The 121896-nt window shown below is 40.7% G+C and overlaps 3 protein-coding genes across 5 annotated transcripts; all 3 read left to right on the top strand.

Annotated features, from left to right (window-relative positions):
* The first annotated feature begins 417 nt into the window (after positions 1–417).
* atp6ap1la (ATPase H+ transporting accessory protein 1 like a) lies at positions 418–32582 on the top strand. Its single transcript, XM_061940859.2, has 8 exons — positions 418–556; positions 15120–15142; positions 15210–15241; positions 20174–20242; positions 24707–24861; positions 24936–24986; positions 30770–31007; positions 31076–32582. Exons 1-8 carry the CDS (start codon positions 453–455, stop codon positions 31340–31342), a joined length of 939 nt encoding a protein of 312 aa, XP_061796843.2. The 5' UTR covers positions 418–452; the 3' UTR covers positions 31343–32582.
* Positions 32583–33164: 582 nt separating this feature from the next.
* Positions 33165–52245, top strand: pde12 (phosphodiesterase 12). 2 transcript variants are annotated; one of them, XM_061940858.2, is made up of 8 exons: positions 33165–36746; positions 36830–37579; positions 40216–40643; positions 40757–40862; positions 47127–47271; positions 47332–47410; positions 47470–47592; positions 50536–52245. In XM_061940858.2, the coding sequence occupies exons 2-8, from the start codon at positions 37041–37043 to the stop codon at positions 50859–50861; spliced, it is 1746 nt and encodes a 581-aa protein (XP_061796842.1). In that variant the 5' UTR covers positions 33165–36746; positions 36830–37040; the 3' UTR covers positions 50862–52245. The 2 variants fall into 2 exon arrangements, with proteins under 2 accessions (XP_061796842.1, XP_061796841.1); XM_061940857.2 differs by having other exon boundaries at positions 33165–37579.
* Positions 52246–58299: 6054 nt separating this feature from the next.
* On the top strand, positions 58300–94696 carry gmppb (GDP-mannose pyrophosphorylase B). 2 transcript variants are annotated; one of them, XM_072912216.1, is made up of 10 exons: positions 58300–58349; positions 62763–62957; positions 63056–63136; positions 63282–63330; positions 69239–69381; positions 75103–75261; positions 75372–75450; positions 93839–93966; positions 94042–94224; positions 94292–94696. In XM_072912216.1, exons 2-10 carry the CDS (start codon positions 62829–62831, stop codon positions 94421–94423), a joined length of 1083 nt encoding a protein of 360 aa, XP_072768317.1. In that variant the 5' UTR covers positions 58300–58349; positions 62763–62828; the 3' UTR covers positions 94424–94696. The 2 variants fall into 2 exon arrangements, with proteins under 2 accessions (XP_072768317.1, XP_061785756.1); XM_061929772.2 differs by lacking the exon at positions 58300–58349 and adding an exon at positions 58360–58709.
* Positions 94697–121896: the final 27200 nt, after the last annotated feature.

The following is a 121896-nucleotide window of genomic DNA, read 5'->3' as shown; positions in this document are numbered from 1 at the left end:
CACCAAAAATTATTCCTGGGCACGGCCACTGCTGCTGCTCACTGCTCCCCTCACCTCCCAGGGGGTGACCAAGGGTGATGGGTCAAATGCAGAGAATAATTTCGCCACACCTAGTGTGTGTGTGACATTCATTGGTACTTTCAGATTTATTTTGACAATATGACTACATTTTGTTACATGCATGAATATTGAATTTAAATGAGATTTGCTTTTAAACTGAACACATGTTTTGTTGATGTAATGTCATTTATGAATGAAACTACATACAGCAAGTGTGATTCTGTGACCTACACATGCAACTGAGCGCTGGGCGGGGCTATCCGAGCCCATCTTTGCCCTGATTGGTTGATTCCTGAGTCTGTCAGCAGGGGGTGTATGGAGTGGATTGATTCAAGTAGATTAGGGGAGAGAGCGGGCAGGGGGAGCGTGTGCTGGCATCACACTATTCAGTGATGGCTGTCAGATATCCCAAGCACTGCTGCATCCTCCTCCTCCTCGCTCTCCTCTCTTTTCATCCGCCGTCGTCTTGCAGCCTTGACCCACAGCAGTCTGACAGGTAGGTGAGGACGTAGTCCGTGGACACATGTGCTTGGCTTCCAGGAGGGTGGGTGTTATTACCGCAGACCTCTCCTGACACTAATCTTTGCCCTTTGACATCGCCGGTAGCAAGTATCTGACCTGGCAGGCTGTGTGTGACTGATTGAAGGCTGCGTGAAAAGACTGATTTGGGTCATTTTGATGCCTCATGGCTTAAGTTAACATGATCGGTCTCCTCCGTCTCCTGTGATGTACATCTTTAGGGTATTATGTAGGGGTGTAACGGTACACAAAAATTTTGGTTCGGTACGTACCTCGGTTTAGAGGTCACGGTTTGGTTCATTTTCGGTACAGTAAGAAAACAACAAAATATAATTTTTTTGGTTATTTATTTACCAAATTTGTAAACAATGCCATCCATTCATCCATCTTCTTCCGCTTATCCGAGGTCGGGTCGCGGGGGCAGCAGCTTAAGCAGGGAAGCCCAGACTTCCCTCTCCCCAGCCACTTCGTCCAGCTCCTCCCGGGGGATCCCGAGGCGTTCCCAGGCCAGCCGGGAGAGATAGTCTTCCCAGCGTGTCCTGGGTCTTCCCCGTGGCCTCCTACCGGTCGGACGTGCCCGAAACACCTTCCTAGGGAGGCGTTCGGGTGGCATCCTGACCAGATGCCCGAACCACCTCATCTGGCTCCTCTCGATGTGGAGGAGCAGCGGCTTTACTTTGAGCTCCCCCCGAATGACAGAGCTTCTCACCCTATCTCTAAGGGAGAGCCCCGCCACTCGGCGGAGGAAACTCATTTCGGCCGCTTGTACCCGTGATCTTGTCCTTTCGGTCATAACCCAAAGCTCATGACCATAGGTGAGGATGGGAACGTAGATCGACCGGTAAATCGAGAGCTTTGCCTTCCGGCTCAGCTCCTTCTTCACCACAACGGATCGATACAGCGTCCGCATTACTGAAGACGCCGCACCGATCCGCCTGTCGATCTCACGATCCACTCTTCCCCCACTCGTGAACAAGACTCCGAGGTACTTGAACTCCTCCACTTGGGGCAAGATCTCCTCCCCAACCCGGAGATGGCACTCCACCCTTTTCCGGGAGAGAACCATGGACTCGGACTTGGAGGTGCTGATTCCCATCCCAGTCGCTTCACACTCGGCTGCGAACCGATCCAGTGAGAGCTGAAGATCTTGGCCGGAGGAAGCCATCAAGACCACATCATCTGCAAATAGCAGTGACCTAATACTGCAGCCACCAAACCAGATCCCCTCAACGCCTTGACTGCGCCTAGAAATTCTGTCCATAAAGGTTATGAACAGAATCGGTGACAAAGGGCAGCCTTGGCGGAGTCCAACCCTCACTGGAAACGTGTCCGACTTACTGCCGGCAATGCGGACCAAGCTCTGACACTGATCATACAGGGAGCGAACTGCCACAATAAGACAGTCCGCTACCCCATACTCTCTGAGCACTCCCCACAGGACTTCCCAGGGTACACGGTCGAATGCCTTCTCCAAGTCCACAAAGCACATGTAGACTGGTTGGGCAAACTCCCATGCACCCTCAAGGACCCTGCCGAGAGTATAGAGCTGGTCCACAGTTCCACGACCAGGACGAAAACCACACTGTTCCTCCTGAATCCGAGGTTCGACTATCCGGCGTAGCCTCCTCTCCAGTACACAATGGCTTTATCCTTTTAACATTGGGAACACTATAATAATTCTGCCCACGTTAATCAACATTAAACTGCCTCAAGTTGTTGCTCAGATTAAATAAAATGACAAAACTTTTCTTCTACATATAAAAAGTGCAACATTAAACAGTTTCAAGTAAACTCATCATGATTAATTTATTACAGCATTTGGGAAACCTGTAGTTGATTTTTATTATGTAAATGTTATTAAATGTTATATTTTTATCAACATGTGATAGCAGGGACCCTGCCATTCAAAACTAGGCTGCTGCATTACTACTGATTAATGTAACTATAGCTGAAAAAATAGTACAATAGCAATAGGAGAGACTATTCATCCCTGAACACCATGGAGTTCATGTAGGCTTTATGATGCACTTACATGATTATATCAACTATCAGAGACAGAAACTCTTCATTTAACATAATGTCCTTTTTTGCTGCTTCAACACAGCTCAATCAACACAGAAAAAGGTCAAGTGAAATAACAGACAGACAGGGCTTTGCTGTCCGTAACACACACACACCGCAAAATGAGCTAACGTTACGCTAAAAGCGAATTAGCCTTCACCTCAAGCCAGGACTGCGAGCGAGCAGAGCTGCCTTTTATATTTCTAGAAGGTCAACGGGCTCATAGTGATGTTACTAGTAGTTGACTGGGAGGTGTTTATTATCATTTGGGGAGAGTCCGCTGCCTGATGATTACCTGCTAAACGCTAAGCACTGACTACATGCGCTCTGAATACGCACTGCTGATTGGCTGTTACCGCTCTGTGTGTAACCAATCAGATGGTTGTGTGGGTGGGACAATGCTGGGTGCTGTGTAGAGGACTGACCGAAACAGAGGCAGAAGGAAGCGGAGGCGGCTACTTAATAGGTTTGTGTGGAAACTCGTTCGGTACACCTCCGAACCGAACCGAAACGGTTCAATACAAATACACGTACCGTTACACCCCTAGTATTATGTCATTTTTCTACAAGCAGGTGGACATATACACATTTTGTGTTTCAACATACTGTTTTCACTGCCCTCAAATGGTCGGTTGTAACCGTGAATAATTCCTGAATTTAAATGTGTAGGGATGGTTTTGGAAATGTATTTATTTTATAAACATTTGTTTATTGATTGTCAGGCACAAACAACTGACGTAAATTGTTAAACATACGCCAAATGCTGTTTTTCCCCCCAACAAGTTAAATGAAAATAAATAGAATAAAAATAATAATAATAAATAAAGTAAGAAACCACAGACATCTGCATTGCTGAATGGCCTTAGGGCAGACCTGGGCAAATGAAGGCCCGAGGGCCACATGCGGCCCGTTAAGCTTTTCAATCTGGCCCACCGGATATTCCCAATTAATATTTTTAGATCTTTAAGATGGAAAGTGTATCTGCCATTATGATGTGCAGTCATGTTTTCTAATTACCATAAGTCTTCAACTATACTAAGTATTTCAATGCTTGGAATCTGCGCTTTTGTATGATATTTTAGTGACTAGTGTCCTGATGCCAATATTATTTCGATACTTTTCGGTACTTTTCGATACTTTTCTAAATAAAGGTGTCATGTCTGTGTGATCATGTTTTGTTTTTAATCATGTTTTGTTTAGTTATTGGACTCTTTAGTTTCTGGCTTTTCACTCCCTTGTCTTGTTTCCATGATTACCCATTAGTTTCACCTGTTCCACGTTTGGACTCATTGTGCACTCTTGTTTGTCACCATAGCAACCCATTAGTTTTCACCTGTCACGTCACGCACCTGTTTCACGTTTTGAGTCACACACCTGTTTTCGTTAATCATGTCTGTAGTATTTAAGTTCATTGTTTTCAGTTTGTCTTTCTGGTGACACCCCGCATTTATACTCTCCACACACCCTTATGACCCTTGCTGCGCTTTTTCATGCCATTTTTTCATCCAAGTAAGTTTTCTTTATTCATGCCATAGTTTGCAAGTTTTGTTTAATTGTTCATAGTTTCTGCCAATGTGCAAGTTCTGTGTTTATAGTCTAGTTTTGTACCTCCGCTCCTGTGCGCACCTTTTGTTTGATCCTTTTCTTTGTAGTTATAGTGTTTAAATAAATCATGTATTTACCTTCACGCCACATCTGGTCCAATTCACTTGCACCTCGGGAGAACAAACCAAGCTATAGTCCTAGTCTTGACAAAAGGGCACCGGAAAAAAATTTGCATTATTGGCTTTATTTCAACAAAAAATCTTATGGTGTGGGGGACCGGTACTTTTCAGAGGCAGTATGGTACCGAATATGATTAATTAGTATCGCGGTACTATACTAATACCCGTATACCATACAACCCTACTAGTTACTATGGTAATCTAAGTCACAGCATGTCAGACGAGGCACCAAGCAGTGTGGGTGGGGAGCGTTTCCACAGAGTGTTTCCAGAGCCTGAAATGCAGGTTTCAGGGACAGACGTGGAAGGAGATTTTTACAAGAAATGTCTAAAGCTTGTTTTTTTACCCTTTGCGTTCATATTTCGCTGTTTGTTGCATTTGGCTAGATTGTAAAATATGTCGATTGAGAGGGGGTGTGACGTTCACATGTTGTCAATATTCAGGGTTTTATGGTTCATAGATTTTTTTTAAATTCCATTCTGTTTTTAAGGCAGTCTGTCATAACATTTTTAGCATTCAATCAGACTTTATTGTGAGGTTTTATATTAGTTTTCCTATAGATATACCAGCCTCTAGACACATTTTTTTCTCTAAATTTGGCCCCCAGAGTCAAAATAATTGCCCATGTCTGCCTTAGGGAGATGTAGCAACCCACAAGCACATAAAAGGCTCATCGACCACCCACATTTCAGTTGTTCAGTTCAGTTCAGTTCAGTTTCAGTTCATTTGGAACATGCATACGATACAATGTAAATCATCACATATTTCCATTTGTTTCATTAAAGCACGTCCGAAAAGGAGTAGGAAGAAGCTGAGCTTATTTAATCCTACCCCTTTTCATACCATAGCAATTTTATCCCATTGCCTTGTTCTCTGCAAACATAAAAGTGAACAAATAAATCATATACAATAATATATATATATATATATATATATATATATATATATATATATATATATATATATATATATATATATATATTATTATATACACACATTGTAAATTGTACAGCTGTTGCTTAAGCTAGGGCCGCTCCCGTCAGCAGTCCTTTTATTTTTTTCCACTCACTCATTTTTTTTCCTGGATCAGTGTTTCTGTTACGTTTCAGTGTAGCCGTTGTCGGTCTGGACCCCAGGATGCAGAGAGAGCGGGCGAAGTGCAAGTGAAAACTCTTTCATTAGGGAAAACAAAGCGGAAATAGTGAAGCACAGAAGTGCACGGGAAGCGTTGGGAAAGCCTATGCAGCACCTGGAGTACAAAGCAAAACAATGTAAAAAGCACCCTGATTAGTAGCCAGGGACAGGTGTGTCCTGGTTGCCAATGACAGATGAGAGAAGTGGTGGAGGCAAACAGGAAGAGGAAACAAAAATAAGAGCACTGGACAGGAAATAATACATAAAGTACTAATAAAGTCATGACATTTTATTTAGACTTCAGCTTTACAGGTGCCATGCCTGCTGTTAGATCGTATTCCAGTTGAGTGGAAGTGAGGAGTATTGACGTACAATCTTTTGCAGAAGAAAACTGCTGCTTCTTTATTTTCAGCGCTTTAATTTGGAATGTCCGATCTTGGATATTAGCTTGATGGTTTTGGCCACATTGAAGGCGCTCGTGCATTTTGTTAAGATGCACGTGAGTCCTGCTTGGACTCCGGAGAAAAACAATAATGCGACCACAGATTTGATTGGAGGCCTCTGTTGTTGTGTGACGGACAAAATACTGACGTTGGATTTTAGCTCGCTCGTATTTACTTTGTGCAGCTGTCGTACGCAGCAGAAGCTACCAAATCTCCTCTTGGCCAAAAGCCTTGTGTGTGTGTGTGTGTGTGTGTGTGTGTGTGTGTGTGTGTGTGTGTGTGTGTGTGTGTGTGTTTGTTTACCATCATGCAATCCCACATTCTGCAATGCCTTGACCCAGTACGCCCTTTTTGGCTGTGAAACAAGAAGGATTTGTGTTTATTATTTATCATGGCACTAATATATTCCAATATGAGAGAAATACACTCTTGGTCAACAGGCTAAGAGTGTAGATGTGCATCATTGCTAGCACTACATAACTACAAAACCCAAAAGCAGTGAAGTTGTCACGTTGTGTAAATGGTAAATAAAAAGAGATTACAATGATTCGCAAATCCTTTTCAACTTATACTCAATTCAATAGACTGCAAAGACATGATACATAATGTTCCAACTGAGAAACTTAATTTTTTTCTGCAAATAATCATTTACTTAGAATTTAATAGTGTCATGTCTGTGTAATCATGTTTTGTTTTAGTCATGTTTTGTTTAGTTAATGGACTCTTTAGTTTCTGGCTTTTCACTCCCTTGTCTTGTTTCCACGATTACCCATTAGTTTCACCTGTTTCACGTTTGGACTCATTGTGCACTCTTGTTTGTCACCATAGCAACCCATTAGTTTTCACCTGTCACGTCACGCACCTGTTTCACGTTTTGAGTCACGCACCTGTTTTCGTTAATCATGTCTGTAGTATTTAAGTTCATTGTTTTCAGTTTGTCTTTCTGGTGACATCCCGCATCCATACCCCTGTCACACTCTGTTTACCTCTGCGTACTTCATGCCCTGTCCAAGTAAGTTTTTTCGATTCATGCCACAGTTAGCGACTTTAGTTCATGTCCTTAGTTTTTTGCCTACGTGCAACTATTGGTTTCATTTGTCAAGCCTTGTGCGCACCTTTAGTTTGTTCTTTTTGTTATAGTAAAATTAAATATGTCTTCACCTTCACGCCATGTCTGGTCCAAATGTTCATTTGCACCACGGGAGAACAAACCACGCCACAGTCCAAGTCCTGATAAATAGCAGCAACTTATTGCAAAAAAGTAACAAGGTTTACCAGTTTGAATGTTAAATGTCTTGTCTTTGCAGTCTATTCAATTGAATACACTGCAAAAAGTCAGTGTTCAAAAACAAGAAAAAAAAATACAAAAATGAGGGGTATTTTATTTGAACTAAGCAAAATGATCTGCCAATAGAACAAGAAAATTTGGCTTGTCAAGATTTTCCAAAAGAAGTAAAATTAGCTAACCTCAATGAACCCAAAAATACCTTAAAATAAATATGTTCTCACTAATAACAAGTGCACTTTTCTTGGTAGAAAAAAAAAGAGACCTTTTTGCTCAATATGTTGAAAAATATTCTTAAATGAAGTAAATGCTAGTGCCATTATCTTGACATAATGATATGCGCTTGGCATTACATTTCTTGAAACCAGCAAACTTATACTAAAAACTAATTTATTGTTCTTAATGGAAAGGCAACAAGGCAACATCTTGTTACTCTCGGGGTCTCCTAGCCACTCAGGCAAATCATATTGTCTAAAAATGCATTTTTCCATGGATAACATGACATCATCGCGCCAAGTGCGTGCTCTTTCAGTCAATTAGTGCACTTATATACAGCCCGGCCAAAAAATGTTTAATTGTAATTTTGAAGAATTTATCTGAATGTGCATGAACTATTTCTGTTCAAAATTGTTAGAAATGTTAAATGTTTAAATATTATGTCAGTTTACTGTACTGTGCCAACTGTACTACTATATGAGTACGTATTTTCTATTGTTTCATTGAAAATAAAACAGCAAAGTCCGTTTGGCTGTCATCTGTTTTAATTATGAGACACAATTGTGTCAAAGTCATGATTTTTTTTTTTCATGCTTGAAGTAAGAAATGATTACTTTAAAAAAGTAGTTTTATACTTGTGAGTGTTGATGACACAGCTTTGCAACACTTGATATTCTAGTTTCAAGCATGTTTTACTCAATATAGCTCATCAAATCTCAGCAACAAGCTGTATATATCTTCTTTCATCTCCGTAATATCGCTAAAATTCATTCTATTTTATCCACTAGCGACGCTGAGATCATTATTCATGTGTTCGTTACGTCTCGTCTCGATTACTGTAACGTATTATTTTGGGGTCTCCCTATGTCTAGCATTAAAAGATTACAATTGGTACAAAACTTTTGACAAGAACAAGAAAGTTTGATCATATTACGCCTATACTGGCTCACCTGCACTGGCTTCCTGTGCACTTAAGATGTGACTTTAAGGTTTTACTACTTACGTATAAAATACTACACGGTTTAGCTCCATCCTATCTTGTCGATTGTATTGTACCATATGTCCCGGCAAGAAATCTGCGTTCAAAGAACTCCGGCTTATTAGTGATTCCCAGAGCCCAAAAAAAGTATGCGGGCTATAGAGCGTTTTCTATTGGGGCTCCAGTACTATGGAATGCCCTCCCGGTAACAATTAGAGATGCTACCTCAGTAGAAGCATTTAAGTCCCATCTTAAAACTCATTTGTATACTCTAGCCTTTAAATAGACCCCCCTTTTAGACCAGTTGATCTGCCGTTTCTTTTCTTTTCTCCTCTGCTCCCCTCTTCCTTGTGAAGGGGGAGACACAGGTCCGGTGGCCATGGATGAAGTGCTGGCTGTCCAGAGTCGGGACCCGGGGTGGACCGCTCGCCTGTGCATCGGTTCGGAACATCTCTGCGCTGCTGACCCATCTCTGCTCGGGATGGTGTCCTGCTGGCCCCACTATGGACTGGACTCTTACTATTATGTTAGATCCACTATGGACTGGACTCTCACACTATTATGTTAGATCCACTATGGACTGGACTCTCACACTATTATGTTAGATCCACTATGGACTGGACTCTCACACTATTATGTTAGATCCACTATGGACTGGACTCTCACACTATTATGTTAGATCCACTATGGACTGGACTCTTACTATTATGTTAGATCCACTATGGACTGGACTCTCACACTATTATGTTAGATCCACTATGGACTGGACTCTTACTATTATGTTGGATCCACTATGGACTGGACTCTCACACTATTATGTTAGATCCACTATGGACTGGACTCTTACTATTATGTTGGATCCACTATGGACTGGACTCTCACACTATTATGTTAGATCCACTATGGACTGGACTCTCACACTATTATGTCAGACCCACTCGACATCCATTGCATTCGGTCTCCCCTAGAGGGGGGGGGGTTTACCCACATATGCGGTCCTCTCCAAGGTTTCTCATAGTCATTCACATCGACGTGAGTTTTTCCTTGCCCTTATGTGGGCTCTGTACCGAGGATGTCGTTGTGGCTTGTGCAGCCCTTTGAGACACTTGTGATTTAGGGCTATATAAATAATCATTGATTGATACTGAGATCATTTTAGGACCAAAACACTTAAAACAAGTAAAACACTCTAACATAAAATCTGCTTAGTGAGAATAATTATTTTATCAGACAGAAAATAAGCAAATATCACCCTTATTTGAGATATTACATCTTACTTAGATTTCAGTTTTTGCAGTGAATATAAGTTGAAAAGGATTAGCAAATCATTGTATTCTGTTTTTATTTACCATTTACACAACGCGACAACTTCACTGCTTTTGGCTTTTGTACATGCTTACAGGCTCCGTTTACACTGCACGCCAAATTGGATATTTTTTTGCCCTCAAGTGACACAAATCGGATCATTTTTTTGCCAGTTTAAACGGTTCAAAGTGCTTTAAATCTGATATTTTGGCATGAGATTTGGGCCAGATCAGGAGGTGGTCCAAATTCGTTTGGAATCTGATCTTTTCAAATGTGAGTGCACTCTGAACAGCAATGGGGGCTGAATGCGACTTTTATGTCGTCCCTGTTCGAGCTAACGCCGTTCGTGTGCGCAGGAAAAGTGCCAATGGAAGTGAATATGTCATCACAACATCCGGTGTTCGGCGGCGCTGTGTCACAGATCAAAGTATTTTTTCCTCTGCCAAATCTTTGGCGCATCACTATTCAATAATGTGCAAATAATAGGCTATATGTAATAAAAAGATATATATATATATATATATATATATATATATATATATATATATATATATATATATATATATATATATGTATATACGTGTATATATAAATATATGTGTATATATATATATATATATATATATATATATATATATATTGTTGCGTTTTGGACCAGTTGTTCCGCCCAGGGAATTCAAGTCACAAGTCGCTCCCAAGCTCTTTACGACACTTAAAGCTGAGTTGAAAAACCACCAGAGACAGAATAGGTATTTTGTAATATATTTGCAAAGCTTTGCAGATATACATTGAGACCAGTCCAGCATAGAACATTCAATTGCTTCGCTAAGATCGTCTGCCCCCTTGACCAAAACCCCCTCTCCTCTTAAGTCTCTCCTCCTCCCCCCGGGCAGTTATGTCTCTCTAGCCAAAACAAATGCTTATTATCTCTCTCTCTAACATTCCTCACTTCAAGGTTAAGCACACAGTTTTGCAGACAACCAAAAGACCACATTTGGAAGAAAAACACTAGCTGTTTTGTAATATGATTATGAAATAAAAAGGAGTAACAATTAAATTCGGATATATGTAAATATCTGCCTCCGACAATATATATTCGATTTGTTTCAATTCTTGGGGGTAACTATTCGATTCAGATGTAAATTCTCGATTCAAAACGATTCTTGATTCAAAATCATCCATCCATCCATGCGTTTTCTACCGCTTATTCCCTTCGGGTCGCGGGCAATTATTTTTAAATAATATTCGGAGCCACATATACTGTAGTTGATCATATATGATCAACTACATTCCTCCATAAAATAGACAAACAGCTCTGGTCAATTTCTATATTACTTAATAGAAAACTGGTTTTGCTTAACAAAATGCTTCCCAAACATTTAATAAAGTCAAATACAAATAAGGCAACAAGAGAAGTAGCCAACATTTCTCTTTGCTGTCAATCTGTACTGCAGATATGATCATCTACAGCAACAATATGATTTGTCAAGACGGATTTTAAAAGAAAAAACATTTCTTACAAAACAACAACAAAAAAATTCATTTTTGATTTTTTTTTAATTGATTAAGAATCGCTACAAATAAGAATCGTGATTCATTAGAAAATAAAACATTTTTGACACCCCTAATATGTATATGTATACATAGTGTCGGAGGCAGATATTTACATATATCCATATTTAAGTGTTACTTCTTTTACTTTCATAGTCATATTACAAGACACCTAGTGTTCTTCCTGTTGTTCTCTTTTGGTTGTCTGCAAGTACTGTATGTGTCAACCTTGATTTTGTGGTATGCAGGGAGTAGCCATAACTCCATTCTCTTATCTGTTCCTGTGCCCAGCTGAGGAAGAATGGGTATGTGTTTGGGCTGGAGGGAGAGATAACGAGGGTGGGAGCAAGAGACACTTTATAGAAGAGAAGGTTTCCGTATTTTAGAGAGACCATTTTAGCTGCGCTAGGGAACGCTTGCTGTACTGGATTGGTCCCACGTTTATTTTCAAAATTTTGAAAATAAATCACAAAATACCCATTCTGTCTGGTGGTCAAATTGAACTCAGCTTATGTGTCATCAAAAGAACTTGGGAGTGACCAGCAACTTAAATTCCCTGGGCAGAACATCTGGTGCTAACGCAACAATAGTATGTATATATATTGTCGGGTTCAAACACTGATGACATTTATTAAACAAGACAAGAAGCAAAGAATCAAACAGAGACAGAATTCAATTTGGACTCAATTGAGGAGAGTCGCCTGTACACTGTACCCTTGCACAGTATCTCAGCACGCTCTGGCAAAAGATTGTACTCCTCCTTCTTTATTTGACTTTCTCCGACCACATGACCACAGCTTCAACTTCCAAAGGGAAGTGGGTCGTAAACAGCGCTGCCTTTGGTTACCGAACAGTTCAAAAGAAGTGGTCGTAAAGTAGTTCAAAAAGAGGTTCGTAAAATAGTTCAAAAAGGAGGTTCAAGAAGAGGTCGCCTGGAGGGGAGTCTGGTCCTGCTTCCTCTCCGCTTTGAAGTCCTTGGGTTAGAACAATATCTTTCTGTTGATGACCATACATGAAAGAAAACAGAACACCTTCATTTTGCTTCCCCCTCTACACAGTGGAGTTTTACAAGCCTTACTCTTGGTAGGTTCCAAAGACAGCTTTTGCTTCCCACCGGGCCCTCAATGTAACACAAAGATAATTTTGTGATAATTTAGAAACAATTATTCTAACATATATGTACAGTATATATGTGGCGACTTGTCCTGGGTGTACCCCGCCTGCCGCCCGAATGCAGCTGAGATAGGCTCCAGCGACCCCGATAGGGACAAGCAGTAGAAAATAGATGGATGGATATATGTATGTTTTTGACTCTCTCAGTTCCTGTTTCGAGCAGATTGTCTTCACCTGCCTCTAATTAGTGTTCGGGACGCTCACCTGCTCCTGGCCACTAATCAGAGAGCTACTTATTCCTGTTTTTCGCCACACACGGTCTGGCTCTCTTATTTGTTTCTACGCAACAGGTCACGTCGTTGATTTACCTTCGGATTCATCTGCTAAGCGTTTCTTGCTTGCTATTCCGTTAGCTGCCCATGCTATCGGCACGCCGGTGCTCTATTGTTTGCATCCCGCATGATTTATGGACATGAAATAATTTCCTTACCTGCACTTTGCCTCCGGAGTTTTCCGTCTGCATCCTGGGAGAACGATCCACGCGGTAAAATGCGACCCTGACGTGACGGTGTATATGTATTAGTGATGGGTTGATGAGGCGTCATGAAGCGTTTCAACACATCGCAAAACTGTATTGATACTGTGTCGATACTGTGTCACTAAATACTGACATCTGCTGGACATTAAAAATCCCTACAGGCAACCTATGGACCGACTCAACTGACACTGATTTTATGACCTAGTACAGTGGTTCTCAAATGGGGGTACGCGTACCCCTGGGGGTACTTGAAGGTATGCCAACGGGTACGTGAGATTTTTAAAAAATATTCTAAAAATAGCAACAATTCAAAAATCCTTTATAAATATATTTATTGAATAATACTTCAACAAAATATGAATGTAAGTTCATAAACTCAGTGAAGCACAAGCTCAGGTTTGTCACTAAAATGTCTGTCAAAAAGAACTGTGAAAAGAAATGCAACAATGCAATATTCAGTGTTGACAGCTAGATTGTTTGTGGACATGTTCCATAAATATTGATGTTAAAGATTTTTTTTTTTTTGTGAAGAAATGTTTAGAATTAAGTTCATGAATCCAGATGGATCTCTAATACAATCCCCAAAAAGGGTACTTTAAGTTGATGATTACTTCTATGTGTAGAAATCTTTATTTATAATTGAATCACTTGTTTATTTTTCAACAAGTTTTTAGTTATTTTTATATCTTTTTTTCCAAATAGTTCAAGAAAGACCACTACAAATGAGCAATATTTTGCACTGTTATACAATTTAATAAATCAGAAACTGATGACATAGTGCTGTATTTTACTTCTTTATCTTTTTTTTTTTCAACCAAAAATGCTTTGCTCTGATTAGGGGGTACTTGAATTAAAAAAAAATTCACAGGGGGTACATTGCTGAAAAAAGGTTGAGAACCACTGACCTAGTATATACAATAATATAAACCAAGTCATTGTATTTCATTTAGGATTATTTCATAACTTAATTTAAATAAAAATATATTTTTTGTCTTTTTTAGATACAGTCAATAAATAATGTGAACATGTATCATAACATGGAAATCTAAGAGAACGTGTTGTGAATGAGGATGCTTGTGGACCTGGAAATTATTATTATTTAATTTTTTTACACATTTTTCTTAAAAAAACAAAACAGTTTTTCCAACGTATTCAATTTTAGACGCTTTCTCTTCTTAGTTATTATTTCTCCGGCTGTAGAAAAGAGCCGCTCACAGGGCACAGAGGAGGCGTCAGTGCGACACAGTTCGCGTATCGGTCACGTGACCAAAACAGCTCATGATCGGTCACGTGACTTTCTAAAAGCGGTACGCGCACCGACACAGGGTTTCGCTCTATGAGCTCGACCCATGCACCGATGCATCGGTGTTGCCGGACCCATCACTAATATGTATATATGTATATATACATGAATGTACAGTATATATGTGTATATATATATGTATATACCTTGATTCCTAAGAAATAGTGATTGTGTAAGGACGAGTAAAATGTGGCGTATTTGCTTACATGTTAAGTACATTGCGTACGTTTTGAAGTAAGTTTTTACTTAGCAGTCATAAAAAGATTAGAACCCTCCCAAATATATTCAATTATACATATAAGCCATTCACACATTTTACCATTTTTTTACATAAAAAGTCTGTGGAACGCTCTCCCTGACCACCTGAGGGCACCACAGACTGTGGATGCTTTTAAAAAAGGCTTAAAAACCCTTCTTTTTAAAAAAGCCTCTTTTTTTTTTTAGATATATGCATACTAATTTTAGCTATTTGGCTGTTCTAGTTTTTTTTTTTTTTTTTTTTTTTTTTTTTAATTATCTTTTTATTTATTTTTTTTAATACATTGTAACACTTTGAGGTTGTTTACTCAATGTAAAGTGCTTTTTACAAATAAAATCTATTATTATTATTATGATAAAAAAAAAACTCCTAATTTTTAAGGTGTGGCAGCTTTTATTGTGTAAAGTAGTCGTAGGAGTAACTTATTTATTCATTTACGGACTCCGGTTTATACAAAGTCTGATAAAGATCACATTCTACTCGTAATCTAAACAGTCAGCTGGGAAAAACTGATTTGGGGAAAAACCCGGATAGGCCTGCAGTGTAAAAGTAGTCTTAAGTCACTTTATGGGAATGTTGAGGAAAAATGATCGGCATTTATTAATCATGAAGTCAACTTTTTCTTCCAGTGGTGCGGCACCTCCCGACCGTGGTGAGTACAATATACTCTTAAGTATTCATTATCAGTCAAATCGAGTTTGAATGAGTTGTTTCCACAGATGCAGAAGAAGTGGCTACAAAAGAACTGCAGGTAGGTTTATATTACATTTCCATTTTACAGTATGTACACTTGTACAACAATCTAAGTCAGGGGTGTCCAAAGTGTGGCCTGGAGGCCATTTGCGGCCCGCAGCTCAATTTTTTATTGGCCCGCGACACATTCTATAGACAAACTAAACAGGTCCCAATTTAGAACAAAAAACTATGAAAAAGTCAACGGGACCAAATCCCCCAAAAATGGACCTGAAAACCACAAATGGACGACCACCTGAGCGTCTTACTGTAAAAGGTCTTTGATGACTTCCGTGTGTCCTATCATGATGAAAAAGTGTACAAATTTCTTGTGTGACACTGCAAAATTCCGGGAATATTCAAAGTTGGAAACTTTCCATGGGAATTAACGGGAATATATGTGAACTAACGGGAAATTAATGGGAATAAACATTGAATGCAACATGCTAGATCTTGCAGCATGATTATTGTCAGGTTCAAACACTGATGACATCTATTCAACAAGACAAATAGCAAAGAATCAAACAGGGCCAGAATTCAATTTTGCTCAATTGAGGAGAAACGTGTCAACCTGTATCCTCTTACAGTGTCACCCACGCTCTGGCGAAAGATTGTACGCCACCTCTTTTTATTTGGACTTTACCTGTTTACATAACATCTGTTTCTAAAGGAATGGGGAGTATGTAAACAGTCATTGTTTTCGGTCACATTAACACAGAAGAAAAAGATGCCTCGGGCTTGGGCTAGTCCTGGATTTAGCTTGAGCAGGTCTTCGATGACAATAGATAACCCCCTCCCGTCTCCTCCCATCGTACACAATGGAATTTTCCAAGCCTTTGCTTGGTGCAACAAAGACAGCCTTTTGTCTGTTCATTGAGAACTCAGAACGGAAAGTTTTTTGATAATTTACATACAATTTGTCTGTCAATTATTAGGTAAAACAACCTGATTTAATGCAAATTCAGTAGAATTTCAACCCTGAACTGTGCATTCCTCCATCACATATGCAGTGCATTCTTCCATCACATGCCCAGATAATTCCCAGCATGCTACACACTACAGCAGGGCTATTGAGGCCACACTAGTATTTGAGCCTTACCTGACTTCATCCAGTCAGGTAAATGTTGATGATATTACTAGGGTAAATATATTTGATCTATGGTATTTAAGTGGAATAGAGGTGTAATTGCTTGTTACTGTATGACTGTAGATGCGCGGATAGGCAATTATTTCATCCACAACCGCATCACAAAAGTCGTCATCCACCCGCCATCCACCCGAACTAACATTTTATCAAATCCACACCCACCCGTCCGTTGTTATATATCTAATATAGACGATGCAAGGCATTAGTGAGGTTAGAAATTATTTTGCCTGTTAAAAAAAGGAGACTGATCCAATTAAGCAGAGACATTCAATGCGTGCCACGCATTAATATCTCTTGGCCACGCATTAGTGGCTCAGAGATATTAATGCGTGATAATATTATTTATCATTATTATAGTATTATTGTCATTTCCATTAAGAAAGCTTTGACTATTGTTGCCAATGCCCTCAGATCAGGAGTGCGTTCCTCACACTTTGTGTGCGCAGTTGCAGCAAGCAGAACGAGGCTTTTAAGAGGTTAAAAAAATGTTTTAGAAAGACTAGGCCTATATTTTCGTTAGGTAAAAAAAATGTTCTGAATTTATTTCAATGAATATTAACTTGTTAACGTTATAATGCTTTTTAAGTTGAAATAAAAAAATAAATAAAAAATGTGCCTCATAAGCCTTAGGCTGTCAATCACGCGCACAAACTTAAATCATACAATAACACATACTTGCCAACCCTCCCGGATTTTCCGGGAGACTCCCGAAATTCAGTGCCTCTCCCGAAAACCTCCCGGGACACATTTTCTCCTGAAAATCTCCCGAAATGCAGGCAGACTCAGGTCCATGCGGACCTGAGTCTGCTTTCCCACAATATAAACAGCGTACCTGCCCAATCACGTTATAACTGTTGAATGATCGAGGGCGAGTTCTTGGTTTCTTATGTGGGTTTATTGTTAGGCAGTTTCATTAACGTCCTCCCAGCGGGGTAACAACACACAACAGCAGCAGTCACGTTTTCGTCTACCGTAAAGCAGTTCGTCTGCCGTAAACAGCAATGTTGTGACACTCTTAAACGGGACAATACTGCCATCTAGTGCATTTGATGAAAGCACTTTTGTGCGTGCCACACAGCAATGCATCATCAGAGAGGGTGTTCAGCATGGTTAGAAAATTAGTGACAGAGAATAGAACAAGGATGGACAATTCAACCCTTAACTCAACAATGAGTAGATGAGTGTTATGTGTGTGTATATGTGTAAATAAATGAACACTGAAATTCAATTTATTTTATATATATATATATATATATATATACATATATATATATATATATTTATAGCTAGAATTCACTGAAAGTCAAGTATTTCTTCTGTATATATATATATATATATATATATATATATATATATATATATGAAATACTTGACTTAGTATTTCTTACTACTTCAATTGTTTAGCTGGCTATTTATATCTGTGTGTGGCATTGCATTAGTGTCAAAAAATGGTCAAAATTTCCAAACTTCCCGAGCTTAACTTCCCGTGGTAAATTTCCGGAAAGTTTCCAGAAATTTACGGGAAACTTTCCACCCCTTTGCAATCCTTGACATGATATGTGTTTGAGTGTACTAAAGCCCTCAAAAGCCTTTCAGCTGATGGTATAATAGCAATATTAGTAAATACAAGCTTACTTTAGAGCAGTGGTCCCCAACCCCCGGTCCGGGGACTGGTACCGGTACGTGATGCATTTGCTTCCGGGCCACACAGAAACGTTATTATTTGATTTATAAACTACCACTGTCCCACTAAACACATCGATAAGCTTGTTAATAGATGTATATTACAACTCATTTGTTACAGTACATGGGACAATGCACATTCATGGACATATGAAATGTTAATGTGCCAGATCGTAGCCAAAGGTGTCAGGTTCAAACACTGATGACATCAAACTGGCAGAATTCAATTTGGACTCAATATTGAGGAGAAAACGTGTCGACCTGTAACCTCTTACAGTGTCACCCCCGCTCTGCCAAAAGATTGCACTCCTCCTTCTTTATTTGACTTTCTCCCCCCCACCTGACCACAGCTGATTCCAGAGGGAAGTGGGTCGTAAACAGCGTTGCCTTTGGTTACCGAACAATTCAAAAGGAGAGGTCGTAGAATAGTTCAAAAAGAGTTCGTCTGGAAATTGGGCAGATCCTGCCATCTGTCCGCTTTGAATTCACAGTGGAGTTTTACAGCTCCTGTCCCCCTGCCAGGAACTCAATGTAATACAAAGCTTTTGTGATAATTTAGAAACAATTATTCTAACAAAAGGTACATTTTTTCATGCTAATTTTTTTGCCGTTTTTATCTGCCACACATAGAAAGCCGGTCCGTTAAAATAATGCAAACTTTAAATCGGTCCCTGGTGGAAAAAAGGTTGGGGAACCCTGCTTTAGAGCACAGTTAACATAAATACAAATAAAATCATTATTAAAATCATGATTCCATCGCTTTGTTATATATAACAAAGCTAAGATGTAGAAGTGTTTTTCGAATGTTAGCATATGTTCACCTACATTGTTTTGTGTCATGTTCAAACACTGATGACATCCATTGAACAAGACAAGAGGCAAAGAATTAAACAGACAGAATTCAATTTGGACTCAATTGAGGAGACCCGCCTGGACACACTGTACCCTTGTACAGTATCTCAGCATGCTCTGCCAAAAGATTGCATGCCTCCTTCTTTTATTTTGGACCCTCCCCGACCACCTGGCCACCGCTGTTTCCAAAGGACAAAGGTCGCAAAAAACGTTCACAGAAAAGGTCGTAAACAATTCACAGGAAAGATCAGTTCAAAAAGAGTTCCGTAAAATAGTTCAAAGAGAGTTCGTATAATACTTCAAAAAGAGTTCGTCTGGAAATTGGGCAGATCCTGCCATCTGTCCGCTTTGAAGTCCTTGGGCCAGAACAAAATCCTTCTGTTGATTACCATACATCCCCGATGTCATGACTAGGACTGTGGCGTGGTTTGTTCTCCCGAGGTGCAAAAGATTTGGACCAGATGTGGCGTGAAGGTGAATACATATTTATTTATAACACTCAAAGGAACAAAAAGCGCGCTCAAGGCGGAAGTACAAACTTGACTAACGAAACAAAAAGACTTGCACGTGGGCAAAAAAACTGTGAACAATTAAACAAAAACACTAACTGTGGCATTAATAGAAAAAACTTACTTGGACATGGCATGAAGTGCGCGAGGTAGACAGAGTGTGACAGGGGTATGAATGCGGGATGTCGTCAGAAAGACAAACTGAAAACAATGAACTTAAATACTACAGACATGATTAACGAAAACAGGTCCGTGACTCAAAACGTGAAACAGGTGCGTGACGTGACAGGTGAAAACTAATAGGTTGCTATGGTGACAAACAAGAGTGCACAATGAGTCCAAACGTGAAACAGGTGAAACTAATGTGTAACCATGGAAACAAGACAAGGGAGAAACTAAAGAGTCCATAACTAAACAAAACAAAACATGACTAAAACAAAACATGATTACACAGACATGACACCCGACACAGTGGAGTTTTACGAGCCTTACTCTTGGTAGGCCTCAAAGACAGCCTTTTGTCTTCTTGTCAGGAACTCAATGTAATACAAAGTTTTTGTGATAATTTAGAAACATTTTGGTTTGAGTATTTTTCATATACAAAATGTATAAAAGTGGCCCTCGCATCCTTAAGTTTTTCTCTATGTGGCCCTCGCTGGAAAACGTTTGGACATCTCTGATGAAAGTAAATGTTCATTTCAACCATGCACAATAATACCTTTTTAAAAAAGCTACTTTTGACTCCTTGTCGCCTGTTTAGTCTGCCGATACACCGCAGAGGAAGTTACTTCAGACGTCCGGAGCTGGCGTTCCTTTCCCGCCCCTCAAGGTTCCGGTATCTCCAGAATGAATAATGACCTCCGCCAAGGGCAAAATATGACACTTTTTAAGTTTGTTTTTTAGGGGGTGCAGTTCCAAATGAATCAATGATCTAGGATTATTTTTCCAGTCGGTTTGTTGTGGTCTTCTTACATGAGGCCAATTGCCTGTCTGATCCAACAGATGGCGCTATTTTGTTTATTGCACAATGCTGCAATCAATGGAACGGTCATGAAATCTGTGGTGATATTTCAATTGAACGAGTCAAAAGGAATAGGTATTGTACGGTTAGACCATCGGTTCAGCCTTGGTGGAGGTTTGCACTTTACAGAATTCTATTCAACTTAGGGAATGTTTCTAAATGACATGCACTATATTGCCAAAAGTATTTGGCCACCTGCGTTGACGCACATATGAACTTGAAGTGCCATCCCATTCCTAACCCATAGGGTTTAATATAATGTGAGTCCACCTTTTGCAGCTATTACAGCTACAACTCTTCTGGGAAGGCTGTCCACAAGGTTGCGGCGTGTGTTTATAGGAATTTTCCACCATTCTTCCAAAAGCGCATTGGTTAGGTCACACAATGATTGTCAGGTTCAAACACTGATGACATCTATTAAACAGACAAAGAAAGCAAGGAATTAAACAGACAGAATTCAATTGAGGAGAAACGTCTGCGCTGTACTCTTTGTACGGTCTCCCACCACACTCTGACGAAAGATGGTACGCATCCTCTTTTATTTGGACTTTCCCTGATTACATGGCAACAGCTGTTTTTAAAGGAAGGGGGGTCGTAAACAGCCGTTGCCTTTGGTTACAAAACATCCATCCATCCATCAATCCATCTTCTTCCGCTTATCCGAGGTCGGGTCGCGGGGGCAGCAGCCTAAGCAGGGAAGCCCAGACTTCCCTCTCCCCAGCCACTTCGTCCAGCTCTTCCCGGGGGATCCCGAGGCGTTCCCAGACCAGCCGGGAGACATAGTCTTCCCAACGTGTCCTGGGTCTTCCCCGTGGCCTCCTACCGGTCGGACGTGCCCTAAGGCGATCGGGTGGCATCCTGACCAGATGCCCGAACCACCTCATCTGGCTCCTCTCGATGTGGAGGAGCAGCGGCTTTACTTTGAGCTCCCCGCGGATGACAGTGCTTCTCACCCTATCTCTAAGGGAGAGCCCTGCCACCCGGCGGAGGAAACTCATTTTGGCCGCTTGTACCCGTGATCTTGTCCTTTCAGTCATAACCCAAAGCTCATGACCATAGGTGAGGATGGGAACGTAGATCGACCGGTAAATTGAGAGCTTTGCCTTCCGGCTCAGCTCCTTATTCACCACAACGGATCGATACAGCGTCCGCATTACTGAAGATGCCGCACCGATCCGCCTGTCGATCTCACGATCCACTCTTCCCTCACTCGTGAACAAGACTCCGAGGTACTTGAACTCCTCCACTTGGGGCAGGGTCTCCTCCCCAACCCGGAGATGGCACTCCACCCTTTTACAAAACAGTTCAAAGAAAAGGTGCCTGGAGGGTGGTCAGGTCCTGCTTCCTCTCCGCTTTGTAGATCTCGGGTCAAGACAAAATCTTCCTGTGGATTACAATACATCAAAGAAACCGACACCTTCATGTCGCTTCCCATCCTACACAGTGGAGTTTTACAAGCCTTTTGATTGGTAAGATCAAAGACAGCTTTTGTCTGCTCGCCGGGAACTCATTGAAACACAAAGTTTTGTGATAACTTAGATAAAATTATTCTGACACTGATGTTGGTGGAGAAGACCTGGCTCTCAGTCTCCTTTCTAATTCCTCCCAAAGGTGTTCTATCGGGTTCAGGTCAGGACTCTGTGCAGGCCAGTCAAGTTCATCCACACCAGACTCTGTCATTTCATGCCTTTATGGACCTTGCTTTGTGCACTGGTGCGCAGTCATGTTGGAAGAGGAAGGGGCCCGCTCCAAACTGTTCCCACAAGGTCGGGAGCATGGAATTGTCCAAAATGTTTTGGTATCCTGGAGCATTCAAAGTTCCTTTCACCGGAACTAAGGGGCCAAGCCCAACTCCTGGAAAAACAACCCCCCACCATAATTCCTCCTCCACCAAATTTCACACTCGACACAATGCAGTCCGAAATGTAGCATTCTCCTGGCAACCTTCAAACCCAGGCTGGTCCATCAGATTGCCAGATGGAAAAGCGTGATTCATCAGTCCAGAGAACACATCTCCACTGCTCTAGAGTCCAATGCTTTACACCACTGCATCCCACGCTTTGCATTGGACTTGGTGATGTATAATAATACCGTATTTTCCGCACTATAAGGCGCACCGGATTATTAGCCGCACCTTCTATGAATTACATATTTCATAATTTTGTCCACCAATAAGCCGCCCCGGACTAAAAGCCGCGCCTACGCTGCGCTAAAGTGAATGTCAAAAAAACGCTGCGCTAAAGTGAATGTCAAAAAAACAGTCAGATAGTTCAGTCAAACTTTAATAATATATTGAAAACCAGCGTTCTAACAACTCTGTCCCAAAATGTACGCAAATGTGCAATCACAAACATAGTAAAATTCAAAATGGTGTAGAACAATAGCAACATAATGTTGCTCGAACGTTAATGTCACAACACACAAAATAAACATAGCGCTCACCTTCTGAAGTTATTCTTCATTCGTAAATCCTTCGAATTCTTCGTCTTCGGTGTCCGAATTGAAAAGTTGGGCGAATACGGGATCCAAAATGGCCGGTTCCGTCTCGTCGAAGTCACCGGAGTCAGTGTCGCTGTTGTTGTGCAGCAGTTCTGTGAATCCTGCCTTCCGGAAAGGTCGGACCACAGTTGTGACCGAAACTATCTGCCCAGGCATTTACGATCCACTGGCAGATGTTGGCGTATGTCGACCGGCGCTATCTGCCCGTCTTAGTGAAGGTGTGTTCGCCTTCGGAGCTGTGTGAAAAAAGCCACCCGGCCTCTTCGCGTAAACTTCCCTTAACCACTCGCTCATCTTTTCTTCATCCATCCATCCCTTCGAGTTAGCTTTTATGATGACGCCGGCTGGAAAGGTCTCTTTTGGATGGGTGGAAGTTAGCATGGCAAGCTAGAACCACAGTGAAGGATGACTTCTCATTCCCTGTGGAGCGAATATTCACCGTACGTGCTCCCGTTCCACAGTGCGGTTCAGTTGCTGTGAAATACGGTAGTAATCCGTGTGCGGATGGAGAGATTGCGTCTTTTTATGAACCGGATCGTTTTGTAGGAGCCATTTTGTGGTCTTTACAGATGTAAACAGGAAATGAAACGTACGGTGATATCCGCGCGTTTTTTCTTCTTCTTCCGGGGGCGGGTGAAGCGCTTCCTGTTCTATGGGGGCGGGTGAAGCGCTTCCTGTTCTATGGGGGCGAGTGCTTTCATTGGCGGTTGCTTGCGTAGAAGAAGAAGCGCTTCCTGTTCTACCGGGAAAAAAGATGGCGGCTGTTTACCGAAGTTGCGAGACCGAAACTTTATGAAAATGAATCGTAATAAAGCGCACCGGGTTATTAGGCGCACTGTCAGCTTTTGAGAAAAATTGTGGTTTTTAGGTGCGCCTTATAGTGCGGAAAATACGGTAATAATAATAATAACTGGGATTTATATAGCGCTTTTCTAAGTACCCAAAGTCGCTTTACATGTAGAACCCATCAATCATTCACCCCTGGTGGTGGTAAGCTACTTTCATAGCCACAGCTGCCCTGGGGTAGACTGACGGAAGCGTGGCTGCAATTTGCGCCAACGGCCCCTCCGACCACCACCTATCATTCATCATTCAATTCACCGGTGTGAGTGGCACCGGGGGCAAAGGGTGAAGTGTCCCGCCCAAGGACACAACGGCAGCGATTTTTGGATGGTAAGAGGCGGGGAGCGAACCTGCAACCCTCAGGTTTCTGGCACGGTTGCTCTACCCACTACGCCATGCCGCCCCTATGTATGGCTTAGATGCAGCTGCTCGGCCATGGAAACCCATTCCATGAAGCTCTCTGCGTACTGTACGTGGGCTAATTGGAAGTTTGGAGCTCTGTAGCAACTGACTGTGCAGAAAGTCTTTGCACTATGCGCTTCAGCATCCACTGACCCCTCTCTGTCAGTTTACGTGGCCTACCACTTGGTGGCTGAGTTGCTGTTGTTCCCAAACTCTTCCTTTTTCTTATAATAAAGCCAACAGTTGACTTTGGAATATTTATGAGCGAGGAACTTTCACGAATGGATTAGTTGCACAGGTGGCATCCTATGACAGTTCCACGCTGGAAATCACTGAGAGCGGCCCATTCTTTCACAAATGTTTGTAGCAACAGTCTCCATGCCTAAGTGCTTGATTTGATACACCTGGCCAAGTGATTAGGACACCTGATTCTCATCATTTGGATGGGTGGCCAAGTACTTTTGGCAATATAGTGTATTTTCAGACCGATTGATCAATGTATTTAATCAATAACTTGGGCTCCTGCAGGTGTTGTCTAACGGGAAGCCGTGCATCATGTTCCAGGCCAGGAAGTTGTCTCTGCGCTACGAGAGACAGAAGCAGGTGGACCTGACCGAGCGAGCGTTTTCTCCTCACAAGGCCGTGGACACAACTCAGTCCGTGTGCCGCCAGGACAAAGCCACGTACGTCCGACGTGGAGCATTAGCATTTCCTCTGATCCGGTCCGACACTTTATCAGTTTGTCTGTCCTCACCAGGCTGGTCATGAAGTTTGGAGATGTGGACGACTTGAAAGGCCTTTCCATCAGGTAAAGACTGGTCCGTCAGTCACAGTGACTTCAGTTTTGGATTTTTTTCCTATTCAATAATGAAAGCTAAGGTCCCTAAAGTATTAATTTGAGACCCCAAGCAACATGGGATTACAAAGGAGAAAGTTAACGCTGCTACAGAAAGAAAGAAAGAAAGAAAGAGAGGAACAATAGGAGAGAGAGAGAGAGAGACAAAGAACTCTTCCAGAACTTTATAGATTTTGAGAATGAGAGAGGAAAGGGGAGGAGAAATTAGCAAAACACATTATATCTGCACTGCAAAAACTGAAATCTAAGTAAGATTAAATATCTCAAATAAGGGTGATATTTGTTTATTTTCTTCTCACTAAGCAGATTTTATGTTAGAGTGTTTTACTTGTTTTAAGTGTTTTGGTCCTAAATGATCTCAGTAAGATATTACAGCTTGTTGCTGTCATGACTTGGTCCTGGGTGTTTGCTTTTCCGGGATGCAACGGAAAGTTGGCTCGGGCGAGACGGGATTGTAAATACATTTTTATTTAAACACTATAACTACAAAAAAAGGAAGTAAACAAAAGGTGCGCACAATGGCGGAGAACAAACTATGAAAGCAAAAAGACTATAAACATGGAACAAAAACTTACTTTGGCATGGGACATGAAGCAGGATCTAAGAGGATGAAGAGTGTGTAGAGCGTAATTGTGGGATGTCACCGGAAAGACAAACTGAAAACAATGAACTTAAATACTACAGACCTGATTAACGAAAACAGGTGCGTGACTCAAAAACGTGAAACAGGTGCGTGACGTGACAGGTGAAAACTAATGGTTGCTATGGTGACAAAACAAAAGTGCACAAAAAGTCTAAAAACAAAACCGAACATGACAAAAACATGATCACACAGACATGACAGTTGCTGATATTTGATGACCTATATTGAGTAAAACATGCTTGAAACTAGAATATCAAGTGTTGCAAAGCTGTGTCATCAACACTCACAAGTATAAAACTACTTTTTTAAAGTAATCATTTCTTACTTCAAGCATGAAAAAAAAAATCATGACGCCGAGCGCATATCATTATGTCAAGATAATGGCACTAGCATTTACTTCATTTAAGAATATTTTTCAACATATTGAGCAAAAAGGTCTCATTTTTTTCTACCAAGAAAAGTTCACTTGTTATTAGTGAGAATATACTTATTTTAAGGTATTTTTGGGTTCATTGAGGTTAGATAATTTTACTTCTTTTGGAAAGTCTTGACAATTTTCTTGTTTTATTGGCAGATAATTTTGCTTACTGTATTTTTCGGACTATAAGTCGCATTTTTTTTTTAATAGTTTGGTCGGGGGTGCGACTTATACTCAGGAGCGACTTATGTGTGAAATGATGAACACATTAGCGTAAAATATCAAATAATATTATTTATCTCATTCCCGTAAGAGACTAGACGTATAAGATTTCATGGGATTTAGCGATTAGGAGTGACAGATTGTTTGGTAAACGTATAGCATGTTCTATATGTTATAGTTATTTGAATGACTCTTACCATAATATGTTACGTTAACATACCAGTTGGTTATTTATGCCTCATATAACGTACACTTATTCAGCCTGTTGTTCACTATTCTTTATTTATTTTAAATTGCCTTTCAAATGTCTATTCTTGCTGTTGGCTTTTATCAAATACATTTCCCCAAAAAATGCCACTTATACTCCAGTGCGACTTATATATGGTTTTTTATAGGGATGTCCGATAATGGCTTTTTGCCGATATCCGATATTCCGATATTGTCCAACTCTTTAATTACCGATACCGATATCAACCGATACCAATATATAGTCGTGGAATTAACACATTATTATGCCTAATTTGGACAACCAGGTATGGTGAAGCTTTTTTTTTTTAATTAATAGAATACAATTTTAACCATTTTCTGTCATGTCTGTGTGATCATGTTTTGTTTTAGTCATGTTCGGTTTTGTTTTTGGACTTTTTGTGCACTTTTGTTTTGTTTTGTCACCATAGTTACCCATTAGTTTCACCTGTCATGTCACGCACCTGTTTTGAGTCACGCACCTGTTGTTAATCATGTCTGTGTTTTTTAAGCTTTTCATTTTCTGTTGTTCGTCCTGGTGTCATATCTTTTCTAAACCTGCTATCCCCTCGTTTCAAGCCCTGTTCGCGGTCCCATGCCACAGGAAGTGTTTTTATTTCGTGTTCAGTTTCTGCCTTTGTGCAAGTTTTGTTTTCATTCGTCAAGTTTTTACCTCCGCCATTGTGCGCGCTTTTCGTTTGTTCCTTTTTGATAGTATTAAATTAATCATGTACCCACCTTCAAGCCATGTCCGATCCAAATTCACTTGCATCTTGGGAAAACAAAAACTCCATAGTCCAAGTCGTGACATTTTCTTGAATAAAAAAGAAAATAAAACAATATAAAAACAGTTACATAGAAACTAGTAATGAATGAAAATGAGTAAAATTAAGTGTTAAAGGTTAGTACTATTAGTGGACCAGCAGCACACACAATCATGTGTGCTTACGGACTGTATCCCTTGCAGACTGTATTGATATATATTGATATATAATGTAGGAACCACAATATTAATAACAGAAAGAAACAACCCTTTTGTGTGAATGAGTGTAAATGGGGGAGGGAGGTTGTTTGGGTTGGTGCACTAATTGTAAGTGTATTTTTTATGTTGATTTAATTAAAAAAAAACAAAAAAAACATACCGATATTTTCCCATATTACATTTTAAAGCATTTATCGGCAGGCCTATATTATCAGACATCTCTAGTTTTTTACCTTCTTTATTATGCATTTTCGGCCGATGCGACTTATACTGCGGAGCGACTTATACTCCGAAAAATACGGTAATTCAAATAAAATACCCTTAATTTTTGTATTTGTTCTTGTTTTTGAACACTGACTTTTTGCAGTGCAGCTGCACCGTTTTATAGGACGCAAGGTCCAAAGCGTGGGTGAAAAAAGGAGCGCTGCAGTCAAAAAATTCTTAAACATATTGCTACAAGAACCCCGAAAGGGACAAGCGGTAGAAAATGGGTGGTTGGAAGGCTATTGCTACAATAGTAAGCCATACTTGCCAACCCTCCCGGATTTTCCGGGAGACTCCCGAAATTCAGCGCCTCTCCCGAAAACCTCCCGGAAGAAATTTTCTCCCGAAAATCTCCCGGAATTCAGCCGGAGCTGGAGGCCACGCCCCCTCCAGCTCCATGCGGACCTGAGTCCAGTGTGCGCACACAAGGAGACGAAGCAGAAGAACGAGACCGTAGTCGAAGAGCGCAGGGGACACACTTCTCCAGGGCCGATGTATGCTCGGGGCAACACCCTTCACCTTACCCGGCAGTGGGTCTCCACAGCGGACGACTTTAGGGTGAATGATGAGTCCAGCGATTAGTTGCAAATCTTGCTTTATTGATTGCTTGCACACAGCCAATCCAACACAAAACCAACTAGTCCCTCCCCGCACTCACGCTACCGCTCCCTCTCTTCTCTCGCCCACACACTCACTGACGTCACTCACCTCACATGCTGTCACCTATTAAAGGGCCACACACACACATACTCTACTCTCATAACACACAGTACAGTTAGTAGAACAACTGTGTTTTCATTACTGTGTATTTGATTGGTGCCATTGCCCCGGAATTGTATTGCATTGTACTTTCAAGTACAACAATGAGTAGATGAGTGTTATGTGTATGTAAATAAATGAACACTGAAATTCAAGTATTTCTTTTATTTACAGGTAAAAGCCAGTAAATTAGAATATTTTGAAAAACTTGATTTATTTCAGTAATTGCATTCAAAAGGTGTAACTTGTACATTATATTTATTCATTGCACACAGACTGATGCATTCAAATGTTTATTTCATTTAATTTTGATGATTTGAAGTGGCAACAAATGAAAATCCAAAATTCCGTGTGTCACAAAATTAGAATATTACTTAAGGCTAATACAAAAAAGGGATTTTTAGAAATGTTGGCCAACTGAAAAGTATGAAAATGAAAAATATGAGCATGTACAATACTCAATACTTGGTTGGAGCTCCTTTTGCCTCAATTACTGCGTTAATGCGGCGTGGCATGGAGTCGATGAGTTTCTGGCACTGCTCAGGTGTTATGAGAGCCCAGGTTGCTCTGATAGTGGCCTTCAACTCTTCTGCGTTTTTGGGTCTGGCATTCTGCATCTTCCTTTTCACAATACCCCACAGATTTTCTATGGGGCTAAGGTCAGGGGAGTTGTTCGGGCCAATTTAGAACAGAAATACCATGGTCCGTAAACCAGGCACGGGTAGATTTTGCGCTGTGTGCAGGCGCCAAGTCCTGTTGGAACTTGAAATCTCCATCTCCATAGAGCAGGTCAGCAGCAGGAAGCATGAAGTGCTCTAAAACTTGCTGGTAGACGGCTGCGTTGACCCTGGATCTCAGGAAACAGAGTGGACCGACACCAGCAGATGACATGGCACCCCAAACCATCACTGATGGTGGAAACTTTACACTAGACTTCAGGCAACGTGGGTCCTGTGGCTCTCCTGTCTTCCTCCAGACTCTGGGACCTCGATTTCCAAAGGAAATGCAAAATTTGCATGGTTGGGTGATGGTTTGGGGTGCCATGTCATCTGCTGGTGTCGGTCCACTCTGTTTCCTGAGATCCAGGGTCAACGCAGCCGTCTACCAGCAAGTTTTAGAGCACTTCATGCTTCCTGCTGCTGACCTGCTCTATGGAGATGGAGATTTCAAGTTCCAACAGGACTTGGCGCCTGCACACAGCGCAAAATCTACCCGTGCCTGGTTTACGGACCATGGTATTTCTGTTCTAAATTGGCCCGCCAACTCTCCTGACCTTAGCCCCATAGAAAATCTGTGGGGTATTGTGAAAAGGAAGATGCAGAATGCCAGACCCAAAAACGCAGAAGAGTTGAAGGCCACTATCAGAGCAACCTGGGCTCTCATAACACCTGAGCAGTGCCAGAAACTCATCGACTCCATGCCACGCCGCATTAACGCAGTAATTGAGGCAAAAGGAGCTCCAACCAAGTATTGAGTATTGTACATGCTCATATTTTTCATTTTCATACTTTTCAGTTGGCCAACATTTCTAAAAATCCCTTTTTTGTATTAGCCTTAAGTAATATTCTAATTTTGTGACACACGGAATTTTGGATTTTCATTTGTTGCCTCTTCAAATCATCAAAATTAAATGAAATAAACATTTGAATGCATCAGTCTGTGTGCAATGAATAAATATAATGTACAAGTTACACCTTTTGAATGCAATTACTGAAATAAATAAAGTTTTTCAAAATATTCTAATTTACTGGCTTTTACCTGTATATATATAATAAAATGAAAAAAATAAATAAAAATAAAATAAATATATATATATATATATATATATATATATATATAGCTAGAATTCACTGAAAGTCAAGTATTTCATACATATATATATATATATATATATATATATATATATATATATATATGAAATACTGAGTTGGTGAATTCTAGCTGTAAATATACTCCTCCCCTCTTAACCACGCCCCCCGCCCCACCCCCGACCACGCCCCCCACCCCCCGAAATCGGAGGTCTCAAGGTTGGCAAGTATGATAGTAAGCATAAAAAAAACAACGTAAAAATCCACTCTACATTAACAACGGCAGAGAAGAGACGAGTAAGGAGCACACAGAGGGAGAAGTAATCAGGTGGGTATGTCTGCATGTTTGTAAAGTCCAGTAGTCTTTGGTCTCAACATGTCTTCCTCACCCAGGCTGCAGCTGTCCAACACTTTCTACGAGGCGTCAGGCCAGTGGTGGTACTCCATGGACAGCGTCTCCCTGCTCTACAACGTCTCCGAAGAGGCCGTGTTCAACGCCAGCGAGGTTTACGCTCCGTCCTCTTCCTCCTACCACTGCGTGCATGTCAGCAGCCTGGAGCGCCACAGCGCCCTGCTGCAGCCCGGCGGCGAGCGCGCCCGCCGCTGGACCGTCACCTTCACGGACTTCCAGGTGACTTCCTCTTTGCCGTCCTCACCCCGGGTGCAAAACACTCGACAGATTAGAATCTCGGTCCTCAGATTCAGGCGTTCGACGTGTCCTCGGGGAGGTTCTCTCCGGTGAGCGACTGCACCACCTTCCTGACGCCGGCCATCTTGATGGGCCTGGTCACCTCGCTCATCCTGCTGCTGGTGCTGGCCTACGCCGTGCACCTGCTCGTCCACCTCAAACACATCGAGCGCGACGACGACAGCAAGGCCGAGGTTTACTTCCCACAAGACCCGGAACAGCCCGAAGGCTGCTGTGTGGAAAATCTAGCAGATAAAGATACTTCCGAAACATTTTAATGGGAGAGGCAGGATACAATTCACCGTCTTTTCCAGACTATAAGGGCGCTGCTTTTTTCCTGAGCTTTGAACCCTGCGGCTTATACAAAGGTGCGGCTTATCTATGGATATTTCTTCGCTAACGGCTAAATCCCGGAATTAATTAAGCCAGGGGTCGGCAACCCAAAATGTTGAAAGAGCCATCCATCCATCCATCCATTTTCTACCGCTTATTCCCTTTTGGGGTCGCGGGGGGCGCTGGAGCCTATCTCAGCTACAATCGGGCAGAAGGCGGGGTACACCCTGGACAAGTCGCCACCTCATCGCAGGGCCAACACAGATAGACAGACAACATTCACACTCACATTCACACACTAGGGCCAATTTAGTGTTGCCAATCAACCTATCCCCAGGTGCATGTCTTTGGAGGTGGGAGGAAGCCGGAGTACCCGGAGGGAACCCACGCAGTCACGGGGAGAACATGCAAACTCCACACAGAAAGATCCCGAGCCCGGGATTGAACCCAAGACTACTCAGGACCTTCGTATTGTGAGGCAGATGCACTAACCCCTCTTCCACCGTGACGCCCTTGAAAGAGCCATATTGGACTAAAAATACAAAAAAATATCTGGAGCCGCAAAAATTAAAAGTCTTATATAAGTGTTATAATGAAGGCAACACATGATGTAAGTGTCTATATTAGTTATATTAGCCTACTATCAAAATGACTTGAAAAGTCTTATATAAGTGTTATAATGAAGGCAACACATGATGTAAGTGTCTATATTAGTTGTAATAGCCTACTATCAAAATGACTTGAAAACTTGAAGACTTTAAAAATCTTATATAAGTGTTATAATGAAGGCAAAACATGATGTGTCTATATTAGCTATAATAGCCTACTATCAAAATGACTTTAAAAGACGGCGTGGTGCAGTGGAAGAGTGGCCGTGCGCGACCCGAGGGTCCCTGGTTCAATCCCCACCTAGTACCAACCTCGTCATGTCCGTTGTGTCCTGAGCAAGACACTTCACCCTTGCTCCTGATGGGTGCTGGTTAGCGCCTTGCATGGCAGCTCCCTCCATCAGTGTGTGAATGTGTGTGTGAATGGGTAAATGTGGAAGTAGTGTCAAAGCGCTTTGAGTACCTTGAAGGTAGAAAAGCGCTATACAAGTACAACCCATTTATCATTTATTATCATTTATTATATAAGTGTTATAATGACGACAGCACATGATGTAAGTGTCTATATTAGTTATATTAGCCTACTATCAAAATGACTTTAAAAGCCTTATATAAGTGTAATAATGAAGGCAACACATGATGTACGGTAAGTGCCTATATTAGTTATATTAGCCTACTATCAAAATGACTTTAAAAGCCTTATATAAGTGTTATAATGAAGGCAACACATGATGTAAGTGTCTATATTAGCCTACTATCAAAATGACTTTAAAAGCCTTATATACGTGTTATAATGAAGGCAACACATGATGTAAGTGTCTATATTAGTTATATTAGCCTACTATCAAAATGACTTTAAAAGTCTTATGTAAGTGTTAAAATGAAGAAAAAATATGATGTGTCTATATTAGTTATATTAGCCTACTATCAAAATGACTTTAAAAGCCTTATATAAGTGTTATAATGAAGGCAACACATGATGTAAGTGTCTATATTAGTTATATTAGCCTACTATCAAAATGACTTTAAAAGTCTTATGTACGGTAAGTGTTAAAATGAAGAGAAAATATGATGTGTCTATATTAGTTATATTAGCCTACTATCAAAATGACTTTAAAAGACTTATATAAGTGTTATAATGAAGGCAACACATGATGTAAGTGTCTATATTAGCCTACTATTAAAATGACCATGAGTCGCAGGCTGGCGCAACTCTTCGTTGACAGCAATGTTGAAATGTAATATTCATTCTACACTTTTTTACAACATTGGAAAACATTAGTAAAACTTCTCAGAAGGTGAGATAACTTCTGCAAATGACTGGCTTAGGATGGCCAAAGGTATAGATGTGTGTGTCCAAGTTAAAGGAAACATCTTCTAATGGATTTTTTTTTACAATCTTTGCAAGCTGGGTAACGTTTGCTGTGGTCTGGAACAACATGGAACTCAACTATCAGAAATGCAGCCAATATTACATACAGATGATGTGTCATGAGACATGCAAATATAAATGAAATACACAGAGTAAAGGAAATTAAATGAACTCAAATATAGCTACAAATGAGGCATGATGATGCAATATGTATGTTAGCATTGATTAGCACTCCAACAAGTCAATAACATCAACAAAACTCCCCTTTTGTGCATTCACGCACAGCATAAAACCTTTGGTGGACAAAATGAGACAAAGAAGGAGTGGCATAAAACACATCTTTCTGTGGCAGCGTCAGAGAAAGTAAACAAACTACGGTGAGTTCAAGGACCGCCGAAACTAGTAGGACAAAACGGTGCCCGCCAAATACTCTCATCAGTGAAGCATGTTTAATATAAACTGGGTGATTTCTAACAATTAGGAAGGTTTGTGTCATGTTTGTCCTCCTACACAAACAATATTAGAAAATATATTTTCTCCTCATCTTTTTCCATTTTGATGCATTTTTGAAAAAGCTCCAGGCAGCCACTAGGGCGGCGCTAAAGAGCCACATTCGGCTCTCGAGCCTCGGGTTGCTGACCCCCGGATTAAGCAAAAAAATCAATGTTCCAGGGTTTTAAGGTATACCGGTACTAACAAAATAACGCGGTACTAATGAATTAAAAACGGTACTACACTGCTACTGCCTCTGAAAAATACTGGTGCTATTTTTTTTTTTTTTTTAATCAACATCACGGCGCGCTGTCGTCATGACGTTCTGGGGCAGAGAGGCGCATGTTTGGCAACGCGAACGTGCAGAGAACTTACAAGCAGAGATGTTGTGAAGACATAAGATGCAGAATGGACGCGTTTTGGCTGGAAAACAAACGATAAATGTCACTGAAGAGGTGCTTCAAAACATAGCTAGCTCGCGGCTAACGTTATTCTTCTTTGATTGCAGTAAGAAACATGTATTGATTGTTAAAATGAAGCCAATAATTACTATTTTTTTTGTAATCCCCTTTATTTTGAGATTTTAAGTGTCAGGACTTGGACTATGGCGTGGTTTGTTCTCCCGTGGTGCAAATGAACATTTGGACCAGACATGGCGTGAAGGTGAAGACATTAGACACTAACAAAGGAACAAAAAGCGCGCTCAAGGCGGAAGTACAAACTTGACTAACGAAACAAAAAGACTTGCACGTGGGCAAAAAACTATGGACATGAACAAAAGTCGCTAACTGTGGCATGAATAGAAACAACTTACTTGGACATGGCATGAAGTGCGCAGAGGTAAACAAAGTGTGAAGCAGAGAGTCAGGGGTATGATGTCACCAGGGAGACTTCCTGGCAACAATGGGTTTAAATAATAGTGACATGATTAAAGACAGGTGCGTGAGTCGTGAGGGCAGGTGAAAATTAATGGGTTGCTATGGTGACAAACAAGAGTGCACAATGAGTCCAAACGTGGAACAGGTGAAACTAATGGGTAACCATGGAAACAAGACAAGGGAGTGAAAAGCCAGAAACTAAAGAGTCTAATAACTAAACAAAACAAAACATGATTACACAGACATGACATTAAGTACCGGTACCAAAATATCGGTATGAGGACAACCCTATAATGTACTCGCATGATCTACTTTAAGAAACTGTTCAAACTTGAAGTGTTGACAAAGAAGAAGGGGGAAGAATCCTGATAAACTTTGTGAACCTTATTTAAAAAAAAAAAAGAGGAAATCTTATTTATCTCATAAAGAATGAATTAAAAGATCAATGACTTTTCTGTTTTGTTTCATCAGCCGCGTTACAGACATTGTTTGGAAACACTTTAGGTACATTTACAAAATATTTCTGTGCAAATAACTCATTTTGCAATGATTATATCTGCCGATTACAGTCCGGTGCGGCTAATATATGAAAAAAATCCTATAAAATGTTGTGGGTGCGGTTTATAGTCCGGACAATACGGTATATCCTCTCAATGCATTTTTCCAGAAGCGAAACATTTGCTGGGCTGTGGAAAAGACATCTTTGGCTTGCAAGTGATGTACAATTTATTGGAGTTTCTCCAATCAAATAGAAGACGTGTGTTTTCTGAATACATTATTTGTTCTGCCCCTCAAATAAATGGGAAAAAAATATAATTTAATAGTTAATTTTTGTTTTTTGTCCATAAAACATAAAATAAACACACTGTATGATTTTTTTTAAATTAATGCAACGTATTAATAGGTCTCAAAGGGATTATACACGTGTACTTTTACCTCCATCCAGTGGGGTGCAGTGGTGCTTTTTACAGTGCATTTATATGTGGGCCTCACTGATTAAAATAGTGTTTTCTAAATGAAGTATTTGTTCTGCCCCTCGAATCAATAAAAAAAAGATCATTTAATAGTTAATTTTTGTCCATTGTAAATGACATAAAACATAAAATAAACACACTATGATTTTTTTAAATTAATGCAATATATCAATAGGTCTCAAAGGGATTATAGCTGTGTACTTTTACTTCCATCCAGTGGGGGTCAGTGATGCTTTTTACAGTGCATTTATATGCGGCCCTCACTGATTAAAATAGTGTTTTCTATATAAAGTATTTGTTCTGCCCCTCGAATCAATAGAAAAAAGATCATTTAATAGTTCATTGTTGTCCATCCACGCATAAAACATAAAATAAACGCACTGTATGATTTTTTTTGTAATTAATGCAACGTATTAATAGGTCTAAAAGGGATTATACACGTGTACTTTTACCTCCATCCAGTGGAGGGCAGTGATGCTTTTTACAGTGCATTTATATGCGGCCCTCACTGATTTTTCTAAATAAAGTATTTGTTCTGCCCCTCGAATCAATAGAAAAAAAAGATCATTTAATAGTTCATTTTTGTCCATTGCAAAGGACATAGAACATAAAATAAACACACTGTATGATTTTTTGTAATTAATGTAATGTATTAATAGGTCTCAAAGGGATTACACACGTGTACTTTTACCTCCATCCAGTTGGGGGCAGTGATGCTTTTTACAGTGCATTTATATGTGGGCCTCACTGATTAAAATAGTGTTTTCTAAATAAAGTATTTGTTCTGCCCCTCGAATCAATAGAAAAAAGATCATTTAATAGTTCATTGTTGTCCATCCACGCATAAAACATAAAATAAACGCACTGTATGATTTTTTTTGTAATTAATGCAACGTATTAATAAGTCTAAAATGGATTATACACGTGTACTTTTACCTCCATCCAGTTGGGGGCAGTGGTGCTTTTTACAGAGCATTTATATGTCGCTGAAGAAGACCGTACAGCCAACTTCGTTGATCACATAAGTATGCTCTACCTACCGCCTTGTTGCAAAGTTAATATCAAAGTAACAGATATTTAAATGTTATTTTTTGCTTGTTGAACATAGACGCTTCAGGTGTAATAGACATCGTTTAAAACACATTTCGCTGACTGACGACACCAGGAAGTAGACGGCCCCTTGCTGACGATACCAGAAAGTAGACGGCCCCTTGCTGACGATACCAGAAAGTAGACGACCCCTTGCTGACGACACCAGAAAGTAGACGGCCTCTTTTCCGCCGACTCTCACTACTTCCGGTGTGGTTGTCGGGGGCTTGATGTTGAAAAAGCTCCCCGCTGCTCTGCTGCGCTTTCCCCGTCGCCTGCTCTCCGTCAGCCGTCTTCTCGGCAGCATGGAGCCGGCGGTGGTGAGGTGTGTCCCCGGGGAGCCCAGGCTGACCATCTCGTTCAGCATGGCGGGCAGCCAGAAGCACATGCAGCGGGAGCAGGACGAGCCTCTGGGCAAGGTCCTGTCCCGCATCGCCTGCAACCTCGCCAAGGGCCAGGCCAAGAAGACCAAGAGGAAGGCGCGGCAGCAGCCCTCCGAAAGCCCGGAGCTCGCCGTGGTCAAGCTGCTGGTGGACGGCGACGAGGTGGAGGACACGGTGGTGAACTCGGAGGCGTGGAGGGACGGAGCCGTGCTGCGGGTGGGCGACGTGGAGTACTTGGTCAGCAGGAACGCTCCCACCTTCACTAGCGCCGAGCTGCCCGCCTCCCTCTTGGCTGGATTCCCCGTGTGTCCCAAGCTGGAAGTGGAGTTCGGAGACCTGCAAGACTGCGAGTTCCTATGGTTCAAAGAACAAGTCCCAAATATAAGGTATTAAAGTCAAAGCAGTGTTTTTCAACCACAGTGCCGCGGCACACGATACAGTCTGGTGTGCCGTGGGAGATGATTTCATTTCACCTATTTGGGGTTGAAAATATTTTTTGCAAACCAGTAGTTATAGTCTGCAAATGATGTGTTGTTGTTGAGTGTCGATGCTGTCTAGAGCAGTGTTTTTCAAGCTTTTTTGAGCCAAAGCACATTTTTTGCGTTGAAAAAATGCGGAGGCACACCACCAGGAGAAATCATTAAAAACGAAACTCAGTTGACAGTAAAAAGTCGTTGTCGCAATTGTTGGATATGACTTTAAAGTATATCTAAGTGTGCATCACTATAGCTCTTGTCTTAAAGTAGGTGTACTGCAGTGACGTGCGGTGAGGTTGATGGCTGGTGAGGCACTGACTTCATCACAGTCAGATTTACAAACATATGAACCCTAAAGAGTATCTTATTCACCATTTGATTGGCAGCAGTTAACGGGTTATGTTTAAAAGCTCATACCAGCATTCTTCCCTGCTTGGCACTCAGCATCAAGGGTTGGAATTGGGGGTTAAATCACCAAAAATGATTCCCGGGCGCGGCGCCGCTGCTGCCCACTGCTCCCCTCACCTCCCAGGGGGTGAACAAGGGGATGGGTCAAATGCACCTAGTGTGTGTGTGACAATCATTGGTACTTTAACTTAACTTTAACTTTACACATACAAACTGTAGCACACAAAAAAGCACATTTAATAAAAAAAGTTATTATGGTCTTACCTTTACTTGTAAATGCGCCGCTGTTGTGCTGGATTAATGAACCCCCTGACGGGAGTGTTATATCAACTAAAGCCCTCACTTAAACTTTCCACGTGCAAGATTGAATCTATTTAAAAAAGTGTAACCGAGGGTTTATAAATGTCGCCTATACTGTATGAAACTACAAAATAACAAACACGGAGGCTCCAGTTTACACGAGGACCACTTTATTTACCTTCTTTCAAAAACTTCCGCTCCACTCCGTGTCAAAATTCCGCTCTTAGCGCCTTCAAAATAAGAGCTCAAGGCATATACTGTATAACAGCGCATAACAGGAACTTAACATCACAAAGAGGAAAGCCCATGAAAATAGGTTACAAAAGTTATTTAATAAGAAGCCAAAAAGTGCAAAAACAATAATGTTCGTGTTGGAGGAGTTGTGAATTAGGTACACCTGCAGTCTGCAGGTGTACCTAATGTTGTGTCCCTGCAGTCATTCACAACTCCTCCAACACGAACATTATTGTTTTTGCACTTTTTGGCTTCTTATGAAATAACTTTTTTAAATAGATTCAATCTTGCACGTGGAAAGTTTAAGTGTGGGCTTTAGTTGATATAACACTCCCGTCAGGTGTTGCCGTACATTCTACGGCGGGGGTGCAGGAGGCGAGCCTCAGCCAGTGCGTCTTTTGTAGCCATTTTATGATCGCTCAGCACAATAAATACTTTACACACATACAGTTGTTGACAAAATACACTGTACATTATATACCTCAGCTAACTAAACTATGGAAACGTATAATATAATTCATATAGCAATACGGTCTCACTGCACAGCAGACCAGCAGTTAGCCGAGTCCGTCCATGTTGAGGCACTGAGTGACGTGCCTCAACTGGCTGCTGTTCACCGCACCGTCTCTTCTCAGTATTTGAACGGAAAATGTGAAAATTCAGCGATTTTGAATAAAAATAATCTATAACTGGTGAAGTTAAATGGAAAATAACTTTATAGTATAATCACTGGATACATTTAACAATTTAATATACCGGTATATTTTTTTTCTTTCCATGATGGCAGGTGAGGCCCCGCCTCACCTGCCTTTAGTGACTGCACGTCACTGGTGTACTGTCACCACCTGTCACATCACACCCTGTAGTTTTCTGCTGTTTTTTTGTGTGTAGTGTTTTAGCTCTTGTCTTGCGCTCCTATTTTGGTGGCTTTTTCACTTTTTTTGGTATTTTCCTGTAGCAGTTTCATGTCTTACTTTGAGCGATATTTCCCGCATCTACTTTGTTTTAGCAATCAAGAATATTTCAGTTGTTTTTATCCTTCTTTGTGGGGACATTGTTGATTGTCATGTCATGTTTGGATGTACATTGTGGACGCCGTCTTTGCTCCACAGTAAGTCTTTGCTGTCGTCCAGCATTCTTTTTTTGTTTACCTTGTAGCCAGTTCAGTTTTAGTTTTGTTCTGCCTAGCCTGCCCTAAGCTTCAATACCTTTTCTTAGGGGCACTCACCTTTTGTCTATTTTTGGTTTAAGCATTAGACACCTTTTTACCTGCCTCCCGCTGTTCCCGACATCTACAAAGCAATTAGCTACCTGCTGCCACCTACTGATATGGAAGAGTATTACACGGTTACTCTGCCGAGCTCTAGACAGCACCGACACTCAACAACAACACATCACTTGCAGACTATAATTACTGGTTTGCAAAAATATTTTTAACCCAAATAGGTGAAATTAGATCATCTCCCAAGGCACACCAGACTGTATCTCACACACACAGTGGTTGAAAAACACTGGTCTGGAGCTCGGCATAGTAACCGTGTAATACTCTTCCATATCAGTAGGTGGCAGCCGGTAGCTAATTGCTTTTTTTTTTTTCGTTGCAGTGCTCAAACCTCCGGCGATGCAGCCGTTGAAGACATCGCCTGGACAGAAGTAGGACGTGCCAGAGTCTACGTCCCCTCCAATCAGGACATTGGCTGCAGACTCAAACTCTGCTGCACGGCTAAAGGTGGACACCGCAGAGGGCAGCTCAAAGAACTGGTCTCGGCCAGTGCCATCGAAGCGGGACCGGGGGTGTGCACGTTCGACACCCGACACGCGTACACGGCCAAGCAGGTGGACTGGCCGTCTGTGAGGGTGGTGTCCTACAACATCCTGGCCGACATCTACGCCCAGACAGAGCTGTCCAAGACTGTGCTGTACCCCTACTGCGCCCCCTACGCCATGCAGCTGGACTACAGGCAGAACCTGATCAAAAAGGAGCTGGCAGGATACCACGCTGATATCGTGTGTCTGCAGGAGGTTGACACAGGTCACTTGTCATGTTTATGGAATAGTTTGACTTATTAGACACAAGCAACAGGAACATTCTGTCAGATATCCTTTGATGTTTTTCCTGACGTTGTCGTGTCTTTATTGTTACAGGTGTGTTTTTGGACAGTCTGACCCCGGCCCTCGATGCCTTCGGCCTGGATGGCGTTTTTAGGGTTAAAGAGAAGCAACATGAAGGACTGGCAACTTTCTATCGCAGGTTTGCTACAATTTGTTCTTTTTCTCATAGGAAGTAGTGTCAATTGAAATGATCAATCATCCAACAGCTGTGTATCGAAACTTAAAGCAATATATTTTATATGTTAAAATTCCCAATATTGGCCCTAAAAATATACCCTGCAGGGAAAAATATTATACACCTTGTCCTAGGGCTGGGTGATGTATGGAATATACTCGATATATCGCAGGTTTGTCTCTGTACGATATAGAAAATGACTATATGGTGACATATCAGTGTTTCCCACACATTCATTTATTTGTGGCGGCCCGCCACGAAAGAATTACGTCCGCCACAAATGGATTTTTCGGCTTTTGAGTCGCTCGACCGCTCATAAAAGCAATGGGACTCTGTCTGTGAATGTACCTTGTAGTTACAACTCCGGTGCAGTAGGTGGCGGTAGCCTACTATGCATTGTAACTCCGCCAATAGCACTTAATTCACCTGGTGGGCCAGAAGAAGAAGACGGCGGAGTAAAAGAAAAACGGACCGACCGGATCAAAATACGAGGGTAATATAGGTTATAGGTAGATAGGTTATAGCTGCATCGCTCGCGGCTCGTCATATATTTAACGTTAATCCGCGATTTCACCGAGCGTTTCACTGACGGTGAGCAGCCTGACGCTGCTTCATTAACACCGCCGCTGTTTGACTCGGGGGCCGGGGCAGACGCACGTAGTAACAGTCACCTGTTTTCATACCTACGAGCTAACGTGTCCAGGTTATAACCCTGTTGTCAATAAACACACGTGGAGACGGTGCTTCAGATACTGCATTAATACTGAAGCTAAATTGTCCACTGTCCACTGCAGCATGTGAATGCAATGAAAAGAATAAAATCTGAGCCAACCAGCTGTTAAAATGTTGTCCAGGTTAATGTTTTGGTCATTAAAGGCCCTTCATTTCAAGATTTCAACTGTGATCGGGCTTTAAACATGTGGCTGACCTGTTCAGATGGGTGTAACTGCTACTGGTCAAATAATGTGAAATAGCATTTAATTTGACATGTATGCAATGCCATTTAAACGTAGTTATAGATAATAATAATAATAATAATAATTACTGTGAAGTGTTGTAAATAGTCAACGGGAAGGATTTTAGTAATATATAAGCCATGAGCACTACACGGCCAGAAAAAAACCTAGGCAGGACAAGTAAAAATATTGGGGCAAGTAGATTTGAGAAGTCGGGCAAGTAGAAAAAAACGTTGAACCCTGCATGTGTTGAGCTGCTGCCGTTTAAGGTTAGACGGCACTGTACATAGAGCGCTTCTGATTGTTAGTAATAAATTCGAATGTTGGATGTTCACTCCTTCACACAGATGAGTATAGAAAAATATTTTCAACGGCCGAAAAGGGCTGGACTTGGAGAGGAGGTAGGCCTACAGTCCGGACCACAGGAGGTATTATCAAAACGGTGTAGACACATAGAAATCTCATAAGGAAAGTGAACAGACGTCCATCAGTGTGAAAATTAATTTGCTTCCAATATTTCCAGGCTTCAACTAGTGCCGCAGCTGTGGCAGCTGAGGCAGTAAGAGAGGGTGAGGAGGAAGGGATAGCAGGGAGATGTTGTAGGAGAGGAGGAAGACAGGCAGCATGTAGAGCCAGCTAGGGCGGAGGGAACAGGTGAGACTCAGCAAACACTGAAAAATAAAGCAGGGTCAGATCAGAAATGCACTTTTCTCATGAAAAGGGTCCTATTTTATATTCTTATGTGCCTTATAGAGAGGACCACGACAAAACATAGAGCGACTGGGTTCGATCCACAATGGCTAAAAAGGCCACAATTTAAGTCATGGCTGTATAACACCCAGCACGGTAAGCTCCAGTGTCTCCCTCTTCTCTGGAGGAGGGTCTGGCGAGCGAGACTAGCTCCAGTGCGACCTGTTCAGCAGCAGCAGGAGGAGGAGGTTTACTGACTGGCAGGACACCTCTGCCTCTGTTTCACTTTATGTTGCTGGTAAATAATATGGTTGTAGTAGTAGGCTAAAGTTAAATGATTTAGTATGCACTAATTAAAGGGGCAGAGCTTTAAGAGACATTTTAGCTTTTATATTTTATAAGATGTATTTTTTGTAAGAACCACAATTAATAAATATATTTCAGTGAATAACTAATTGTTCAAATCTGTATATAAATATGTACATAAAGTGTTGTAATTATATTCCAACTCCGTGTTCTTCTTGGTCATCGCCGTTGCCGCCGCCACCCCCCACCCCCCGACCACACCACCACAAATAGATGCCTGTCCTGTGGGAAACACTGTATTGGAGTATACGTTCTCACGCAGTTTGGTTTTAGCTGCGGGCATTATACTACATCAGTGGTCCTTAACCTTGTTGGAGGTACCGAACCCCACCAGTTTCATATGCACATTCACCGAAACCTTCTTTAGTGAAAAATATATATATATATTTTTTCAAATTCAAGACAAAAGTGCACAAAATGAACCATGTGCAAACATCACCTTGTTCAAAGAACAAAACTAACAGTGCATGAACTCAAAACAAATTACACACCTGCAAGTCAGTGTGACTTCTGCTGTTGCCGTATCCATAATACGCCGATAGGGAGAAGTTTTTATTTACACGATGAGTCGGATGTGTCTCGCCCTCCGCGGCGGAGGGTCCGCCGAACTCCTGAGGCCGACTCACCGAACCCCTAGGGTTCCATCGAACCCAGGTTAAGAACCACTGCACTACAGGCTCTTCTCACTCTTTCTTGTCTCTCCTCAGAGACATAAAACAAGCGCACCTTCTTACATATGTCACATACTGTCGCGCGTGCAACGTCATACGCCCTCACGGAGCAGAGAGGTAGCGTCATGGGTAGTGTTAGCTGTGGTGCTAGCGGACCGGTGCGAGTGGTAATACGAGAGAAAAAAGGTGCCAATCTGGTAACAAATGAAGATAGAAGAATTAATTCCCAAGAAAAACAGCACGGGGTCCATCGTCTGGCGGTGGTTTGGCTTCAAGCGGGAAGATGTTGAACAGACAACTGTAATATGTCAAGTATGCGGCGAAAGCGTTGCTACAAAAAGTAGCATTACTGCTAATTTGTAGCATCATTTGAAAAGTCACCCGCTAGAGAATGAAGAGTGCTTGAAACTCTGCATGTCAACATCTCCGTTCGGTCCCACACCCACAAAATGCCCAAGCAACCATTTCCAGATCAACACCGTATGAAAAAAATAGTGAACAACAGAAGGAGATAACGTCCGCAGGAACCTACCACATAGTGAAGGACATACACTATTTGATTTCCTATTATGCAGCTCATTTTTATCTGACACTTATTGAAATATCTTGTGTGGCATCATGCACAAAAGTGCACTTTATTTGTTTTAAACTATTGTAGTGGCGTTCTGTACAAAAAGTGCACTTTAATTAAGTGTTGTTTTGATATGTCATCTTAGTGACATCATGCACAAAAGTGCACTAATACCGGTAGCTTGTTTTAAAATGTCTCTGACAATCTTGCACTTTCTGTTTTGGAAATGACATGAATGTTTGTGCCACTGCTTAATAACTCTTTAATAAATACACTTTTAGTTGTGATTAGTAGCATATATTAATGCAGTATGAAGAAGAATGTTTTAATGTAGACACATAGAATCATCATACTGCTGTGATTATATGCATCAAGTGTTCATTCAAGGCTAAGGCAAAATATGGAGATATATATGGTGTATCGTGACATGGCCTAAAAATATCGAGATATTAATAAAAGGCCATATCGCCCAGCCCTACTTTATCGTTAGTTTTTAAGCCAAAATGCGTCCGTTCTCCCTTTTCTGTCTGCTTGTGAGTACTTTGTGATTGTGCGCTACCGAACATGCTCGTTTGCTCGTAAAACCAGTAATGACATGACGTGACTACGACTGAGGTGCGGGGAGTGGGGGGCCGGTACTTTTCAGAGGCGGTATAGTACCGAACATGATTCATTAGTATCGCGGTACTATACTAATACCGGTATACAGTACAACCCTAATAGGAAGTAATACCAATTGAAATGACAGTTGTGTATCAAAACTTAAAGCAATATATTTAATATGCAGTCAAACCTGTGTTAGACTTGCCAATATCGGCCCTAAAAATATCCCCTGTAGAGAAAAATATCATACACCTTGTCTATAGCGACCACCTGTTTAATGCAGCCAGCAGGAACCTATTTAGATAGATTTTGCATCCCAGAATAGTTATTTTTTTGTGTATGATGTCAAAACCTGCTATGATATGAATTATTTTGTGTTTTCTTACGTAATATTTAAATGTTCCTTCCTGAACGCAACGGCGTTTTTGAACTCTTTTCAAATCAAATCAAATCAACTTTATTTATAAAGCACATTTAAAATTTACCATAGGGGTAGCCAAAGTGCTGTACAATGGGCAGGTTAAAAGATGGTACGAGTACCGAGCAAACACAACACAAAGAGAACACGATAAAAAATAAATAAATAAAATAGAATAAATAAAAAGACTCTGGTGCCATACCTGTCGTCAAAACTCCAAAGACCGACTGCACAGTTGCACAATAAAAGCTCTGCTTCATCCTGCCTGCGCTACCAAAATAAGAGTCTCAGAAAGCTGGCGTGCACAAGCTAGCAAGCTACGGAGTTTGCCGACAATGTATTTCTTGTAAAGTGTATACAAAGGAGTACGGAAGCTGGACAAATAAGATGCCAAAAACCAACCACTTTCATGTGGTATTGGACAGAAAGGAGGACTTTTTTTCTCCTCCTTTCGAAAATGCGGACGTTATCACCACTGTCTGATTCCAATCAATGCAAGTCATCAGAATCAGGTAATACACCAACTTATATTCTTGTCTTCATGAAAGAAAGGAATCTATATGTGTTAAACATGCTTGTATTATCTTTAAACACTTTTAACTTATTAACAATATTAACTATATGTGTTAAACATGCTTGTATTATCTTTAACCACCTTTAAGTTGTTAACAATATTAACTATATGTGTTAAACATGCTTGTATTATCTTTAACCACCTTTAAGTTGTTAACAATATTAACTATTTGTGTTAAACATGCTTGTATTATTTTTAACCACCTTTAACTTGTTAACAATATTAACTATATGTGTTAAACATGCTTGCATTATCTTTAAACACCTTTAACTTGTTAACAATATTAACTATATGTATTAAACATACTTGTATTATCATTAAACACCTTTAATGTATTAACAATATTAACTATATGTGTTAAACATGCTTGCATTATCATTAAACACCTTTAACTTGTTAACAAAAACATATATTTCATAAATATGTAAATATAAATTATATATATGAATGAGGTAGATCCCCACGACTTGATCAATTGAAAAGTAGCTCGCCTGCAGAAAAAGTGTGAGCACCCCTGTTCTAGAAACTTAAACTGCAGCTCAGCTCGCTCGCAGTCCTGGCTTGAGGTGAATGCTAATTCGCTTTTAGCGTAACGTTAGCTCATTTTGCGGTGTGTGTGTGTGTGTGTTACGGACAGCAAAGCCCTGTCTGTTATTTCACTTGACCTTTTTCTGTGTTGATTGAGCTGTGTTGAAGCAGCAAAAAAGGACATTATGTTAAATGAAGAGTTTCTGTCTCTGATAGTTGATATAATAATGTAAGTGCATCATTAAGCCTACATGAACTCCATGGTGTTCAGGGATGAATAGTCTCTCCTATTGCTATTGTACTATTTTTTCAGCTATAGTTACATTAATTATTAGTAATACAGCAGCCTAGTTAAGAATGGCAGGGTCCCTGCTATCACATGTTGATAAAAATATAACATTTACATAATAAATCAACTACAGGCTTGAAACTGTTTAATGTTGCACTTTTTATAAGTAGAAGAACATTTTTGTCATTTTATTTAATCTGAGCAACAACTTGAGGCAATTTAATGTTGATTGTGGGCAGAATTATTATAGTGTTCCCAATGTTAAAAGGATAAAGCCATTGTTTACAAATTTGGTAAATAATAACCAAAAAAATGTATATTTTGTTGTTTTCTTACTGTACCGAAAATGAACTGAACCGTGACCTCTAAACCGAGGTACGTACCGAACTGAAATGTTTGTGTACCGTTACACCCCTAATGTAAATGTTAGCATGGTAATGGGTAACATGTTTCACATACCTGACTGTAAAGTGTATGGCTGTGGAATTAGAGAAAAAAAAAGTGTAAAATTACAGTAGCTGAAAAAGTTAGCATGTAAATGTTAGTATTTTTTTCCCTGTAGGACAAAATTGAAGCTGCTGAGTCGCCATGACATCATGTTGAGTGAGGCGCTGACCTCTGACCCCATCCACGGCGAGCTGCTGGAGAAGGTCTCTGCGAACAACTCCCTGAAAGACAAGATGGTCAAGAGGTCCACTTCCTTACAGGTGCCAACACGCTTTTTATTGTTGTCCTTCCTCCTTGTGACACTTGACCCCCGACTGCAGGTCAGCATACTGGAGGACCTGAGCCAGGCCGGCAGGAAGGTGTGTGTGGCCAACACACACCTGTACTGGCACCCTCAAGGTACAACCACGGTTATGTTCCGTCTCTTCTTCTTCAAGCTGACTTCCTCTCCTCGAAAGGGGGGAACGTTCGCTTGGTGCAAATGGGCGTGGCCATGCGACACCTGAGTCATGTGATGGAGGGGGTCGCGCCAGGAGCCCCGTTGGTGTTTTGTGGCGACTTCAATTCCTCTCCGACCTCAGGTGACGCCACATTTTAGGCTCCTGTGTATCGCCATCTTCTACATGACAGCATTTTCATTTCACAACATCAACACTTCTCATGTTGTTGTCTTGTACATGTTGTTATGTTGCAGCCTTATTCCAAAATGGAATACGTTCATTTTTGTCCTCAAAATTCCACACACAATACCCCATTATTTTTAATTTTGCAAATGTATTAAAAATAAAACAACTAAAAAATGCATAAATCCATAGTGGATCTAACATAATAGTGTGAGAGTCCAGTCCATAGTGGATCTAACATAGTAGTGAGAGAGTCCAGTCCATAGTGGATCTAACATAGTAGTGAGAGAGTCCAGTCCATAGTGGATCTAACATAATAGTGTGAGAGTCCAGTCCATAGTGGATCTAACATAATAGTGTGAGAGTCCAGTCCATAGTGGATCTAACATAATAGTGTGAGAGTCCAGTCCATAGTGGATCTAACATAATAGTGTGAGAGTCCAGTCCATAGTGGATCTAACATAATAGTGTGAGAGTCCAGTCCATAGTGGATCTAACATAATAGTGTGAGAGTCCAGTCCATAGTGGATCTAACATAATAGTGTGAGAGTCCAGTCCATAGTGGATCAAATATAATAGTGTGAGTCCAGTCCATAGTGGATCTAACATAATAGTGTGAGAGTCCAGTCCATAGTGGATCTACCATAATAGTGTGAGAGTCCAGTCCATAGTGGATCTAACATAATAGTGAGAGTCCAGTCCATAGTGGATCTAACATAATAGTGTGAGAGTCCAGTCCATAGTGGATCTAGCATATTAGTGTGAAAGTCCAGTCCATAGTGGATCTAACATAATAGTGTGAGAGTCCAGTCCATAGTGGATCTAACATAATAGTGTGAGAGTCCAGTCCATAGTGGATCTAACATAATAGTGTGAGAGTCCAGTCCATAGTGGATCTAACATAATAGTGTGAGAGTCCAGTCCATAGTGGATCTAACATAATAGTGTGAGAGTCCAGTTCATAGTGGATCTAGCATATTAGTGTGAAAGTCCAGTCCATAGTGGATCTAACATAATAGTGAAAGTCCAGTCCATAGTGGATCTAACATAATAGTGTGAGAGTCCAGTCCATAGTGGATCTAACATAATAGTATGAGAGTCCAGTTCATAGTGGATCTAACATAATAGTGTGAGAGTCCAGTCCATAGTGGATCTAACACAATAGTGCGAGTCCAGTCCATAGTGGATCTAACATAATAGTGAAAGTCCAGTCCATAGTGGATCTAACATAATAGTGTGAGAGTCCAGTCCATAGTGGATCTAACATAATAGTGTGAGAGTCCAGTCCATAGTGGATCAAATATAATAGTGTGAGTCCAGTCCATAGTGGATCTAACATAATAGTGTGAGAGTCCAGTCCATAGTGGATCTAACATAATAGTGTGAGAGTCCAGTCCATAGTGGATCTAACATAATAGTGAGAGTCCAGTCCATAGTGGATCTAACATAATAGTGTGAGAGTCCAGTCCATAGTGGATCTAGCATATTAGTGTGAAAGTCCAGTCCATAGTGGATCTAACATAATAGTGTGAGAGTCCAGTCCATAGTGGATCTAACATAATAATGTGAAAGTCCAGTCCATAGTGGATCTAACATAATAGTGTGAGAGTCCAGTCCATAGTGGATCTAACATAATAGTGTGAGAGTCCAGTTCATAGTGGATCTAGCATATTAGTGTGAAAGTCCAGTCCATAGTGGATCTAACATAATAGTGAAAGTCCAGTCCATAGTGGATCTAACATAATAGTGTGAGAGTCCAGTCCATAGTGGATCTAACATAATAGTATGAGAGTCCAGTTCATAGTGGATCTAACATAATAGTGTGAGAGTCCAGTCCATAGTGGATCTAACACAATAGTGCGAGTCCAGTCCATAGTGGATCTAACATAATAGTGAAAGTCCAGTCCATAGTGGATCTAACATAATAGTGAGAGTCCAGTCTATAGTGGATCTAACATAATAGTGTGAGAGTCCAGTCCATAGTGGATCTAACATAATAGTGTGAGAGTCCAGTCCATAGTGGATCTAACATAATAGTGTGAGAGTCCAGTCCATAGTGGATCTAACATAATATTGTGAGAGTCCAGTCCATAGTGGATCTAACATAATAGTGTGAGAGTCCAGTCCATAGTGGATCTAAAATAATAGTGAGAGTCCAGTCCATAGTGGATCTAACATAATAGTGAGAGTCCAGTCCATAGTGGATCTAGCATAATAGTGTGAGAGTCCAGTCCATAGTGGATCTAACATAATAGTGTGAGAGTCCAGTCCATAGTGGATCTAGCATAATAGTGTGGCATGTACGTTTATCATAACTCTCTCTCTCTCTCTCTGTCTCTGCCCTTCCCTCACCAATGCTGCTGCGCGCACAATTTGTTTTGTTTTTAACCCCTTCTTAACCCTGAACGTACATTGAAAATACACGCAACCCTAACTCAAAATGCCGGACATTTGAGGCATTTAAGAAACTCGGCATTTTGAGTATTGTTTACACAACGTGCAGTACGCTACTTAATATGTCCGTGTGGAAACTCGTTCGGTACACCTCCGAACCGGAACCCCCGTACCGAAACGGTTCGATACAAATACACGTACTGTTACACCCCTATCAACAAAGTATTGAGCAAAGGCTGTCAATATTGAATTTTTTGTAATTAATATTGCAAAAAAATTAAAAAATATATTTTCCCATTGTCATTATGGGGTATTGTGTGTAGAATTTTGAGGACAAAACCAGTTTGGACTAAGGCTTACATAACAAAATGTAGAATAAGTGAAGCGATGTGAATACTTTCCACTGTACATTGTTCAACACACGTCACTCCTGCAGTACCTGTTTGGACACGGTTTTTTTCCCCGCCTGCTTGTTATTACATTGTAGCACCTGTTGTCCTGCCTCAGGTGTGCTCCAGCTCGTCACAGAGGCCACGGTTCCCCAGCAGCACGGGGACTGGAGCAGCTCGGGTCCGGAGGAGTCGTGCCCTATGGAGCTGCCCTCCACGTTCCCCCCCTTGCTGAGCGCCTGCTGCCCGCTGGCTTACACCAACTACGTGGGCGGCTTCCAAGGCTGCCTGGACTACATCTTCATCCAGCCGGAGAGGATGCAGGTGGAGCAGGTGATCCCTCTGCCCAGCCACGAGGAGGTGACCACTCACACGGCTCTGCCCAGCGTGGCGCACCCGTCTGACCACATCGCGCTGGTCTGCGACCTGCGCTGGAACCCCTGACCTGTGAGCGCCCGGTCAAACACGTCCAAGAAATGGACCCAAGTCACATTTGAGCAACTATCCATCCATCCATTTTCTACCGCTTATTCCCTTCGGGGTCGCGGGGGGGCGCTGGAGCCTATCTCAGCTACAATCGGGCGGAAGGCGGGGTACACCCTGGACAAGTCATTCGAGCAACTAAATTATCTCATTTAAAGAGCTTCAATGTCTGAAGTTTTTATTTAAAGTTCTTTTAATCACTGATATTCAGTGTTTATTTATAGACTAGACTCAATTCTCAACGAAATAGATCGCAACTAATCATTAGTTTGTTTTGACATTAACCAAGCGTTACTCACTGGTCCCTTTATTTGAAATAAATGTCCCTAAGGACCACTTTTAAGTGTGGCTTTTTTTGTTTACAAACTGTTGGACTAAACAATAGTAATTATGGTACAAAAGGAGTGAAGTTGTCACGTTGTGTAAATAGTCAATAAAAACAGAATGCAATTATTTACAAATCCTTTTCAACTTATATTCAATTGAATAGACTGCAAAGACAAGATATTTCATGTTCACACTGAGAAAAAAAATTTTTTGCAAATAATTATTAACTTAGAATTTAATGACAGCAACACATTGCAAAAAAAGTTGGCACAGGGACATTTTTACTACTGTGTTACATGGCCTTTCCTTTTAACAACACTCAGTAAAGGTTTGGGAACTGAGGAGACACATTTTTGAAGTGGAATTCTTTCCCATTCTTGCTTGATGAACAGCTTGAGTTGTTCCACAGTCTGGTGTCTCCGTTTTGGTATTTTAAGTTAAAGGGGAACATTATCACAATTTCAGAAGGGTTAAAACCATTAAAAATCAGTTCCCAGTGGCTTATTTTATTTTTCGAAGTTTTTTTCAAAATTTTACCCATCACGCAATATCCCTAAAAAAAGCTTCGAAGTGCCTGATTTTAACCATCGTTATATACACCCGTCCATTTTCCTGTGACGTCACACAGTGATGCCAATACAAACAAACAGCAAGGTATAGCGACATTAGCTCAGATTCAGAATCGGATTACAGCAGCTTCTGTCTGATAAGATAATTACTAACAACTATGAACTAGGTTTGCAGCATATGAAATACATTTGGCAACAACATGCACTTTGAGAGTGCAGACAGTCGCGCTAAAAACATATATTTTTCCACGATTTCAGCACTCAGGTTAACCATACCTAAATAGACACAAAATACTGCATTACACAAGACTACCCGAATGTACCGTATTTTCCGCACCATAAGGCGCCCTGGGTTATAAGCCGCGCCTTCAATGAACGGCATATTTCAAAACTTTGTCCACCTATAAGCCGCCCCGTGTTGTAAGCCGCATCTAACTGCGCTAAAGGAATGTCAAAAAAACAGTCAAATAGGTCAGTCAAACTTTAATAATATATTAAAACCAGCGTGATGTGGGTGCGCACGGAGTCGTATATCAACATGGACAAAGCTGCGTGAAAAAAGCCACCTGGCCTCTTCGCGTAAACTTAAACTTACCTTAACCACTCGCTCATCTTTTCTTCATCCATCCCTTCGAGTTAGCTTTTATGATGACGCCGGCTGGAAAGGTCTCTTTTGGCAAGGTCTTCCTTTTGAATATCACCATGGGTGGAAGTTTCTGGCCATTAGCATGGCAAGCTAGAACCACAGTGAAGGATGACTTCTCATTCCCTGTGGTGCGAATATTCACCGTACGTGCTCCCGTTGTATCCACAGTGCGGTTCACAGGAATATCAGTTGCTGTGAAATAGTAATCCGTGTGCGGATGGAGAGATTGCGTCTTTTCATGAACCGGATCCCTGTCGTTTAGTAGGAGCCATTTTGTGGTCTTTACAGATGTAAACACACAAAGGAAATGAAACGTACGTAATATCCGCACGCTTTTTCTTCTTCTACGCGGGCGGGTGGTTGCTTACAGTAGAAGAAGAAGCGCTTCCTGTTCTATGGGGGCAGGTGCTTACCTTGGCGGTTGCTTGCGTAGAAGAAGAAGCTCTTCCTGTTCTACCGGGAAAAAAGATGGCGGCTGTTTACCGTAGTTACGAGACCGAAACTTTATGAAAATGAATCTTAATATTTATCCATATATAAAGCGCACCGGGTTATAAGGCGCACTGTCAGCTTTTGAGAAAATTTGTGGTTTTTAGGTGCGCCTTATAGTGCGGAAAATACGGTACTCAAATGATTGAAAAAAATCAATGTTTTTAAGCCAAATTATTGGTAAACACAGTTTATGTATAATAATTTACGTAAAACCGCGAGTAATGAATAAAGTTTTCATCAATTAATATATTCTGTAGACATACCCTCATCCGCTCTCTTTTCCTGAAAGCTGATCTGTCCAGTTTTGGAGTTGATGTCAGCAGGCCAGGGAAGCTAGGGTCGCTATTCTTCTCTTGATCATCTTCGGTGGCATAAGGGACGGTGTGAGCCACGACATCCAGGGGGTTTAGCTCGCTCGTCTGCGGGAACAAACTGCCGCCATTGCTTGCCGTGCTACCGAGGTCCTTTGTCCCTGAATTGCTCACACACTCCGGCAGATTCAATGTGGGTCTGGCGGCGGATTTCTTTGACTTTATCGTTGGAAATGCATCTGCTTTGAGTGTCGCAGGATATCCACACATTCTTGCCATCTCTCTGTCGTAGCATATCTTTCGTCGGTAAAGTGTGCGGAACAAACGACTGACCATTTCGTCGGCTTTCCCCACACCCTCGTATTTTGAACAAATTTCGTCCAATTTCTTGCCATTTTCGCATCTTTGGGCCACTGGTGCAACTTGAATCCGTCCCTGTTCGTGTTGTTACACCCTCCGACAACACACCGACGAAAGTGAGAAAATGTGACGTCATTGCTCCGAGAGCGAATATTATAAAGGCGTTTAATTCGCCAAAATTCACCCATTTAGAGTTCGGAAATCGGTTAAAAAAATATATGGTCTTTTTTCTGCAACATCAAGGTATATATTGACGCTTACATAGGTCTGGTGATAATGTTCCCCTTTAAGTTAAAGTACCAATGATTGTCACACACGCACTAGATGTGGTGAAATGTGTCCTCTACATTCGACCCATCCCCTTGTTCACCCCCTGGGAGGTGAGGGGAGCACTGGGCAGCAGCGGTGGCCGCGCCCAGGAATAATTTTTGGTGATTTAACCCCCAATTCCAACCCTTGATGCTGAGTGCCAAGCAGGGAGGTAATGGCTCCCATTTTTATAGTCTTTGGTATGACTCGGCCGGGATTTGAACTCACAACCTACCGATCTCAGGGCGGACACTCTAACCACTAGGCCACTGAGTAGGCTTCATATTGGGGCGGCATGGCGTAGTGGGTAGAGCAACCGTGCCAGAAACCTGAGGGTTGCAGGTTCGCTCCCCGCTTCTTACCATCCAAAAAAAAAAAAATCGCTGCCGTTGTGTCCTTGGGCGGGACACTTCACCCTTTGCCCCCGGTGCCACTCACACCGGTGAATTGAATGATGAATGATAGGTGGTGGTCGGAGGGGCCGTTGGCGCAAATTGCAGCCACGCTTCCGTCAGTCTACCCCAGGGCAGCTGTGGCTATGAAAGTAGCTTACCACCACCAGGTGTGAATGAATGATGGGTTCTACATGTAAAGCGACTTTGGGTACTTAGAAAAGCGCTATATAAATCCCAGTTATTATTATTATTATAATATTGCGCCACACATTTTCAATGGGAGACAGGTCTGGACTACAGGCAGGCCAGTCTAGTACCCGCACTTTTTTACTATGAAGCCACGCTGTTGTAACATGTGGCTTGGCATTTTCTTGCTGAAATAAGCAGGGGCGTCCATGATAACGTTGCTTGGATGGCAACATATGTTGCTCCAAAACCTGTATGTACCGTTCAGCATTAATGGCGCCTTCACAGATGTGTAAGTTACCCATGTCTTGGGCACGAATACACCCCCATACCATCACACATGCTGGCTTTTACACTTTGTGCCTATAACAATCCGGATGGTTCTTTACATCTTTGTTCCGGAGGACACGACGTCCACAGTTTCCAAAAACAATTTGAAATGTGGACTCGTCAGACCACAGAACACTTTTCCACTTTGCATCAGTCCATCTTGATCTCAGGCCCAGCGAAGCCGGCGGCGTTTCTGGGTGTTGTTGATAAATGACTTTGGCTTTGCATAGTTAAGTTAAGTTAAGTACCAATGATTGTCACACACACACACACACACACTAGGTGGGGTGAAATTTGTCCTCTGCATTTGACCCATCCCCTTGTTTACCCCCTGGGAGGTGAGGGGAGCAGTGGGCAGCAGTGGGCAGCAGTGGGCAGCAGCGGTGCCGCGCCCGGGAATCATTTTTGGTGATAGAGTTTTAACTTGCACTTACAGATGTAGCAACCAAATGTAGTTACTGACAGTGGTTTTCTGAAGTGTTCCTGAGCCCATGTGGTGATATCCTTTACACACTGATGTCGCTTGTTGATGCAGTACAGCCTGAGGGATCGAAGGTCACGGGCTTAGCTGTTACGTGCAGTGAATTCTCCAGATTCTCTGAACCCTTTGATGGTATTACGGACCGTAGATGGTGAAATCCCTAAATTCCTTGCAATAGCTGGTTGAGAAATGTTGTTCTTAAACAATTTGCTCAGGCATTTGTTGACAAAGTGGTGACCCTCGCCCCATCCTTGTTTGTGAAAGACTGAGCATTTCATGGAATCTACTTTTATACCCAATCATGGCACCCACCTGTTCCCAATTAGCCTGTTCACCTGTGGGATGTTCCAAATAAGTGTTTGATGAGCATTCCTCAACTTTATCAGTCTTTTTTGCCACTTGTGCCAGCTTTTTGAAACATGTTGAAGGCATCAAATTCCAAATGTGCTAATATTTGCAAAAAATAACAGAGTTTTCCAGTTCGAACGTTAAGTATCTTGACTTTGCAGTCTATTTAAATGAATATAGGTTAAAAAGGTTTTGCAAATCATTGTATTCTCTTTTTATTCACAATTTACACAACGTGACAACTTCACTGTTTTTGGGTTTTGTAAAAAAATGTATATATATTGTGGTTATTTGTAGCATTATTTTACATGCCAGAAACCAAAACAAAACAAAACCAGCGGTATAAACTTTGATTAACCTAAAATGCATGGCTCGTTGTCTATACCTTTTAAGACTACGATCATTTTAGAAAAATTAGGACATTATTATCGTAAAATAGAGTTTTTTTTAAAGAAAACAATGCAACAGTATTCTTGTCGGATTATGACTACATCACAAACATTCTGTTAAAATTACATTTGTATTTATTTGTTTTACTTTGACATTTCTTTAACAGAAATAACTTAATTCCCTCGCAAATTCGACTTTTTGTCAATAAAATACAACTTGATGTTGGTCAAATTCGGGTCTTTGAAAAAAAAAAAAAAAGCCAACTCAAATTAAAGTACTATGTAATAAAGAAACTTTTTTTACGTACATTCTTTTTTTAAATAGCAACATTGGAAAAAAAAATTCTGACTTTAATCCTGTAAGATTAGTTTCTGTACGACTTTATTCTCATGACATTCCAAATATATTCTTATTGTACAATTGGGGCGGTGTGGCTCGGTTGGTAGATCGGCCGTGGTAGCAACCTGAGGGTTCCAGGTTCGATCCGCCATCCTAGTCACTTCCGTTGTGTCCTTGAGCAAGACACTTCACCCACCTGCTCCCAGTGCCACCCACACTGCCTTCATACTTGCCAACCCTCCCGAATTTTCCGGGAGACTCCCGAATTCCAGTGCCTTTCCCGATTTCCAGCCGGACTTGAGGCACGCCCCCTCCAGGTCTGTGCGGACATGAGTGAGGACAGCCTGTCGTCACGTCCGCTTGGCCAACCAAAAAGTAACCACAGTGGTTACTTTTTGGTTGGCCAACGGTTTACGTTGTATTGCGCACCCTGACGGCAAGTGTGGGAGTCTGTTCTGAAGTATGAAGTAAAGAGACGTAACTTCGTCACCTCGCCTGGTTATTGACTCCAACCCAGAATATTACACTGCCCATACCTATGCTCCTTCAAAGGCTGTGCTACTGGCTGCAAAGCATTGCACCTTCAAATGCAACAATGAGTAGAGAGGAGTGTTATGTGTGTATATGTGTAAATAAATCATACTTGCCAACCCTCCCGAATTTTCCGGGAGACTCCCGAAATTCAGCGCCTCTCCCGAAAACCTCCCGGAACAAATATTCTCCCGAAAATCTCCCGATTTTCAGCCGGAGCTGGAGGCCACGCCCCCTCCATCTCCATGCGGACCTGAGTGAGGACAGCCTTTTTTCATGACGGGAGGACAACAGGGTGACAAGAACTAAATCATCCAGACTACAGATAAATTGTATTATTATGTTTATCTTACCTAAAAATAAATATATTTATTAATTAAAAAAAAAAAAAAACTAAATACATTTTTACTATATTTTGCTAAAAACATCAAAATGAATTGTATTTTTATTTGTATTTTTTCGTGACTCCTTATTACATCCAGCCATAGAATTATACATTAAAATAAACATATTTGAAATAATTGATTTTAAATTATCATAATAATTCATTTAAAATGACCATATTTAATTATTAAAATAATTGCTTGTTTATCAACAACTTTAGCATTTTATTCATTACATTTTGAAGCTCTCAGAAGCCAAGTTATGTTATATTCTTTAAGATTTATTTATGCAAGTTTGAATTATCAATTATCTAAACACAGTTTTGTTTGCATATTTTCAGTATGTATGTATATATATATATATATATATATATATATATATATATATATATATATATATGAAATACTTGACTTGGTGAATTCTAGCTGACAATATACTCCTCCCCTCTTAACCACGCCCCCCACCCATGACCACGCCCCCCACCTCCCGAAATCGGAGGTCTCAAGGTTGGCAAGTATGTATATATATATATATATATATATAGCTAGAATTCACTGAAAGTCAAGTATTTATTTTATATATATATATATATATAAAGAAAAAATTTAATTTCAGTGAATTCTAGCTGTAAATATACTCCCCCTTAAACCCCCTCCCCCTCCACCCACCATAAGTATTTTTGACGCGCTCATATATGAAAAATAAAGCTACAAAAGCACTTGTTACTAGACTTATTTTCTAAAATATATATATTTCATCCAAATTTGCACATTACAACTATCAGATTACGCAAAAGTGTCACATTTTTTCAGAACGCAGCTCTCGTCGCCACGCTGTTTTTCTCCCATTGGTCAGAAGTAGTGAAGAGGCGGGACCAGAGCGTACCATTCGCGCCCTTGTTGAGGGGTGTAAAGATATACTTAATTACAGTTTACGGCGAACGTATGACAGTTTTGGGCCACTTTTACCCTAAAAAATTAATAATATTACCTAAGTTATATCATTTTGGATTGCTGTGACCACAAATGAGTTTATAATTCTTACGAAGCCGGTGGGTACCATCGAGTGAAGTTAGTGACGACAAGCGACGGCTCATTGTAAAGTACAACATGTTTAGTCAAGCCTAACCGGAAGTTCTGTATTTGTGCCATATGTGAACCCTTTTTAAACGTATTAATGAGAAGTATATGTTGTTGTTATTATTTTTAAGTACGTACCTGCGTTGTTAGTCTATTGTACGTTCGTTGCGTCCGCAACATTGTAGTTTTGTTTTGTAAAGTAATACCGCATAAACAGATTGAATAACTTTAGCTTGACGCTGAGCGGTCAAACCGGAAACTAAACAACAAACTGGAATTTGAAGCATCTTACGTGTCACTAACCGGAGAGAGCAGCCGTGGACCGCAGTAACGTGAGTTTAAAAACATTTTTTTCAGCATTTCAGCAGATTATATATTAATAGTTCATTATTACTTGTTAGCCACTTTAGCTAACCTGAACTCCCCTCAGTCACGGCTCTGCCACAATTCTTTGAATGGACTCTTCGAACAACTGCAGTCCGGATTTAAACATGGAAATGTTTATAGTTTTCATCCGTTCATCCATTTTTCTACCGCTTGTCCCTTTATGGTTACCCGGTTGTTCCAAAAGCACCTTGTTCCTTGTGTTTCTAGCATCCATCCCACTCTTGTTTGTGGCAAAATACAATAACATGCAACCAGCTAGGGCTGAAAACTGTATCACGATCAAAGTTATTTGTATATTAGTAGATATCGATAAATATTGATATTTCTTATGATCTATGGAACATATATTACATGCAAAGGTGGGTAGAGTAGCCAGAAATTGTACTCAAGTAAGAGTACTGTTACTTTAGAGATTTATTACTCAAGTAAAAGTAAGGAGTAGTCACCCAAATATTTACTTGAGTAAAAGTACAAAGTATGTTGTGAAAAAACTACTCAAGTACTGAGTAACTGATGAGTAACCTGTTCGTTTACCATTAATTGATTCAATCAATCAAGTTTAATGATGACGTCAACAAATAATGCACAAAAACATAAAAATAGCAATGAGCAAATTCAGAGCCAGGAATATCTCTTAAGCAACTAAAACCATAATATATATTATATAATAATACATTAACATAAAAAAAATTAAGGCAAATTGAGCCACAATAACTTAACAGCACCATAGGCTCAGTAGGCAGAGATTACGAAGGAAAATAACAAGTTAGCCTTTACGCAAACCATAAACTAATAGGTGTGGGCTGCACCTGGGAACACACTGATTGGTGTTTCTATGCGTGTGTGTGTGTGTGTGAGGCTGCAGTGTGTTGATAAATGTCCCCACACGATGTACATTTGACAGTGATTCATAGCAGGGAAGCTAACAATACAGGCATATGGTGACAGCCAAAATATCTACTAACGTTACTTACCGCGATGTGCTTCCTCAAATTTGACGTTGAGTTCATGTAAGCTTAAGCTTGTTGTTGTTTGCCGCTGAAACTTTATGTGCAGTTAATCACGTGACCGCCTGGCTCTGTTTGATTGGTGAAACGGAGTCAAACGTCACCAGTGACTGTATTTGATTGGTGAAACGCAGGCATGCGATAGATCCTACTTTGAAGGTCTGTCTGACAAACCACAACAAACAAAGCGTGCATTAACAGATGGATAAAAATCAGTAGCGAGTAGCGAGCTGAATGTAGATAAATGGAGCGGAGTAAAAGTAGCGTTTCTTCTCTATAAATATACTCAAGTAAAAGTATGTTGCATTAAAACTACTCTTAGAAGTACAATTTATCCTAAAAGTTACTCAAGTAGATGAAACGGAGTAAATGTAGCGCGTTACTACCCACCTCTGATTACATGTCAACATTTGTATTTCAAATGTGACCTTCCTCTGATTGTAATCCCCTCAGCTATCAAGGCAGAAAGGAAAGGAAGTCTCAACACAACCATGGAAAATCACAAACATTCAACAATAACCTCTTTAAATCAAGGTAAAAAAAATAAGAAATATGTATTAAATCATTGATAAAGTGTAGCAAAATGAGAAAATGTAAACATAAAGAAACAACTATTTTCTGCAGGTTTACTGCCAGAAAGTTACGTAGTCCGTGTCACTGTCAGTGACTACAGTTGGTCGCTACATCTGTAAGTGCAAGTTAAAACTCTACTATGCAAAGGGAAAGCCATTTATCAACAACACCCAGAAACGCCGCTGGCTTCGCTGGGCCCGAGCTCGCCTAAGATGGATTGATGCAAAGTGGAAAAGTGTTCCGTGGTCTGACGAGTCCACATTTCAAATTGTTTTTTGGAAACTGTGGACGTCGTGTCCTCCGGAACAAAGAGGAAAAGAACCATCCGGGTTGTTATAGGCGCAAAGTTCCAAAGCCAGCAAGTGTGATGGTATGGGGGTGTATTAGTGCCCAAGACATGGGTAACTTACACATGTGTGAAGGCGCCATTAATGCTGAAAGGTACATACAGGTTTTTGGAGTAACATATGTTGCCATCCAAGCAACATTATCATGGACGCCCCTGCTTATTTCAGCAAGACAATGCCAAGCCACGTGTTACATCAACGTGGCTTCATAGTAAAAGAGTGCAGGTACTAGACTGGCCTGCCTGTAGTCCAGACCTGTCTCCCATTGAAAATGTGTGGCGCATTATGAAGCCTAAAATACCACAACAGAGACCCCCGGACTGTTGAACAACTTAAGCTGTACATCAAGCAAGAATGGGAAAGAATTCCACCTGAGAAGCTTCAAAAATGTGTCTCCTCAGTTCCCAAACGTTTACTGAGTGTTGTTAAAAGGAAAGGCCATGTAACACAGTGGTGAACATGTCCCTGTGCCAACCTTTTTGCAATGTGTTGCTGCCATTTAAATTCTAAGTTAATGGTTATTTGCAAAGTTTGAACATAAATATTTAATTGAAAATAAGTTGAAAAGGATTTTCAAATCATTGTTTTTTCTTTTTTTTTATGAATTACCAACTTCACTGGTTTTGTGTTTTGTACACACACACACACACACACACACACACACACACATATATATATATATATATATATATACATATATATATATATATATATATATATATATATATATATATATATATATATATATATACCGTATATATATATTAAGGATGTCCCGATCCGATATTTGGATCGGATCGGCTGCCGATATTTGCCAAAAATTGCGTATCGGCAAGGCATGGGAAAATGCCGATCCAGATCCAGTTTAAAAAAAAACTCCGGTCCGTGTTTTCCAACGCACCGATTTAAATAATACTTTTCTGCTGCTCCGTAATTTCCGTTCCGCATTTTCCAGCACACCTTCAACACATCCACAGGTCTGTGGATTCTCACGCAGTTGCTTTTAGCTGCTGGCATTACACGACAGGCTCTTCTCACTCTTTCCTGTGTCTCCCTCTCACAGACAGCAAGCGCACCTTCTTACACACGTCACATACTGTCACGACATACGTCACATACTGTCACGACATACGTCACATACTGTCACGACATACGTCACATACGTATACGTCCTCCCCGAGCAGAGGGGTAGCAGCATGGCTAACGTTAGCTGTAATGCTGGCGCAGCCGTGCGAGCAACGCTCCCTCTAAGGTGCTCGCCTGTGCAATTGCGCACTGTTTAAGCGTCCTCTGCGCATAGCAAATCTATGACACGCACAAAATCAAATAAAAAAATAAGCGCATAACAATTTTCGACACACGGACACGACAGAGACAACAGTTGTCGTCATCATTGTTCAAATATTGTGACGTCTGTCGAGACGCTTATCTCCATTCGGTGCCACACGCCCACACCATCAAAATGCCGAGGCAAAAATTTCCACATCAACACCGTATGGAAAAAAATTAGTGATTTTTTTAGTTGTGATTTCCTTCTCTGCATGAAAGTTTAAAAGTAGCATATATTAATGCAGTATGAAGAAGAATGTTTTAATGTAGACATGCAAGCCTTGAAAGAACATTTTGAAAATCAAGACTACATTTCCTGCAAATGGGTGCATTTCTACCCTATATTTTAACTTTAGATTTATTCTATATATATATATATATATGTATATATATATATAAACACACATATATATTTACATATGTGTATGTATGTATAAATATATATATATTATATATATGTATATACAGTATATGTATATATATATATATATATATATATATATATATATATATATATATATATATATATATATATATATGTGTGTGTGGGTATATATGTATGTATGTGTGTGTATATATATATATATATATATATATATATATATATATATATATATATATATATATATATACATACACAGTATATATTATATATATATCGAACACATTTTTTTAATTGATATGGATTATCCTTTTATCGGCCTGACAAGTTGTCTCAGTGACTCTCCTCTTGCCACCCTAGGTCATTTCCAGAGTCTTCATTGATGAGCCCAGGTTGCCCCGGTAACGGTCGATAGAGACAGCGAGCATGAAGGCTTTGATTTTGGTCGGAGGTTACGGTACGCGCCTGCGACCGCTCACCCTGAGTGTCCCCAAGCCTCTGGTGGACTTCTGCAACAAGCCCATCCTGCTCCACCAGGTGGAGGCGCTGGTCAAGGTACGGCGAGCGCCGTCGCTCTTTGTCTCCGTGAGGCGTGACCGGCGAGCACGTTATTCTTTTCATAATCGTCCATACGTGTGTGTGTGTGTGTCCAGGCTGGGGTTGACCACGTGGTCTTGGCGGTGAGCTACATGTCCGAGCTGCTGGAGAGAGAGATGAAGATCCAGGAGCAGAGAGTAGGACAACTTTAACTTATCACGCTGATTAGAATCTTCTTGTTAGCGGCACCACTTAGTGTATACACCAGACAAACTTATAAAGTGACATCAAGTACCAGTATGGATCAAATGTACTTAAATGTCTCTTTTTGTTCCTCCTCAGCTTGGCATTCGTATCTCTCTTTCACATGAGACGGAGCCTCTTGGAACGGGTGAGTTTGGATTCTCTGTAGATATTTGACAAAATGGCTTTCATAATTATGGTTAACATTAACAATCGCTTTCTTGATGCCAGCATAGTACTCATCAATGAATCCACAATCAATCCTACATAGGGGTGTAACGGTACACAAACAATTCGGTTCGGTACGTACCTCGGTTTAGAGGTCACGGTTCAGTTCATTCTCGGTACAGTAAGAAAACAACAAAATATATTATAATCCGGTGCGCCCTATGGTCCGAAAAATACGCTCCTGTCAAAAAATTCATATGACCTCTCTTAATGCGCTTTTTGTATGAAAATAGACCCGATCATTGGCAATACGCCTTATAATTCCGTGCGCCCTATGGTCTGAAAAACACGTTCCTGTGAAAAAAATTCCTAATATGACCCCTTTTAATGGGGGTTTTGTATGATAATAGACCTAAATAGACCCGCTCATTGGCAATGCGCCTTATATGTCGGTGCGCCCTATGGTCCGAAAAACACGTTCCTGTGAAGTAATTCCTAATATGACCCCTTCTAATGCGCTTTTTGTATGAAAATAGACCGAAATAGACTCGCTCATTGGTAATGCGCCTTATAATCCGGTGCGGCCTATGGTCCAAAAAATACGTTCCTGTGGAAAAAAATTCTAATATGACCCCTTTTAATGTGGATTTTGTATGAAAATAGACCTAAATAGACCCGCTCATTGGCAATGCGCCTTATAATTCGGTGCGCCCTATGGTCTGAAAAACACGTTCCTGTGAAAGAAATTCACAATATGACCCCTTTTAATGGGGTTTTTGTATGATAATAGACCTAAATAGACCCGCTCATTGGCAATGCGCCTTATATGTCGGTGCGCCCTATGGTCCGAAAAACACGTTCCTGTGAAGTAATTCCTAATATGACCCCTTCTAATGCGCTTTTTGTATGAAAATAGACCGAAATAGAATCGCTCATTGGTAATGCGCCTAATAATCCGGTGCGCCCTATGGTCCGAAAAATACGCTCCTGTCAAAAAATTCATATGACCTCTCTTAATGCGCTTTTTGTATGAAAATAGACCTTAATAGACCCGCTCATATAATTCTGTGCGCCCTATAGTCAGAAAAATACGTTCCTGTGAAAAAATTCCTAATATGACCCATTTTAATGCGCTTTTTGTATGAAAATAGACCTAAATAGACCCGTTCATTGACAATGCGCCTTATAATTCTGTGCGCCCTATGGTCCGAAAAACATGTTCCTGTGAAGTAATTCCTAACACGACCCCTTTTAATGGGGGTTTTGTATGATAATAGACCTAAATAGACTCGCTCATTGGCAATGCGCCTTATATGTCGGTGCGCCCTATGGTCCGAAAAACACGTTCCTGTGAAGTAATTCCTAATATGACCCCTTCTAATGCGTTTTGTATGAAAATAGACCGAAATAGACTCGCTCATTGGTAATGCGCCTTATAATCCGGTGCGCCCTATGGTCCGAAAAATACGTTCCTGTGGAAAAAAATTCTAATATGACCCCTTTTAATGTGGATTTTGTATGAAAATAGACCTAAATAGACCCGTTCATTGACAATGCGCCTTATAATTATGTGCGCCCTATAGTCAGAAAAATACGTTCCTGTGAAAAAATTCCTAATATGACCCATTTTAATGCGCTTTTTGTATGAAAATAGACCTAAATAAACCCGCTCATTGGCAATGCGCCTTATAATCCGGTGCGCATTATGGTCCGAAAAATACGTTCCTGTGGAAAAAATTACTAATATGACCCCTTTTAATGTGGATTTTGTATAAAAATAGATCTAAATAGACCCGCTCATTGGCAATGCGCCTTATAATTCTGTGCGCCCTATGGTCCGAAAAACACGTTCCTGTGAAGTAATTCCTAATATGACCCTTTCTAATGCGCTTTTTGTATGAAAATAGACTCGCTCATTGGTAATGCGCCTTATAATCCGGTGCGCCCTATGGTCCGAAAAATACGTTCCTGTGGGAAAAAATTCTATTATGACCCCTTTTTAATGTGGATTTTGTATAAAAATAGACCTAAATAGACCCGTTCATTGACAATGCGCCTTATAATTCTGTGCGCCCTATAGTCAGAAAAATACGTTCCTGTGAAAAAGTTCCTAATATGACCCCTTTTAATGGGGGTTTTGTATGAAAATAGACCTAAATAGACCTGCTCATTGGCAATGCGCCTTATATGTCGGTGCGCCCTATAGTCCGAAAAACACGTTGCTGTGAAGTAATTCCTAATATGACCCCTTCTAATGCGCTTTTTGTATGAAAATAGACTCGCTCATTGGTAATGCGCCTTATAATCCGGTGCGGCCTATGGTCCGAAAAATACGTTCCTGTGGAAAAAAATTCTAATATGACCCCTTTTAATGTGGATTTTGTATAAAAATAGACCTAAATAGACCCGCTCATTGGCAATGCGCCTTATAATTCGGTGCGCCCTATGGTCTGAAAAACACGTTCCTGTGAAAAAAAATCCTAATATGACCCCTTTTAATGGGGGTTTTGTATGATAATAGACCTAAATAGACCTGCTCATTGGCAATGCGCCTTATATGTCGGTGCGCCCTATGGTCCGAAAAACACGTTCCTGTGAAGTAATTCCTAATATGACCCCTTCTAATGCGCTTTTTGTATGAAAATAGACCGAAATAGACTCGCTCATAGGTATTGCGCCTTATAATCCGGTGCGCCCTATGGTCCGAAAAATACGTTCCTGTGGGAAAAAATTCTAATATGACCCCTTTTAATGTGGATTTTGTATAAAAATAGACCTAAATAGACCCGTTCATTGACAATGCGCCTTATAATTCTGTGCGCCCTATAGTCAGAAAAATACGTTCCTGTGAAAAAATTCCTAATATGACCCCTTTTAATGGGGGTTTTGTATGATAATAGACCTAAATAGACCCGCTCATTGGCAATGCGCCTTATATGTCAGTGCGCCCTATGGTCCGAAAAACACGTTCCTGTGAAGTAATTCCTAATATGACCCCTTCTAATGCGCTTTTTGTATGAAAATAGACCAAAATAGACTCGCTCATTGGTAATGCGCCTTATAATCCGATGTGCCTTATGGTCCGAAAAATACGTTCCTGTGGAAAAAAATTCTAATATGACCCCTTTTAATGTGGCTTTTGTATGAAAATAGACCTAAATAGACCCGTTCATTGACAATGCGCCTTATAATTCTGTGCGCCCTATAGTCAGAAAAATACGTTGCTGTGAAAAAATTCCTAATATGACCCATTTTAATGTGCTTTTTGTATGAAAATAGACCTAAATAGACCCGCTCATTGGCAATGCGCCTTATAATCCGGTGCGCATTATGGTCCGAAAAATACGTTCCTGTGGAAAAAATTACTAATATGACCCCTTTTAATGTGGATTTTGTATAAAAATAGACCTAAATAGACCCGCTCATTGGCAATGTGCCTTATAATTCTGTGCGCCCTATGGTCTGAAAAAATACATTCCTGTGAAAAAATTCATAATATGACCCATTTTAATGCGCTTTTTGTATGAAAATAGACCTAGATAGACTCGTTCATTGGTAATGCGCCTTATAATCCGGTGCGCATTATGGTCTGAAAAATACGTTCCTGTGGAAAAAATTATTAATATGACCCCTTTTAATGTGGATTTTGTATAAAAATAGACCTAAATAGACCCGCTCATTGGCAATGCGCCTTATAATTCGGTGTGCCCTATGGTCTGAAAAACACGTTCCTGTGAAAAAAATTCCTAATATGACCCCTTTTAATGGGGGTTTTGTATGATAATAGACCTAAATAGACCCGCTCATTGGCAATGCGCCTTATATGTCGGTGCGCCCTATGGTCCGAAAAACACGTTCCTGTGAAGTAATTCCTAATATGACCCCTTCTAATGCGCTTTTTGTATGAAAATAGACCGAAATAGACTCGCTCATAGGTATTGCGCCTTATAATCCGGTGCGCCCTATGGTCCGAAAAATACGTTCCTGTGGGAAAAAATTCTAATATGTCCCCTTTTAATGTGGATTTTGTATAAAAATAGACCTAAATAGACCCGTTCATTGACAATGCGCCTTATAATTCTGTGCGCCCTATAGTCAGAAAAATACGTTCCTGTGAAAAAATTCCTAATATGACCCCTTTTAATGGGGGTTTTGTATGATAATAGACCTAAATAGACCCGCTCATTGGCAATGCGCCTTATATGTCAGTGCGCCCTACGGTCCGAAAAACACGTTCCTGTGAAGTAATTCCTAATATGACCCCTTCTAATGCGCTTTTTGTATGAAAATAGACCAAAATAGACTCGCTCATTGGTAATGCGCCTTATAATCCGATGTGCCTTATGGTCCGAAAAATACGTTCCTGTGGAAAAAAATTCTAATATGACCCCTTTTAATGTGGCTTTTGTATGAAAATAGACCTAAATAGACCCGTTCATTGACAATGCGCCTTATAATTCTGTGCGCCCTATAGTCAGAAAAATACGTTGCTGTGAAAAAATTCCTAATATGACCCATTTTAATGTGCTTTTTGTATGAAAATAGACCTAAATAGACCCGCTCATTGGCAATGCGCCTTATAATCCGGTGCGCATTATGGTCCGAAAAATACGTTCCTGTGGAAAAAATTACTAATATGACCCCTTTTAATGTGGATTTTGTATAAAAATAGACCTAAATAGACCCGCTCATTGGCAATGTGCCTTATAATTCTGTGCGCCCTATGGTCTGAAAAAATACATTCCTGTGAAAAAATTCATAATATGACCCATTTTAATGCGCTTTTTGTATGAAAATAGACCTAGATAGACCCGCTCATTGGTAATGCGCCTTATAATCCGGTGCGCCCTATGGTACGAAAAATACGTTCCTGTGGAAAAAATTCCTAATATGACCCCTTTTAATGTGGATTTTGTATAAAAATAGACCTAAATAGACCCGCTCATTGGCAATGCGCCTTATAATTCTGTGCGCCCTATGGTCCGAAAAAATACATTCCTGTGAAAAAATTCATAATATGACCCATTTTAATGCGCTTTTTGTATGAAAATAGACCTAAATAGACCCGCTCATTGGCAATGCACCTTATAATCCGGTGCGCATTATGGTCCGAAAAATACGTTCCTGTGGAAAAAATTACTAATATGACCCCTTTTAATGTGGATTTTGTATGAAAATAGACCTAAATAGACCCGCTCATTGGCAATGCGCCTTATAATTCTGTGCGCCCTATAGTCAGAAAAATACGTTCCTGTCAAAAAATTCAAATGACCTCTCTTAATGCGCTTTTTGTATGAAAATAGACCTAAATAGACCCGCTCATTGGCAATGCGCCTTATAATCCGGTGCGCCCTATGGTCCGAAAAATACGTTCCTGTGGAAAAAAATTCTAATATGACCCCTTTTAATGTGGATTTTGTATAAAAATAGACCTAAATAGACCCGCTCATTGGTAATGCGCGTTATAATCCGGTGCGCCCTATGGTCCGAAAAATACGTTCCTGTGGAAAAAATCCCTAATATGACCCCTTTTAATGTGGATTTTGTATGAAAATAGACCTAAATAGACCCGCTCATTGGCAATGCGCCTTGTAATTCGGTGCGCCCTATGGCCCGGAAAAGAGGGTCCTTGGAATTTGTTGTATATTATATATATTATATACAAATACAATATAATATAATAATATAATATATCAATATATATTGTTATTATATTTTAAACAAAAGTGAGCCTGGCCATGAATCTTGGTGTTCTCCACTTGTACTTGATAGCAAAAAGTATGTGAGATTCCTTTGATCCGAGCATTGTATATTTCATGACTACGGACTATAGTCAGTTTATAGATCAAATATTAATTAACGCGCATATTCTCACCCTCTTGGAACAGCGGGTCCGCTGGCGTTGGCTCGGGAGCTGTTGGAAGTCGACAACGAGCCCTTCTTCGTCCTCAACTCGGACGTCATCTGTGACTTTCCCTTCCAAGATCTCCTGCAGTTCCACCGAAACCACGGCCAAGAGGGCACCATTGTGGTGAGAGTTATTTACGTGTGCTGTATTTTTCGGACTATAAGGCGCACTTAAAATTCTTTCAAAAATCAACAGTGTGCCTAATGTACGTATTCATTCTGGTTGAGCTTACCGACCTCAAATTAATTTTATTTGGTACATGGTGTAATGATAAGTGTGACCAATAGATGGCAGTCACACATAAGAGAGCCGTGTAGACTGCAGGTTGAGTCCTCCTATTCAATAAATGAGTTAGCAAGTACCCGTAAGCAAGCAACACCAAAACTTTGATGTTTCATTGAGAATATAAAACATTACACACAGCACTCAAAAATATGTTTTTGTATGACTTTGGTAAGCCATGAAGCCGCACCGCTTGATGGATTTTCGGAGCATTACGGCTACCATAGTCAGACGTACTGTGCTTCAACATACGGTATTATTATGATGTGTATAAGGACACCAAAATGGCACCTATTAAGAGACATTATCTGGCGTTTTGTTTCACAATATTATGCAAAACCACAATACTGAAAATCGTACTCTGATTGGTTTGGTGTCCTCTATGCAAAACCAACTTTTCTTACCTAGTGCTACCTGCTGATGTGTATTTGGGATCTGCATAAGTCCTGAAAATTTGCGTGCGTCCGCCATTGTATTCAATAAGCTCCTTCCTTTTCTCTATCCTCTTGTTGTGAGGCATTCATCCTCCCTTGTTGCCAATTGCAATATAAAGTAGCGTACAGCTTTAACTTATTTCTGTCAGATGACGGGGAGAAGATGCTGTCGAAGTGGAGGCACGTAAATATATTTGCCTACTAAACGGCGTATTCTGAAGAGACGGTCAGAAAGCGGCTTGAAGATTGTCTTTAAAACATAATAAAAAAAACGACTCAGTGGCCTAGTGGTTAGAGTGTCCGCCCTGAGATCGGTAGGTTGTGGGTTCAAACCCCGGCCGAGTCATACCAAAGACTATAAAAATGGGACCCATTACCTCCCTGCTTGGCACTCAGCATCAAGGGTTGGAATTGGGGGTTAAATCACCAAAAATGATTCCCGGGCGCGGCCACCGCTGCTGCCCACTGCTCCCCTCACCTCCCAGGGGGTGATCGAGGGTGATGGGTCAAATGCAGAGAATAATTTCGCCACACCTAGTGTGTGTGTGACAATCATTGGTACTTTAACTTTAACTTTAACTTTATAATAATCCATGCAACATTTAGACCAAAGAACCACCATTACATGTTATGTAGGCCACAAGGAAGTATTTTAAATGTAGAAAAAAATTCATAATATGACCCCTTTTAATGCGCTTTTTGTATGAAAATAGAGCTGCCCATTGGCAATGCGCCTTATAATTTGGTGCGCCCTATGGTCCAAAAATATGTTCCTGTCCAATAATTCATAATAAGACCCCTTTTAATGCGCCTTTTGTATGAAAATAGACCTAAATAGAGCTGCTCATTGGCAATGGGCCTTATAATTAGGTGCGCCCTATGGTCCGAAAAATATGTTCCTGTGAAAAAATTCATATTATGCCCACTTTTAATGCACTTTTTGTATGAAAATAGACCTAAATAGACCCGCTCGTTGGCAGTGCGCCTTATAATTCGGTGCGCCCTATGGTCTGAAAAACACGTTCCTGTGAAAAAAATTCCTAATATGACCCCTTTTAATGTGGTTTTTGTATGAAAATAGACCTAAATAGAGCTGCTCATTGGCAATGCGCCTTATAATTCGGTGCGCCCTATGGTCCGAAAAATATGTTCCTGTGAAAAAATTCATATTATGCCCACTTTTAATGCACTTTTTGTATGAAAATAGACCTAAATAGACCCGCTCATCGGCAATGCGCCTTATAATTCGGTGCGCCCTATGGTCCGAAAAATATGTTCCTGTGAAAAAATTCATAATATGCCCACTTTTAATGCACCTTTTGAATGAAAATAGACCTAAATAGACCCGCTCATTGGCAAAGCGCCTTATAATTCGGTGCGCCCTATGGTCCGAAAACACGTTCCTGTGAAAAAGTTCATATGACCTCTCTTAATGCGCTTTTTGTATGAAAATAGACCTAAATAGACCCGCTCATTGGCAATGCGCCTTATAATTCGGTGCGCCCTATGGTCTGAAAAACACGTTCCTGTGAAAAAAATTCCTAATATGACCCCTTTTAATGTGGTTTTTGTATGAAAATAGACCTAAACAGACCCGCTCATTGGCAATGCGCCTTATAATCCGGTGCGCCCTATGGTCCGAAAAATACGCTCCTGTCAAGCAATTCATATGACCTCTCTTAATGCACCTTTTGTATAAAAATAGACCTAAATAGACCCGCTCATTGGCAATGCGCCTTATAATTCGGTGCGCCCTATGGTCTGAAAAACACGTTCCTGTGAAAAAAGTTCCTAATATGACCCTTTTTAATGCGGTTTTTGTATGAAAATAGACTTAAATAGACCCGCTCATTGGCAATGCGCCTTATATGTCGGTGCGCCCTATGGTCCGAAAAACACGTTCCTGTGAAGAAATTCCTAATATGACCCCTTTTAATGCACTTTTTGTATGAAAATAGACTTAAATAGACCCGCTCATTGGCAATGCGCCTTATATGTCGGTGCACCCTATGGTCCGAAAAACACGTTCCTGTGAAGAAATTCCTAATATGACCCCTTTTAATGTGGTTTTTGTATGAAAATAGACCTAAACAGACCCGCTCATTGGCAATGCGCCTTATAATCCGGTGCGCCCTATGGTCCGAAAAATACGCTCCTGTCAAGCAATTCATATGACCTCTCTTAATGCACCTTTTGTATAAAAATAGACCTAAATAGACCCGCTCATTGGCAATGCGCCTTATAATTCTGTGCGCCCTATAGTCTGAAAAACACGTTCCTGTGAAAAAAATTCCTAATATGACCCCTTTTAATGCACTTTTTGTATGAAAATAGACTTAAATAGACCCGCTCATTGGCAATGCGCCTTATATGTCGGTGCACCCTATGGTCCGAAAAACACGTTCCTGTGAAAAAATTCCTAATATGACCCCTTTTAATGCGCTTTTTATATGAAAATAGACCTAAATAGACCAGCTCATCGGCAATGTGCCTTATAATCCGGTGCGCCCTATGGTCCGAAAAATACGTTTCTGTGAAAAAATTCCTAATATGACCCATTTTAATGCGCTTTTTGTATGAAAATAGAACTAAATAGACCCGCTTATTGGCAATGCGCCTTATAATCCGGTGCGCATTATGGTCCGAAAAATACATTCCTGTGGAAAAAATTACTAATATGACCCCTTTTAATGTGGATTTTGTATAAAAATAGACCTAAATAAACCCGCTCTTTGGCAATGCGCCTTATAATTCTGTGCGCCCTATGGTCCGAAAAATACATTCCTGTGAAAAAATTCATAATATGACCCATTTTAATGCGCTTTTTGTATGAAAATAGACCTAAATAGACCCGCTCATTGGTAATGCACCTTATAATCCGGTGCGCCCTATGGTCCGAAAAATACGTTCCTGTTGAAAAAATCCTAATATGACCCCTTTTAATGTGGATTTTGTATGAAAATAGACCAAAATAGACCCGCTCATTGGCAATGCGCCTTATAATTCGGTGCGCCCTATGGTCCAAAAAATACGTTCCTGTTGAAAAAATCCTAATATGACCCCTTTTAATGTGGATTTTGTATAAAAATAGACCAAAATAGACCCGCTCATTTGCAATGCGCCTTATAATTCGGTGCGCCCTATAGTCAGAAAAATACGTTCCTGTGAAAAAATTCCTAATGTGACCCATTTTAATGCGCTTTTTGTATGAAAATACACCTAAATAGACCCGCTCATTGGCAATTCGCCTTATAATCCGGTGCGCCCTATGGTCCGTAAAATATGTTCCTGTGAAAAAATTCATAATATGCCCACTTTTAATGCACTTTTTGTATGAAAATAGGCATTAAATAGACCCGCTCATTGGCAATGCACCTTATATGTCGGTGCGCCCTATGGTCCGAAAAACACATTCCTGTGAAAAAATTCCTAATATGACCCCTTTTAATGCGCTTTTTGTATGAAAATAGACCTAAATAGACCAGCTCATCTGCAATGCGCCTTGTAATCCGGTGCGCCTTATGGTCCGAAAAATACGTTCCTGTCAAAAAATTCATATGACCTCTCTTAATGCACTTTTTGTATGAAAATAGACCTAAATAGACCCGCTCATTGGCAATGCGCCTTATAATTCGGTGCGCCCTATGGTCCGAAAAACACGTTCTTGTGAAAAAATTCACAATATGACCCATTTTAATGCGCTTTTTATATGAAAATAGACCTAAATAGACCCGCTCATTGGTAATGCGCCTTATAATCCGGTGCGCCCTATGGTCCGAAAAATACGTTCCTGTGGAAAAAATTCCTAATATGACCCCTTTTAATGTGGATTTTGTATGAAAATAGACCTAAATAGATCCGCTCATTGGCAATGCGCCTTATAATTCGGTGCGCCCTATGGTCCGAAAAACACGTTCCTGTGAAAAATTTCACAATATGACCCATTTTAATACGGTTTTTGTATGAAAATAGACTTAAATAGACCCGCTCATTGGCAATGCGCCTTATATGTCAGTGCGCCCTATGGTCAGAAAAACACGTTCCTGTGAAGAAATTCCTAATATGACACCTTTTAATGTGGTTTTTGTATGAAAATAGATCCAAACAGACCCGGTCATTGACAATGCGCCTTATAATCCGGTGCGCCCTATGGTTCGAAAAATACGCTACTGTCAAAAAATTCATATGACCTCTCTTAATGCGCTTTTTGTATGAAAATAGACCTAAATAGACCCGCTCATTGGCAATGCGCCTTATAATTCGGTGCGCCCTATGGTCTGAAAAACACGTTCCTGTGAAAAAAATTCCTAATATGACCCCTTTTAATGGGGTTTTTGTATGATAATAGACCTAAATAGACCGGCTCATTGGCAATGCGCCTTATATGTCGGTGCGCCCTATGGTCCGAAAAACACCTTCCTGTGAAGAAATTCCTAATATGACCACTTTTAATGTGGTTTTTGTGAATGAAATTAGACCTAAATAGACCAGCTCATTGGCAATGCGCCTTATATGTCGGTGCGCCCTATGGTCCGAAAAACACGTTCCTGTGAAAAAATTCATAATATGACCACTTTTAATGCGCTTTTTTTATGAAAATAGACCTAAATAGACCCGCTCATCGGCAATGCGCCTTATAATCCGGTGTGCCCTATGGTCCGAAAAATACGTTCCTGTGAAAAAATTCCTAATGTGACCCATTTTAATGCGCTTTTTGTATGAAACTACACCTAAATAGACCCGCTCATTGGCAATGCGCCTTGTATTTCGGTGCGCCCTATGGTCCGAAAAAGAGGGTCCTTGGAATTTGTTATATATTATATATATTATATAAAAATACAATATAATATAATAATATAATATATCAGTATATATTGTATACTGTGTATATATAATATGTAAATGTTATATTTTATATTGCTACTATGGTGCATTTATAGGGTACTTTCTAACTTTTGTTTTGGCCCTCTTTTTGTGCCCTTGTGTGCATTATCCTTTCCATCCTTTGTAACTGAGCTACTGTGTGGATCAATTTCCCTTGTGGATCAATAAAGTTTGTCTAAGTCTAAGTGAAAGAAGCCCGTCATATAAACGGGTCGACCATCGCTAACATTGGTTTTCCGTGTAGGTGACGCGGGTGGAGGAGCCGTCTAAATACGGCGTGGTGGTGTTTGAGGCGGACAGCGGCAAGATCCATCGCTTTGTGGAGAAGCCTCAGGTCTTTGTCTCCAACAAGATCAACGCCGGCATATACATTTTCAATCCCAGCATGCTCGGCAGAATTCAGGTCCGTAAAACGCCATGAACGTTTACAGGGACTTTGCCCTGCGTGCAGTAGACCTGGTACACAGACACTAACTTGTGTGTGTGTGTGTGTGTGTGTGTGTGTTTGTGTAGCTCAGGCCAACATCCATAGAAAAAGAGATTTTTCCCGTCATGGCTGAGGAGGGACACCTGTACGCCATGGAGCTGCAGGGTAAATATGTTGACTTGCTCTTTCGACTCTTTCATTCTCACAAAATGACCGCAGAAGTAGACCTGGCATTCATTGGCCTGTGTTGTTTGCACAGAGCCCAACAAAGCATTGCTGTAAGTGTGTGTGCTTTCACACAGCCACACAACGTCCTGCGATCAGACACTCAGACATTGATATGATTTGCTGCGATATACAGTACAGGCCAAAGGTTTGTACACCTTCTCATTCAATGCGTTTTCTTTATGTTCATGACTATTTACATTGTAGATTGTCACTGAATTCATCACAACTATGAATGAACACATGTGGAGTTGTGTACTTAACAAAAAAAGGTGAAATAATTGAACACACGTTTTTATTCTAGTTTCTTCAAAATAGCCACCCTTTGCTCTGATTACTGTTTTGCACACTCTTGGCATTCTCTTGATGAGCTTCAAGAGGTAGTCACCTGAAAGGGTTTTCACTTTGCAGGTGTCATAGTTTTGATGCCTTCAGTGACGATCTACAATGTAAATAGTCATGAAAAGAAAGAAAACGCATTAGAATGAGAAGGTGTGTCCAAACTTTTGGCCTGTACTGTATACTTGAAAGGTAGCGAAATTAAAATTCTTGGCCGCGACCGAAAAAGAGAAAACCACGCAGAAAATAAATTATTATTACGGTAATAATTTTAACCTCACTGAAATCATGATTATTTGTCAGGTTCAAACACTGATGACATCTATTAAACAAGACAAGGGGCAAAGAATTAAACAGAGACAGAATTCAATTTGGACTCAATATATTGAGGAGAGTCGTCTGTACACTGTACCCTTGGACAGTACCTCAGCACGCTCTGCCAAAAGATTGCATGCCTCCTTCTTTTATTTTGGACCCTCCCCGACCACATGGCCACCTTTTGTTTCCAAAAGACAAAGGTCGCAAAAAGTTCACAGAAAAGGTTGTAAACAATTCACAGGAAAGGTCAGTTCAAAAAGAGTTTGTAAAATAGTTCAAAAAGAGTTCCATAGAATAGTTCAAAAAGCGTTCGTAAAATACTTCAAAAAGAGGTCGTCTGGAAATTGGGCAGATCCTGTCATCTCTCCGCTCTGAAGTCCTTGGGCCAGAACAACATCCTTCTGTTGATTACCATACATGAAAGAACACAGGAACACCTTCATCTTGCTTCCCCTCCCCGTACACAGTAAAGTTTTACGAGCCTTACTCTTGGTAGGTTTCAAAGACAGCTTTTGTCTTCTTTGTCAGGAACTCATTTCAACACAAAGTTTTTTGTGATATCTTACAAACAATTATTCCGACATTATTGTTTATCTCTCAAAGAATAAAACAATCACAAAATTATGAAAATATTAATTTGCCACTGGTATTACGATAATATAGAATAAAAATGATAATGTACCAGACCACATTCTGAATGGCGCCACAGACTGAGTCGATGCGTTTGGGGAGTACTTTCGTTCCATCACAATGGCGATCGGAATGTTTGGGTTTCAGGTGATTAAACCCGGCATGGGGTAGGTCTTCGCAGAGAAACACCCCCTTGATATTTCCACATTGCACGTTTGAGGGATGTACCTATATGAACATTTCATATCATTACCACCAAAATGATCACAGTTGTCATTATTATCGAGGTATTGTTGAATGTGCTCAAAAAGTCATTGTACACACCTAGTTATTTTTTAAAATACATTTACACACGGTTGGAAAAGCCACTGTTTTGCATGGTTTGTGTTTCTTATGCTTCACTGATCGTGTTTTAGTGTCAGTGTTTTGTCTGTTTTAAAGGCTCAACTCTTATTGCGTTAGATATCGGTTTGTACTGTAGCACTTTAAGATTTATTGAAATAAAAACTGCGCAACAAATAAAATGTATTATTATTATTATTTGTTATTTCTGTCGGGCGTTGTGGCGTCCTACTCTGTTCAGCGGTACGTGAACGCACCGTAAACAAACAAAAACAATAAACAAAAACTAATCCGATTTGGTCCACTTTGGCCTGCAATGTAAACATAGTCTTTTTTTACACTCACACAAATGGGTGTGGCGAAATTATTCTTTGCATTTGACCCATCACCCTTGATCACCCCCTGGGAGGTGAAGGGAGCAGTGAGCAGCAGCGGTGGCCGCGCCTGGGAATAGTTTTTGCTGATTTAACCCCCAATTCCAACCCTTGATGCTGAGTGCCAAGCAGGGAGGTAATGGCTCCCATTTTTATAGTCTTTGGTATGCCCTGGCCGGGGTTTGAACTCACAACCTACCCATCTCAGGGCGGACACTCTAACCACTAGGACACTGAGTAGGTTACCAAATATTTAACATTTGTGTAAAATGATCAAGGGTGATGGGTCAAATGCAGAGAATAATTTCACCACACCTGGTGTGTGTGTGTGACAATCATTTGCACTTTAACTTTAACTTAACTTAAAATCAATAGAAATAAATAAATGATCCATGGCCTAGAAGGGAGTCGAACCTACGTCCCTTGCATCACCAGTGTGTTGCTAACCACTAAGCTATCCACTGTAACCAGTGGATTCAATATTTGGTTAGTGAGGAACTCTGATATAGTGTAAATAAAAACTATGGACCAGCGGACCTGATCGCAGCACCGGGAGAGGATTTTGTTTTTTAATGGACACTGGGGAAAAAATCAGGACTGGGAAAGACAGACAAAAAAACTGATTTTTTGGAAAAAAAACGCCAACGCAACATCCAGTTTTGTCATTGTTGTATCGATGATAAAACTTGTTCGACCAAATTTTTCGCCTGCAAAAAAATTTGGTGCATCACTGATAAACACAATGTGTCCAAGAGTTGTTGTTGTTGTTGTTGTTGACATGTGCGCTCGCTCCCCTCAGCTCACAGCTCCAGACGACGTAAGTGCTCTTTAATCCCAGCAGACACTGTGGTGAGGAGCACTGGATCAGAACTAAATCATTTCTGCTCCGCCGCTCCCAGTCTGTGGAACGCTCTCCCTGACCACCTGAGGGCACCACAGACTGTGGATGCTTTTAAAAAAGGGCTTAAAAACCCTTCTTTTTTTTTAAAAAAAAAAAGCCTTTTTTTAGATATATGCATACTAGTTTAAGCTATTTGGTTGTTCTAGTTTTTATTTGTATTTATTTTTACTATCTTTTTATTTTTTTTAATACACTGTAGCACTTTGAGGTTGTTTACTCAATGTAAAGAGTGCTTTTTTTTCTCCTTTTTCTCCTTTTTCTCCTTTTTTTTTTTTTTTTTTTTACAAATAAAATATATTATTATTATTATTATAAATGTAACCTGTGCTAAACAGCAGGGTTCTGTTCCGGTCTCTAGATTTCCCGCCCCTATACTTTACTAGAACCGTCTAGCACAGGGGTCGGCAACATTTACTACGCAAAGAACCGTTTTGCCCCATCTTCCAATAAAGAGAAATAGTCTGGAGCCGTTTATAAACTTCGAAAAATATATAATCAGGCAAAGAAGTCTGACCATACAGAATCAAACTGTGTTTTCTTCTGAGGTGTTTCTTTTTGGGGCTCACCCAATCACCAGTCAGGACTCATTCTGTTCACATTCACGGCCTCAGACAGTTTGGAGCATCCATCTCTTTTAAAGTAGCAGTAGAGTGGAAAAACAAGTTGATTTTATTAAACCATATCCAATTATATTTACAATCTGCAGAGTATGTGAAAATACCGTCCAAACATCACAAAAGGCCAAATTCAGTCGGCCGTTTTGAATATTCCGCTCCGAATATCGTCGGCAATTTCCATAGATTCTACGTCAATGCATTATGACCATATTATTAGGTCAGTCATACTGGAAATACGCAAAAATTGGAAAGAGATGTGCTGTTTATCATTCACAATCCTTATGTAAGACAAGAGACATATGCTTGGCTTTTTTATACGTTCAAAATCGTACATAAATAGCTAACAATTGAGTCAACAGATCGAGGCTTTGATTGATTGATTGAGACTTTTATTAGTAGATTGCACAGTGAAGTATATATTCCGTACAATTGACCACTAAATGGTAACACCCCAATAAGTTTTTCAACTTGTTTAAGTCGGGTCGGGGTCCACGTCATACTTGCCAACTCTCCCGGATTTTCCGGGAGACTCCCGAAATTCAGCGCCTCTCCCAAAAACCTCCCGGGACAAATTTTCTCCCGAAAATCTCCCGAAATTCAGGCGGACTTGGAGGCCACGCCCCCTCCAGCTCCATGCGGACCTGGAGGGCGTGGCGAAGTTGGTAGAGTGGCTGTGCCAGCAATCGGAGGGTTGCTGGTTACTGGGGTTCGATCCCCACCTTCTACCATCTTAGTCACGTCCGTTGTGTCCTTGGGCAAAACACTTCACCCCTTGCTCCTGATGGCTGCTGGTTAGCGCCTTGCATGGCAGCTCCCGCCATCAGTGTGTGAATGTGTGTGTGACTGGGTGAATGTGGAAATACTGTCAAAGTGCTTTGAGTACCTTGAAGGTAGAAAAGCGCTATACAAGTACAACCCATTTATCTTTCTTTCATAGTTCTTTTTATTGATTTCACATTCACATTGACAAAATATTCAAACCCTCTTCATCCCCTACCCCTGCTGTCACTCAAAACAAAAACAAAAAAACAAAAGTAAGAGTACAAAAGTACCCGGAGTAAAAAAAAATAAATAAATAGATAAAGTTCAGTACAAGGCACCTAAAACACAGTAATTGAAAACTGAAACATAATGTAGACGCAGCATGACAAGGCCATATCTAGGTACATATCTAGGGCTCTTCCTGCACTTGTGTAGAAGATTGGTCAAAAAAAGTAAAAAAAGGTCTCCACACTTTAAAAAACTTGTTTTCAGAGCCCCGTAATGTGTATCTTATTTTCTCCAGCTTCAGGTTTGCTAGTACGTCCCTTATCCAGTGGGAGACTAAGGGTGGGTCAGCCTCCTTCCACTTCAACAATATCAGGCGGCGTGCGAGGAGGGTGGTGAAGGCAACTATTTTGTGACCCCCGACAGGTAGTTCCATCCCTTCAGGAATGATTCCAAATACGGAAATGAAAGGGTTTGGATCGATTTGAATTGTTAAAACCGTAGAGAGTGCTTCGAAGATGGACTTCCAGTACCCCTTTAGCTTCGGACAAAGCCAAAACATGTGTATTAATGTTGCGTTATCTAGTTTACATCTATCACATAATGGGTTAATATGGGGAAATATTTTTGCTAATTTTGCTTTTGAGAAGTGCACCCGGTGTATCACTTTAAATTGGACCAGTGAGTGTCGTGCGCACATTGAAGATGAGTGAACCCTTTTCTCAATGTTTGCCCAGGTTACGTCATCTATTGATGTTTGGAGGTCTTGTTCCCATGCTGTTCTGATTCTTAGCATGGAAGTGCATTCTAATACTGAGAGTAAATTAAGTATATATGATATTGCCCTCTTCTTTATTGGATTTAAACACATAATTTCATCTGTGGTTGATTTAGAGGGTTTGTTAGGGAACTGCGGAAGAACTGTTTTAACATAATCCCTTATCTGGAAATATCTAAATATATGGGAACTGGGTAGATTAAATTTCTTGGACAACTCCGTAAAAGAGGAGAATATATTGTCTATAAAAAGATCATTGAAGCATTTCAAACCCCTTTGATGCCACATATTAAAAGCTGTGTCAAGTGTTGAAGGTGGAAAGCAGTGATTTGATGCTACTGGACTGAAAAGGCTCATTCCTTGCAGGTTAAAATGTTTTCGAAATTGACAGTATATTTTGAGCGAGTGACTTACTACAGGATTAATATTAATTGTCTTCACTGATAGAGGCAAAGCTGCACCCATTAGGGCTGCTAAAGAAGCAGAACCACTAGAATGTGTCTCCAGCTTCACCCATGTAGGACTTTCCTTATGTAGATGGTAATATGTCCAGTATGACATGCAATGCAAGTTGGTGGCCCAGTAATACATACAGAAATTTGGAAGGGCCATACCTCCATCATGTTTTGCTCTTTGTAAAAACTCCTTGCGCAGACGTGGCTGTTTGCCATTCCAAATATAAGATGAGATTATCGAGTCTAATTTTTTGAAAAATGTACCAGGGATAAATACAGGTAAGCATTGAAACAGATACAAATATTTTGGAAGAACAGTCATCTTAATTACATTGACTCTGCCTATAAGTGAAATGAAAAGGGGAGTCCAATTAGCCAGATCTTGCTTGGTTTGTGTAAACAACTTCCCAAAGTTTTGCCTGAAGAGGTCTTTAAAATTCTTTGTAATAGTAATTCCGAGGTAATTAAAACTGTCTGTAGTGATCTTAAAGGGCAACCCAATGTTTTCTAGTATTGAGACGTCCATATTCAAGGGCAGTAGCTCACTTTTATTTAAATTCAATTTATAACCGGAGATTTCACCAAACTGTTGTAACAGGCTAAGAATTAATGGAATTGCAGATTCTGCGTTGGACACATAAAGGAGAAGATCGTCAGCATAAAGGGACAATTTATGTTCTATGTTTCCTCTATGTATGCCCATTATAGAGTGATTAGATCTAATGGCTAAAGCTAGGGGTTCGATAGCCAGGACAAAAAGAAGGGGACTGAGGGGGCATCCCTGGCGAGTTCCACGGTGTAAATCAAAAGGACTTGAATACAAATTATTAGTCAGAATCATAGCAGAAGGGCTGGAATATAACAGTTTTATCCATGTGATGAATGTTTCCCCAAATCCGAATTTTGCCAGCGTTTCAAAGAGGTAGTCCCATTCTACTCTATCGAATGCCTTCTCTGCATCCATGGAGAGAAGACATTCTGAAGCAGCTTGACAAGGAGTGTACATTATGTTAAACAGGCGTCGGGTATTAAAAAAGGAGCGTCTATGCTTAACAAAACCTGTCTGGTCTGGGGATATTAAACTGGGTAAAATGTTTTCCAAACGGTAAGCTAATACTTTGGCCAATATTTTATAGTCTGTGTTTAACAAAGATATGGGTCTATAGGATCCGCAGTCTAAGGGGTCCTTGCTCTTTTTTGCCAGTAATGTTATGCATGCCTGATTTAGGGTGGTTGGGAGAAATCCCGCTACTAGTGATTCTGAATACATGGCTGCCAAAATAGGAGCTAACTGTGTAGAGAATTTCACATAAAATTCACTCGGCAGACCATCCAAACCAGGTGATTTTTTAGTTTGCAGAGACTTAATGGCCTCCGATATTTCTTGTTGTGTTACTGGCTTATCTAGATTTAAGACCTGATCTGGTGGCAAGGATGGGATACGCAGATCCTTAAAGAAGTCCTGTATGGCATTGGGATTGGAGGGACTGTTGGATGCATACAGTTTACAATAGTAATCTTTAAAAATATTATTTATTTCCTGTTGGTCTGTAGTGACCCTACCATCCTGAGAAAGCACCCCATTGATAATTTGTTTAGCTCTTACCCCCTTCAATTGTCTGGACAGAATTTCCCCTGCCTTCTCACCATGTTCATACAGAACACTCCTATTCCTGAGCAGAAGGTTTTCAATGAAAAATGATGAAATAAGGTCATATTCTGCTTTAAGTTTCATACGCTCTTTATATAAGTCAGGAGATGGGAATTGTGCATATATTTTATCAATTTCAGCTATTTGCTTGTCCAGACTTAGTTGTTTTGCTTCAGAGTTCTTTCTCTTATTAGCCATGAAAGATATTATCTGCCCTCTTAAGTAAGCCTTAAGGGCCTCCCAAACAGTCGCAACTGAAACATCTGTGGTCATGTTTATTTCCAAAAATAGAGAGATTTGTTCTGATAAAAAAAGTACAAAATTTTCATCTGCTAATAATAGAGAGTTAAACCTCCAATTTCTTCTAATTGTCCTTGATTCAGGCAAATTCAGCTTCAATAAAAGGGGAGCATGGTCAGATATTAGTATAGTTTGATACTCACAAGAACTTATGTAGGGAGTTAATTTATTGTCAGTGAAAAAATAGTCGATTCTGCTATATGTGTGGTGCACATGCGAAAAGAAGGAGTATTCCCTACTTTTTGGATGCAAAAAACGCCATATATCGGATATGCCAAATTCCGAAAGAAAAGTTTGTATATAGGAAACTGATTTAGATGCTACATAACCTTTTCTGGCTGTTGATCTGTCCATCCCAGGTTCTAAACAAAAATTAAAATCACCTCCCATAATGAGCTGGTGAGAGTTTAGATCTGGAAGTAATTTGATGAGACGATCAAAAAACTGGGCATCATCAAAATTCGGAGCATATACGTTAGCCAGTACAACCTTGGTGTTATAGAGTTGGCCAGTAACTATAATATAACGTCCGTTTGAGTCTGCTATGATACCAGAGGGGGTAAAAGATATATCCTTATTTATCAATATGGCAACGCCTCTCGCCTTAGCCTGAAAAGTAGAATGGAAGAGCTGACCCACCCAACCACATTTTAAACGAGAGTGATCTGACCTTCGAAGGTGGGTCTCCTGCAGAAAGGCAATTCCCGTCCTCAGACGCTTGAGGTGTACTAGTGCTTTTTTCCTCTTTACCAGGTGATTCAGGCCCTTGACATTCCAGCTAACGAGGTTGATGTCACAGTTCATGCTGCTTCTATGTATGATATGGAAAAACAGTTAAACATCAAACAGGTGATACGGTGCCAATTAAGTTTAGACCAAGTACTCAAGTAATAGTGACCAGCCTTTATGCCTTGAGTGACAGCAAAACAAAAACAACCTCCCCCCAACCCTAAGGTGAATTCAGCTATTAAAAAAAAAAAAACAGCACACCTTCCCTAACTAACTTAAAGACTTCCAGATTACTTCTTAAAAAAGAACCAAAAACCCTCTACTCCCCCATATTATTAACCTATTAAGTACCCCACCTGATACAGGGAAATAACTGAGTACAAAGATATATATTAGATGTAAATATAATAAAACAGGGTAAACTATTAAATGTATATATAATCAAAAAAATAAATGCTTTTTCAAAAAACAAACAAACAAACAAACAAACAAAAAAAACAAAACAGTCATATAGATTGAGGTAGAAAGTATAACGTGTAATATGATTATACAGTCCAGGTCTTAAACTCACTGTAACTCATAAACAAAGTTTGTTGATGAGGCCGTTATGAAGAGTCTTTATACGCCTTGATATAGTTAGCTGCCTCGGCTACTGATCCAAGCCAAACGCGAGTGCCGTCCGTCTGTGTGATGCGTAGCCTGGCCGGGTAAAGTAGCGAGGGTTTGAGTCCCATCTTGTACAGAGACGCCATCTCAGTCCGGTAAGCCCTCCGCTGATTCACTACCTCTGGAGAGTAGTCTTCGTACACTCTGAACGCGTGCCCGTGGTATTGCAGCGTACCCTTCTTCCTAGCCTCCCGGATCAGCAGCTCTTTACTCTGGAAGCGATGAAAACAGAGCAGGATAGGTCGGGGCTTGTCCCCGTGTGCCGGCTTGGGGGCCAGGCTGCGATGAGCGCGGTCCAGCTCAGGTGGAGAGGCGAATACTTCCTCACCAAGTACTTCCTTCAGCAACAAGGAGAAAAACTTGGTAGGTTGCGGGCCTTCTATCCCTTCAGGTAAGCCAACTAGCCGGGCATTACTCCGCCTGCTCCTTCCCTCCAGGTCGGTGAGCTTAGCCTTTAGCTTCTGGTTGTCGGCCTGTAGCATGTCACAAACAGCCTCCACCTGCTCCAACCGCTGATGTAGGGATTCGGCATTTTCCTCTAATGAAGTCAATCTATAGTTATGTCTATTGACAGTCTCCTGAAGTCCGTCCAGCTTCTCGTTCACCTCGCTAAAGGATGTTTTGAGCTCAGTCAACAAGGTTGATCTGTGGTCCGATAATATAGCAATTAGCTCAGATTTGCTAACGGCTGCAGCATCTGCCTCTGCCTTCTCTTGCGACTTTGCAGATTTGGGAGGCATTGTCAGTCATCAAGCGTGTTGCTATGCGTCGTTGTAGTAGAATAGAGTTACCAGCGGTTAAATGCTCTTCAAATACAGGTGGGGTGCATGTTAAAAGGAAGAGTAAAGCGGGAGCTAGAGGCTAATACGTCTTCACGCCATGCGTCCTCAACCGGAAGTCCTATACTGTGCTCGTACAACCCATTTATCATTTATGATTTAATTGAAAAACTGTACTTAAGCCACATTCTTTTTTTTTTTTAGTACTGAACTCTTAACCCTCATTTGTAAACAATAACATGCTTATTATACAAACAGTATTTGTACACCTTTAACACAGATTTTTATACTGTCTTCAGAGATTCAGTTTTTTTGGTGGTACTCGAAACCTTTCTGGGTACCTGCGGATCACTGGTGGGGTTTTTGTTGTGGGTGATCTGGGTTCTGATGATGGCAACTCAGCAGCCCTTGAATCTGGTTCAATGATGAGACTAGTTTGTATCTGACTCACTGATGGTCCTGGTGATGGAACTGAAACAGCACTGTCCAGTTGTACAGATGGCACATTTTCTGTAACTGGTGGAAACTAGATAACTGGCAGTCTCTCCATGTTTTCTCGCCATGGTAACATGTGATCCACATGCACTGTGCGCTGTCTCTGTCCCTCTTGATAGATACATATATATATATATATATATAAGTATTTCTTTTATATATATATATAAGAAAATACTTCACTTTCAGTGAATTCTAGCTATATATATATATATATATATATATATATATATATATATATATATATATAGCATATCGTGACCTGCAAATTAACCAAATATGAGTGACATTGTTATTATAAGTGCTAACAGAGATGGCCTATTTTAGCGACACATTGATAGCATTAAGCTACTGCTAGCTTACGCTGCTATTGTTGACACACTGAGACTGCGGCTGCTTTGTCTCAAACTTGCTAAAAGTAAATTCTAAAACGGGTCGGGAACCTTTTTGGCTGAGAGAGCCATGGAAGCCAAATATTATAAAATGTATTTCCGTGAGAGCCATATAATATTTTTTTAACACTGAATACAACTAAATGTGTGCATTTTTAAGTAAGACCAACATTAGAGTACAACACGTATGTTATTCTTTTTAGTAACATTTTTATTCTGAAGCTAACTAATAATAAATAAAATACTTCTTATCATTAATGCCACTTCTTGAACAGGTGCGGTAGAAAACGGATGGATGGATTAAAACGCATGAGAATGTTTTATATTTTCAACGTTATTTTTAACTCTGATTACCAGTGGAATTATTCATTACTTATTGTGTTAAGCAATGTCAGCTAAGATTAATCTGAGTCACCAAAAGAGCCACATCTGGCTCTAGAGCCATAGGTTCCCTACCCCTGTTATAAAATATAATTCATTAGGGGTGTAACGGTACACAAAAATTTCGGTTCGGTACATACCTCGGTTTAGAGGTCACGGTTCTGTTCATTTTCGGTACAGTAAGAAAACAACAAAATATTAATATTTTGGTTATTTATTTACCAAATGTGTAAACAATGGCATAACATACATATACACACAGGGTCAATTGCCAGGGTTAATGTGGTCAACATATATCAGTGACGTGCGGTGAGGTTGATGGCTGGTGAGGCACTGACTTCATCACAGTCAGATTTACAAACATATGAACCCTAAAGAGTATCTTATTCACCATTTGATTGGCAGCAGTTAACGGGTTATGTTTAAAAGCTCATACCAGCATTCTTCCCTGCTTGGCACTCAGCATCAAGGGTTGGAATTGGGGGTTAAATCACCAAAAATGATTCCCAGGCGCGGCGCCGCTGCTGACCACTGCTCCCCTCACCTCCCAGGGGGTGATCAAGGGGAAGGGTCAAATGCAGAGGACAAATTTCATTACACCTAGTGTGTGTGTGACAATCATTGGTACTTTAACTTAACTTTAACTTTACACATACAAACTGTAGCACACAAAAAAGCACATTTAATAAAAAAAACCGTTATTATGGTCTTACCTTTACTTAGAAATTAAGTCCATGCACCGCAACTAAAGCCCTCACTTAAACTTTCCACGTGCAAGATTGAATCTATTTAAAAAAAAGTGTAACCGAGGGTTTATAAATGTCGCCTATACTGTATGAAACTACAAAATAACAAACACGGAGGCTCCAGTTTACACGAGGACCACTTTATTTACCTTCTTTCAAAAACCTCCGCAACGTGACATCACTTCCGCTCTTAGCGCCTTCAAAATAAGAGCTCAAGGCATATACTGTATAACAGTGCATAACAGGAACTTAACATCACAAAGAGGAAAGCCCATGAAAATAGGTTACAAAAGTTATTTAATAAGAAGCCAAAAAGTGCAAAAACAATAATGTTCGTTTTGGAGGAGTTGTGAATTAGATACACCTGCAGTCTGCAGGTGTATCTGCACAGCAGGCCAGCAGTTAGCCGAGTCATTGCGCAATCCATGTTGAGGCACTGAGTGACGTGCCTCAACTGGCTGCTGTTCACCGCACCGTCTCTTCTCAGTATTTGAACGGCAAATGTGAAAATTCAGCGATTTTGAATAAAAATAATCTAAAACTGGTGAAGTTAAATGGAAAATAACTTTATAGTATAATCACTGAATACATATAACAATTTAATTTTTTTTTTTTCTTTTTACATTTTTTTTCTTTCCATGATGGCGGGGCCTCACCTGCCTCTAGTGACTGCATGTCACTGCATATATCAAATAAAAACTAAATAAGATAAGGCTCAGAATGGTTTCTTGACAAAACCTTTCTACATATAAAGTGCTTTTTTTGATTGATTGATTGAAACTTTTATTATTAGGTTGCACAGTACAGTACATATTCCGTACAATTGACCACTAAATGGTAACACCCCAATAAGTTTTTCAACTTGTTTAAGTCCACGTTAATCAACATTAAACTGCCTCAAGTTGTTGCTCAGATTAAATAAAATGACAAAACTTTTCTTCTACATATAAAAAGTGCAACATTAAACAGAAACTCGTTCGGTACACCTCCGAACCGAACTGAAACCCCCTTACCGAAACGGTTCAATACAAATACACGCACCGTTACACCCCTATAATTCATGCATCTCTCACCTGCTAGTAGACAAACGTGGCCAAGGACCGACAGGCTGGTCCATGTTCACATCCCCCGAGATGGCGAAAAAGACATAAAAAGACGCTAGTAGTTCTTTTTTCATCCGTCGTGAGGATTGCGATTGAATCTTCATTTAAACGGGATTATGTGAGCATCTTGTCGGTCAGAATCCCAGCAACAGTGGAAATATTAGTGTTTGTTTTATTATGGTTCATTATGGTTAGTTTGTATGTTTAGCACCTAGCAATGCTGATGATGCTATAGTGTTACAATAAAGCTACATCCGTTTAGCACTCAGCTTCTAAAATGTATTACTCATCCTCTTTGTGTTCGGGCTCAAAATGATATGGTTCTGAATCATAATTTTTCCCAAAGTAATCGTTGTTGGCTCTCACGAAGTCTGCTTGATTAGCATTGCTTTTGATGAGGAAGGGATCAGTGGTTTCTAACGCTTCGCCACGCGATCATGCGACTGGCTTCCTCATTAACTCTCAAAATGGCTCGGGAATCTCTGTGAGATTGATGCTATTTTGATCATTTCGATTTATTTGCAAACTTTGGAAGTCTTCTGGTGTCATAAATCAGCTAAATATGATAATAGCTTCAAAATAGAGGCATATGTTTTTGTTGAAAAAAAATCTCAAGGAGGTGGAAGAGCAGTGGGTTGCCGACCCCTCATCTAGTTGCTCCGTAGTCAAAATCCTTAGTCCAAAATCAAATCTCTCAACCAGGCTGAGATGTAGAGTTAAGCTGGAGCAGAGGTCTTCCACAAGTTTTAGTTGATAAGACTTTATAATGTTCATGTTAGCAATGAAGATAGCGAGGGATTAGCGGCACTACTTACCAGCTAGCGATTAGCAACACACACTGCCAGCTAGTGATTAGCGGCGTTATATTGTGTTATTAGAATATCTATAGCAACGAGGTACCTTTTGGCCCAGTTAAATTTGAAACATAGCCATATTAGTAGGGGGTCCCCTACTAATATGGACTTGGACTTGAGTCACATTAGTGAGACCCACCAGAGGTCTTTTGACTCCTGATTCAGGTCCAAGTCCCTGAATCTGTTCCAAACCTTTCATCAAACCCTCTGGTTGAGGTTGCCGACTCAAGTCTAGACTTTTGACTTTTGATTTTCAAACTGTGGTACGCCAAAGAATCACTTGATTGAAGTACAGTGGTTTATTGTCCTTTATTCAAACGCAATGTTATAATGACCAAACATATTAAATATATGTGGAGGTTGCCCTCAAGTGGGTTCTTCGGATCACCACACACTTGCACGAGAGCCCGGTATTCAGGGTTCAATATTGTCTTTTATTGTGAGCGCACACACGACAGTCTCTGCTCCGTGACTTTTCAGTCTTTTTGGCGTGTCGTCTTTCTGGCCTTCTCTTCGTCTCTGTCCGCTCACCAGCACCAACTCCAACAACGTGTCTCGGTCCGGCTGCTGCTAATAAGGGGGCGACAGGTGATCAGATAATCCCCCCCAGCTGGGCAATCTTCTCACCTGCCGCTCGCTTCGAGGCCTGTCCTTATGCACCCCGCTCCGCGGCAGGCCCGCAGACCACGCCCCCCTCCACAATATACTTGTTAAATAAAACCCCTGCCTTGTTTTTAAAGGGGAACATTATCACCAGACCTATGTAGGCGTCAATATATACCTTGATGTTGCAGAAAAAAGACCATATATTTTTTTAACCGATTTCTGAACTCTAAATGGGTGAATTTTGGCGAATTAAACGCCTTTCTATTATTCGCTCTCGGAGCGGTGACGTCACAACGTGGCGTCACATCGGGAAGCAATCCGCCATTTTCTCACTTTCGTCGGTGTGTTGTCGGAGGGTGTAACAACACGAACAGGGACGGATTCAAGTTGCACCAGTGGCCCAAAGATGCGAAAGTGGCAAGAAATTAGACGAAATTTGTTCAAAATACGAGGCTGTGGGGAAAGCCGACGAAATAGTCAGTCGTTTGTTCCGCACACTTTACCGACGAAAGCTATGCTACGACAGAGATGGCAAGAATGTGTTGATATCCTGCGACACTCAAAGCAGATGCTGACATCAACTCCAAAACTGGACAGATCAGCTTTCAGGAAAAGAGAGCGGATGAGGGTATGTCTACAGAATATATTAATTGATGAAAACTTTATTCATTACTCGCGGTTTTACGTAAATTATTATACATAAACTGTGTTTACCAATAATTTAGCTTAAAAACATTTATTTTTTTCAATCATTCGAGTACATTCGGGTAGTCTTGTGTAATGCAGTATTTTGTGTCTATTTAGGTATGGTTAACCTGAGTGCTGAAATCGTGGAAAAATATGTTCTTAGCGCGCCTGAAATGGGCTGTCTGCACTCTCAAAGTGCATGTTGTTGCCAAATGTATTTCATATGCTGTAAACCTAGTTCATAGTTGTTAGTTTCCTTTAATGCCAAACAAACACATACCAATCGTTGGTTAGAAGGCGATCGCCGAATTCGTCCTCACTTTCTCCCGTGTCGCTGGCTGTCGTGTCGTTTTCGTCGGTTTCGCTTGCATACGGTTCAAACCGATATGGCTCAATAGCTTCAGTTTCTTCTTCAATTTCGTTTTCGCTACCTGCCTCCACACTACAACCATCCGTTTCAATACATGCGTAATCTGTTGAATCGCTTAAGCCGCTGAAATCCGAGTCTGAATCCGAGCTAATGTCGCTATAGCTTGCTGTTCTTTCCGCCATGTTTGTTTGTGTTGGCATCACTGTGTGACGTCACAGGAAAATGGACGGGTGTATATAACGATGGTTAAAATCAGGCACTTTGAAGCTTTTTTTAGGGATATGGGTAAAATTTTGAAAATAACTTCGAAAAATAAAATAAGCCACTGGAACTGATTTTTAATGGTTTTAACCCTTCTGAAATTGTGATAATGTTCCCCTTTAATGTGTACTTAGGCCTATTACACTACTGTATTTTTAACGTTGGTCATTAGGGTGGTACTTGGTGAGCCTATAGTGTTTTCTGAGGTGGTACTTGGTGAAATAAGTTTGAGAACCACTGGTGTCAGGTTCAAACACTGATGACATCTATTAAACAAGACAAGAGGCAAAGAATCAATCAATCAATCTCAATCAATCTTTATTTATATAGCCCTAAATCACAAGTGTCTCAAAGGGCTGCACAAGCCACAACGACATCCTCGGTACAAAGCCCACATAAGGGCAAGGAAAAACTCACCCCAGTGGGACGTCGATGTGAATGACTATGAGAAACCTTGGAGAGGACCGCATATGTGGGTAACCCCCCCCTCTAGGGGAGACCGAAAGCAATGGATGTCGAGTGGGTCTGACATAATATTGTGAGAGTCCAGTCCATAGTGGATCCAACATAATAGTAAGAGTCCAGTCCATAGTGGGGCCAGCAGGACACCATCTCGAGCAGAGACGGGTCAGCAGCGTAGAGATGTTCCCAGCCGATGCACAGGCGAGCGGTCCACCCCGGGTCCCGACTCTGGACAGCCAGCACTTCATCCATGGCCACCGGACCTGTGCCCCCCCCCCCCCCTCAAAGAAAAGGGGAGCAGAGGAGAAAAGAAAAGAAACGGCAGATCAACTGGTCTAACAGGGGGGCTATTTAAAGGCTAGAGTATACAAATGAGTTTTAAGATGGGACTTAAATGCTTCTACTGAGGTAGCATCTCTAATTGTTACCGGGAGGGCATTCCATAGTACTGGAGCCCGAATAGAAAACGCTCTATAGCCCGCATACTTTTTTTGGGCTCTGGGAATCACTAATAAGCCGGAGTTCTTTGAACGCAAATTTCTTGCCGGGACATATGGTACAATGCAATCGACAAGATAGGACGCAGCTAGACCGTGTAGTATTTTATACGTAAGTAGTAAAACCTTAAAGTCACATCTTAAGTGCACAGGAAGCCAGTGCAGGTGAGCCAGTATAGGCGTAATATGATCAAACTTTCTTGTTCTTGTCAAAAGTCTAGCAGCCGCATTTTGTACCAATTGTAGTCTTTTAATGCTAGACATAGGGAGACCCGAAAATAATACGTTACAGTAGTCGAGACGAGACGTAATGAACGCATGAATAATGATCTCAGCGTCGCTAGTGGATAAAATAGAACAAATTTTAGCGATATTACGGAGATGAAAGAAGGCCGTTTTAGTAACACTCTTAATGTGTGACTCAAAGGAGAGAGTTGGGTCGAAAATAATACCCAGATTCTTTACTGATTCGCCTTGTGTAATTGTTTGGTTGTCAAATGTTAAGGTGGTATTATTAAATAAATGTCGGTGTTTAGCAGGACCGATAATCAGCATTTCCGTTTTCTTGGCGTTGAGTTGCAAGAAGTTAGCGGACATCCATTGTTTAATTTCATTAAGACACGCCTCCAGCTGACTACAATCCGGCGTGTTGGTCAGCTTTAGGGGCATGTAGAGTTGGGTGTCATCAGCATAACAATGAAAGCTAACACCGTATTTGCGTATGATGTCGCCTAGCGGCAGCATGTAAATGCTAAAGAGTGCAGGGCCAAGAACCGAACCCTGAGGAACTCCGCACGTTACCTTAACATAGTCCGAGGTCACATTATTATGGGAGACGCATTGCATCCTGTCAGTAAGATAAGAGTTAAACCACGACAAAGCTAAGTCTGACATACCAATACGTGTTTTGATACGCTCTAATAAAATATTATGAATCAAACAGAGACATAATTCAATGTGGTTCAGTGAGGAGAAACGTGCACATCTCTACCCTTGTACAGTGTCATTACGTTCTGCCAAAAGATTGCACGCCTCCTTCTTTTATTTGGTTACCTCCTTGACCACATGGCCACCACTGTTTCCAAAGGACAAAGGTCGCAAAAAGTTCACAGAAAAGGTCAGTTCAAAAAGAGTTTGTAAAATAGTTCAAAAGAGGTCCATAAAATAGTTCAAAAAGACGTTTGTAAAATACTTCAAAAAGAGGTCGTCTGGAAATTGGGCAGATCCTGTCATCTCTCCCCTTTGAAGTCCTTGGGTTAGAACAATATCTTTCTGTTGATTACCATACATGAAAGAACACAGGAACACCTTCATCTTGCTCCCCCCCCTACACAGTGGAGTTTTACTAGCCTTACTCTTGGTAGGTTTCAAAGACAGCTTTTGTCTTCTTGTCAGGAACTCAATGTAATACAAAGTTTTTGTGATAATTTAGAAACAATTATTCTAACAACTGGTCTAGCTCCAGCTCTGTGACTTATTGACTGTGTTGAATCAGCGATGTCATGTGCCAGGAATCTGACCCCTGACTTCCTGTGAATCACATGAGCGTGTGGTTGAGTAGGTCACAGGAAAACTGGTCGTTTTGTCTCAAGGTTTCCATGTCTGCAGGTTTCTGGATGGACATCGGTCAGCCCAAAGACTTCCTGACAGGAATGTGCATGTACCTGCAGTCGCTACGGCAACACGCCCCAGAGAGGCTGCGCACGGGGCCCGGGTTCCTCGGCAACGTTCTGGTGGTCAGTTCCCCTCCTTGAAGCGCAATCCAAACCAGATTAGGCATGAAAGTCAGTCATGCTTGTTCCTTCCCGCAGGACCCGACCGCTCAGATCGGCGACAACTGCACCATCGGGCCCAACGTGACCATCGGCGCCGGCGTGGTGGTGGAAGACGGCGTGAGGATAAAGCGCTGCACGGTGCTGAAGGCGGCCAGAGTCCGCTCGCATTCCTGGCTGGAGAGCTGCATCGTGGGCTGGAGCTCCTCCGTGGGCCAGTGGGTGAGTGGAGGTCGACCCTCGGCGCGACCCAACGTCCCCGTCCTCACGTCTCGCCGTGTGCCGCCAGGTCCGCATGGAGAACGTGACCGTGTTGGGGGAGGACGTCATCGTCCACGACGAGCTCTATCTAAACGGCGCAAACGTTTTGCCGCACAAATCCATAAGCGAGTCGGTGCCGGAACCGCGGATCATCATGTAGCGTCATCGGGACGACCGTCTTCTCCTATGAACTCGAATGAACATCCAAACAAATTCAGAATGAGTCGATGGTACCGAGGAGGAACCAGAGAAACCTTTATTTTTTTTTCCCTTTTCGTTGTGGTTTTGAGCCGTACTTGCCTGTCTTCCAGGCTCAGATCATGTGACGGAGACATCAAGAAGGACCATGGTTCAATGTCTGAGCTGTGAGCACCACTTTAATACAAGAAGGCTCTTTACAGAGTAAAGGACCGCGCTTCATTCATGCACTGAACGACGACTGATTACTACCTTTTTTTTTTTAGCTCCGTTGTAGGGTGAGCTGCCGTCATTACTTGGATTGGCCACTAGGGGGCAGCAGATCAATGCAAAACACAAGTCAATGTTCCCAAGAGAAATAATAACAATAGTTCCTGGGCCCAACTGCCATTATATATTTTTTTTTATTCAGCCTTTTTTTTAAACTAACTCAGTGGTTCTTAAACTTTTTTACCACCTCAGAAAAAACCCCAATGTAAAGTAGCAAAGTAGGCCTAAATATTCATTGACAACAAGGCAGTGGTTTTAAATTCCGGACTATAAGCATACTTGCCAACCTTGAGACCTCCAATTTCGGGAGGTGTGGGGGTGGGGGGTGGGGATGGGGGGTTTGGGGGGCGTGGTTAAGAGGGGAGGAGTATATTGACACCTAGAATTCACCAAGTCAAGTATTTCATTATATATATATATCTACATCCTGAAAATATGCAAACAAAATAGAGATGCGCGGTTTGCGGGCACAACCGCGGAGTCCGCGATTATCCGCGGATCGGGCGCATGAAATTAAAAAAAATTAGATTTTATCCGCGGGTCGGGTCGGGTCGGGTCGGGCGGTTGAAATAAAAAAAAATTAGATTTTAAATATATTCAGGCGGGTGGCAGTTAAACCAATTCGGAAATATATATACATAGTTAAATGTTGTTACCCACATACGAAAAACGTGCAGGCACCTGCTGCATATGCCACAACAGAAAAAAAAAAAAGAAGAGATGGACACTTTTACGGAGTGGAGAAGGGACGCCTCGCCGGGGTCCGGGACCGAGGCCCCTTCCCCCGAGAGGGCCCCACCGGGAGCCGTAGCTGAGGCGATCCGCGAGAAGGGCCCGACGCACGTCCAGGGTCACCACTGCGCCCATCGCACCGACACCCTGCCTCGTCCGCCTTCGCCGCGGCCGGCGTCACGCGCAGCAGGTAAGCAGCTTACCTGCCCGCCACCACCGCGGCCGGGGGCTCGTAACAGGGGTAACTCCGCGCGCTCCGCCCGCGCAGCTTACCTGCCCGCCACCCCTGTTGCCGGGGGCGCGTAACAGGGGTCACTCCGCGCGCAGTGCGCTCACGAAAGGGGTGGGGCTCACCCTGGTTGATATAGACAGCAGGACGGTGGCCATGGAAGTCGGAACCCGCTAAGGAGTGTGTAACAACCCACCTGCCGAATCAACTAGCCCTGAAAATGGATGGCGCTGGAGCGTCGGGCACATACCCGGCCGTCGCCGGCAGCAAGACGCGCTTGGAGGTGCGCTCAGCACGGCTCCCATATGATTGCGCACTGGTGTGCGTCTGGGTCGTGACAGCGTGGCACGCGAATGTCTGTGCTGCATTGGATCAGTCTCCTTTCTTTAACAGGCAAAAGCTTTATAACCTCACTAATGCCTTGCATCGTCTATATTAGATATATAACAACGGGCGGGTGCGAGCGGGTGCGGTTCTGATCAAATGTTACATCGGGTGGATGGCGGATGGTTCACGACTTTCTGATGCGGTTGCGGATGAAATATCAATCAATCAATCAATCTTTATTTATATAGCCCTAAATCACAAGTGTCTCAAAGGGCTGCACAAGCCACAACGACATCCTCGGTACAAAGCCCACATACGGGCAAGGAAAAACTCACCCCAGTGGGACGTCGATGTGAATGACTATGAGAAACCTTGGGGAGACCGAAAGCAATGGATGTCGAGTGGGTCTGACATAATATTGTGAGAGTCCAGTCCATAGTGGATCCAACATAATAGTAAGAGTCCAGTCCATAGTGGGGCCAGCAGGACACCATCCCGAGCGGAGACGGGTCAGCAGCGCAGAATAATTGCCTATCCGCGCATCTCTAAAACAAAACTATGTTTAGATAATTGATACTTCAAACTTGCATAAATAAATATTAAGGAATATAACATAACTTGGCTTCTGAGAGCTTCAAAATGTAATGAATAAAATGTTAAAGTTGTTGATAAACAAGCAATTATTTTAATAATTAAATATGGTCATTTTAAATGAATTATTATGATCATTTAAAATTAATTATTTAAAATATGTTTATTTTAATGTATAATTCTATGGCTGAGTGTAATAAGGAGTCAGAAAAAAATACAAATAAAAATATAATTTTGATGTTTTTAGCTAAATATAGTCAAAAAAAAATTTTTTTTTTAAATTAATATATATATTTATTTTTAGGTAAGATAAACATAATAATAAAATGTATCTGTAGTCTGGATGATTTAGTTCTTGTCACCCTATTGTCCTCCCGTCATGAAAAAAGGCTGTCCTCACTCAGGTCGCATGGAGCTGTAGGGGGCGTGGCCTCCAGCTCCGGCTGAAAATCGGGAGATTTTCGGGAGAATATTTGTCCCGGGAGGTTTTCGGGAGAGGCGCTGAATTTCGGGAGTCTCCCAGAAAATTCGGGAGGGTTGGCAAGTATGACTATAAGCTGCTACTTTTTCCCTACAATTTGAACCCCGCGGCTCAGGATCTTTCTGTGTGGAGTTTGCATGTTCTCCCCGTGACTACGTGGGTTCCCTCCGGGTACTCCGGCTTCCTCCCACCTTCAAAAACATGCACTTGGGGATAGGTTGATTGGCAACACTAAATGGTACCTAGTGTGTGAATGTTGTCTGTCTATCTGTGTTGGCCCTGTGATGAGGTGGCGACTTGTCCAGGGTGTACCTGTCAGGTTCAAACACTGATGACATCTATTAATCAGACAAGAAGCAAGGAATCAAGCAGAGACAGAGTTCAATTTAGCTCATGAGGAGAACGCATGGAGCTGCACACTTAGTCACAGTCTCGCCCTACGCTCTAAGGTACAGCTCCCACGTCCCTCTATTTATTCAGGAGTTCTACAGTCAACATCACTGAGTTCGCCTCTAAAAGGAGTGGTCACATATATCATCCTAAGCAGGTCCAGTACGCACAATACGTGACGGAATGTGCTGAAGCTTTGTGATTGCCTTGTTTCTGCTTCGTCTGCGTGCTGTCATCTTATCTTTGTTGAGGTCCTTAAGTAACATCAGCGGCTGAGGCCACTACCTCAGACAAGAAGTTTTGTCCTTACACAGATATAAAAAATGCAGCTTGAGCACAATAGCTAATAACTATAGCAACAGACTTTAAGCATACTAAAGTTGTGTGATAATATATATACATGATTAATCTAACAGTACCCCGCGTTCCGCCCGAATGCAGCTGAGATAGGCTCCAGCACTCCCGCGACCCCGAACGGGACAAGCGGTAGAAAATGGATGGATGGGTTTATAAAACGGTGCGGATAGTTTTGGGCTTTTTCTTTCCATAATGCAAATCATTAAAAAAGAAAAACCAAGCAAACACACTGAAAAGGTGTGTTAGTGCTTTTGAACGAATTTCTTCGATTTAGTGCTTTCAACCGTAAGTAGAAGTGCCGTCCATAGCAGTTCTACTCGAATGGATCCTTCATTCATTACTCCAAGCAGCGTTTGTAAATTTTACAATTAAACTAAAACAATTCATACTTACTAAAGCGTCCCATGTGTAATGTGTGTAGGAGGGTTTTCATGCATGTTTTTACGTGCTATTGTAATGTAATGAAGCTAGCGTCGTTAGCATTAGCTAATATGCTAACACGTTTACAGTGGCATTTTTTTGTATTGTTTCAGTTAAACAAATTCCTCAGTAAACTCACCAAAACGTCACCGTGGAGTTATTGAGTCTGTTTAGCTGATTGGAGAGATAGCTTCCGCGGCTAGTGGGTCCATGACCATGACTTCTGTTTTGTTTGATCAGCCGTTTTACTGCCGTGTTACAGACACCGTTTGGAATCTCCAATGTTGCAATTTGTTTAATAAGGAAACTTAGCCACAGGGAGATTGCTTTCATTTTAACTTCTTAAGGCCCGAGCTGTTTGTTTACATGCTTTTTTTATTTCTCTTTGCTATTTGGGCTTATTGGACCCTAATTAGAATAAAAACTAAGAATCATCTTTTGATATGATGTACTTAGTCCATAAGTAACAAACATGTACTTCATGTTTAGTGACCTGCTAATTCTTATTTTTACACTTTTTGTTTTTCCAAATTCCATTGTATGTTATACTCTTCTGACACCACCAGATGGCAGTATAAGTGTCCACATAAGTGGCCATAAGACCCCAATTCAGTAGTGTACACAATTTTGGAAATAAGAGCTAAAAGGTGCTGTCCACGCATGTGGCCACTAAGCCTTTAGAGGTTTTTAATAGTCTAGTCCAGTGGTTCTTAACCTGGGTTCGATGGAACTCATCGTGTAAATAAAAACTTCTCCCTATCGCCGTATTACGGATACGACAACAGCAGAAGTCAGACTGGTTTGCAGGTGTGTAATTTGTTGTGAGTTTATGCACTGTGTTGGTTTTGTTCTTTGAACAAGGTGATGTTCATGCACGGTTCATTTTGTGGACCAGTAAAAAAAACATGGTAACACTTTAGTATGGGGAACATATTCACCATTAATTAGTTGCTTATTAACATGCAAATTAGTAACATATTGGCTCTTAACTAGTCATTATTAAGTACTTATTAATGCATTATTTGGCATGGCCTTGTTATAACCCTAACCCTCTAACCCTAACCCTGACCAAATAACTCTAAATTAAGTCTTTGTTACTTAGAATATGTCCCCCTAGTGTCCAAAAAACTCTAAATTAAGTCTTTGTTACTTAGAATATGTTCCCCACACTAAAATGTTACAAAAAACATATAACTTTGCCTTGAATTTGAAAAAAACCAACATGTTATTTTTCACTAAAGAAGGGTTTGGTGAATGCGCATATGAAACTGGTGGGGTTCGGTACCTCCAACAAGGTTAAGAACCACTGGTCTAGTCATCTAGCAGACGACGTGAATTATCCAGGGCAATGACCTTTAATTATACTCCGTATGGAGATATACGCGGCATTGACTTATATCATACTTACCAACCCTCCCGGATTTTCCGGGAGACTCCCGAAATTCAGCGCCTCTCCCGAAAACCTCCCGGGACAAATTTTCTCTCGAAATTCAGGCGGACTCAGGTCCTCATGGGTTTATTGTTAGGCAGTTTCATTAGCGTCCTCCCAGCGCGGCAACAACACACAACAACAGCAGTCACGTTTTTGTATACCTTAAAGCAGTTTGTCTGCCGTAAACCGCAATGTTGTGACACTCTTAAACAGGACAATACTGCCATCTAGTGCATTTGATGAAAGCACTTTTGTGCGTGCCACACATAAATGCATCATCAGAGAGGGTGTTCAGCATGGTTAGAGAAATAGTGACAGAGAATAGAACAAGGATGGACAATTCAACCCTTAACTCAACAATGAGTAGATGAGTGTTATGTGTGTGTATATGTGTAAATAAATGAACACTGAAATTCAAGTATTTATTTTATATATATATATATATATATATATATATATATATATATATATATATACATATAATTAAAAAAAAAATAAATATATATATATATATATATATAGCTAGAATTCACTGAACGTCAAGTATTTCTTATATATATATATACAGGTAAAAGCCAGTAAATTAGAATATTTTGAAAAACTTGATTTATTTCAGTAATTGCATTCAAAAGGTGTAACTTGTACATTATATTTATTCATTGCACACAGACTGATGCATTCAAATGTTTATTTCATTTAATTTTGATGATTTGAAGTGGCAACAAATGAAAATCCAAAATTCCGTGTGTCACAAAATTAGAATATTACTTAAGGCTAATACAAAAAAGGGATTTTTAGAAATGTTGGCCAACTGAAAAGTATGAAAATGAAAAATATGAGCATGTACAATACTCAATACTTGGTTGGAGCTCCTTTTGCCTCAATTACTGCGTTAATACGGCGTGGCATGGAGTCGATGAGTTTCTGGCACTGCTCAGGTGTTATGAGAGCCAAGGTTGCTCTGATAGTGGCCTTCAACTCTTCTGCGTTTTTGGGTCTGGCATTCTGCATCTTCCTTTTCACAATACCCCACAGATTTTCTATGGGGCTAAGGTCAGGGGAGTTGGCGGGCCAATTTAGAACAGAAATACCATGGTCCGTAAACCAGGCACGGGTAGATTTTGCGCTGTGTGCAGGCGCCAAGTCCTGTTGGAACTTGAAATCTCCATCTCCATAGAGCAGGTCAGCAGCAGGAAGCATGAAGTGCTCTAAAACTTGCTGGTAGACTGCTGCGTTGACCCTGGATCTCAGGAAACAGAGTGGACCGACACCAGCAGATGACATGGCACCCTAAACCATCACTGATGGTGGAAACTTTACACTAGACTTCAGGCAACGTGGATCCTGTGCCTCTCCTGTCTTCCTCCAGACTCTGGGACCTCGATTTCCAAAGGAAATGCAAAATTTGCTTTCGTCAGAAAACATGACTTTGGACCACTCAGCAGCAGTCCAGCTCTTTTTTTCCTTAGCGCAGGTGAGACGCTTTGCGCGCTGTTTCTTGGTCAACAGTGGCTTGACACGAGGTATGCGGCAGTTGAAACCCATGTCTTTCAAGCGTCTCTTGGTGGTGGATCTTGAAGCACTGACTCCAGCAGCTGTCCACTCCTTCTGAATCTCCCCCACATTTTTGAATGGGTTTTTTTTCACAATCTTGACCAGGGCGCGGTGATCCCTATCGCTTGTACACTTTTTCTGACCACAGTTTTTCCTTCCCTTTGCCTCTCCATTAATGTGTTTGGACACAGAGCTCTGAGAACAGCCAGCCTCTTCAGCAATAACCTTTTGTGTCTTTCCCTCCTTGTGCAATGTGTCGATGGTTGCCTTTTGGACAGCTGTCAAATCTGAAGTCTTCCCCATGTTTGTGTAGGCTTCAGAACTGGACTGAGAGACCATTTAAAGCCCTTTGCAGGTGTTTTGAGTTAATCAGCTGATTAGTTTGTGGCACCAGGTGTCTTCAAAATTTAACCCTTACACAATATTCTAATGTTGTGACACACGGAATTTTGGATTTTCATTTGTTGCCACTTCAAATCATCAAAATTAAATGAAATAAACATTTGAATGCATCAGTCTGTGTGCAATGAATAAATATAATGTACAAGTTACACCTTTTGAATGCAATTACTGAAATAAATCAAGTTTTTCAAAATATTCTAATTTACTGGCTTTTACCTGTGTGTATATATATATACATACATGTATATATATATATATATATATATATATACATATATATATATATATCTATATATATATGAAATACTTGGTGAATCCTAGCTGTAAATATACTCCTCCCCTTTTAGCCACGCCCCCAGCCACGCCCCCGTCCCACCCCGACCCCGCCCACCCCCACCCCGCCTCCCCCCACCTCCCGAAATCGGAGGTCTCAAGGTTGGCAAGTATGACTTATATGACCCAATGTAAACAACCTTCCCTAGTCATGATGGGGAAAGAAATCCAACCAACACAAAATGTCCACAGACATATTCACACATAACACAACACGGCATTTGTGGACATTATAAAAAACGTCCATGCACCATAAAAAATTCAAAATTCATTTAAATTGAATACAAAGCATGATGGCAAAATGCAAAACACTCTCCACACTTCTCACTGTTTGGCGCATTTTAGCTGCTTGATATTTCGGATTGATTACAAAACTTTAAGGAGGTCGAAGTCGAACTTTCACATACTCTTAATATGCAAATATATAATTATATATCCATCAAATGAATATATTATGCATACATATAGGATATGTTACTCTATATGCACCTCGACCACACTTTTTTAGCCCAATGTGCCCCCAAGTCAAAAAGTCTGGACACCCCTGCACTAGATGGCGCCCGCGTACCACTCGGGGTAGGCGTACCACAGTTTGAGAATAACTGATGTCATAGATTTACATGTCAATCATATCTTGCTAGGTCAGCTGATCTTCCTTACATGTTCATTGGTGAATTAGTCCCAGTCTGACTTGGAGGTGGGCCGGGCGTTAAAGAAAGTTCATTTTTTTGATGAGCAGTAGAAAATGGAGCTTTGATTATGTGAAATACTTCAGTAGGCGACTCTTTCATTTGTATTGTAAGGCGGAGGGACTCGTAAGACTTGTACTGTACTGATGAGTAAGCCCCGTGTGGCAAATCCTGAACGCAGTCTCAGAGCTTGGAATCTCCTTGAAGTTCTACCATGTTGCCTTCAAGGAGCGGTCTGCACTGACGACGCCACCATGTTTGCTGACTGAACAACGTTGTGACCATGAAGTGTAACATAACACTTCCAACTGTCTTATTTCTTTGTCAAATGGTCAATTCCACTGGTGTGTGCAGGAGTCGAGTCTCTTTCAGACCTCAGACTCTGCAGTGTGTGTGTGTGTGTGTTCTTGTATTTCTATCCTTCTTGAGACATGAAGAAGGAAAGGTATCTTCCATATGAGGAGGTGTGAACAAGTGATGACATAAATCATAATAGTGTGAGTCCAGTCCATAGTGGATCTAACATGATAGTGTGAGAGTCCAGTCCATAGTGGATCTAACATAATAGTGTGAGAGTCCAGTCCATAGTGGATCTAACATAATAGTGTGAGAGTCCAGTCCATCGTGGATCTAGCATAATAGTGTGAGAGTCCAGTCCATAGTGGATCTAGCATAATAGTGTGAGAGTCCAGTCCATAGTGGATCTAACTTAATAGTGAGAGAGTCTAGTCCATAGTGGATCTAACATAATAGTGAGAGAGTCCAGTCCATAGTGGATCTAACATAATAGTGAGAGTCCAATTCATAGTGGATCTAACATACTAGTGTGAGAGTCCAGTCCATAGTGGATCTAACATAATAGTGTGAGAGTCCAGTCCATAGTGGATCTAACATAATAGTGTGAGAGTCCAGTCCATAGTGGATCTAACATAATAGTGTGAGAGTCCAGTCCATCGTGGATCTAGCATAATAGTGTGAGAGTCCAGTCCATAGTGGATCTAGCATAATAGTGTGAGAGTCCAGTCCATAGTGGATCTAACATAATAGTGAGAGAGTCTAGTCCATAGTGGATCTAACATAATAGTGAGAGAGTCCAGTCCATAGTGGATCTAACATAATAGTGAGAGTCCAATTCATAGTGGATCTAACATACTAGTGTGAGAGTCCAGTCCATAGTGGATCTAACATAATAGTGTGAGGGTCCAGTCCATAGTGGATCTAACATAATAGTGAAAGTCCAGTTCATAGTGGATCTAACATAATAGTGTGAGAGTCCAGTCCATAGTGGATCTAACATAATAGTGTGAGAGTCCAGTCCATAGTGGATCCAACATAATAGTGTGAGAGTCCAGTCCATAGTGGATCTAACATAATAGTGTGAGAGTCCAGTCCATAGTGGATCTAACATAATAGTGTGAGAGTCCAGTCCATAGTGGATCTAACATAATAGTGTGAGAGTCCAGTCCATAGTGGATCTAACATAATAGTGTGAGAGTCCAGTCCATAGTGGATCTAACATAATAGTGTGAGAGTCCAGTCCATAGTGGATCTAACATAATAGTGTGAGAGTCCAGTCCGTAGTGGATCTAACATAATAGTGTGAGAGTCCAGTCCGTAGTGGATCTAAAATAATAGTGTGAGAGTCCAGTCCATAGTGGATCTAACATAATAGTGAAAGTCCAGTCCATAGTGGATCTAACATAATAGTGTGAGAGTCCAGTCCGTAGTGGATCTAACATAATAGTGTGAGAGTCCAGTCCGTAGTGGATCTAACATAATAGTGTGAGAGTCCAGTCCATAGTAGATCTAACATAATAGTGTGAGAGTCCGATCCATAGTGGATCTAACATAATAGTGAAAGTCCAGTCCATAGTGGATCTAACATAATAGTGAGAGAGTCCAGTCCATAGTGGATCTAACATAATAGTGTGAGAGTCCAGTCCATAGTAGATCTAACATAATAGTGTGAGAGTCCAGTCCATAGTGGATCTAACATAATAGTGAAAGTCCAGTCCATAGTGGATCTAACATAATAGTGAGAGAGTCCAGTCCATAGTGGATCTAACATAATAGTGTGAGAGTCCAGTCCATAGTAGATCTAACATAATAGTGTGAGAGTCCAGTCCATAGTGGATCTAACATAATAGTGAAAGTCCAGTCCATAGTGGATCTAACATAATAGTGAGAGAGTCCAGTCTATAGTGGATCTAACATAATAGTGAGAGAGTCCAGTCCATAGTGGATCTAACATAATAGTGTGAGAGTCCAGTCCATAGTAGATCTAACATAATAGTGTGAGAGTCCAGTCCATAGTGGATCTAACATAATAGTGTGAGAGTCCAGTCCATAGTAGATCTAACATAATAGTGTGAGAGTCCAGTCCATAGTGGATCAACATAATAGTGAAAGTCCAGTCCATAGTGGATCTAACATAATAGTGAGAGAGTCCAGTCCATAGTGGATCTAACATAATAGTGTGAGAGTCCAGTCCATAGTGGATCTAACATAATAGTGTGAGAGTCCAGTCCATAGTGGATCTAACATAGTAGTGTGAGAGTCCAGTCCATAGTGGATCTAACATAATAGTGCGAAAGTCCAGTCTATAGTGGATCTAACATAATAGTGTGAGAGTCCAGTCCATAGTGGATCTAACATAATAGTGTGAGAGTCCAGTCCATAGTGGATCTAACATAATAGTGAGAGTCCAGTTCATAGTGGATCTAACATAATAGTGAAAGTCCAGTCCATAGTGGATCTAACATAATAGTGTGAGAGTCCAGTCCGTAGTGGATTTAACATAATAGTGAGAGTCCAGTCCATAGTGGATCTAACATAATAGTGTGAGTCCAATCCATAGTGGATCTAACATAATAGTGAGAGTCCAGTTCATAGTGGATCTAACATAATAGTGTGAGAGTCCAGTCCATAGTGGATCTAACATAATAGTGAGAGTCCAGTTCATAGTGGATCTAACATAATAGTGTGAGAGTCCAGTCCATAGTGGATCTAACATAATAGTGAGAGAGTCTAGTCCATAGTGGATCTAACATAATAGTGTGAGAGTCCAATCCATAGTGGATCTAACATAATAGTGTGAGAGTCCAGTCCATAGTGGATCTAACATAATAGTGAGAGTCCAGTTCATAGTGGATCTAACATAATAGTGTGAGAGTCCAGTCCATAGTGGATCTAACATAATAGTGTGAGAGTCCAGTCCATAGTGGATCTAACATAATAGTGTGAGAGTCCAGTCCATAGTGGATCTAACATAATAGTGTGAGAGTCCAGTCCATAGTGGATCTAACATAATAGTGTGAGAGTCCAGTCCATAGTGGATCTAACATAATAGTGTGAGAGTCCAGTCCATCGTGGATCTAGCATAATAGTGTGAGAGTCCAGTCCATAGTGGATCTAGCATAATAGTGTGAGAGTCCAGTCCATAGTGGATCTAACATAATAGTGAGAGAGTCTAGTCCATAGTGGATCTAACATAATAGTGAGAGAGTCCAGTCCATAGTGGATCTAACATAATAGTGAGAGTCCAATTCATAGTGGATCTAACATACTAGTGTGAGAGTCCAGTCCATAGTGGATCTAACATAATAGTGTGAGAGTCCAGTCCATAGTGGATCTAACATAATAGTGTGAGAGTCCAGTCCATAGTGGATCTAACATAATAGTGTGAGAGTCCAGTCCATCGTGGATCTAGCATAATAGTGTGAGAGTCCAGTCCATAGTGGATCTAGCATAATAGTGTGAGAGTCCAGTCCATAGTGGATCTAACATAATAGTGAGAGAGTCTAGTCCATAGTGGATCTAACATAATAGTGAGAGAGTCCAGTCCATAGTGGATCTAACATAATAGTGAGAGTCCAATTCATAGTGGATCTAACATACTAGTGTGAGAGTCCAGTCCATAGTGGATCTAACATAATAGTGTGAGGGTCCAGTCCATAGTGGATCTAACATAATAGTGAAAGTCCAGTTCATAGTGGATCTAACATAATAGTGTGAGAGTCCAGTCCATAGTGGATCTAACATAATAGTGTGAGAGTCCAGTCCATAGTGGATCCAACATAATAGTGTGAGAGTCCAGTCCATAGTGGATCTAACATAATAGTGTGAGAGTCCAGTCCATAGTGGATCTAACATAATAGTGTGAGAGTCCAGTCCATAGTGGATCTAACATAATAGTGTGAGAGTCCAGTCCATAGTGGATCTAACATAATAGTGTGAGAGTCCAGTCCATAGTGGATCTAACATAATAGTGTGAGATTCCAGTCCGTAGTGGATCTAACATAATAGTGTGAGAGTCCAGTCCATAGTGGATCTAACATAATAGTGAAAGTCCAGTCCATAGTGGATCTAACATAATAGTGTGAGAGTCCAGTCCGTAGTGGATCTAACATAATAGTGTGAGAGTCCAGTCCGTAGTGGATCTAACATAATAGTGTGAGAGTCCAGTCCATAGTAGATCTAACATAATAGTGTGAGAGTCCGATCCATAGTGGATCTAACATAATAGTGAAAGTCCAGTCCATAGTGGATCTAACATAATAGTGAGAGAGTCCAGTCCATAGTGGATCTAACATAATAGTGTGAGAGTCCAGTCCATAGTAGATCTAACATAATAGTGTGAGAGTCCAGTCCATAGTGGATCTAACATAATAGTGAAAGTCCAGTCCATAGTGGATCTAACATAATAGTGAGAGAGTCCAGTCCATAGTGGATCTAACATAATAGTGTGAGAGTCCAGTCCATAGTAGATCTAACATAATAGTGTGAGAGTCCAGTCCATAGTGGATCTAACATAATAGTGAAAGTCCAGTCCATAGTGGATCTAACATAATAGTGAGAGAGTCCAGTCTATAGTGGATCTAACATAATAGTGAGAGAGTCCAGTCCATAGTGGATCTAACATAATAGTGTGAGAGTCCAGTCCATAGTAGATCTAACATAATAGTGTGAGAGTCCAGTCCATAGTGGATCTAACATAATAGTGTGAGAGTCCAGTCCATAGTAGATCTAACATAATAGTGTGAGAGTCCAGTCCATAGTGGATCAACATAATAGTGAAAGTCCAGTCCATAGTGGATCTAACATAATAGTGTGAGTCCAATCCATAGTGGATCTAACATAATAGTGAGAGTCCAGTTCATAGTGGATCTAACATAATAGTGTGAGAGTCCAGTCCATAGTGGATCTAACATAATAGTGAGAGTCCAGTTCATAGTGGATCTAACATAATAGTGTGAGAGTCCAGTCCATAGTGGATCTAACATAATAGTGAGAGAGTCTAGTCCATAGTGGATCTAACATAATAGTGTGAGAGTCCAATCCATAGTGGATCTAACATAATAGTGTGAGAGTCCAGTCCATAGTGGATCTAACATAATAGTGAGAGTCCAGTTCATAGTGGATCTAACATAATAGTGTGAGAGTCCAGTCCATAGTGGATCTAACATAATAGTGTGAGAGTCCAGTCCATAGTGGATCTAACATAATAGTGTGAGAGTCCAGTCCATAGTGGATCTAACATAATAGTGTGAGAGTCCAGTCCATAGTGGATCTAACATAATAGTGTGAGAGTCCAGTCCATAGTGGATCTAACATAATAGTGTGAGAGTCCAGTCCATCGTGGATCTAGCATAATAGTGTGAGAGTCCAGTCCATAGTGGATCTAGCATAATAGTGTGAGAGTCCAGTCCATAGTGGATCTAACATAATAGTGAGAGAGTCTAGTCCATAGTGGATCTAACATAATAGTGAGAGAGTCCAGTCCATAGTGGATCTAACATAATAGTGAGAGTCCAATTCATAGTGGATCTAACATACTAGTGTGAGAGTCCAGTCCATAGTGGATCTAACATAATAGTGTGAGAGTCCAGTCCATAGTGGATCTAACATAATAGTGTGAGAGTCCAGTCCATAGTGGATCTAACATAATAGTGTGAGAGTCCAGTCCATCGTGGATCTAGCATAATAGTGTGAGAGTCCAGTCCATAGTGGATCTAGCATAATAGTGTGAGAGTCCAGTCCATAGTGGATCTAACATAATAGTGAGAGAGTCTAGTCCATAGTGGATCTAACATAATAGTGAGAGAGTCCAGTCCATAGTGGATCTAGCATAATAGTGAGAGTCCAATTCATAGTGGATCTAACATACTAGTGTGAGAGTCCAGTCCATAGTGGATCTAACATAATAGTGTGAGGGTCCAGTCCATAGTGGATCTAACATAATAGTGAAAGTCCAGTTCATAGTGGATCTAACATAATAGTGTGAGAGTCCAGTCCATAGTGGATCTAACATAATAGTGTGAGAGTCCAGTCCATAGTGGATCCAACATAATAGTGTGAGAGTCCAGTCCATAGTGGATCTAACATAATAGTGTGAGAGTCCAGTCCATAGTGGATCTAACATAATAGTGTGAGAGTCCAGTCCATAGTGGATCTAACATAATAGTGTGAGAGTCCAGTCCATAGTGGATCTAACATAATAGTGTGAGAGTCCAGTCCATAGTGGATCTAACATAATAGTGTGAGATTCCAGTCCGTAGTGGATCTAACATAATAGTGTGAGAGTCCAGTCCATAGTGGATCTAACATAATAGTGAAAGTCCAGTCCATAGTGGATCTAACATAATAGTGTGAGAGTCCAGTCCGTAGTGGATCTAACATAATAGTGTGAGAGTCCAGTCCGTAGTGGATCTAACATAATAGTGTGAGAGTCCAGTCCATAGTAGATCTAACATAATAGTGTGAGAGTCCGATCCATAGTGGATCTAACATAATAGTGAAAGTCCAGTCCATAGTGGATCTAACATAATAGTGAGAGAGTCCAGTCCATAGTGGATCTAACATAATAGTGTGAGAGTCCAGTCCATAGTAGATCTAACATAATAGTGTGAGAGTCCAGTCCATAGTGGATCTAACATAATAGTGAAAGTCCAGTCCATAGTGGATCTAACATAATAGTGAGAGAGTCCAGTCCATAGTGGATCTAACATAATAGTGTGAGAGTCCAGTCCATAGTAGATCTAACATAATAGTGTGAGAGTCCAGTCCATAGTGGATCTAACATAATAGTGAAAGTCCAGTCCATAGTGGATCTAACATAATAGTGAGAGAGTCCAGTCTATAGTGGATCTAACATAATAGTGAGAGAGTCCAGTCCATAGTGGATCTAACATAATAGTGTGAGAGTCCAGTCCATAGTAGATCTAACATAATAGTGTGAGAGTCCAGTCCATAGTGGATCTAACATAATAGTGTGAGAGTCCAGTCCATAGTAGATCTAACATAATAGTGTGAGAGTCCAGTCCATAGTGGATCAACATAATAGTGAAAGTCCAGTCCATAGTGGATCTAACATAATAGTGAGAGAGTCCAGTCCATAGTGGATCTAACATAATAGTGTGAGAGTCCAGTCCATAGTGGATCTAACATAATAGTGTGCGAGTCCAGTCCATAGTGGATCTAACATAGTAGTGTGAGAGTCCAGTCCATAGTGGATCTAACATAATAGTGTGAAAGTCCAGTCTATAGTGGATCTAACATAATAGTGTGAGAGTCCAGTCCATAGTGGATCTAACATAATAGTGTGAGAGTCCAGTCCATAGTGGATCTAACATAATAGTGAGAGTCCAGTTCATAGTGGATCTAACATAATAGTGAAAGTCCAGTCCATAGTGGATCTAACATAATAGTGTGAGAGTCCAGTCCATAGTGGATCTAACATAATAGTGTGAGAGTCCAGTCCATAGTGGATCTAACATAATAGTGTGAGAGTCCAGTCCATCGTGGATCTAGCATAATAGTGTGAGAGTCCAGTCCATAGTGGATCTAGCATAATAGTGTGAGAGTCCAGTCCATAGTGGATCTAACATAATAGTGAGAGAGTCTAGTCCATAGTGGATCTAACATAATAGTGAGAGAGTCCAGTCCATAGTGGATCTAACATAATAGTGAGAGTCCAATTCATAGTGGATCTAACATACTAGTGTGAGAGTCCAGTCCATAGTGGATCTAACATAATAGTGTGAGGGTCCAGTCCATAGTGGATCTAACATAATAGTGAAAGTCCAGTTCATAGTGGATCTAACATAATAGTGTGAGAGTCCAGTCCATAGTGGATCTAACATAATAGTGTGAGAATCCAGTCCATAGTGGATCCAACATAATAGTGTGAGAGTCCAGTCCATAGTGGATCTAACATAATAGTGTGAGAGTCCAGTCCATAGTGGATCTAACATAATAGTGTGAGAGTCCAGTCCATAGTGGATCTAACATAATAGTGTGAGAGTCCAGTCCATAGTGGATCTAACATAATAGTGTGAGAGTCCAGTCCGTAGTGGATCTAACATAATAGTGTGAGAGTCCAGTCCATAGTGGATCTAACATAATAGTGAAAGTCCAGTCCATAGTGGATCTAACATAATAGTGTGAGAGTCCAGTCCGTAGTGGATCTAACATAATAGTGTGAGAGTCCAGTCCGTAGTGGATCTAACATAATAGTGTGAGAGTCCAGTCCATAGTAGATCTAACATAATAGTGTGAGAGTCCGATCCATAGTGGATCTAACATAATAGTGAAAGTCCAGTCCATAGTGGATCTAACATAATAGTGAGAGAGTCCAGTCCATAGTGGATCTAACATAATAGTGTGAGAGTCCAGTCCATAGTAGATCTAACATAATAGTGTGAGAGTCCAGTCCATAGTGGATCTAACATAATAGTGAAAGTCCAGTCCATAGTGGATCTAACATAATAGTGAGAGAGTCCAGTCCATAGTGGATCTAACATAATAGTGTGAGAGTCCAGTCCATAGTAGATCTAACATAATAGTGTGAGAGTCCAGTCCATAGTGGATCTAACATAATAGTGAAAGTCCAGTCCATAGTGGATCTAACATAATAGTGAGAGAGTCCAGTCTATAGTGGATCTAACATAATAGTGAGAGAGTCCAGTCCATAGTGGATCTAACATAATAGTGTGAGAGTCCAGTCCATAGTAGATCTAACATAATAGTGTGAGAGTCCAGTCCATAGTGGATCTAACATAATAGTGTGAGAGTCCAGTCCATAGTAGATCCAACATAATAGTGTGAGAGTCCAGTCCATAGTGGATCAACATAATAGTGAAAGTCCAGTCCATAGTGGATCTAACATAATAGTGAGAGAGTCCAGTCCATAGTGGATCTAACATAATAGTGTGCGAGTCCAGTCCATAGTGGATCTAACATAGTAGTGTGAGAGTCCAGTCCATAGTGGATCTAACATAATAGTGTGAAAGTCCAGTCTATAGTGGATCTAACATAATAGTGTGAGAGTCCAGTCCATAGTGGATCTAACATAATAGTGTGAGAGTCCAGTCCATAGTGGATCTAACATAATAGTGAGAGTCCAGTTCATAGTGGATCTAACATAATAGTGAAAGTCCAGTCCATAGTGGATCTAACATAATAGTGTGAGAGTCCAGTCCGTAGTGGATTTAACATAATAGTGAGAGTCCAGTCCATAGTGGATCTAACATAATAGTGTGAGTCCAATCCATAGTGGATCTAACATAATAGTGAGAGTCCAGTTCATAGTGGATCTAACATAATAGTGTGAGAGTCCAGTCCATAGTGGATCTAACATAATAGTGAGAGTCCAGTTCATAGTGGATCTAACATAATAGTGTGAGAGTCCAGTCCATAGTGGATCTAACATAATAGTGAGAGAGTCTAGTCCATAGTGGATCTAACATAATAGTGTGAGAGTCCAATCCATAGTGGATCTCACATAATAGTGTGAGAGTCCAGTCCATAGTGGATCTAACATAATAGTGAAAGTCCAGTCCATAGTGGATCTAACATAATAGTGAGAGAGTCCAGTCCATAGTGGATCTAACATAATAGTGTGAGAGTCCAGTCCATAGTGGATCTAACATAATAGTGTGAGAGTCCAGTCCATAGTAGATCTAACATAATAGTGTGAGAGTCCAGTCCATAGTGGATCTAACATAATAGTGAAAGTCCAGTCCATAGTGGATCTAACATAATAGTGAGAGAGTCCAGTCCATAGTGGATCTAACATAATAGTGTGAGAGTCCAGTCCATAGTAGATCTAACATAATAGTGTGAGAGTCCAGTCCATAGTGGATCTAACATAATAGTGAAAGTCCAGTCCATAGTGGATCAACATAATAGTGAAAGTCCAGTCCATAGTGGATCTAACATAATAGTGAGAGAGTCCAGTCCATAGTGGATCTAACATAATAGTGTGAGAGTCCAGTCCATAGTGGATCTAACATAATAGTGTGAGAGTCCAGTCCATAGTGGATCTAACATAGTAGTGTGAGAGTCCAGTCCATAGTGGATCTAACATAATAGTGTGAAAGTCCAGTCTATAGTGGATCTAACATAATAGTGTGAGAGTCCAGTCCATAGTGGATCTAACATAATAGTGTGAGAGTCCAGTCCATAGTGGATCTAACATAATAGTGAGAGTCCAGTTCATAGTGGATCTAACATAATAGTGAAAGTCCAGTCCATAGTGGATCTAACATAATAGTGTGAGAGTCCAGTCCGTAGTGGATTTAACATAATAGTGAGAGTCCAGTCCATAGTGGATCTAACATAATAGTGTGAGTCCAATCCATAGTGGATCTAACATAATAGTGAGAGTCCAGTTCATAGTGGATCTAACATAATAGTGTGAGAGTCCAGTCCATAGTGGATCTAACATAATAGTGAGAGTCCAGTTCATAGTGGATCTAACATAATAGTGTGAGAGTCCAGTCCATAGTGGATCTAACATAATAGTGAGAGAGTCTAGTCCATAGTGGATCTAACATAATAGTGTGAGAGTCCAATCCATAGTGGATCTCACATAATAGTGTGAGAGTCCAGTCCATAGTGGATCTAACATAATAGTGAAAGTCCAGTCCATAGTGGATCTAACATAATAGTGAGAGAGTCCAGTCCATAGTGGATCTAACATAATAGTGTGAGAGTCCAGTCCATAGTAGATCTAACATAATAGTGTGAGAGTCCAGTCCATAGTGGATCTAACATAATAGTGTGAGAGTCCAGTCCATAGTAGATCTAACATAATAGTGTGAGAGTCCAGTCCATAGTGGATCTAACATAATAGTGAAAGTCCAGTCCATAGTGGATCTAACATAATAGTGAGAGAGTCCAGTCCATAGTGGATCTAACATAATAGTGTGAGAGTCTGGTCCATAGTAGATCTAACATAATCGTGTGAGAGTCCAGTCCATAGTGGATCTAACATAATAGTGAAAGTCCAGTCCATAGTGGATCTAACATAATAGTGAGAGAGTCCAGTCCATAGTGGATCTAACATAATAGTGTGAGAGTCCAGTCCATAGTAGATCTAACATAATAGTGTGAGAGTCCAGTCCATAGTGGATCTAACATAATAGTGTGAGAGTCCAGTCCATAGTAGATCTAACATAATAGTGTGAGAGTCCGGTCCATAGTGGATCTAACATAATAGTGAAAGTCCAGTCCATAGTGGATCTAACATAATAGTGAGAGAGTCCAGTCCGTAGTGGATCTAACATAATAGTGTGAGAGTCCAGTCCATAGTAGATCTAACATAATAGTGTGAGAGTCCAGTCCATAGTGGATCTAACATAATAGTGAAAGTCCAGTCCATAGTGGATCTAACATAATAGTGTGAGAGTCCAGTCCGTAGTGGATTTAACATAATAGTGAGAGTCCAGTCCATAGTGGATCTAACATAATAGTGTGAGTCCAATCCATAGTGGATCTAACATAATAGTGAGAGTCCAGTTCATAGTGGATCTAACATAATAGTGTGAGAGTCCAGTCCATAGTGGATCTAACATAATAGTGAGAGTCCAGTTCATAGTGGATCTAACATAATAGTGTGAGAGTCCAGTCCATAGTGGATCTAACATAATAGTGTGAGAGTCCAGTCCATAGTGGATCTAACATAATAGTGTGAGAGTCCAGTCCATAGTGGATCTAACATAATAGTGTGAGAGTCCAGTCCATAGTGGATCTAACATAATAGTGTGAGAGTCCAGTCCATAGTGGATCTAACATAATAGTGTGAGAGTCCAGTCCGTAGTGGATCTAACATAATAGTGTGAGAGTCCAGTCCGTAGTGGATCTAACATAATAGTGTGAGAGTCCAGTCCATAGTGGATCTAACATAATAGTGTGAGAGTCCAGTCCATAGTGGATCTAACATAATAGTGTGAGAGTCCAGTCCATAGTGGATCTAACATAATAGTGTGAGAGTCCAGTCCATAGTGGATCTAACATAATAGTGTGAGAGTCCAGTCCATAGTGGATCTAACATAATAGTGTGAGAGTCCAGTCCATAGTGGATCTAACATAATAGTGTGAGAGTCCAGTCCGTAGTGGATCTAACATAATAGTGTGAGAGTCCAGTCCATAGTGGATCTAACATAATAGTGAAAGTCCAGTCCATAGTGGATCTAACATAATAGTGTGAGAGTCCAGTCCGTAGTGGATCTAACATAATAGTGTGAGAGTCCAGTCCGTAGTGGATCTAACATAATAGTGTGAGAGTCCAGTCCATAGTAGATCTAACATAATAGTGTGAGAGTCCGATCCATAGTGGATCTAACATAATAGTGAAAGTCCAGTCCATAGTGGATCTAACATAATAGTGAGAGAGTCCAGTCCATAGTGGATCTAACATAATAGTGTGAGAGTCCAGTCCATAGTAGATCTAACATAATAGTGTGAGAGTCCAGTCCATAGTGGATCTAACATAATAGTGAAAGTCCAGTCCATAGTGGATCTAACATAATAGTGAGAGAGTCCAGTCCATAGTGGATCTAACATAATAGTGTGAGAGTCCAGTCCATAGTAGATCTAACATAATAGTGTGAGAGTCCAGTCCATAGTGGATCTAACATAATAGTGAAAGTCCAGTCCATAGTGGATCTAACATAATAGTGAGAGAGTCCAGTCTATAGTGGATCTAACATAATAGTGAGAGAGTCCAGTCCATAGTGGATCTAACATAATAGTGTGAGAGTCCAGTCCATAGTAGATCTAACATAATAGTGTGAGAGTCCAGTCCATAGTGGATCTAACATAATAGTGTGAGAGTCCAGTCCATAGTAGATCTAACATAATAGTGTGAGAGTCCAGTCCATAGTGGATCAACATAATAGTGAAAGTCCAGTCCATAGTGGATCTAACATAATAGTGAGAGAGTCCAGTCCATAGTGGATCTAACATAATAGTGTGCGAGTCCAGTCCATAGTGGATCTAACATAGTAGTGTGAGAGTCCAGTCCATAGTGGATCTAACATAATAGTGTGAAAGTCCAGTCTATAGTGGATCTAACATAATAGTGTGAGAGTCCAGTCCATAGTGGATCTAACATAATAGTGTGAGAGTCCAGTCCATAGTGGATCTAACATAATAGTGAGAGTCCAGTTCATAGTGGATCTAACATAATAGTGAAAGTCCAGTCCATAGTGGATCTAACATAATAGTGTGAGAGTCCAGTCCGTAGTGGATTTAACATAATAGTGAGAGTCCAGTCCATAGTGGATCTAACATAATAGTGTGAGTCCAATCCATAGTGGATCTAACATAATAGTGAGAGTCCAGTTCATAGTGGATCTAACATAATAGTGTGAGAGTCCAGTCCATAGTGGATCTAACATAATAGTGAGAGTCCAGTTCATAGTGGATCTAACATAATAGTGTGAGAGTCCAGTCCATAGTGGATCTAACATAATAGTGAGAGAGTCTAGTCCATAGTGGATCTAACATAATAGTGTGAGAGTCCAATCCATAGTGGATCTCACATAATAGTGTGAGAGTCCAGTCCATAGTGGATCTAACATAATAGTGAAAGTCCAGTCCATAGTGGATCTAACATAATAGTGAGAGAGTCCAGTCCATAGTGGATCTAACATAATAGTGTGAGAGTCCAGTCCATAGTGGATCTAACATAATAGTGTGAGAGTCCAGTCCATAGTAGATCTAACATAATAGTGTGAGAGTCCAGTCCATAGTGGATCTAACATAATAGTGAAAGTCCAGTCCATAGTGGATCTAACATAATAGTGAGAGAGTCCAGTCCATAGTGGATCTAACATAATAGTGTGAGAGTCCAGTCCATAGTAGATCTAACATAATAGTGTGAGAGTCCAGTCCATAGTGGATCTAACATAATAGTGAAAGTCCAGTCCATAGTGGATCTAACATAATAGTGAAAGTCCAGTCCATAGTGGATCTAACATAATAGTGAGAGAGTCCAGTCCATAGTGGATCTAACATAATAGTGTCAGAGTCCAGTCCATAGTGGATCTAACATAATAGTGTGAGAGTCCAGTCCATAGTGGATCTAACATAGTAGTGTGAGAGTCCAGTCCATAGTGGATCTAACATAATAGTGTGAAAGTCCAGTCTATAGTGGATCTAACATAATAGTGTGAGAGTCCAGTCCATAGTGGATCTAACATAATAGTGTGAGAGTCCAGTCCATAGTGGATCTAACATAATAGTGAGAGTCCAGTTCATAGTGGATCTAACATAATAGTGAAAGTCCAGTCCATAGTGGATCTAACATAATAGTGTGAGAGTCCAGTCCGTAGTGGATTTAACATAATAGTGAGAGTCCAGTCCATAGTGGATCTAACATAATAGTGTGAGTCCAATCCATAGTGGATCTAACATAATAGTGAGAGTCCAGTTCATAGTGGATCTAACATAATAGTGTGAGAGTCCAGTCCATAGTGGATCTAACATAATAGTGAGAGTCCAGTTCATAGTGGATCTAACATAATAGTGTGAGAGTCCAGTCCATAGTGGATCTAACATAATAGTGAGAGAGTCTAGTCCATAGTGGATCTAACATAATAGTGTGAGAGTCCAATCCATAGTGGATCTCACATAATAGTGTGAGAGTCCAGTCCATAGTGGATCTAACATAATAGTGAAAGTCCAGTCCATAGTGGATCTAACATAATAGTGAGAGAGTCCAGTCCATAGTGGATCTAACATAATAGTGTGAGAGTCCAGTCCATAGTAGATCTAACATAATAGTGTGAGAGTCCAGTCCATAGTGGATCTAACATAATAGTGTGAGAGTCCAGTCCATAGTAGATCTAACATAATAGTGTGAGAGTCCAGTCCATAGTGGATCTAACATAATAGTGAAAGTCCAGTCCATAGTGGATCTAACATAATAGTGAGAGAGTCCAGTCCATAGTGGATCTAACATAATAGTGTGAGAGTCTGGTCCATAGTAGATCCAACATAATCGTGTGAGAGTCCAGTCCATAGTGGATCTAACATAATAGTGAAAGTCCAGTCCATAGTGGATCTAACATAATAGTGAGAGAGTCCAGTCCATAGTGGATCTAACATAATAGTGTGAGAGTCCAGTCCATAGTAGATCTAACATAATAGTGTGAGAGTCCAGTCCATAGTGGATCTAACATAATAGTGTGAGAGTCCAGTCCATAGTAGATCTAACATAATAGTGTGAGAGTCCGGTCCATAGTGGATCTAACATAATAGTGAAAGTCCAGTCCATAGTGGATCTAACATAATAGTGAGAGAGTCCAGTCCGTAGTGGATCTAACATAATAGTGTGAGAGTCCAGTCCATAGTAGATCTAACATAATAGTGTGAGAGTCCAGTCCATAGTGGATCTAACATAATAGTGAAAGTCCAGTCCATAGTGGATCTAACATAATAGTGTGAGAGTCCAGTCCGTAGTGGATTTAACATAATAGTGAGAGTCCAGTCCATAGTGGATCTAACATAATAGTGTGAGTCCAATCCATAGTGGATCTAACATAATAGTGAGAGTCCAGTTCATAGTGGATCTAACATAATAGTGTGAGAGTCCAGTCCATAGTGGATCTAACATAATAGTGAGAGTCCAGTTCATAGTGGATCTAACATAATAGTGTGAGAGTCCAGTCCATAGTGGATCTAACATAATAGTGTGAGAGTCCAGTCCATAGTGGATCTAACATAATAGTGTGAGAGTCCAGTCCATAGTGGATCTAACATAATAGTGTGAGAGTCCAGTCCATAGTGGATCTAACATAATAGTGTGAGAGTCCAGTCCATAGTGGATCTAACATAATAGTGTGAGAGTCCAGTCCGTAGTGGATCTAACATAATAGTGTGAGAGTCCAGTCCGTAGTGGATCTAACATAATAGTGTGAGAGTCCAGTCCATAGTGGATCTAACATAATAGTGTGAGAGTCCAGTCCATAGTGGATCTAACATAATAGTGTGAGAGTCCAGTCCATAGTGGATCTAACATAATAGTGTGAGAGTCCAGTCCATAGTGGATCTAACATAATAGTGTGAGAGTCCAGTCCATAGTGGATCTAACATAATAGTGTGAGAGTCCAGTCCATAGTGGATCTAACATAATAGTGTGAGAGTCCAGTCCATAGTGGATCTAACATACTAGTGTGAGAGTCCAGTCCATAGTGGATCTAACATAATAGTGTGAGGGTCCAGTCCATAGTGGATCTAACATAATAGTGAAAGTCCAGTTCATAGTGGATCTAACATAATAGTGTGAGAGTCCAGTCCATAGTGGATCTAACATAATAGTGTGAGAGTCCAGTCCATAGTGGATCCAACATAATAGTGTGAGAGTCCAGTCCATAGTGGATCTAACATAATAGTGTGAGAGTCCAGTCCATAGTGGATCTAACATAATAGTGTGAGAGTCCAGTCCATAGTGGATCTAACATAATAGTGTGAGAGTCCAGTCCATAGTGGATCTAACATAATAGTGTGAGAGTCCAGTCCGTAGTGGATCTAACATAATAGTGTGAGAGTCCAGTCCGTAGTGGATCTAACATAATAGTGTGAGAGTCCAGTCCGTAGTGGATCTAAAATAATAGTGTGAGAGTCCAGTCCATAGTGGATCTAACATAATAGTGAAAGTCCAGTCCATAGTGGATCTAACATAATAGTGTGAGAGTCCAGTCCGTAGTGGATCTAACATAATAGTGTGAGAGTCCAGTCCGTAGTGGATCTAACATAATAGTGTGAGAGTCCAGTCCATAGTAGATCTAACATAATAGTGTGAGAGTCCAATCCATAGTGGATCTAACATAATAGTGAAAGTCCAGTCCATAGTGGATCTAACATAATAGTGAGAGAGTCCAGTCCATAGTGGATCTAACATAATAGTGTGAGAGTCCAGTCCATAGTAGATCTAACATAATAGTGTGAGAGTCCAGTCCATAGTGGATCTAACATAATAGTGAAAGTCCAGTCCATAGTGGATCTAACATAATAGTGAGAGAGTCCAGTCCATAGTGGATCTAACATAATAGTGTGAGAGTCCAGTCCATAGTAGATCTAACATAATAGTGTGAGAGTCCAGTCCATAGTGGATCTAACATAATAGTGAAAGTCCAGTCCATAGTGGATCTAACATAATAGTGAGAGAGTCCAGTCTATAGTGGATCTAACATAATAGTGAGAGAGTCCAGTCCATAGTGGATCTAACATAATAGTGTGAGAGTCCAGTCCATAGTAGATCTAACATAATAGTGTGAGAGTCCAGTCCATAGTGGATCTAACATAATAGTGTGAGAGTCCAGTCCATAGTAGATCTAACATAATAGTGTGAGAGTCCAGTCCATAGTGGATCAACATAATAGTGAAAGTCCAGTCCATAGTGGATCTAACATAATAGTGAGAGAGTCCAGTCCATAGTGGATCTAACATAATAGTGTGAGAGTCCAGTCCATAGTGGATCTAACATAATAGTGTGAGAGTCCAGTCCATAGTGGATCTAACATAGTAGTGTGAGAGTCCAGTCCATAGTGGATCTAACATAATAGTGTGAAAGTCCAGTCTATAGTGGATCTAACATAATAGTGTGAGAGTCCAGTCCATAGTGGATCTAACATAATAGTGTGAGAGTCCAGTCCGTAGTGGATCTAACATAATAGTGAGAGTCCAGTTCATAGTGGATCTAACATAATAGTGAAAGTCCAGTCCATAGTGGATCTAACATAATAGTGTGAGAGTCCAGTCCGTAGTGGATTTAACATAATAGTGAGAGTCCAGTCCATAGTGGATCTAACATAATAGTGTGAGTCCAATCCATAGTGGATCTAACATAATAGTGAGAGTCCAGTTCATAGTGGATCTAACATAATAGTGTGAGAGTCCAGTCCATAGTGGATCTAACATAATAGTGAGAGTCCAGTTCATAGTGGATCTAACATAATAGTGTGAGAGTCCAGTCCATAGTGGATCTAACATAATAGTGAGAGAGTCTAGTCCATAGTGGATCTAACATAATAGTGTGAGAGTCCAATCCATAGTGGATCTCACATAATAGTGTGAGAGTCCAGTCCATAGTGGATCTAACATAATAGTGAAAGTCCAGTCCATAGTGGATCTAACATAATAGTGAGAGAGTCCAGTCCATAGTGGATCTAACATAATAGTGTGAGAGTCCAGTCCATAGTGGATCTAACATAATAGTGTGAGAGTCCAGTCCATAGTAGATCTAACATAATAGTGTGAGAGTCCAGTCCATAGTGGATCTAACATAATAGTGAAAGTCCAGTCCATAGTGGATCTAACATAATAGTGAGAGAGTCCAGTCCATAGTGGATCTAACATAATAGTGTGAGAGTCCAGTCCATAGTAGATCTAACATAATAGTGTGAGAGTCCAGTCCATAGTGGATCTAACATAATAGTGAAAGTCCAGTCCATAGTGGATCAACATAATAGTGAAAGTCCAGTCCATAGTGGATCTAACATAATAGTGAGAGAGTCCAGTCCATAGTGGATCTAACATAATAGTGTGAGAGTCCAGTCCATAGTGGATCTAACATAATAGTGTGAGAGTCCAGTCCATAGTGGATCTAACATAGTAGTGTGAGAGTCCAGTCCATAGTGGATCTAACATAATAGTGTGAAAGTCCAGTCTATAGTGGATCTAACATAATAGTGTGAGAGTCCAGTCCATAGTGGATCTAACATAATAGTGTGAGAGTCCAGTCCATAGTGGATCTAACATAATAGTGAGAGTCCAGTTCATAGTGGATCTAACATAATAGTGAAAGTCCAGTCCATAGTGGATCTAACATAATAGTGTGAGAGTCCAGTCCGTAGTGGATTTAACATAATAGTGAGAGTCCAGTCCATAGTGGATCTAACATAATAGTGTGAGTCCAATCCATAGTGGATCTAACATAATA

This window comes from Nerophis lumbriciformis, linkage group LG03 (genome assembly GCF_033978685.3).
Source record: "Nerophis lumbriciformis linkage group LG03, RoL_Nlum_v2.1, whole genome shotgun sequence".
NCBI classification, from domain to species: domain Eukaryota; kingdom Metazoa; phylum Chordata; class Actinopteri; order Syngnathiformes; family Syngnathidae; genus Nerophis; species Nerophis lumbriciformis.
The sequence above is the reverse complement of the archived record's forward strand: the minus strand, read 5'-3'. Positions and strand labels throughout refer to the sequence as shown.

Coding starts and splice junctions, on each gene's coding strand:
- pde12 (XM_061940858.2), top strand. CDS start 37,041: ATGTTGAAAAAGCTCCCCGCTGCTCTGCTGCGCTTTCCCCGTCGCCTG. Junction 37,580..40,215: donor GAACAAGTCCCAAATATAAG/GTATTAAAGTCA, acceptor TTTTCGTTGCAG/TGCTCAAACCTCCGGCGATG. Junction 40,863..47,126: donor CTGGCAACTTTCTATCGCAG/GTTTGCTACAAT, acceptor TTTTCCCTGTAG/GACAAAATTGAAGCTGCTGA.
- atp6ap1la (XM_061940859.2), top strand. CDS start 453: ATGGCTGTCAGATATCCCAAGCACTGCTGCATCCTCCTCCTCCTCGCT. Junction 15,143..15,209: donor TGCGGCACCTCCCGACCGTG/GTGAGTACAATA, acceptor TTGTTTCCACAG/ATGCAGAAGAAGTGGCTACA. Junction 15,242..20,173: donor TGGCTACAAAAGAACTGCAG/GTAGGTTTATAT, acceptor TCGCCTGTTTAG/TCTGCCGATACACCGCAGAG.
- gmppb (XM_072912216.1), top strand. CDS start 62,829: ATGAAGGCTTTGATTTTGGTCGGAGGTTACGGTACGCGCCTGCGACCG. Junction 63,137..63,281: donor TGAAGATCCAGGAGCAGAGA/GTAGGACAACTT, acceptor GTTCCTCCTCAG/CTTGGCATTCGTATCTCTCT. Junction 63,331..69,238: donor GACGGAGCCTCTTGGAACGG/GTGAGTTTGGAT, acceptor CTCTTGGAACAG/CGGGTCCGCTGGCGTTGGCT.